This window comes from Bos indicus x Bos taurus, chromosome 29 (genome assembly GCF_003369695.1).
Source record: "Bos indicus x Bos taurus breed Angus x Brahman F1 hybrid chromosome 29, Bos_hybrid_MaternalHap_v2.0, whole genome shotgun sequence".
Taxonomy (NCBI): Eukaryota; Metazoa; Chordata; class Mammalia; order Artiodactyla; family Bovidae; genus Bos; species Bos indicus x Bos taurus.
In genome coordinates this window covers 38,490,633-38,619,425 of record NC_040104.1, presented here as the reverse complement: position 1 = coordinate 38,619,425, position 128,793 = coordinate 38,490,633, and the positions used below count along the sequence as shown (strand labels likewise).

Sequence of the window (128,793 nt, the reverse complement as noted above, 5' to 3'; positions counted from 1 at the left end):
TGAGGGTAGTTATCATTCCATATGTGGAATTTTTACACATCATTCTTCTCCACTATGAGACAAGGAAAATTTTTTCATCATCTTTCTCTATCCATATAAAAACACTGGCCTAAGTGTTTTAAGTGGGTTTCTGAACAGGTGTGTATGTGGCATGCACGCTCTGTCATGTCCGAGTCTTTGAGACCCCATGGACTGAGGCCTCCAAGCTCTTCTATCCATGACATTCCCCAGACAAGAATACTAGAGTGCATTACTATTTCCTCCTCCAGGCGATCTTCCTGACCCAGGACTCAAACCTGTGTCTCTTGCATTGGCAGGTGAATTCTTTACCACTGAGCCACCTGGGAAACTCTGATCTAAAGATAGACGTGTACAAAATGCCTAACACATCAATTCAGTTCAGTTCAGTCGCTCAGTCGTGTCTGACTCTTTGCGATCCCATGGACTGCAGCATGCCGGTCCACCCTGTCCATCACAAACTCCCGAAGCTTGCTCAAACTCATGTCCATTGAGTTGGTGATGTCATCCAACCATCTCGTTCTCTGTTGTCCCCTTCTCCTCCTGCCTTCAAGTTTTCCCAGCATCAGGGTCTTTTGTAATGAATCAGTTTTTCACATTAGGTGGCCAAAATATCAGAGCTTCAGCTTCAGCATGTCCTTCCAGTGAATATTCAGGACTAATTTCCTTGAGGATTGACTGGTTTGATCTCCTTGCATTGCAAGGAACTCTCAAGAGTTTTCTCCAACACCACAGTTCAAAAGCATCAGTTCTTCAGTGCTCAGCTTTCTTTATGGCTCAAGTATCATATCCATACATGATTACTGGAAAAACCATAGCTTTGACTAGAGACCTTTGTTTGCAAAGCAATGTCTCTGCTTTTTAATATGTTGTCTAGGTTTGTCATAGCTTTTCTTTTAAGCAGCAAATGTCTTTTAATTTCATGGTTGCAGTCACCATCTGTGGTGATTTTGGAGCCCAAGAAAAGAGTCTGTCACTGTTTTTATTGTTTCCCCATCTATTTGCCATGAAGCGATGGGGCTAGATGCCATGATCTTAGTTTTCTGAATGCTGAGTTTTAAGCCAGCTTTTTCACTCCCCTCTTTCACTTTTATCAAGAGGCTCTTTAGTTCTTCGCTTTCTGCCATAAGGGTGGTGTCATCTGCATATCTGAGGTTATTGATATTTCTCTCAGCAATCTTGATTCCAGATTGTGCTTCATCCAGCCTGGCATTTCACATGATGTAGTCTACATATAAGTTAAATAAGTAGGGTGACAATATACCACTTTGACGTACACAACTGTTGGCCCTCAACTGTTAGTTCCTTTCTCTTCACATATCATGTTAAAGCAATATACATCTTCCCCACCCTTTCCCCGTGTCTAGCACTACTTCTAATATTCATTGAAATGAGATCTTGCATATCTCGGAATATGTTATCCAGGATGAGAGGGGGAGGCATAGTGTGATTTTCCCATACCTGTAAAGGTATAAAGGTCAGCAGCACTATAAAAATCCTACTCTATTCAGAGTAGGAAAATACCCTACATTAAAATCATGGCACACAGAAGGTACTAAGTGAATAGTGGCTCAGTGTCAGGACAGGTGCAAACCCAGAGGCAGTGAGAACAAAAGTAACACTGTTAAGTTTTAAGATTTCATGGTAATAAAATGTGAGAACTACAGGGAACCTTAGTATATATAGTCATTCTATAAATGAGAAGACTGAGGCTCAGAACTGTGTCAATAAAGCCCAATTCAGATCAACCTTAATTTTGCTCTGCAGCCTATGACACCAAACTTTAGAGGACTTTAAGGCTTGCTAGTTTGGTTATTGTTATCTACAGATGTGTTCTTCAGTTGTAATTGGAGGACAGAAAATTGGAACACACACACAAACATGAGAGTTTGTTTCTAGTTGAAGAAAACTGAAATGGACTTTTGAATATATTTATTTTTTATAAATGATGAAACTGAGGCCCAGAAAGGGGATGTGACTTTTTGGGAATCAGTTCTAGAATCAGTTCTAGAATCCCACTTCTGTAGCTCCAGATAGACACTCAATCTTCACATGAAGGGCTCCTCTTCAGGGCTCCTCTCTTTACTTGGTGTTTCCTATTTTTGATAACCCAGGGCCCTTATACTAACATGAACACAGTACCCATATCTACCCTTTCATGTACACTGTTTTATTCAGGCCCTAATCTCCAATTCTACCCGCTGACCCCTATCCTCTTTCTAGCCTAAGACACACACTCTACATACACCATACACCCTTTACCTTTTCTTAGTTCTAAATCCTTTCAACAGCTCCAACACAGTGATGACTAACAATGGTGTAATGATTCAGCCCCTCCCTGGATATCTATATTTCTAAACTTGCTTAAGAAAAAAGGTACTGTCTGAAAAGGCACACTTTGTTGGAATAGAAATAAGTATACGTCGAAAATTCAAGCATTAATTTTTGAAGGATAAAATTATTTTTTTATCACAAACTATAAAAAGGGCAGTGTATTAAAAAGCAGAGACATTACTTTGCCCACAAAGGTTCATCTAGTCAAGGCTATGGTTTTTCCAGTAGTCATGTATGAATGTGAGAGCTGGACTATAAAGAAAGCTGAACACTGAAGAATTGATGCTTTTGAACTGTGGTGTTGAAGACTCTTAAGAGTCCCTTGGATGGCAAAGAGATGAAACCAGTCAATCCTAAAGGAAATCAATCCTGAATATACATTAGAAGGATTAATGCTGAAGCTGAAGCTCCAATACTTTGGCCTGATGTGAAAAGCTGACTCATTAGAAAAGACTCTGATGCTGGGAAAGACTGAAGGCAGAAGAAGGGGATGACAGAGGACAAGATGGTTGGATGGCATCACTGACTCAATGGACATGAGTTTGAGCAAAGTCCTGGAGATGGAGAAGGACAGGGAAGCCTGGCATGCTGCAGTTCACTGGGGTAGCAAAAGAGTCGGACATGGCTGAGTGGCTGAACAACAACAAATAAAAAGGACAGCACAAGAGAATTTGGGGGGTGATGAAACTGTTTTGTATCTTGATTGTGATTACATGACTATGCATTTGCCAAAACCTGTAGAATTTTACATCAAAAGGAGTGAATCGTACCACGTAAAATTTTTTTTTAAAAGTTTAAAAAGAGAAATGGAAAAATGATTTCATATCCATCAACATTCTTTAATCTTTCTGCCCAGAGGCAACCACAGTGCAATGCTGGTCTTATGACATTCCAGTGGTGGAAATTTAGAGTCAGACTTGTTGAGATATTTTGGGGAATGATTTTTTTTTTTTTAAGAATTCTTAAACCAGGAAATCATCTATTCCACTGTATTATATTGCAGTTTTTTTGACTTACAGATCTCTTTTTCCACGTCTCCTACACAAAACTGTTACAACTCCGAATGAAATGTCCCTGTTCAGTTACCCTGGTGTCTCCAGAATCTACCTAGTATATCTGACACCTAGTGGTTACTCAGTGAATATTTGCTGAAAAAACAGAAGTCTTGTTTTAAGTACAAAGGAAATGTGAAAATAAATATGGTATAGTTCCTGCTCTCAAAGAACTTTAAAACCCAATGGTCATGTACCCTCAATATAGTTAGCAATACAAAGACATAAGTGGGAAATAAAAGAAGATAGAAGGCAGGGAAAGATTTTCATACAGACTGATAATGGAAACTCATTCTAATGTTCTATAATGAACCTTAGTGTATAGTGTGTAACAGGAGACACTTCAATGTATTTTCATGGAGCTGTGGTTGGTGAAAAACCTGGGTGACAGAAAGAGACCAGATGGAGAGAGTCTATCTAAAAATGTTTTACCTAATTGCAGTTTTTTAAAGTGAAACTGAGAATGCAGCATCCTTTGACAAAATCGCATCACCATGGAATCTATTAAAAATCAGGTCCTGAAGGAAAACAATAATGTCAATAAAAACTAAGTCATTCTGGATATCTCACAGGCTTCCTCTAGAAGATAAACTTAAGTGTTACAGTAATGGCTTTATGATCATGACATTAAACACATGATATAAAGTTCAGCTATTAATATTTTATTCTTAAATGTCAAGGCCCTCTTTGCTCTGGGAATTAAGGATTCCAATTCAGTCTCCTGTCCAGGTCATCTAGGGTTTCATAAACAATGTTCTGTTTCCCTCACTGTAACAGTTTACTTCAGGAGCTAAAATCTATTCATGAGCTAGAATCAGGTTACAAGAAGTGATTTGTCAATTATTATGTAAAAGGTTAAGCAATCCATCAGTGTTATAGTTTAACAACTTATTTACCTATTAAATAACTGCTGCATGCCTATCTGGATATGTGCCAGGCAGAAGAAAAGAGCATATTACCTACAGGTAACAATAACATCTGGCTGCCAAAGACAGTTTACTGGTTTATGACCCAGTCAAGTTGCAACCGAGAAGGCAATGGCACCCTACTCCAGTACTCTTGCCTGGAGAATCCCATGGATGGAGGAACCTGGGAGGCTGCAGTCCATGGGGTCTCAAAGAGTCGGACACGACTGAGTGCCTTCACTTTCACTTTTCACTTTCATGCATTGGAGAAGGAAATGGCAACCCACTCCAGTGTTCTTGCCTGGAGAATCCCAGGGACGGGGGAGCCTGGTGGGCTGCCATCTATGGGGTCACACAGAGTCGGACACGACTGAAGTGACAGCAGCAGCAGCAAGTTGCAACTTTGTACCAAAAAATGGAGTTAGAAGGTAGAATATCGTCACTGTATTCATGCTATGTGTGTTAGTCGCTCAGTCTTGTCCATCTCTTTGTGACTCCATGGACTGTAGCCCACTCGGCTCCTCTGTCCATGGAACTCTCTAGGCAAGGTAGTGGGCTGCCACTCCCTTATCCAGGGGTTCTTCCCGACTCAGGGATTGAACTCAGGTCTCCTGCATTGCAGGGGGATTCTTTACCATCTGAGCCACTGGGGAAGACCTCGTATTTATGCTTCTAAGTATCAAATCATCTTGATGACTGTTCTGCAAAGAAAATAACTACAGGTCAACAATTACTTCTTATAAACCCTTGGGACTAGGTGTGATTCAGAAATCCTTAGTTTACAATGGCAATAAGGTCCACATACCACGTTGTGTATGGAATGTCTCCAGGAGGGTCTTGGACAGCACACTGTGATCAAACCACATTTCTACAGTGAAGTGAATGTATGCTTACACTAAATAGCATGGGTAAAACCTATAATGGTCTCATATCAGTACAAGCCAAGCCAAGTTTTACTTACCAGGTACCCAATTTCTTCATATGTAAAACAAAGTTCTATTTAACTTTTCCAAGTTATGGATTGACTAACATGAGTATTGAATCAAAACTGAAATATTTGTATCATGTATTAATTTAGACATTGATCTAGTGCTCCCCACATGGATCAAAAGGGCTTGACTATCACTTCATTTTTATAAACATTTTCTTAAACAATTTTTTTTTCTCTAAGCTGCTTTACTGCCTTCTAAACAAGCTGTATGAAAATATATCCACTGATATTAATGGGTATGGGTAGGAGAACGGGCATTTAAAAAAATCCTCTTAGTTGTAAATTATGAACACAAATCCCAGCAACCTTGAAATGTTTTTCTTGGAGGGGAGAAAAGATGAAATGATATCAAGTACATAGTGAAAACAAAGTCAAGTTTACTACAGCATAAACCATAGATTACCTATCAAGTTTTAAAAATGCTTTCAAATGAGTTTTTAAAAATGTGATTTAAAGAGTTATGGAACTTCTGTTTTGTCATCAAAAGGGCTTGGTGTCACATGGTTGTTCTACCTCTTCGGGAAATGTAGGTAAACAATACATTTGTAGTCTTGGCCAAAGGGGAGACACTGAGGTCTGCAACATTTACTGTTTCACCTAAAAGCAAGATATTAATAGCAGTTCTCATATATATTTCAAATGTCAAACAAACCTGGGTTTTATTTTCAATTTCCACTTGTTAATGGGTAACCTGGACAGATTTATCTCTTAATTATAAGATGAGGTGATTTCTACCCTAAGTACTATTGAATAAAAATGGTGTTAAGTTGTTCAGTTGTGTCTCTTTGCAACTCCACGGACTGTAGCCCACCAGGCTCTTCTGTGCATGGAATTCTCTAGGCAAGATTACTGGAGTGGGTTGCCATTCCCTTCTCCAGGGGTTCTTCCTGACCCAGGGATTGAACCCAGGTCTCCTGCATTGCAGGTGGATTCTTTACTGTCTGCGCCACCAGGGAAGGGAAAAATGGGAGCTAAACATATACTTTATGTATACTTTATTGCAGTACTAGCTCACTGTTGGGAAGGGGAAAAAAATCCCTCGATTCACCTATTGAATATATAAGGAAAGGGGGTATTAATTTCCGTAGTTGGAGGTAGGTTAATATTGAAATGTTTGATCAGTGTCTAGAATTATACGAAGTAAGGTGTCATAAGTTTTTCAGAGCTCAGGTCTCTAAAAAGATCTTAATCAGCTCTTGAATACAACAGTGAAAAAGAGTAAGTTCCTATCTAAAAAGTTTAGCCAGGGTTCTTAATCACAGGTTAATAGAATTCAGGGTTCCATGAACTTGGATGGGGAAATATTACATTCCTATTTTCAATAACTTCTAATAAAACTTGAATGCAGGTAACAGATTACAGTAGTATTAAGAGTAAATATGACTGTCATAGCTGAAGTCTGATTATTTTCCTATTACAATTGTTACAACTTGCTTGAGCTTTAAAAAAAAAATATGTGGCTGTGCCAGGTCTTAGTTGCTGCATGCGGGACCTTAGGTGTGGCATGTGAGATCTAGCTTCCAGACCATGGGTTGAACCTGAGCCCCCTGCACTGGGAGCTTAAATTTTTAGCCACTGGATCAGCAGGAAAGTCCCTAGAGCTTGTTAGTGTATATATATTTATATATGTTGCTATGTCCAAAATTTAAAAAATTTGTGTTCACTTCAGTATTATTGTATCCCTTTATTATGCTATACCTTGTATATACTTTTTAAAAACTTTTTGGAAAAGTGATCCACAGATTTCATTAGATTGACTAAGGGGTTCAGTTCAGTCTCTCAGTCACATCAGACTCATTGAGACCCCATGGACTGCAGCACACCAGGCTGCCATGACCAAGGGGTACGTGACAGTAAGAAGTTGAGTCTGGTGGCTTAGATGGCAAAGAATCTGCCTGCAATGCAGGAGACCTGGGTTCTAGGAGTCCCTAGATCGTGAAGATCCTCTGGAGAAGGGAATGGAAACCCAGTCCAGTATTCTTGCCTGGAGAATTTCATGGGCAGAGGAGTCTAGCAGAGTCTATGGGATCCCAAAGATTTGGAACCAACAGTGACTAACACTTTCACTTCAATGGTCTCAAAGTTTGTTATTTTTGTACCTCCACAGTCTTTTTTACTTAGTAACTAATCAATATATACATATAGAACAAAATAAATGGATTTAAATTGTCTGAAATAATACCCCCATTCCCCAATACTGATATTCTAGATGTCTAGAATACCCTACTATAAGGTTTCTTCTTTAAGAATTTCCCAGTTTGTTGTGATTCACACAGTCAAAAGCTTTAGCATAGTCAATGAAGCAGATGTTTCTCTGGAACTCTTCTTGCTTTTCCTATGATCCAACGGATGTTGGCAATTTGATCTCTGGTTCCTCTGCCTTTAAATCCAGCTTGAACATCTGGAAGTTCACGTACTACTGAAGCCTGGCTTGGAGAATTTTGAGCATTACTTTACTAGCGTGTGAGATGAGTGCAATTGTGCAGTAGTTTGAACATTCTTTGGCATTGCCTTTCTTTGGGATTGGAATGAAAACTCACCTTTTCCAGTCCTGGGGCCACTGCTGAGTTTTCCAAATCTGCTGGCATACTGAGTGCAGCACTTTCACAGCATCATCTTTTAGGATTTGAAATAGCTCAACTGGAATTCCATCACTTCTAGCTTTGTTCGTAGTGATGCTTTCTAAGGTCTACTTGACTCCACATTCCAGGAAGTCTGGCTCTAAGTGAGTGATCACACCATCGTGGTTACCTGGGTTGCGATCTTTTTGTACAGTTCTTCTGTGTATTCTTGCCTTTTTTTTTTTTCCTTCTTAATATCTTCTGCTTCTGTTAGGTCCATACCATTTCTGTCCTTTATTGTGCCCATCTTTGCATGAAATGTTCACTTGGTATCTCTAATTTCCTTTAAAGTATCTCGTCTTTTTCATTCTATTGTTTTCCTCTATTTCTTTGCACTGATCACTGAGGAAGGCTTTCTTAACTCTCCATGCTATTCTTTGTAACTTTGCATTCAAATGGGTATATCTTTCCTTTTCTCCTTTGCCTTTAGCCTCTCTTCTTTTCACAGGTATTTGTAAGGCCTCGTCAGACAACCATTTTGCCTTTTTCTTGGGGATGATTGTCGCCTCCTATACAATGTCACGAAACTCCGTCCATAGTTCTTCAGGCACAGATCTCCTCCTCAGAAATCTATATGCAGGTTAAGAAGCAAGTTAGAACTCGACATGGAATAATGGACTTGACCCAAATTGGGAAAGCAGTAGGTCAAGGCTGTATTTTTCACCCTTGTTATTTAACTTCTATGCAGAGTACCTCATGTGAAATGCCAGGATGGATGAGGTGCAAGCTGGAATCAAGACTGCTGGGAGAAATTTCAATAACCTCAGATATGCAGATGACACCACCCTTAAGGCAGAAAGCAAAGAGGAAGTCAAGAACCTCTCGATGAAAGTGAGAGAGTGAAAAAGTTGGCTTAGAACTCAACATTCAAATAATGAAGATCATGGCATCTGGTCTCATCACTTCAAGGCAGATAGGGAAACAATGGAAACAGTGAGACTTTATTTTCTTGGGCTCCACATCACTGCAGATGGTGACTGCGGCTATCAAATTAAAAGATGCTTGCTCCTTGCAAGAAAAAGTATGACCAACCTAGACAACATATTAAAAAGCGGAGACATTACTTTGTCAACAAAGGTCTGTCTAGTCAAAGCTATGGTTTTTCCAGTAGTCACGTACGGATGTGAGAGTTGGAGTATAATGAAAGCTGAGCGCTGAAGAATTGATGCTTTTAAACTGTGGTGTTGAAGAAGACTCTTGAGAGTCCCTTGGACTGCAAGGAGGCCAAACCAGTCAATCCTCAAGGAAATCAGTCCTGAATATTCATTGGAAGGACTGATAGTAAGCTGAAACTCTAATACTTTGGCCACCTGATGCAAAGAACTGACTCATTTGAACAGATCCTGATGCTGGGAAAGACTGAAGGCAGGAAGAGAAGGGGACAACAGAGGATGACGTAGTTGGATGGCATCACCGACTCAAGGGACATGAGTTTGAGCAAACTCTGGAGTTGGTGATTGACAGGGAAGCCTGGTGTGCTGCAGCCTGTGGGCCTGCAGAGTCAGACATGACTGAGCTACTGAACTACTTCTTTTTATTCAAAATCTTTTAATCAAATGCTTTAGATACAAGCATGGATCATATAATTCATGCATTTCCCTAAAATAAACTATTATACACCCGATTTAAGCAATACGTGCTGTGGTTGAATTATATTCTTTATTGAATACAACTACAAAGAAAAGATTTTGAAAGTTTTTGCTCTGTGTCTTGGAACTGCAGCAAGAAGTATTGAGCACAATGGAAAGAAGAGTTAGAACACAAAAACGAGGAAGGGGAGAATGTATTGAGGCCTGATTTTAGCAAGCTGTTTTACCTTTGTGCTTTCAAGTAGAACTAGGTGAAGAGGTGAGTTCATTAAAAATACAGATTCCTAGGGACTTCCCTGGTGGTCTAGCGGTTAAGACTCCGTGCTTCCACTGCAGGGGTGTGGGTTTGATCCCCGGTCAGGGGACAAAAAGGGCTCCCCTGGTGGCTCAGTGGTAAAGAATCCACCTGCAATGCAGGAGACACAGGTTCAATCGGTGGGTGGGGAAGATCCCGAGGAGGATATGGCAACTCACTCCAGCACTCTTACCTGCAGAATTCCATGGACAGCGGACCTGGTGGGCTTACAGGCCATGGGGTCGCAGTGAGACATGACTGAAGTTCCTGAGCACCCACAGCGGACTAATAACCCACGTCATGCGGTGTGGCCAAAAAAAAGTAAATAAAGATCCCCAGATCTTGCTGTAAGCAGAGTATCTATGTAGGGACACTAGAATCTGCACTTTTTGACATGTATCCTAGGAGAGTCTGTTGCTGAAGCCTCTAGACTACACTGCAGAATACATACAACAGAAAACAATTTGGTTTTCCACGTTAGCCTATTTTTAAAGATAAGGCAATAGATTTAACAGTTAATTTGCCTAAGCTGAGATACCTTACTCAGTAGTCTATTAGTTTGGAAATCCAGAAGCCACTCCTGACGTGAAGGCAATTCTTTCAAGCGATGCGTTTGGAACTTGTTGCTGCTGCTGCTGCTAAGTCGCTTCAGTCGTGTCCGACTCTGTGCAACCCCATAGACAGCAGCCCACCAGGCTCCCTGTTCCCTGGGATTCTCCGGGCAAGAGTACTGGAGTGGATTGCCATTGCCTTCTCCGTTGGAACTTCTTACAGACCTAATATTCTTAAAAGTGGACCATAAAGCTTGAACTCACTTCAGGTATTTGCAGACCAAACCCTGAAAATTTAAATTTATTTTAGACAATACTTTTCTTACTTGATCTTTAAACTGTCAGTGGCAGAGTCCCTAAGTTAATTGTAAATTATGGTATAAATATCACATTTATGTTATACATATTTACATAAAGCTTCAGTTACTAAACTAGGTGTTTGGTAAAGTTAAAACTGATGGGACATTAACTTATAACATCTAAAGCAGAGAATCATACTCATGCTTAAAAACGGTTTAATTTTTGAAGGACAGTACTTTCAGTGAATCCTTAAATAGTGAGATTTGCAAAAAACCACGTTTTTGTGTTACAGCTGATAGTGATCTCCATATACATTCAATTCTCATAGCAGCCAAATGAGAGAAGTACTATACCCACTGTACAGATGAATCTGAGGCATAGGTTAAACAACTTGCTCAGTCAACCCAATGGGAAGAAGTGTGACTTCAAACCAGGCTGACTGGCTCTGAGACTATGCTCCAAGCCACCACACTACACTGCCTTTTGAGTGCTTATAATGTAAAATAGTATAAACAAATAGTGTGACAGACCTCAACCAGCAGAAAAATATTTTAACAGCATATCCTGCCAGTGTTATCAGAGGAACTGCTTTCTAGTTATCTGAACTGTTAAATGCACTTTAAGTAAACTTTGCAGACTGAGCAAGTATTAAAAAGTAATAATTCATCACCTTAAATAATTAATTCAGCAGTAAAGACAGGTGCAAGTAACTTTGCTGAACCTGAGTATAACTCTGGGCCCACAACCAACAATTATTCTGTTTCTGTTAACACTGTTTTATCTTTCCCTCTCTCCAGATGGTTGAAGAGGTGGGTGAGAGTCTTAAATTTGCTAAAAATAGGTTATTAGCTCCAACAGTCAAGTTTTAGCCTAAAACGGGGCATCTTGCTGGGTGCAAAGAGGCTGGTAACTCACGGCAGACAGCAATTCACGGGTAGCCACAGGCTTGTCTTTTCATGGCAACAGCTCAGGTCATTTCTTCTGGTGCATCTCATGAAAAGCAGTGAGATAACATTTGGACATACTGCGTTCCTGTGCCAAAGTCTAGAAGTAACCAACCTCCTTATTTTCTGATTATGCAAAATCTCATCTGGCTTAGTTGTTTTCCTCTTTCGGTGACATCTTTCCATTTATTCTGCCAGTTAAACTCCCAGAGGCAAACAGTAGCTCATTTACATTACTGGGTAACTGAATGAGAGTTCAGGTTATTGAAAATTTAGTTCCTATCAGTTAGAATTGGGTTTACCACCTCTTGTGTAGGGACTGGTTGCCCTCAAGTATTAGTTGCTTTTCCCTCCGTATATGTTTTTCTGGATTTTCACAATCATACCCTCCTCGCTTAATGACACTAAAGAATGTAACTGTCTCAGATTTCTCCTCCTCTAGGTAATGTATAATGAAAAATCATAGCTGGGCCAGAAACAGACACGTCCTGTTCAAGTCTAACCTCCTGGTTCAAGTGAGCACCATTTTTTTCTAAAAGAGGTTGTGAGGATCCCAGGCAGTAGGGATAGGAAGAATTAATGATACAGGTATAAAGGGCAGGCTTCCCAGGTGGCTCAATGGTAAAAAACCCACCTGCAATGCCAGAGACACAGATTTAATCCCTGGGTTGGGGAAATCCCCTGGAAAAGGAAATGGCAACCCACTCCAGTATTGCCTGGAAAATCTCATGGACAGAGAAGCCTAGTGGGCTACAGTCCATGGAGTAGCAAAGAGTTAGACACGACAGAGCATGCATGTGAATATAAAGGGCAGATATCACCTATAAGAACATGTCATTTTTCAAAAGAAGCTGAGGCTCACGGTCATTGCTATGCTTTTTTTGGAACTGTCATATAAATCGCTATCCTGGAGTATATGAGTGCGAGCTCAGTCACTTCAGTTGTGTCTAACTCTACAACCCTATGGACTGTAGCCCACTAGGCTCCTCTGTCTGTGAGGATTCTCCAGGCAAGAATACTGGAGTGGGTTGCCATGCCCTTCTCCAGTCCTGGAGTCCAAGTTTGGTTAAATGAAACAACTGAAAACTGGGAATGAAAAATAATTAAATCAAATGAAAAGCATCAAGTCACACATAGGAAAAAATAAAAAATAAAAAATCAAAAAAGTACTTCAGAGCTCTTCCCCCTTTCCTCCTGGCCTGATTTCAGTGCAAGGTAGAATTTTAAGTCTTGATTCCTTTGGGAAATGATCAGACTGCTATGAAGTACAGAAAGTGATTTTGACCTCTAAGTAGACGATTTAAATACAAACCCTCTTTTAATCCCACATTCCCTCTGTAAACAACTATTTCTTACCTCTTTTGGAGCCAAACTTCTTAAAGAAGCTGTCTACATATGGTACCTACTTCTTTCCCCCTTCCCTTCACTTAACCTTCAAACTCCTGAAATCTGGCTTCCTCTCAGTACTCCATAAATCTTAGAATTTCCATACAAGAACCCAAAACAGCAACAAATTCAAAACAGGTTCCAAGAATGAGGAAGATGAGTGAGCAGAGTTTATCTGGAAAACAAGAAAATCCAGGACACATCTTTGGCAAATACATTGCCAGATGAGATGCGACAAAAACTGTTCATCTCAGAACTATCAAGAAACAAACAAACAATTTTAGAAAGACACAAACATGAATACTGAAAACAGAACAGCCATGGGACTGAAATTCAAAAGGCATAATGCCTAACATTAAAGATACAAACAGTAAGCAAGACAAGAGCTGAAATGGAATTCTTCCATTGAGACTGTCAAATGTAAAATAAATAAATGTAAAGTTCATCACCAAAAACAGCACTTAATTTTCAATACATTATCAATTTTTGCATCCCATTACTAGAAAAGTATTCCATTGAAATAGCACAGGACTGATAGGGGTCTTTTACATCACACTTATGTAAGATGCTGCTTAGTTGCAGTTAAGCAATTACAATAAAGTGCTCTATTATATTAGTTACTTGCAATATACTTTAAACATTACCACTTAGGCAACTGCTTTATTTCAGCATGTTTAACATTTAAATTAACGTTTTCTGTAATTTTTATGTCTTAATATAAAAGACTATGAAACATTCACTAGGAAATGCCTCTACATATGCTAACATTGAGTCAATAGCATAAATGCTCTCCAGTTCAATGTGGACAACTGCCAAGAAACTATGAAAGATTCTGCTTAATACTATATTAATGACTAAAAGTCTGATGGGACAGAATAAGGAAGGAGGAAAGCTGAGTTTTATTTTGGCTCAAAGGTGGAAAAAAAAGATCATTTAGATTATGTCAAGGGTTATGGTTACTGAACTTTACCTTATGGAGGTGGAGTAACTCAAACAAATCCCCAGGCTATTCCATTTATAAGCACCTATGTGCCAAATTCACCAAGTCATGGCTTAGGAGTAAATAGATGATTTTGATGAACATTTTCTAAAATGTTTTAAGACAGAACTCACTGAGGATTAACCTTTACAGCAAGTTCAAAAACAGTACTATAAAAAGTCCATAATTGAATTACGAATTATACGGACCTACTTACATAATTGCTTAAAACTGTACATCTCTGCAGTTTCCTTAAGTGGCTATATTCATGAACATATTTATATTGGATTAAGTTCAGCTTTATATACTTATTCTTGCAAAGAAATGTTCTAGTGCCACTTTAATTATCCAAACCTACTAAAAACTGAGAAATAAAAATCATGAAAGGCTCATTTTTCTGGTTAATTAAACACAGGAGCTACAATTATACCAATCTGTTACAAAAACAACAGTGGGTCAACTAAACAAGACTAGAAAACATATGCTTTAGTTTTCTGAATGCTGTTAAAGTAAAATGTGTAAATATGAAATATTTGTTTCCAGAATAAGTTAAAAATCTGAGTTTCCTGAGAAACTCCAAATGCTGAACCCTGTATAACATGCTCATCTGTGTCCACTTTAAAAATAAATGGTGTAGAAAACATTTAACTCAATATAAGGCTATCCAATATGATAATTTTGGTAAAATGCTTTTCATTTTCCCCCTTAAGTTTTCATGTCTTAATTCTGTGACCAACTTAAAATAACTCTTACTGTAACTGTTGGGGTTTACATCACCTTTGGATTGCTGGCATTTCATTTCTGAGAACGGTTAAGAAAATTGATTTTATTTTGGAAGCGATAAAGAAAGGCAGACAATATAACTGATACTTGCTCTCTCAAATTTCATAGCTTGAAATATAAAAGCATTATTTTAGATCTCTGCAGGCATGAAACAAGTCTAACATTTTTTATAATTTGGGACATCACCTTTTAGAGAATTAACTACACTGATTCTCAATGAAGACAGGGCCTAATTTTCATAACCAATTGAGGGCTTTTCAAACTATACAAGTACACAAGCAAAATTTCACTCAAAGAAATATTCAAGTCAGGATATTATGGTATTCTTAAGGTAAAATTAATGCCCCTCCTCTACATAAATTAATCCTTAGGTCATTTACACGTCTTGAAAATTCATTTATGAATATATTAATAAACCTAAAATCTTGGCCAAAACTTTATTACTCATGTCACACACCACAAAAAGCTACAAATCTGGGATGTAGAAGGCTGCTCTACCCTACCGCTGTAAACTCACCTACAGTGTTTTAAAGATATACAACAGCTGGTGACAACCCTGAACAAAAATTATTCAGCTGGGTGAATGGGTAGGAAATAGCTTCACATATCTAGAGTTCCACAGGTGATCCAGACACTTGACCCTATTGAGAAAACCCTTGGCCTAACAACTCAATACTCTTTAATGAGCTATGTATAATACAAATCAATGTCCCAATTCTGTTTTGAGATAAAAAGAAAGGAGGTTTACCTACGTAAGGCATTCCTAACTGCACTTCGCAGTTTTCTTCACTTCGGCCACACCCCACAGTGTGTGGGGTCTTAGTTCCCTGCCGCTGCTGCTCAGTTGTGTCTGACTCTTTAAGACCCCATGGATTACAGCCCCCCAGGCTCCGCTGTCCGTGGGATTTTCCAGGCAACAATACTGGAATGGGCTGCCATTTCCTTCTCCAGGGATCTTGCAGACACAGGGATCAAACCCACATCTCCTGTATTGGCAGGTGGACTCCACCACTGAGCCGCCTGGTCAACCTGCACCTGCTGCCTGGCAGGTGGAGTCTTAACTACAGGATCACCAGGACGTCCCCTACACAGTTTTCCTTCTGGAACACTGAGGTTATTCTTCCAGAAGCTGGCATCATCGACTCCTGTAATACTAATTTTTTAAACAAAATATCCACATAGAGTACGTAATTTTTTTCCTAAAAGTTAAGGGTCAGGGAGTTGTTTTTTGAGACAGTAACTAGATTTCATTTCTTTATGGCTTGATGCCCATTAGATAAAAGTCTGAAAAAAATTTCTAACTACCCAAACACATGGCAAATTACAGAAATCACTATATTATACAGGTCTCATTTCTCTCATACAATGTTTTTGAGAAATCTGCTGGGTTCCCCCGCCCCCAACAAATTTTTTTTTTATAGTAACTCAAATTGAGGAGGTTATTGCTTATATAAAGGAGTCTCTTACAAAATGAACAAGATAAGTTCATATGAGACACAACACCACCCATGAATCACCAACCCCTAAAAATAATTTGTATGAGTTTGAAAGAAAGCCTAAATGTAAATCTGTTCAGTCTATTTTGTCTCTCTTAAGGTTAAAACATGTCTATAGTTATACGAAGAAACACAGATCACAAAGAAAACAGTACACATTTTGTTCCTTTTCCTATACTTACCAACATTACTTGTAAAGAAGGTATTTCTGAGTAACAAATAATTCCATAAGCTCCATGCATAACTGAGACCAACACATACTACCTCTGTTTAAAAATGAAAGCCATTCATCTGACTTGTTCCTAGAAACATGACAATATGTAAGATCATTCTTTATAAAACTATTTCTGTAATTATCATCTGCATACATCTGAGAAATGTTTTGACCATGTTTTTGTCATTTATAATCACTCTGCCTAGTCTTTCCTTGATACAGTAATCCACTTATCAGCTATAATTTTAACTCCTAACAAGTGAAGTGCATACCCCTACTGACCCAAAGTGATGTTATGTTTTCAGGATAATATGCAAAAGGAAAGGAGAAAAACAGCACTAATATATCAGCCTTTTAAGACCTTCCGACACCCTCAGGAAGAAAGAAAATTTCTCATCTTTTCATAGTGAAGACAGATTCTGAAAAAGAACAAACACACAGCATTGTTTTAATAACACAACTGGAGAAAAAATACAGTTCATTCGAGATACTGGGCAAAACAACTTGAAAGACCAATGACTTCCGTTTCAGCTACTTAGTTTGAAAGCAAATTAGTTGCTAACGTAGTGGTATACATGGAGTTCTACAAATTAAACACTAATTGTATTTTTAAAGTAAGTTGGTGGTCCATGGTCCTGAAGATCCCGTCTGGGCAGTAATTTTAGTATGCACTCTATGTTTATTCAAGAACCCTCTTACTCAGTAACCAATCTCCAGCCGTCAACAGGTCGATCATCAGTATTCCCTTTTAACGTCTCCCTGCCTTCGCTGGCAAGTATGAAGATGTCATTTTAAACAGGGACTTTGTGTTTTCTTTACTGCGGGGCCAAAGCGCCGTTCCCTTTCAGTTTAGCTACCTTTCAACATCGATGTCTTTCGAACCTTTTGCAAACCATTTCTGCATGAAAGACCAATGAGGGTCCGACACCTTGGGAAAGGAGTAAGGAAGGTTGGAGAATGAGAAAACAATTAACAAAAAAAAATCTGGGAGGGACAGCCCAGTTCCGTAGGTAGAAGGTTCTGCGACTAAAGGTTAGAGGGTCGCCACCCGGGATCTCCGCAGCGCACCCCACTCCCCGAGGAAAAACACAACCGCCCCTTACTATCCTGTCAGCGGATCAATTTGATGCTCTGAACCCAAAAGTAAACTGACTCCCTCAATCCCTTTGTCACAACATGGGGCAAGAGGCGCAGGCGACCTCCACAACTCCTGCAGGACCGTTAAGGCCGAGGCCCACTCGGCCTCTCATGCCACCACCAGCCGGACACGTCCTACTCGGCCCCAGACGCCGCCTCCATCCCCCGATGCCCAGGTTAGGAACCCAGGCTCACCAACCGACTTATCCTCCTCCTCACTGTCCCCTCTGCACCACCACTCGGCTCCCGAGTTCCCTAAAACCTCAGCGGGCTCCGCGGAATCTTTCCAGCACCCCTAACATGGCGGCCTTGTCCACTTCGCTCTCTTCGCCCGCTGCGGGCGCGTCCGACCATGGCGCATTTTGGGCATTGTAGTTCCGGGGGATAGCCCGGCTGTTCCGCCGGGCCTTGAGGAAACTACAATTCCCAGAACGCACCGCTCCTGAGCATGGCTATTGGGGCCTTTTGGACAGTGGGATGATGTCATTGCAAAAACCCCACTGCATTCATTGTGCTACGATCTATCCACCCCCCTGCTGCTGCTAGGCTTGCGATTGCCGCTCGCTCCAGCTGAGCTAAGCGTAGCAGCAGCACCAGGGCAAGGACTGACTTCAGCCCTTGGACTTAGGACATCGCAACACCCTCCATTGCTTGCGTGACTCATTCGCACATCCTTTCTGTTTATGCCTGGGGTGGGGAGAAAAATCCCAAACCAGGTGAGTTGAAGTGATTTATTCAAATGATTCTACCAAGTTATTCCTCCCGCTTAGTTCTCAAGGCTTTCTTTTGGGAAGATGGGGGCGGGAGGATTGGGAAGGTTGCTCGCAAGCGCTGCTAAGCGAAAAGCTCTCTGCAATTTGGGTCACTGCAAAGAACAACTCCATCAGCCTTCCCCCGCCAGAGGACGGATGCTTGCCAGTTCCCTAGTCGCAACTCCCCTCAACCTTTTTGAAGACTGGGAGAGGGAGCTGGGTTGGGGAGGATGTTGGGAAGTGCTCTTGGAAAATAATCAGAGGAAGGCAGTGGTGGGAGACTGCAGTCCTGTCACATACGGCCCGAGTGCTGAGATTTGAGTGGGAAGGGGTGATGCGTGGGGAGAAATGGAGACTGATTTCATGTGGTCGCACTACTTTGGAACATTTCGTGTCACTTGGGCGAGCACACACTATTCATTTTTAAGATGAGCGTGCTTCTGAGTAGGTTAAGTTTTGTGGGTCTTTATTTTGTGTGTGTGTGTCTACGTCGTTTGTCTCGCCTTTTCTGCCAATTTGAGGTGACAGTGTCCTTTAATGGTGCACTCCGTGCCAGTCAGAAACATTTCACGTGTCTGGGCAAGGTTCTCTGAGGCTGCTGGAAGCAACATTTTCGTTGAGTGTTTTTCCTCTTCCAACTGCAAGGTTTCAGGATTGTTTGGATGTGGAGCCGACAGATTTGTACTCGTGCGAATGTTTTAAATTACATTCCAATAGGCTTCTTGCCACTGACAGTGGTACCGTAATGAGCTGTCCTTTCCTGAGGCAGTCACCAGTCACAAATAACGGTTTGGAGAATGGATCATTAGGGTTCATTTTTAACGCATTAGGGAAAGGAAAAGTTAGAAGCGCTGTTAGCCTTCATTTGCCATTACTGAAAGGTACGGCATGGAAGAGTGATCATGGACTTGGAAACCGAAAAGCACGTAGAGCTTTTTTGGATTTTTGGTTTTGTTTTTTTACGCAAACTGACACGTTTAACAGGACAGAGAGCATTTTGACTCATGTGCTATTGGCTCTGTTCTTGTAAGAGTTACTAGGGTGATTAGTAAAATAAATATGTCATTTTGGAATAAACAGCTGGCTGACTCCAGAACAGATGGGGCCAATCTTAGCTGAGAGATCTACAACCTTGGAAATGAATGGACCTGGGGTCAACCACACCCCCTCTTGGAATGTCAAAAGGAGAAATGCCAGTGTTTTATGCTTAACTCCAAAATGCCAAACCTTTTCGGAGCCAAGTCAGCCACTGGGGGAAAGTCATTACTGGTTATCTTCTGCTGCTGAACCAATTTTTTGTTCGTTTTTAATTCAGACCCTTAGGTCTCCAAAGTTGCAGCTGGGCGATGCTTCGTTACATGCCGCTTGTTACTGAATGCAAAGGGCAGTCCATTGTATGGGCTTTGTAGTAGAGTGATTTATTGGAATGCAATGAGCAGCTTTGGGATTTGGGGAAAGATGGTCTGCCTGGCTTTGCCTCTTTCTGTGTCCCTCTGTTGCTTATTGTCTGCTTTCCTGAGCACCCCTTCCACGCTGTCTTCCTTTCCACACCCCTCTGTGTCTCTTCAAGTTCTTCCAGTTTCTCTCCCTGTCTCTCAATTTGCAATTCTCATTTTTCCCTCTGTGTTTCAAAATCTCCCTATCACCAGTATATCACATCTCTCTCTCTAAGAGTCCTTCCCGGCTCTGGATACCCTTCCATCCCTTCTCTGCCTCATCCAGAACATCCAGGGTAGGGTAGTTGAGACTTCAAATATTTATTCTACTGAGTCCTCATTGAAGAGGCTTTGCCTTTTCTTCTTCTTGCAGTTGGTGCTTGGTAGGATGAATGGCAATGAACCTAACCCCTTGGCCTGGTTTGTGGCTTCTGTCATGGATATAATTTGACCCCCGCAGCCCGAAGACAGTGAATTGTTACAGTTGAGCTCATGATACTTTTCCTTTCATCGGTACCTGTTTTAAGAGCTGCCGGTGCATTAGCAAGTTTTTTTTTTTAATATAATTTTATTTCTTTCTTTATTTTTGGCTGTGCTGGGTCTTCGTTGCTGCGAAGGCTTTTACCTAGTTGTGGCGAGCGAGGGCTACTCTTGGTGGCGGTGCCCGGGCCTCTCGTTGCAGCGGCTTCGCATGTTGCAGAGCGCGGGCTTCAGTAGGTGTGGCTCTCGGCCTCTAGAGCACAGGCGCAGTATGCGGGACACGGGCTTCGTTGTTCCACGGCACGTGGTATCTTCCCGGACTGGGGATTGAACCCGTGTCTCCTGCATTGGCAGGAGGATTATTTACCCCTGAGCTACCAGTGAAGCCCCTGGCAAGGTTTTTAAATGCTCTACAAAAAATGTTCTCCTAATTCTCAAAGAATCAGTAGACTTTGAGTGGCTTCTAGTTTATTCCTCCCTTGCCCCTGCCTGCTGCAGTTACGTCTTTTCTACTCCCTTCCTGTTGATTGCTGAGGAGCCGGTCCAGGTGACCACACTGCCCATTTGGGTTTTTTTTTTTTGAAGATGCTTGGAGCAATAACAGCTTTTCTTCCTGTCATTTCTTCTCTTCTTTGGATGAAAGAAGTTTGTTGTTTTATACCCACTGTCCCATTAAGGAGGTGGTAGTGATTATGTTTGTTTGTGTAGTAAGATGCTCCTCTAGGCAGGAAAAGTCTAACTGCTGCCCATCCAGAAGCAGCTAGTGTGACAGGCAGATTCAGAAGCTCTCACCACCTGAGACCTCTCACTCACCATCTTTTCATTCCTAATTTTCTTCTTCTGAGTTGCTCCCTCTTCTACCCAGGCTTTTTAGTGTTTTAGGGAGGAGAAATGAGCTGAATGGGATGTTAGTTTTGGCCCTATTTCGGTTATCTCTGTGACCTTGAATAACTCTGCATTTCTTTCTCCCTTTGTTTAAATCCTTTGCAAAGGGATAAGGATCCTTGCCCCTTGGCCTGGTGATATGGCCCCAGCCTGTCCTTCTGACAACAGATATTGAGAGCAGCTAGATCTTCCCTGTAACTCAGTCGGTAAAGAATCTGCCTTCAATGCAGGAGGTCTGGGTTTGATTCTTGGGTCGGGAAGATCCCCTGTAGAAGGAAATGGCAACCCACTCCAGTATTCTTGCCTGGGGAATCCCATAGGCAGAGGAGCCTGGCAGGCTATAGTCTACGGGGGTCGCAAGAGTTGGACATGACTTAGTGACTAAACCACCACCACCACCACTGTGGTCTAAGGACTGGGGGGAGGTGTGTGTGTGTGTGTGTGTGTGTGTGCGTGCACATGTGCGTGCTCAGTCGCCCAGCCCTGTCTGCCTCTTTGCAGCCCCACTGACTGCAGCCCGCCAGGCTCCGTAAAAAGAGATGCTTCCACCACTATCAGATAATTTATGTTCTGATAGGGGAGATAATCATTGGAGAAGCAATTACAACTGTGATGAATTCTCCTGCTGAAGTGGGATGTACAACAAGGTAGGAGAGGAGTGGTTAACTTGGTGTGCTTCCCTTGCCTGGAGGAATCAGGGAGGGCTTCCCGTAGGAAGTGACATTTCAAGAGACTTGGAGAGTGAGAGGAAGTAATTTAGGATGGCAATAGGAGGTGCTGAGATGAGGACAAGGGGTTTCTAACACGGGAACTACATGTTCAAAGTACAAAGGAAATAGATGACTATACGAATTTAAAAGTTAGTTAGTTATGGGGGTTAGACAGTTTATGGGCATGAAGCAAGGAGAGAGAGACCAGAATGAGGAAGAATGAAGCTGGATAGGTGGACAGAGCCTAGACAGTGGGCAGTTTTCTGAGTCACTGGTGAATTTGGTCTTTATCCTAAGTGAAGGATTTTAATTAGCTAGATGAATTCCATATGCAGGTAGGATGATATTAAAAACATCACCTTGGCTGTTAAGTTGGGGAAGAGACTGGAGAGAATTAGCTAAAGTGAACACAAGATGAGGTGGAAAGTCATTTTTGTAGTCTACCTGTGGGATGGTGGTGGCCTTGGATCTAGGGTGGTGGCTGGGGGCTTGGAGAGAAGGGAAGTGATTGGGAGACACTAAATTTGAAGACTATAGTTGATACGGTTGTTGCTAGATTGGGTGTGGAGATAGAAAAAAGATGGAGTTAAGATGACTTTGGTTTTCCTTAAGCTACTGGATATATCACTTATAAGAGAAAGAGGACATTGGATGGGGACCAGATTTTTATTTGTTTTTTCAAGGGGGAGGGACTTTTGGACATACTGAGTTTGAGGTTCCATGAAGACGTCTAAGATCTCCAGCTCACTTTATCTGTGTGTAGGATATCATGGTGGAACAGAAGAGACCTCTGGTGAGGCTTTTTACAACGAGTGACTTCTTATTTATGATTTTAGACACATCATATTCTTTTTGCGAGCTTTATTTTCCTCCTATGTAAAATATATTTATTCCACTAATTTATACTGATCCCTGGCAGCTGTATGTGCACTGTGTTAGGAATACAGCATTGAATAAGACAGTGTTTGCTTTGGAAAAATTCATGTAGGTGAGGGAGAGGAATATAAACAAATAACCACACACAAGGAGGTTTGATGGCAGTGCTAGGAGAGGACAGTCCCAAGGGAAGTTTTCATACTTCTTTGGGAGCTGAGTCATGGGGAGAAGGGGGTGACCTGTGGTAGGTTACCTGTGACCTGAGACTTGGAGGCAAGAAACAACTCTCCAGAGTGAGTTCCTATGCATCTAATAGACTGCCTTGCACAAACTGGGGACTCACTGAATGTTTGTCGATTGAGTATATTAACCTAAGTCATAAGGACGCACTCAAAGGCAGGAAATAGCAACACAGGGACTCACTGAATGTTTGTCGATTGAGTATATTAACCTAAGTCATAAGGACGCACTCAAAGGCAGGAAATAGCAACACATCGGAAGAGGGCAATTAGTAATGCAAATATAAAATGTAAAACGCTTTTAACAAATGCGTTGACATGAGGAGACCTGAGACTGAGGAGACCTTTGAGATGTTTTGTGGATGATTTTCAGGGAAAATTCAGAATGATTTCAGACCTGGTTTCTTTGGGGGCTGAATTTCCTTTATTCCAGTTAGTTTCTCTGAAATAATGTTGATTGTATAGAATGCCATAAATAATGGGTTTCAGACTTTTATAGGTAAGTGAAAATACAAAAAAATTGAGATAAAATTGGGTGAGATTTTGCCAACAGTTATTCTTCTATAGTTAAAGATGTTTTAAAAAATATGTCCTCCTTTAGTTTATCTCATGAAATAAAGCGTATTTAATACCAAAGCTTGTGGAAAGACCATCATTTTAAAATTAGAAATATATTTAGAAATTATATTTTATATAGAAATCTAATTAAAATTAGAAATATATTGTGAAAAATTCTCTACATTGTCTTTATTTTTCTTTTCAATTTGTTGCAGAATAGCAAAAAAACAAGCCAAATACCAGAATGTTATAATAATTTATGGAGCCATTGCCCTATTTTCTTGGCTATGGTGGAAAGGTGGCCCATCTCCAAATAAGAAGATTTCCAAGTGTGGAAGAATTTTATGTGGACCACAGATAATTTATTTTCAATTTCTTCTCCATAGGAATTCAACTCTTGAAAGCTAGCTAGGCCTCAAGATTAGTCTAAGGTAGGGCTTCTTTACTTGTCCCTGGAAGATCCTCAGGGAGACCATGGACCCCAGAGATCATATGTTGACGTGTGTGTGGGGGTTTGTGTGTAAGAATGAGTCCACATGTGAAAGTGTACATTTTTTTTATCACTATATGTGTGTCACTGGACAAGCGACTTAACCTCTTTGAACTGCTGCTTCTTTACAAGATTGTTGTGAGGTTTAAATGAGATAATATATTTTTTTAAAATGTCTGGTACTATGCCTGGAATAGCTGGTGTTCGTTGAGGCTGTTTTTGGTATTATTTACTATTTTGAACATCTTATATATTGACCGATGGCTTTCCTGGTACCCCCAGTGACATAATGAAGAGGAAGATATCTCAGTGTAACTAGACAACCGAATGCAATGGCAAGCACACACCTAATGCCAAGGTAGAATTCTTGCCAGGAATATTTAACCTCAATCTAATCATGAGGAAATAATCAGGCAAATTCAGATTGTGGGACGTACTGTAGAACAGCTGGACTGTGATCTTCAAAAGTGTCAGTGTCGTGACAGAGAAACAAAGCAAAAGAATACAAAATGTCGGGGGACTAATCTAGATTAAAAAAGACTAAAGAGCCACGGCAGGCTTCCCTGGTGGCTTAGAGATAAAGAATCTGCCTACCAGTGTAGGAGACATGGGTTCGATCCCTGGTTTGGGAAGATCCCGTGGACAAGGAAATGGCAGCCCACTCCAGTATTCTTGCCTGGAAAATCCCATGGACAGAGAAACCTGGTGGGCTACAAGGCCATGGGGTCACAAAGAGTTGGACACAACTTAGCGACTGAGCGAGCATGAGCAAAGAGCTATGACAACCAAATGCTGCATGCAACCCTTGATTGGATACTGGACTTAAAAAAGCAAAAGCTATAAAGGACACTGAGAGGACAGTTGGGGAAGTTTGAATGGGAGCTGCATGGGAAATAATCAGTAACAAGGTTAGTTTTCTTGGATATGGTAATGATTCTGTCTGCTTAGCCTGTCATGTGTTGAATATTATTGTTCAAGTCAGTTGCCCATTCCTGAATGTCATCTTTAGGAATGTCACAGCAAATCTAGATGACATCAAGGCCTGCTTCAGAAGATAGTGATTGTTTTGGTCACTGCCTGTATTTAATCAGCCTATGGGCTGGAATACTGTTTGTTGGCAGATATTGTAGGTGATCTTTTCTGTCCTTTCTGACCACGAGTCTGTCATTCCCTAAAGAGTGCAGACCTCTGCAGCTGGCGCTGTTTATTTCTAGAGGTAATGATGCAGGTGGCTGTTTCCTGAGTTAAAAAGAGAGATAAGCGGGGGAATAACTCAGGAGTAGAGCATTTGACTGCAAAGAGGAAAGGACATGAAAGAGGACATAAACGTATATTTTAAATTAGTTTTTTGATTCTAGACCTAAGAGAAATCAAAATCCATTACAGAAATGTCTGATGAACTACAAATGGAAAATTCCCTTAATTCCGCCTCATGTAGTCAACTGTTGCGATTTTGATGTGTATTGCTGTCATTTTTCTGGCCTCCCTGGTAGCTCTGATGGTAAAGAATCCATCTGCAATGAAAGAGACTCAGGTTTGATCCCTGGGTCGGGAAGATCCTGCGGAGAAGGGAGGGCAACTCACTCCAGTATTCTTGCCTGGAGAATCCCATGGAGAGAGGAGCCTGGTGGGCTGCAGTCCATGGGGTCGCAAAGAGTTGGACACAGCTGAGCGACTAAGCACGCACACATATGCTGTCATTTTCCCTCACGTGTATGCTAAAGATGTTATTTTAATACGTATTCTGCTTGCTCTCTGGCACTTAATATATTTTGGGCATCTGCCCCATGTATTTGCATGTTCCTCTAACTTACCCTTTTCAGTGGCTGTCAGACACTGCTGCAGTGAGCATTTGAGCATGCATCCGTTTGTAATAAACTTGTGGGAGTATTTCTGTAGGATTCATTTCTAAGGTAGAAATGCTGGGGCAAAGGGCATAGATATTTTTCATTTAAACTGCTTCCCAATTTAAATTCCTATCACAATCTTTGAAGTGTCATTTTTATATACTTATGCCAAGTCCATTTAGCCACTTAGACTACCCTCTTTTACTAAGGGAAGGGAGTTGTAGTGGTTTTTGTGATCGCTGTAGTAAAGGTTGATACATCCATAACATGGAAACCTCTGGAAGAGAGAAATAAAATATATTATCCCAGACTGCAACACAGCATGATGTTTAAAAAGTGAATAGGAACAGTAATGCAGTCATGAGTCTTCCCCCAGAAAATTTTGCAGGGAAATTTTATTTTTGAGTTAAGATTAACTTCACTAAAATGCAGACACTGTCAACCTTGAATTGAAAATCATCTCTTCTACTCACTTCCTCTCCATCTCCGTTATGCAGCCACACAAGAAAGGGGAATTTAAGCTCTGCTGTTTTAATATCTGAAGCTGGTGGCTAAAAGGCCTGATTTTTCATCTTTCTGAATAGCCAGAGAAGCAATCCCAAGGCAGATTTTTGGCTTTTTTTTTTTGTAGAAAAGGCCTGAGTTTAGGAGTGGCCATCAGTGACTCACTGTTCTACAGAGACCATGGGATCACTGAGCTGTGAGATATTTCCATTCTTTTAACCAGTTATTTTCATTCTTCTGTGGCTGGGTTGGGCAAACAGAAATTTGAGTTGTGTGCTCAGTGGGTAATTTATTTTTTGAAACCTCAGTTTATTCATCTCTAAAATAGGGATTACTTCGAGGCTCAGATGAGATAATCTGTATAGGAGGACTTTTGCTAATTTTGTTGTCCAGTCACTGAGTCGTGTCAGACTCTTTACAAACCTATGGACTGCAGTATGCCAGGCTTCCCTGTCCTTCATTATCTCCCAGAGTTTGCTCAAACTCATGTGACATAAATTTGCCAATTTATGTGCACGTAAATATGTGCTTTTGTTAAGGTGCTGCAGTCTCTGGCTGGGCCAGCTCATATTAATCGTTCCTCTAATTCCAGTGGCATTTGTAGCCACAAAGACTTTCTTTAGGTATTCTATCTCATAATGTCTTACTATTACTTCTTCATCCAATGTTTGGAGCATAAGCTAAATGCAAATTCCTGTGCTGGGTGTTCTGATAGGGAAACAAAGGTGGAACCCTCCTGGAGCTTTCCTTCTCTGCTTTTATTCTAGGAGATTAATCTTTTGCTAAGCCTTCAATAACATACGCTTTACAGAGGTGTACTATGTACGCTATCTTATTCTCTCAACTTAGCTTGTAGATTCCAGCTCCATTTTTCCATGTAAATGAGGAAATAATTCTTAGTGAGGTTAAGTAGTGGTTCTGTTTTGTTTTTTAAAAGGTTACCGATCTTTAAAAAATTCACATATGTAGGCCCCAGCTAGTTTTTCTGGAACCAAAACCTTACTGGATCTCTAGGTGTTTCCTGTTTTTGTCTTGTCATCTGATCAGAGGTGTAAGCTTTCTGAAGGCAGCACTGTCTGCTGCCCTCTAACCATGCTATGTGCTGGGCCGAGTCACTTCAGTCGTGTCTGACTCTTTGTGACTCTATGGACTATAGCCCAACAGGCGCCTCTGACCATGGGATTCTCTTGGCAAGAATTCTGGAGTGGGTTGCTGTGTTCTTCTCCAGCAGATATTCCTGACCAGGGATTGAACCCAAGTCTCAGTGGGTTCAATCCCTTGGTTGGGTTTGAATCCCTGGGTTCAATCCCTGGGTTGGGAAAATCTGCTGGAGTTCAATCCCTGGGTTCAATCCCTGGGTCGGGAAAATCTGCTTGGGTTCAATCCCTGGGTCGGGAAAATCTGCTGGAGGAAAACACGGCAACCCACTCCAGTATTCTTGCCAAGAGAATCCCATGGTCAGAGGAGCCTGTTGGGCTACAGTCCATAGAGTCACAAAGAGTCAGACACGACTGCAGTGACTTAGCCCCAGCACATAGCATGGTTAGAGGGCAGGAGCTTTCTGTAGATCTGTTGAGTTGGTTGAAGCCATGATGGGAACTCTTATAGGACCTAATGAATGTCAGTTGATTTACGTGTTTTGTTTGATTCCCCCCCCCAACTTATTTTGAACAATTTCAAACATAGAAAAACTGCAAAAATATTACAGCAAAAACTCCTATACCCTTCATCTAGATTTATTTGCTTTCCCATCCTGATTGTGTGCATGCACACACACACACACACACTGACACACACATTGATTTTTATTTTTCAAAATCATTTGAAAGTAAGTTGCAGACACCACAACACTTGATCTCTAAGCACTGAAGCATGTATGTCTAAAGAACAAGGACATTCTCCCCTGTAACCACAATACCATTACACTGGAACAATAATATTTTTCAGATTTCCCCAGTTGTTCCAATGATATTTATAACCTTTTAGGGGAAGAGGGATGCAGAATTTAATCAAAGATTGCTTATACAGTGTAGTTGTGTCTCTTGAATTTCCTTTAATGTGGCTAAGTTACCCTGCCTTTTTTTTTTTTTTTTGTCTTTCATAACATTGACAGTTTGAAAATTCTAAGCTGCTTTGTAGACGGTAGGTTGGATTTATCTGCTGGTTTTGTTATTCTTATACTCAGGGTAAACATTCGCGATAAGAATACCCCACAGGCGATGCTGTATCCTTCCCCTTGCATCACATCAGGGTGACACATGTCAGTTTGTCCCCACACTGGTGATGAGAAGTTTGTATTTTGAATGTGGTGGCCTTGCCAGATCTCTACATTGTAAAGGAACCAACCCTCTTCTCTTTCTAATTAATAATGTTGCCTTTGGGGTGATTCTTTGAGATTGTTTCAAACTCCTGTTCTCAGCAACTTTTCTCTCTCTGGTTTAAACATCTATTGATAATCCTGGCCTAGATCAATTAACATCTATAAAAGGATGATTTTCTATTTCTTTTTTTAAACTTTTTATTTTGTATTGGAGTATAGCCGATTAACAATATGATAGTTTCAGGTGAACGGCGAAGGGACTCAACCACACATATACATGTATCCATTCTCCCCCAAACTCCCCTCCCATCTAGACTGCCACATAAGACTGAGCAGAGTTCCCTGTGCTATGCAATAAGTAAAAGGATGATTTTCTAATTTTCTCTTTGGTTCTATATTTGTTTTCCAGCATTTTTCTGATAGATTAACTTTCAACTCCCCTACTATTTATTTATTTTTAGTATCACTTGGATTCCTGGATTCTTCCCCCATGTGTTATAATCCATTTCCAACCTTCCGCCTCCCCTGCTCCCATATTTATGCTTTTTGATACAAAAATTGTCCCAAATTTGGCCAGTGGGAGCCTATTGAGCCCTAAAAGCAACCTGATAAAGTAGGTGGGATTTTGCCTACTTTATGAAGTGAGGAAATTGAAGCTCAGAAGATAAAAGAAACCTTCCCAGTCATGGAGCTAAGAGCTAGTCAGCAGAAGAGACTGTGCCTTCTCTAGTAGCTCAGATGGTAAAGCATCCGCCTGCAATGCAGGAGACCTGGCTTCAATCCCTGGGTGGGGAAGATCCCCTGGAGAAGGAAATGGCAACCCACTCCAGTGGGTTGTTCTTGCCTGGGAAATCCCATGGAGAGAGGAGCCTGGTGGGCTACAATCCATGGGGTCGCAAAGAGTCGGACACGACTGAACGACTGACATGCACACGGACAGAAGAGGCTGTATGCAGACCCAGTTCCAACTAACTCTGAAGAGGTTCCTGCAGTTGAGGCTGTCTCCCTTCAGTCCAGAAGCAGAATGTTACCTGATAAAACCAAGTTAAGAAGAAAGCACAAGCATTGCATCACCATTGCTAATAGCAAATGATTAGAGACCACCTAAGTGTGCATCAGTGGGAAGCTGGTTAAATAAATGGGTATGTTCACAAAAGGGAAAGCTGTTAAACTACCAAGAATGAGGATTTCTCTAAGCGTTGATATGCAAAGATCTCCAAGGATATTTTAAGTGAAAGAAAGATGGTTCCTCCACACCCCTCAAAAAGAAAGCTGATGCAGAAGAGTGCATGTTTTGTGAAAGAAGTAGGGGGTTAAGCAAATACATTTGGATTTGCACAAAGGAATCTGGGAAGGATATAAAATAACAAAATGGTTACTGATACCAGTGCAGTAGGAGTGGGGTATGTGCGCATGTGTATGTGGTGAGATTTCTTAAAATTTACTCTTTTATATGATGCTGGCTTTTAAATGACTTTGTTGAGATAAAATTCACATGAACTGCATGTATTCAGTCGTTTGATTTAGGATGTTCACAGAGTCATGCAGTCATCACCAAAATTAATGCTTAGAGCATAGTGGAGGCTCTGTGTTTCAAGTCTCAGTGTGGTACCCTTCACCTGGTGGGCCTCGAAGTCATTTGGGTGTCCTGGTTGGGGAAGGCATTCAGTAGCCCTTAGCTGTTATTTGGGAGACAAATTAAAATTGACCTGTGGCATATGGGGGGCTTCCCAGGTGGCACTAGTGGTAAAGAACGTGCTTTCTAATGTAGAAAACACGAGACTCGGATTTGATCCCTGGGTTGGGAAGGTCCCCTGGAGGAGGGCATGGCAACCCACTCCAGTATTCTTGCCTGGAGAATCCTACAGAAGGAGGAGCCTGGTGGGCTACAGTCCAGAGAGACGCAAAGAGTCCGACACAACTGAGCGACTGACACTAGCATTTGAACAACTTTCTCTTACCTTCTCTTTTTCTTCCCTTCCCTTTCCTCCACCACACGACCAAGTTTCTGATTTTTGTCTGAGAGAGTCATTTAAATTAGCCATGAGGAATGTTAATTGTTTCAGCAGACAAAAAGAAACTCCAATAAGTTTTCCTTCTAAGACTTAAGAACTCTACTTTCTAAGAGCTAACTTTGGAAGGAATGTTTCTGGTCTGGAAAATTTGGAGAGCAACCGCAAAAGGAATTCATGTCCAGGAGGAACTAGGAGTAGGGTGGGGAGCTCAGTTTCCTTTGAGACAGATTGAAATAAATATGTCTGTCTGAAATAGTCATAAAGATCTATTTCTTTCTTTCATCATTTTGCTAAAAAGTTCAAACTTGATCAAATTCAAGACAGACTCAGCCCAGGCACCAAAAAAAAAAAAAAAAAACCCTCAAGTCATCCTGATTAAAAACTGTGAGATCTTTGACAGGCTGCTTTGCTCAGGGAGGTGGTCCTCAGTACAACGTTTAAGTCTGTCCCTTTGAAGTGGCAAAATTTCCAACATCCAGACCTGTAGCAGAATAGCTCAAGATTTCAGTAGAGTGATACCAATCCGAATTCATGGTTAGTGCTATGAGGTGTCTTTCTGTTTTGACTGTTACCTGTAATGAATTGTTTGCTCTCAGAATTCTGCGTACTCTGCCTTTAAAATTATCATGGCCAGAAAACTAAATGGCCTGTTTGTATGTGCAGTAAGTTACTTTTATTATATAACTTTATAATCATAATACTGGCATACATTTTTTTTTTAAGTTTATGGTGTGCCAAGTGCTGTGCCAACTGCTTTACATAAGTTATAATATTTAATTGTGGCAAAAACCACATAAGGAACTGAAACTCTGAGAGCTTAAGCAACACGCCTAAGATCATATGAGTAGGAAGAGGCAGATCCAGGACCAGAAATCAAGACTGTCTTATTGCAAAGCCTGTGTTTTTCTGCTGATACTGCCATTTGCAAATTCTTGCCTGGGAAATCCCATGGAAAGAGGAGCCTGCAGGGCTACAGTGCATGGGGTCACAGAGTTGGACACGACTTAGCCACTAAACAACAACAACTGTCTTATTTACTTGATAGGTATTTATTAAGTGCCATCACGTGTGAGGCACCTTGAGAACTATAGAGATGACTGAGACTCATCCATTGTCTTTGGGAAGTTCACATTTAAGTAGAGGAGATGAGGCAGATAAACCTCAGCATTATTCACGATAGCTAGGAAGTGGAAGCAGCTCAAGTGCCCATCAACAGATGAATGGATAAGCAAAATGTAGTATGTGCATGCAATGGAACATTGAGTAATTATTCCATGTATTCAGCCTTGAATGTATTTCAAAGCTGAATAGCCTTTGAAGGAAATTCTGAACGCATGCTACAACATGGATGAACCTCGAGGACACTTTGCTAAGTGATATAAATCAGACAGAAATGGACAAATATTGTATAATTCCATTTAAATGAGGTACCTAGAGTAATCAGACAGAGAGACAGAAAGTAGAATGCTCGCCAGCGGCTGGAGGAGGAAGCAATAGGGGGAGTTGTTGTTTAATGAGTGTAGAATTTGGTTTCACAAGATAAAAAAGTTCTAGCAATTGGCCACACAACAGTGTGAATGTACTCAACACTGCTGAGTTGTACACTTAAAAATGGTTAAGGTGGGGGACTTCCTTGGTGGTTCAGTGGTTAAAACAGCTTCCGCTGCGAGGGGACAGGTTCGATCCCTCGTTGCAGAGTTAATATCCCACATGCTGTGTGGCACAGCCAAAAAAAAAATTGGTTAAGGTGGTAAATTTCACATTATGTGTATTTTGCCACAATTTAAAAAGCCAAATGGATACACCCCTCTGCTGTATTAATTAGTGAGAGGAAGGAGTAAGGACATTGTAGGAATCAGAGACAGCTTTCTAGACAAGGTGTAACTAGCTGGGTGATAGAAGATGGGTAATTTGTGGGGCGGATTTGTGAAGCAAGGGCAACCAAGGTGAAAGGAACGGTGAACAGCGTTATAGAGGCTACTTGGCTTAAGGTCTAATTCCAGCAAGAAACAAATTCCAAGTACATAGCTGTGTAATTACGGGTGATCCAGCCACCTTCTATGCAGGCAGAGATTTAAATACAGAGTCTAAACCAGGTTCTTGTGGTATGCTGGACAGGGACTCATTCATGATTCATTCAGTAAACATTTGTTCTATTCATGTGTGTTGGCAGGCTTTATACCCCCAAGAACTCTGGAGTTATTCGTAGCCCCAATTAACAGATGTAGCCATTGTGACTCAGAGAGATAAAGTAATTTATCCAAAATCACATGACAGGTAGGTAGCCGCAGACTTCACCTGGGAAGCCACCAGGATACACTACCTCCCCTGGGAGTGAGTGTGAAGTGATGTCTGTCTGTGAACTCACAATCAAAATGGCATGTGACTGCCGCCACTTGTCATCTTCTTGCGGATTCTGAGGCCGCCTGGGCTGAATCTTCTTACAGCTCTGAGCCTCAGGGTCCTTGTCTGTAAGACGAAGGCCTTGTATTAGACCAGATGATTTCTAAAGTTTCTCCCAGATCTTTGTTGTTGTTGCTTAGTCACTCGGTCGTGTCCGACTATTTGCAACTATTGGACTGCAGCACGCCAGGCTTCCCTGTCTTTCACCATCTCCCAGAGTTTGCTCAAACTCATGTCCATTGAGTTGGTGATGCCATTCAACCATCTAGAAACCCTGTTTGTTTATTTACCCATCTTATACACCTACAGTATTAATTCAATGTCTATTACACACCAGGTACTGTGTTGGTAGGTACTGGTAATTGAGATATGGCAGAACACTGTTCTTGCCTGAAAGGAGGTTGTAGGGTAGTGAAGAGAGCATAAAATAGACAGTTATTGTGTAGTATGGTCAGAGCACTGGTAGTGGTGTATATGAAAGACTGGAGTATAGAGGGTAGGTGTGACCCTGACTTGGATAATAGCATGTCAAGAGGAAATGGTCCCAAAGACCCAGAAGATAATGAAGAACTCCACAAGAAACTCATCCTTGCTGTTGTTCCTGTTTTCATAGGCACACTACTATTGATTGAACTCTGTAAAGCTTTGGTGAACTCAGAACTCTTCATTTTAAGCCTTGTGGAACGTTAGTTGAACTTGACTATTGTTAAGTTGTTAGGTGCAGCTATGTGCCAAATATCCATAAGGTTTGGATTCTCTTTTGAGTTGGAGAAAGACGATAAGGTTGCAGGGTTTTTTGTTTGTTTGTTTGCTAAGGGAATTTAGGAAGCATGAAGTAGACTAGTAAGAGACCCAAGGGTCTAGATTTATTTGAGATGTTCACAGCCAAAATCGCAGATGATTATATTTCAAAGAGACTAGCGAAACGGCCAAGATAGACATGATTCTCTCAAGACTACTGACTGGTGAATTTCTAAGAATTAAAATGACCAAGTATTAATATTGCAATAATAAGGAAGTGAGGATTGCAAGGGCTCACAAAAAGCTCACATTTGTTGAGTGGCTCCTGTGTATGATGGTGTGCTATGCCCTTTACATTTATAATTTTTCTTCATCCCCCTCCAAATCCTGAAAGGTCAGCGTTGTATCCTCTACAGATATTGAAACTGAGGCTCAAAGAGGTTGTGAGTTGTTTAAGGTCACAGCTAACAAGACACTGAGCCGTGGTTCAAGCCCAAGTTTGTTCAGATCAAGGCCGTTGCCCCTTCCCTATTCCATATTCATCAGGATCTTGGATTTTTTATCTCTTGGGAAGTGCACCAGGATGAAGGCCCTTCCTCTCATCTCTGTTGCCTGGTAAGTAGTGATATTCAGGAGAGGCCCACTCTTCAAGTTTTCCAACACCCCAAAGGGCAGGTCCTCCAATTTCTCATGTCTTCTTTCCAAGGTGGTGGACTGCCAACTGCCAGGGATAAATGGCTCTTGTGTGTGTGCTCAGTCGCTAAGTCATATACAACTCTTTGCAAGCCTATGGACTGTAGCCCGCTAGGCGCCTCTTTCCACGGGATTCTCTGGGCAAGAATACTGGAGTGGGTTGCCATTCCCTTCTCCAGGGTATCTTCCTGAGCCAGAAATCGAACCTGCATCTCTTGTATCTCCTGCGTTGGCAGGCAGATTCTTTACCACTAGGCCACCTGATTTTTTTTTTTTTTTCTCTTTTTTCGTCTTTCCCAGGTAATATGTGAGTGTTTGATCTTGGCAATTTGCCTCTCAGAGGTAGCTCATGAACTGTCTAAGGCCAGCTGAGTTTATGTATTTGATCCTCTCTCCCATCCCAGCAAAGGGTAAATTCAGTTCCTTTGCCCCAGATTCTATCTTTAGGATCCTGAGAGAGCTTGTGGCCTGGTTCTCAGAGGCTTCCGACTCTGAGGTTCTGCCAGGATCACACGAAGGCCTTAGTTCTCCTGACCCCGTGGCTCAGGCTCCTTCTTCTCTCAGGGCCTGCTTGTGGGCACAAGCTATGGTGTCTTGTCAGAGAGTATTTTCCCAGCTGAGTTTGGAGGCAGACCAGGCATTTATCCCAGGCCCTTTAACCCCTCCCCCCGCACCCCCTGACCACATATGGCTACACGAAGCAAAGAAAACCACCCTCCAAGTGGGTTGATGGATCTTATGGCATTGGGAAAAGTGTCCTCCAGCTGGGCCCTCTCTGCCCCGGCTTTCCATCGTTTGGGGGACAACGAAATGGACAGCGGATATGGGGTCAGGAAATGGGAGCTCAAGTCTTGGCTCAAACCGCAAATCCTGGGGCTCTGAGCACTTGACCTGTCTGAGCCTGTGTTCTTAGCTGTAAATAAAGAACTGATGACAATCCCAGCTTCCTACTCTCCTTGTGAGAGTCAGGTTACTCTATGTGTAGTGCAAAAGTGCTCTGCAGCTAGCCCCTAGAATGCATTATAGACGTCAGTGCTTGTTATAAATCTTGGCTCATTGAGAGACATTTCTCGAAACTGAGGGGGATGCATGCTCTGTCATCGCTGGCTCCCAGTTCAGGCAGACCTTTTCCTTGCTGATGTAGGCATTCATGGCATCACTCTTCTGTTTATTTCTGTAATCTTTTCATTTATAGTCTTATAAATGCTCCCTTAAGCTTTGTTGAGTCTTGAATATTTGTTTTTGAAAACTCTGGTCAGCCTTGTACTCGCATACCCAGAGCTCTGAGGCGCAGGGTCGTTATCTGACTTCTCGGAGTTGCTTGTGGACCCATTTCCCAATAAATCTGGGGACAGCAGGGCTGACTCTGTGTGATAAGTGACGTTTATCTTGCTTGCTAGGATTCTAGGGTTAGGCAATGGCACCCCACTCCAGTACTCTTGCCTGGAAAATCCCATGGACGGAGGAGCCTGGTAGGCTGTAGTCCATGAGGTCCCTAGGAGTTGGACACGACTGAGCGACTTCACTTTCACTTTTCACTTTCATGCATTGGAGAAGGAAATGGCAACCCACTCCAGTGTTCTTGCCTGGAGAATCCCAGGGACAGGGGAGCCTGGCGGGCTACTGTCTATGGGGTCACACAGAGTCGGACACGACTGAAGCGACTTAGCAGCAGCAGCAGGATTCTAGGTGTGTGTGAACTCATGAGTGCATATACCCTAAAGCATGGCTATTACAACTTTATACATGCTTCTGGTAGTAGGAGATTGGAGAGAGGATCTGACTCTAAGTGGCTTATGAGTTTACAGCTGGAAGCTCTGGGACACTGGAAAGAGTCTTGTGATTTGCCATTAGTTTGTTGGACTTATTACTCTGTTCTGAGAAATTTTCTAGTGTTCCCTAGACACTTAGGGACTGTTGCTTACCAGTCTATCTTCTTGCCGTTTCAAATGATTGTAGTTCATTTCCCAGAACTCTTCAAGTTGTAAAGGAAAGACATCCAGCTCCAACTAGTCTGGGTGAAGAGGGAATTTATGGGAAGAATAGTGGGGTGTTTTGTGTAACCAGGAGAGGGATGGGTATACCTGGAACCAAGGAAGATTAAAGCAGGTAATTGTCCTAATAATCCCCCCAAATATCAGTGCTTAACACAATGAAGTTTATTTCTTGTTTATTCACCAGTGCAACATAATTTTTCCTAGTTAAGCCACTTTCTATAACACGCCAGGCTCCTGCCATCTTGTAGTTCCCTTCTCCTCTAGGTATCTCAGAGTGCTCTCCTTTCAATCTGCAGATGGAGAAGAAGCTTGGAGCATCTCGTGTGGCAGGTTTTCAGGAGCCAGGTCTGAAAGTAGTTTATATTACTGCTGGCCTCATTCTATCCGTTATTACTTAGTACCTGACCCCACCTAATGGCAAAGGAGGCTGAGAAATAAGGCCTAAGAAGAAAAAGAAATGGGTTTGGTGAGCATGTGGCTACTATGAGCCACACAGGGACTCAAATGATGTCAAGGCTCCGTCTCTTGCCTTTGATTCTCTCCTCCATGGCAGGGAGCATGGCCAGGGATTGCTCCTGAACTCTAACTCTGTGGCTGACACCACAGACAAACTGCCCTGCACTCTCATTGGGTGCCTGCGTGTACGCTCAGTTGCTAAGTTGTGTCCAGTTCTTTGTGACACAGTGGACTGTAGCCCACCAGGCTTCTCTGTGCATGGGATTTCCCAGGCAAGAATACCGGAGTGGGTTGCCATTTCCTCCTCCCCCAGGGGATCTTCCCAACTCAGGGATTGAACCCAGGTCTCCTGAATTGGCAGGCAGATTCTTTACCACTGAGCCACCAGGGAAGCCTCTACACTCTCATTGGCTCCAAGTAAAAAAATCTTAGAGTAATGATTGACTCACTTTGGATCATGTGACCACCCCTGGACCAATTGGTGGTGGGCAGAAGGACATTTATTTAGCGTAAACTGGCCTGTGGGCTACTTTTAGAGAAGGGGCAACCATTGTGAGAGAAATAGCCACTCCACTTGTACTGTGCTGTTGCTCAGTTGTGTCTGACTCTTTGTTACCCTATGGATATAGCCCACCAAGCTCCTGTGTCCATGGGGATTCTCCAGGCAAGAATACTGGAGTGGATTGCCATGCCCTCCTCCAGAGGATCTTCCCAACTAAGGGATCAAAACCCAAGTCTCCCACATTGCAGGTGGATTCTTTACTGTCTGAGCCACCAGGGAAGCCCAAGAATACTGGAGTTGGTAGCCTATCCTTTCTCCAGTGGATCATCTGGACCCAGGAATCGAACCGGGGTCTCCTGCATTGCAGGTGAATTCTTTACCAGCTGAGCTACCAGGGAAGTCCCTAAAAAGCCCAGCCTCTCTTATTGTCTCTACTCTTGTGGAAAATTCAGTGCAATTTTACAGTTGTCTTTCCAACCCTGTTACTACAGCCACGTCAAATGGTTATATTTCACTAAATCTACGACACCATTATTTTTAAAAAATATTTTTTAGTTTTTTTAATTTTGGCTGTGCTGGGTCTTTGTTGCCATGCATGGGCCTTTCCTAGTTGCAGCACATGGGCTTCTCTAGCTGTGGTGCACAGATTTAGTTGCCCTGCAGCCTGTGGGATCCTAGTTCCCCAATCCGGGATCAAACCCAAGTCCTCTGCATTGCAAAGCAGATTCTCAACCATTGGACCGGCAGGGATGTCCCAATGCCATTATTTTTAGCATGTAAGACTTTTCTGTGTACCACTGAGGAAGGAAGGAAGAGAAAGTTCCAAATAAACTATAACACAATGCCAAGTTGCCATCCATTGCAAAATGCATCCTGATTTACAAGCTGCCAGAAGGTAAGAAAACATGTTTTAGAACTGAGGAAAGATGATACTTATTATGCCACAACCAAACTCTATATTTTCATGCTCTAGTACCACTGTTCTTTCATTTCTTTCATCCATTCATTCAAAAAATATTTATAGGCCAGGCAACAATGAATAAGACAGATTCAGTTTCTGCTCTCTGAATACCTGCTGCGTCTCTTGCTTTTCCATCTGGGTGTTATGAGACACCTGCTAGGTGCTAGGCAGTCTCTTGGATACTGAGGACTCAAGAAGGAATATGATGGGGTCCTTGTCTTCAAGGGACTTATTGTCTAGGGTAGTAAAGTGTGAGGAGAGTAAACATACAAGTAAATAAGAGGTCATAGGTCCTGTTATTAACATCCTTATGGGGTCCAGTGGGTCCACAAAGTAGAGGAAATAATTATTTCTGCTTTAAGGAGTAAGAATGGTTGTACCATGTTTATAAGATGATTTGTTGTTGTTGTTCAGTCATTAAGTCATGTCCGACTCTTAGCGACCCCATGAACTGTAGCACACCAGCTTTTCCTGTCCTCTACTTTCTCCCTGAATTTCCTCAAACTCATGTCTGTTGAGTCAGTGATGCCATCCAACCATCTCATTCTCTGTCGACCCCTTCTCCTCTTGCCCTCAATCTTTCCCAACAGTAGAAACATTGAGAAAATATTTTTCCCAATTCTTTCCCAACATTGAGAAAATATTTTTCTCAATCTTTCCCAACTCTTTTCTAATGAGTTGGCTCTTTGCATCAGGTGGCCAAAGTATTGGAGCTTCAGCTTTAGCATCAGTCCTTCCAGTGAATGTCAGGGTTGATTTCCTATAGAATTGACTGGTTTGATCTCCTTGCAGTCCAATGGACTCTCAAGAGTCTTCTCCAACACCACAGTTCAAAAGCATCAATTCTTCAGTGCTCAGCTTGCTTTATGGTCCAAGTTTCACGTCCATACATGACTACTGGAAAGACCATAGCTTTGACTATACAGACCTTTGTTGGCAAAGTGATGTCTCTACTTTTAATATGCTGTCTAGGTTTGTCATAGCTTTTCTTCTAAGGAATAAACATCTTTTAATTTTGTGGTTGCAGTCACCATCCACAGTGATATTGGAGCCCAAGGAAATAGTCTGTCACTGTTTCCACTGTTAACCCATCTATTTGCCATGATGTGATGGGACCGGATGCCATGATCTTCATTTTCTGAATGTTGAGTTTTAAGACAGCATTATCACTCTCCTCTTGCACCTTCATCAAAAGGCTCTTTAGTTCTCCTTTCTGCTATTAGAGTGGTATCATCTGCATATCGGAGGTTGCTGATATTTCTCCCAGCAATCTTGATTCCAGTTGTGATTCATCCAGCCTGGATCATGTAAGATGATTGTGCACTGTTAAAAGAATAAGCCATAGTGTATTTTGAGCATTAATATGCATTTTTCCATGTACACTTTTTTCCATATATACTTGATAATAATATCTGAGTAGTCCATTGTGTTTTCTAACACCTACTTGAATCACCTTAAACCTTCCTATGAAATGTCACATTCAGAAGGCACAGGTAGGGGACTTCCCTGGTGGTCTAGTGGTGAAGACTCTATGCTTCCAATACAGGGGCCCAGGTTCAAGAACTAAGATCCTTCATGCTGCAATTAAGACCTGGCACAGCCAAATAGACAAGTATGTTTTTAAAAAGGCACATGTGGGTCTCTTTTCTTTATGCAAATATTAATGAATAGCCTGCAAAATCTTTTATAGAGACAAAATCAGTAGATACTAGATTTATCTTACGTTGGAGGGAGTCTGCATTTCTGTACATTAATTACCTAGATGCTTTCCAGGGATTTTTTTTTTTTTTTTTAACCAAGTGATGATTTTCTTCTGGTGCTACGGATGGTCTGGATCTTGTCTGGATCCCATACTCTACGGATGGTCTGGATCTAGTCTGGATCCCATACTCAACAGGGAGAAGAGCCAGAAATAGGTACTCAGGTCTGCTCTGGGTCCCCCAGCAGGGGTTACAGTGATGGCATTTGCAGAAAATATAGGTGTGGCTGTTTGCTCCTGGAATCAGAGAACAGTCATTGCAGGGTTCTTCCCTAGGGGCGGGGGGAACTCAGAGCTCCAATAATATAATCCTAGGTGTTGGATTCTTAACCTTTCAAGCAAAGGTGCCAGCTAAGATTAAACCCATTTTTAATGGTTGAGAAACCCATGAGAATAACAAGACTCTGAGAAGGAATGGGATTTTTTTTTTTTTTTTGAAGTTCATGCAGAGGTTGGCAGTGGGTCAGTGTCTGTCTGTCTTGGCTATTGGAAAAAGCTTACCTAATAAGTCAGGAAAAGAATCCAAATTTAAACTGTTCTTCTGTCCTTTGGTTTCTGGAAGTAAGCTTTGAGATATACAGGTTTTTGTTGTTGTTTTTAGGCTTCCAGCTCAGTATATTGGGAGCATGGTGCCGGGGGCTGGGGGTGGGAGTGAGATGTATGAATCCACCCCGTCGTTGGGTGTGGGGGACCTTTAGACTTCTCGGCCAGCTGGGAGAAGGGAGAGCTCCAACCAGCTTCTTTAGAGGAGAATAGAGAGGGCAGAAACCCCATATTAATTTGGTGATTCCTAAGGCTCAGTCTGATGAAGGAGGTGGTGGTTGGCGTGTGCTGCACGTGTACTGAGGATGCTTAACTGAGGGATCATAGAAAAGCACCCCCAGGCCCATTCAGGAAGGTCCTCTGTAAGCATCCAGAAACAGGAAGAGTGAAGGCAAGGTAGGAAAAAAAGAAAAACCAGAAGCCTGTACTTTGAAATCAGCAAGAGGTATATGCCCAGGAGTGATTTATGGATGTTCAGAGAAGGAACATTAAAAGAATAATTGCTGGCTGTTTATTTTGGAAATGTACGTGTAGTGAGAGCGGGGGCAGTCTTTATTGTCTCTGTTAGCTTGCTTCAACTTCCATTAGTGTTAATAGGATCATATATTCTAGGCTTTCCTTGGCTTGCTGCCCTGACATAAATGTTTGAATTCCTTGTTTTGGTATTCTGTATCCTTAACAACAGAGGGCAAGAGAAACAGAATGTGGTGAGCTAAATTCTTCTATGTGCCTTATTTTGGGTGGGATTTCCTCTCTTGGGTCCATGGCTATTAAGATAATCTGTTGAGATGATCTGTGTTTCGATAGCTACTTCTCGATAGCTTTATAATTTATCCAAGGGGTTTGTGCAGGGGATGGCTAAATGTATTTTTATTTGGTGAAGCAAGGTGAGTCTTAATCCTGGTTATCTGAGCTCTGGGTCAGTTTTGGTGTCACCGTCATCCAAAGAGCCAGTGGAGCTGCTGCTCCGTCCCCTTGTTGTGGCAAGCGGATGCTGGGGACATCTATTAGGGCTTCATTTGATACACATTGACCTAATTTACCCTCTTGGTGGGGGATTTAGTTCTTAGGGTTACTGATGCAGAATCCATTTATTCAGTTAGACAAACGACAATTGAGCTCCCGCTGTGTGTACTGGTTGAGACTTGGGAATGCTTGGTGCACGGAGCCAGAATGGGGCTGATCATGCAGAATGAGAATGCAAAAATGTCCAGGTTTAAAGGGACCGCGCGTGTGTGTGTGTGTGTGTGTGTGTGTGTGTGAGTCACATCTAATCCAGAGTCCGCAAGCTTTTTTCTGTAAAGGGCCAGAATGTAAACATATTAGGTATAGAGAACCACATAGGCTTAGGGGTTCTCTGATGCATGTTATTCTTTATTTGCTTTTATAACCCTTTTAAAAATGTAAAAATAGCCCTAAACTGGAGGGGACCATAAGCTGAGCTGGGTTTGGCCCAGGAGCTATATTTGCCAACCTGTGATCTAATCCTCATTTTATCAGAGAGGAAACTGATGAGCTTCCATGGTGGTCCAATGGTTAAGAATTCACCTTGCAATGCAGAGGATTTGAGTTTGGTCCCTGGTTGGGGAACTAAGATCCCATGTGCCTCGGGGCAGTTAAAGCCCTTGTGCCACAACTAGAGAGCCCGAGAGGAAAACCCTGTATATCGCAACTAACACCCAATGCAAAGAAATAATAATAATAAATATTTTTTTAAAAAGAAGAAACTGAAATGATCCTCCCCGCCACCCCCACCCCAGGTCCCACAGTTATTTCTTGACACTACTGGATCGGTGACCCTCTGTGAAGGATCCTGAGAGGTTTAGGCCCGCACCTCAAAATGCCTAGTCACTTTGCAAATGTATGGTTTCGTTCCTGAGGGCAGTATGAATTTTAGTTAATTATTAAGTCATTAGGCCTCTGCCACGTTGCAGGCACTGGGTTGGGATTGAGGATGCAAAGTTAGCATGACAAAGTCTCAGCATGCAGTCAGCTTAGTTGCTGACGCAGGCAGATAAGATGGCAGGGTTGGGAGTGGCATACGGGACAAATCGAGTTGCCCTGGGAGCACAGGAAAGCCATCTTCCTTCAGTATTGTGCGAGTGAATGAATGAATCTGCTCACTCATTGCAGCTCTGCCAACTGTATTTTGAAAGCCAAATCTGCCTGCAATGCAGAAGACTGAGTTACCATCCCTCCCTCGGGAAGATTCCCCTGGAGGAGGGCATGGCAATCCACTCCAGTATTCTTGCCTGGAGAATCCCATGGACAGAGGAGCCTGGCAGGCTACAGTTCATGAGGTCGCAAAAGAGTCTGACACGACTGAGCGACTAACACTTTCCCTTTCACCCAGCCTAAAGGAAGAGGGCATCGACCTGGCTTTCCCTGGACCTGCCTGTTTTTCCTCTCTGGGGACTCATTCCTGTACACATTCCATATGTGCATAGGTAGGCTAAGAGAGTAAAGGAACAGAAGGGAAAAAAGATTCAGTCACCAGAGAAAAGTGGTTTATTTGACCGTTGTTTTGTTGTGCCAGTTTATCTAAGCGGTGATACTGAGGCACATACGAAATCATATAAGATCAATCATAGAGTCTTTAAAAATTGTTTAATATACCTTAAAATTTATTTATTTATTAAAATTTATTTGTTATTTATTTGGCTGGGTCAGGTCATAGTGGCGGCACGCAGAATCTTTGTCGTGCTGTGCAGCACACGGGGTCTCTAATTGTGGCTCTTGGGCTTAGTTGCTCCAAGGCGTGTGGAATGTTAGTTCCCTGACTAGGAATCAAACCTGCATCCCCTGTGTTGAAAGGCTGATTCTTAACCACTGAAGAAGTAGTGGTTAAGACTTCAGGGAAGTCCCATAGAGCTGTTTAATATTCTAGAGCTGGAAGGAATTTTAGAGATCCCTTAGCTACCCTTTCATTTAACAGATAAAGACCCAGAGATGTTAAATTTCTTACTCCAGGTCAAAGCTAATTATAATCTCAAGGTCATAAAGGACCCAAAAAGATGTATAATGCAACTACCCAGATAATAATAAAGAATAGTAATCATAGCCAACATTTATCAAAAGTTTATTGGCATGTGTAGTAATTTATTATATATTGGGTTTCCCTGTGGCTCAGACAGTAAAAAATCTGCCTGCAATACAGGTTCAGTCCCTGGATCGGGAAGATCCCCTGGAGAAGGAAATGGCAACCCACTCTAGTGTTCTTGCCTAGAGAATTCCATGGACAGAGGAGCCTGGTGGGCTACGGTCCATGGGGTTGCAAAGAGTCGGACACGACTGAGCAACTAACACACGTTGTAGTATGTATTATCCCATTTGATTCTGACAATAACTCAATGTAAGAGGTGTGGTTACCATTCCTACTTTATAGCTAAGGAAACTAAGCTTGGAGAGATTAAATAAAATTTGCCCAAAGTCACCCAGCCAAGTGGAAGAGCCTGGATTCATGTGCAGACTCAAGTGATTAACCTGTTCAGAGGTCTCTGCTCCTGCCTAAGTGTCTGCACTGTGCATCTCTGTTAGTTTATGAGCTTCTTGTGGGAAGGGACTAGGCACCATATCCCCTTCATCTGTGTTTCCCCATTCTAGGTTTGGCATGCAAAATTTCCTCAATAGATGTTTTCTCAATGAATGAATCAATGACCGTATCAATCAATCTATGCTTTAAGCAGTTAACACTTTCGGTAACCAGTGAGTGGGGACTCAGGGGCTGAACCAGACCCGCACCCAGGTCGGCTGCTGCCTAGTCCTTCTACCAGACAGATATGCTTACATGCAGATGTGGGCCAGGAAAGCCTGCCATTCAGCAGCTGTCTTCACAGTGTCAGTGAACAATTTTGAGAATTAATGTGCGCAGAATTCTCTTTGAACATAAACGTTCCCTTGAAAACATGACAGCCTGGTGTTTTTCTCTGGATCAAGTTTGTGGAACCATTGGAAGATTCTCCCTGTAGGTGATCCCTTCTTCCTTCTGCACAACCATTTGAACCTAAAGTGCTAGGTTCAAACTGTAGTCTGAGACATCCTGGGGTTTGTGGGCTGGAGAACTCAGGGATTGTATAAGAAAAAGTGGGCATGGATTTGGCTTTGAGTCAAATGCTGCCTTAACAAATATTTCTGCTGCGTTGAACATTTGGTTTTGATGGATGAGAACACCCAGCTCATTAAAGGTATAGTACCTTGAGCCATTTTCTTTCCTCTCTTAGATAAGTTGAATGTTTTTCTCACCTGACAATAGAAGTCCTGGGAATGCTTGATTGGAGCTTTTTGAAGTCAAATAAATTTTAATAGATTTGTAGAGATTGTTCTAAAAAATTAATCGCTCCACCTAGATTACTTTTTTTATATGAGGAACAGTGCAGGCTTTGTTTGCTGTTCATTGTTAAGCAGACTTAAGGCACAGGAAAGCCAAGGTCCTTGAATTTCAGCTCAGAAAACCATATTCTTTGAACCTAGGCCCTTGGCTTGGTTCATATAAGTCAATACACAGCGTTAATAATTGCTGCATATCACTTGGAGGAAAATTCAAATTAAAGAATGGAGGCTTTCATCCAATTGTGAAAAAACGGATTTCCGCTCTATTGGTAAGAATCTTGAGGGATTTTCAGGGAGAAGAGATGTAATACAAGATACTCTCCTCATTTGTAGGCGTTGGAGAAATCCCTTAAAATAGAGAAACACATGAATATTTGTTTTCTAACACAAAATAATTCAAAGACCTGCCCATGTTTCTTGCCAAAGCTTTTTCTCTTTTCATGCTCTAGCCAGCTTGCCAGTTTTTTTTTTTTTTTTTCTGATTATATCAGGGAGAAAACCTCAGTGATTGCTTGCTACTTTTAAACATTTCTTATCTATGAATGAGTCTTTCTTTTAACTCTACCAGAGTATACCTCTGGTTTACTGTACTTTCTGTTCTGCCTCCCTTTTCAGCAACAATTGTGCTTAGTCGCTTGGTCATGTCTGACTCTTTTCGACCCTATGGACTGCAGCCCACCAGGGCTACAGTCCACTGGGTGGCAAAGAGTCAGACACAACTGAAGCGACTTAACATGCCTGCAGACACGCACACATGGACTGCAGCCCACCACGCTCCTCTGTCCTTGGGATTTTTCAGGCAAGAATACTGGAGTGGTTGCCATTTCCTTCTCCAGGGGATCTTCCTCACTCAGGGACTGAACCCGTATCTCCTGTGTCTCATGTATTGCAGGCAGATTCTTTACCTGTTGTCATTGGGGAAGCCTCAGAAACAGTAGTCATTATCAGTACAAAGGGGTGGGTGGGGGGAGGATGGAAAAAAGAGGCTTGAGAAGGATCTGTTCACTGCTAGGTAGTGTGCTGGGCTCCCAGATAAATACTCAGCATCACCATGTTCTGGAGATAGGTGGGTTATTTTTCTTTCTAACTGTATATTTTGAAAAATCTCAAATGAACAGATTAGTGCAAAGAACATTAAAGAAAACTCTTAGGTTTACTATTAACATTTTGCCACATTTGCTTTCTCTATATACAGATTTATGTTTGGGGGGGCAGACACCATCATACTTGGTTTCTAAATATGTCAGTATTTATCACCTATGTGTAAGGACAACCTTCTGTGTAACCACAATACCAGTATCATGCCCTGGAAACTTACATTGATTGCATATTGTCTAATATACAGTCTATATGTAAATCTTACTTTTGATCAGTTAGCTTTCACTGCATAATTAATCCTACCAAAACTTTGTGGCTTCACACAACCCCTATTTATTAATGCTCATAATTCTGTGGGTCAGCTGAGTGCTGCTTCTAATGTGGATCCAGCTCAGCTGACCTTGACTGGCCCCCTCAACACTTGCAGTCCATGCTGGATCCACTAGGTGCTGGCTGGGTCTCTGATCCAGAGGGTCTCTCAGCTTCCAGGAGTACAGCCCAGACTTAGCCACTGCACACAGGCAGAGTCTGAGAGAGAATGGAAGTGTGCAAAGCCTTCTGAGGCTTACTCTTGGAGCTGGCACAGCATAACTTCTGTTGCAGTCTTTTTGCCAAAGCAAGTCACAAGCTCCTTTTGAAGGGAGATGCTGCAAAGTCATTTTGCTCAAGGGCATGAGCAAGTGCAGGCATTTTTGCAAACAATCTATCATACCCCTATTGGCCAGATAACATGAATAATGTTAGTTTTATAATGTTGACGACAGTTATTATTTTCAATTCTAGGAGCTAATTAAGGACTGTACATTAAATTTAAGTATGTGTCTTTAGTCTTTCTCTGTCTCTTTTTAAGTCTCTTTTAATCTACAAGTCTCTTTCTCTTTTATTGTGTTTTATGACATTGATATTTTTAAGATAACAGGCCTGTTTTCTTAAGAATATCTCACAAGCTGAGTTTATCTAATTATTTCTCTATGATTATATTTAAGTTAGCCATTTTGGGCAAGAATTCTAAATAGCTGATGTTGTGTACTTCCCATTGCTTCACAAGAGGACACAAGTAATGTTAGTTTATCCCATTACTGGTGATGTTGAGTGTAATCACTTGGCTCAGGTAGGGTCTGCAAGATTTTACAATCCTAAAGGTGCATTTCCTATAGGTAGATTTGTATTTAGTCTGAACATCTGGTACTAAAGTTCTTCCAGTGACATCAACATATATTTATTAGATACCATATGGCAGATCTAAAAGAATGGTAAGGAATGTTACCTGTCAGAAGGAATGTATAGTTTGGGGCTGAGCTACTCTTTTAAAAACTGAACAGAGTACAGGAGTGGTAATTCTAAGTCAATGATTGGTTTATAAAAACTTTTTATTGATATATAATGTACATACAGAAAAAGTGAAAGTTGCTCAGTTGTATCCAACTCTTTGCAACCCCATGAACTGTAGCCTGCCAGGCTCCTCTGTGTGTGGGATTTTATAAGCAAGAATACTGGCATGGGTTGCTATTCCCTTCTCCAGGGGATCTTCCTGACCCAGGGATTGAACCTGTGTCTCCTGCATTGCAGGCAGATTCTTTACCATCTGAGCCACCAGGGAAGCCCACATACAGAAAAGGGCATGGATAAGCATATAGCTTGATGAAGTTTTCAAAGTGAACACATCAGAGTAACAGTACCCAGATTAAAAAACTGAATATAATCATGTCTCAATAAGCCTGGTTTTTAACCATATAGAACTGATATCTAAATGATGTTTGTCTTTTTCAATACCAGTTTTTGAGTGGCTCAGGAAAATCAGTATCATTTTGCTATTGATTTCAAAATGGTGTTAGAGAACTTGATCACTCTGTATCCGTCCAGCTTGATGAAAGTCTCTTTCATAATGTCCGTACAGCAGGCTCTCCTCCTTGACTCCTGTCCCAGAGCAGAAGGTGACTTCTCCTTTCCCAAGGGTGGCCTTTCTCTGTGCATTCTGTCCCTCCTCTTTGTCTTCCTTGGGTCTAGTCCTCTTGCTGTTTCTTACTTCCATCTCCTCCATCTACCTTTTGTCTTCAGTTTCTCCTTTCCTTTGGCTCCTGCTCCTTAACCTTCTATACTTATCAGTGGTCCTTCTGATTCTCCTCATCAGGCTGCTATTCTCTTCCTTTCCTTTTTTTCCCCCCCCATTATTTGTTTATTTATTTGGCTGCTGTGGGACTTAATTGTGGCACATGGGGGGATCTTTGATCTTAGTTGCAGTATGTGGAATCTAGTTCTCTGACCAGTGATCGAACCTGGACCCCCCTGCATTGGGAGTGGGGAGTCTTAGTCACTGGACCACCAGGGAAGTCACTTTCCCTCTCTTTTTAATCCCCAAACTTATTAAAAGATTGGGCTTCCCTGGTGTCTCAGATGGTAAAGAATCCACCTGCAATGCAGGAGACCCCAGTTTGATTCCTGGATCAGGAGGATCCTCTGGAGAAGGAATAGGCTACCCACTCCAGTATTCTTGGGCTTCCCTGCTGGCTCAGACAACAAAGAATCCACCTGCAAAGTGGGAGACCTGGGTTTGATCACTGGGTTGGGAAGATCCTCTGGAGGAGGGCATGGCAACCCACTCCAGTATTCTTGCCTAGAGAATCCCCATGGACAGAGAAGCCTGGTGGGCTGCAGTCCATGGGGTTTCAAAGAGTCGGACATGACTGAGTGCCTAAGCACAGAAGCACATTAAAAGATTGCCTCCCCTTCCTATTTAGCCCATTCTTCCAAATGCCTTATGCAATTTGGTTTCTCTCCCCACAGTTCTGGTGAAGTTCATGAACACCCCAAGTTCCTAAGTCAACCTCTGTTCCCTTAGATTTCTGCTTCCTTTTGTGGTGTTACTCTTCTTTTGCCTGAGACTCCGTCTTTACTTGGCTTCCATGTATTATGTGCTTCTGCCTACTGCTCTGTCTCTTTAACAGTTTTGACTTCCCAAAGAACAACAGTAATCCTAGCTTCCTTTGGTCTGTATGAGGATATTTTTTAGAACTTTTTTTCGTGGAATATGGGTCATTATGTTGGCAGTTTATCTGAAGTTTGAAGATTGTGGTTTTAATAGCAAACTCTCAAGTGAAGTGAAGTGAAGTGAAGTGAGGTTGCTCAGTTGTGTCTGACTCTTTGCGACCCCATGGACTGTAGCCTACCAGGCTCCTCTGTCTATGGGATTTTCCATGCAAGAGTACTGGAGTGGGTTGTCATTTCCTTCTCCATTAAATTAATGTAAGTTCTCTGTAACCTTAGTTTCTTGATGCTTTGCCTGTTGTTGTTCAGTCGCTCAGGCATGTCCACCTCTTTGAGACCCCATAGACTGCAGCACACCAGGTCCTCTGTCCTTCACTCTGTCCTGGAGTTTGGTCAGATTCATGTTCATTGAGTCTATGAGGCTGTCTAACCATCTCTTCCTCTGCCACCCCTTCTCCGTCTGCTGTGCCTGGTAGGAACTCAATAAATGTTTGTTGGAATCACTTATTCATTCAATTATGCATTTACATGTTCAACAAATATTTACTAAATTAATTGAATTATTTGTGAAATGTAACAGTAGCTTGCATGTGCTCAGTGGCTCAGTCGTGGCTGACTCTATGGACTATAGCCCACCAGACTTCTCTGTCCATGGGGTTTCCCAGGCAAGAATCCTGGAGTGGGTTACCATCTCCTTCTCCAGGGGATCTTCTCGAACCAAGGATCAAACCCGCATCTGCATTGCAGATGGATTCTTTACTACTGAGCCATTGGGGAAGTCTGCAACAGTTGGTTACATTTTTTCAAATGATGGAAATATGATTTTCTTTGTCTTTTTCTTTCAACCTTTGTTGAAGTCTGTTTATTTACTTGGTTCACCCCCCCACCCCCCAATTTGAGTATTACTGGCTGTATGACTCTTGGATAGGTTGTACTCAGTTGCTTCAGTTGTGTCCAACTCTTTGCAGCCCCATGGACTGCAGCCCACCAGGCTCCCCTGTCCGTGGGATTCTCCAGGCAAGAATACTGGAGTGGGTTGCCATTACCTTCTCCAGAGTTGGATAGGTTACGTAACCTCTTATGTCTGTTTTCTAATGTTTAATACAGGGATAATAAGTGCCTACGTTCTGGGTTGTTATAAGGATTAGATGGAAAATATGTACTTAGAATACATAGCACATGCTAGCATATAGTAATGGCTCAATAAATGTTAGTTATTGTTATTAATCTTACTATCATGTGTGAGATGCTGGACTTGGGTCTGCACAACAAACATCCTAAATCAGGCATTGTTTTTCCTATTTTTCAAAGAGAAAAACCAAGACTTACAGGATTTAAATACATTGCCTGATGTCACAGAGCTAATAAATTACAAATCTAGGATATCTGATTCTGTAGCTTCTGCCTTTTGCTTATACAGAAAGCCTTTCATCATCTTGTATGACACTTAAAAGTAAACTGGGAATCACTTTATAGTGAATGACATAAGCCAATATTGTTTTTATTTATCTTCTAGAATGTAGAACATACCAGAGAAGCTGTGCCCTATTGGGCAAACTCCAAGTCTGAAGATCAGATTAATAAATATTTTATCTTAAAACCACAGAATTCTGAAAAGATTTTAGATTTAGAAGGATTTGCCTACCCAGTTATTGAATTCACTAACCATCTAACCAGGGGGTCATTTATTCTTTAACCCCTTCCAGTGAGAGGGAAGTCATTATATCTCTGGGCACCTCATTCCACTTTCCACACTTCTGACCACAAGACAGCCCTTCCTTACCTATAACTGAATTCTGTTCCTGAGTCTCCCATCCATTGACCCTGGTGTGGCAGTGATGAATGGCCCAGGAAGTAAGTGGAACCCCTGTTTCCTAAGTCAGCCTTTCAGATTCTAGCTATTTATTTTCCACTTTCACACCCAATGCCTTCTCTTTACCAGGTTAAGTAGCTTCAAGCCTTTAATTCACAGCTTTCCCTGAACAAACACAATTGGGTCTACTTGTCTGTTTTTTTTTTTTTCTTCTTCTTGATGTGATAAGAATAAACAGCATGGCTATCTCATGAGCATTTTGCTTTTTCCTCTTATCTTTCTCATAATACACGGTACCATCATCTACCCAGTTGTTGAAGCTAGAAACCCAGGAGTTTGTTTCCTTCCGCATTCACTACAGTCCATCAGCAAGTCTGTTAAGTCCTATCTCCAAATATAAAATCCATTTCTACTACCATCATCTTGGTCCAAGCTACGATTCCTAACTCTTGCCCCCTACCTGCTCTCTGTCCTCCACGCAGTAGCCAGAATCATCTCTTTAAAGCACAGATCAGATCACGGCACTCATTTAATTAAAACTCTTCTTTAATTTCCCAGGGACCTCCTGACAAAATCCAAACTCCCTTCTGTGCTTAACAAGGCCCTGCCTTATCTCAAACGTTTGTTCACGCAGCCTTGGTCCTCGGCGTGCTTTGTTTTACAGACATGCCAAGCCTCTTCCTACAAATGGTGCTGGCCCTTCTCGTTCTTTCTGCCTGCGCTCTTCTCCGAGTTTTGCAAATGCCCAGCTCCTCCTCATCTTTCAGGTCTCTGCTAAAATGCCACTTCTTCAGGGCAGCCCGCCCTGATTGCTCATCTGAGGTCCTGATCTTATCGTCTGCACCTCTCTTTTGGATCACCTCGTCTTGTCTCCTCTTGGGATGTAAGTTCTTTGGTGACTGGACCTATGTGACACGTTAAGAGTCGGATCTTCTACAGGTGGCACAATAGCTGTCCAGAGAAGGGGCTCAGTACATGTCTGAGGAATAAATGCTTGGCCTCACGACTGAACGTTGAGAGTCTTATTGAAAATGCATTCGAATCTGAGGTTTGCCACTTTCTGTGTGGCTTGGGACACAGCACAGCACCTCTCTGAGCTTCAGGTGCCTTATCTGTGTGATAGCCATCTTATCTACCTCATCTACCTATTGATCTGTGAAGATTAATGAAGACAGTGACTGTGACGGTACCTGCCCCAGCGCTTGGCAGTATCAGCCATTCAGTCCTCCTCCCAGCCCGGTGCTTAGCTGTGAACATGTGAGAAAGAGCCGTATCAAGCTTCAGCCCGATTAATGGAACTGCTTGTATGGTATGGCCGTGAGTGTGTGCCCTGTCATCTGGGTATAAGACCCCTGTGACTGCCCTCAGGTAACACTTGCCAGGCTGGGAAGACAGTTCCAACCCTGCCCGTTGGCTGTGGTACAGAGTGATGCTTGGTCTGATAACCCAGAGACGCCAAGCCCAGGGCCTTCCCTGGGCTGCTGAACACAGACTCCCCCCAAAAACTAAATGAGCAAAGCTGACATCGTGTGGCCCATCTCTCGTCAAGATGGATTGGGATGCTTTGTCTAGACAGAAGTCTCCCTTGGGAAATCACAGTTGCTCTAAGAGAAGGCACATGGTCTCCTGTTAGGAATATAAAACAGGCCTGTGAGCTGTTGATGGGGGAAGGAGGGGGGCTGCCGTGAGGTATGTGGGCCTGTGGAACAGAGCCTGAAGAAAGGAGCTGTCGGGTTCTACAGGCACTGGTGTCACAGGTACACCGTCGAGGTGGTGGCCTTCTCCTTCATATGCGAAGTGTCAACAGAGCCCACAGTCCGTGGGAAGCAACCCTGTTAGCCTTCCCAGAGTCACGATTCTGAGGAGCGCTTGGAAGAACTGAAAGGTAATCCTTGAATGTAAATTACCTGTTAAGAAGTGGGCAGTTGTCTCTTTGCAGCTCGTTGCTTAGTGTGATGGTGTCTGTGGTTCCCCTCTGTAGGCTTTGTGTGTGTGTGCGTGTGTGTGTGTGTATTAGTCATTCAGTCATGTCCAACCCTTTGGGACCCCATGGACTGTAGCACTCCAGGTTCCTCTGTCCATGGAATTCTCCAGGCAAGACTACTGGAGTGGGTTGCCATTTCCTCCTCTAGGGGATCTTCCCAACCCAGGGATTGAACCCAGGTCTCCTGCATCACAGGCAGATTCTTTACCATCTGAGCCACCAGGGAAGCCTGCAGGCTGTTAAGGTGAGTGTTTTATTAATACATGGAAGAGTGAGGTGGCTCCAGAAATAGACAGATTTGGGTTCAAATCCTGGCAGTGTCATGACTTTGGCCAAGTTACTTAGCATCTAGTGTTAGTTTCCTCATCAAAAATGGAGATAATAAAGACTTTTATCTGGTTGCTGTGAGGATTCGATGTTATCATGTGTATAAAAAGCTTAGCTTACTTCCAGGCACAAAGCTGATATTCAGTAAATGATCCTTTTTATTAAACAGGACAAATCAGGATGTTGAGTTTATTTCTGATGAACCTCACCCATATTGATCTTTGAGTCTTAGTTCCCCCACTTGCCAGCTGTGTGCCTTGGACAAGCTATCTAACCTCTCCCAGTCAGTATTTTTATGTGTTAAATGCAGTTTTAGTCAAGGCGGAATCATAGTCAAGTGGAATTCATAGTTAAATTCATAGTCAAATGAAATCAGAGCACCTGACATGTAGTAAGTGATCAAAATCCCTTTCTTCCCCTTTGGTTCTCCAGTATCTGAAATACGGTCCCTTTAAGCTTGTTAAGATTCCTCGCTAGCCTTGTATGCAGCTGTGTTCAGACAGCTTTGGCAGAAGGAAAGAGGCTTTTATTTATTTATTTTTTTCAAATGACTGTTTCATAATCTCTTGGCTCAGACCTGCTGCCGCCACACCCTGTACTTCTCAGGGTCCCTGGGTCCTGCTGCAATTAGCCTGTGCCTTGCCTCTCACCTAAATGACCCTGGAAAGTGGCCGCCATGGAAGGCATTGCTGAATACGAAATGGACCTTCTTCCCTGCTCTTGGGGATGAAGCCTGCTCAGGGATTCTCAGCCGAAGGGGGAGGGGCTGGCAGGCCTGGACTGTGGTTGGACTCAGCGGCCAGGAGTTTTCTGGTTTTCATTAAAATTCTCTGGCTGTCTTTCGGGACTGCTCCGTTGGCTATGACTCTGCACTAGGGCTGGTTGTGCTGTTCTCTCAGCTACACACACCCATCAAATCTCAGCGGCCCTGAGGATGAGAGAAAATTGCAGGTGGGGAATAGGCTGGCTAAGGGGTCTTGTTCGGCAGTCTTTGTGATAAGGGATCCCCATCTGCAGTGTCAGAACTTGACCTTTGCAAAGTCTTTAAGTACTGATGGGGAGGTAGACAAAGGTCAGCTGGGAATGAGTGGCTGAGAGAATCCTCCTGGAGCTTACTCCTGAAGACAAACTTGCCCTTGAGAGCAAATAAATGTTTCTTGGCAGCTGTCAGAGGATCCCCAAGTGCTTAATGAATGAAATCAGCCTGGTCAAATCCCTTTTCTAAGGTGCTGATACCCTCATATGCCCCAGGGATTGGGGTTGAATGGCACTTCTCTGAGGGTGAGAGATGGCGTGAGAGTAAAGAAGATTCTGGTCTTGAATGTTATTTTCTGGCAGTTGAAGAAATCTTATTTGAGGTTGAAACTTAAATCTGAAAACCTAGGTTCAGCCTAGCAAACTAAGTTGTTAATTGAGTTGCTTTGTGACCTTGAATAAGTGACTTCCCTGGGTCTCAGCTTCCCAGTGAGGTTGTGAGGATTAAATGAGAAAACTCTGTTAAGCTCTTGGCATATCGTATGTTCTCAGTAGATGGTAGATGCTGAGATAAATTTGGCTAGTTTTGACCTGTCACTCGGCTCACCAAGATATATCCCAGGTCTGTCATCTAAAATCTTTGTTCTGCATCTGTCTCAGCTCTGTGTCTTTTAAGAATTCAAGGTAAATGTGTTTCCTAGGGCAAGCTGGATTTCCTTTCGTTGGAAAAATACTTCAAAACCATATTATATGTCTCTCTGTGAGAAGTTTACAATGTTGGATATTTCATCTTCAGGTAACTTAGTAGGGGAAAAAATTTTTTTTTTCCTGTCCTTCTCCATGGATAGATTGCAAGAAAGCCATTATAATGGACCTTGGGTATAAATATCCTTGATGATCCTCCCAAGAGAGCATCACTGAGACTCCCATTGGCCTTCAGAGTTAGCTCCATTTCCAGTCTTTTCTCCTTTCACTGGAATCACTTTTTTTAAAATTTTATATTGGAGTCTAGCTGATTAGGAGAAGGCAATGGCACCCCACTCCAGTACTCTTGCCTGGAGAATCCCATGGATGGAAGAGCCTGGTAGGCTGCAGACCATGGGTTCGCTAGGAGTTGGACATGACTGAGCGACTTCATTTTCACTTTTCACTTTCATGCATTGGAGAAGGAAATGGCAACCCACTCCAGTGTTCTTGCCTGGAGAATCCCAGGGACAGGGGAGCCTGGTAGGCTGCTGTCTATGGGGTCGCACAGAGTCGGACACGACTGACGCAACTTAGCAGCAACAGCAGCAGCATAGCTGATTAACTGGAGAAGGAAATGGCAAGCCACTCCAGTATGTTTGCCTGGGGAGTCGCATGGACAGAAGAACTTCGTGGGCTACAGTCAATGTCCATGGGGTCACAAAGAGTCGGGTACAACTGAGCAACTGATAGTACTCCTGCTGTAGCTGATTAACAATGTTGTCATGGTTTCAGGTGCTCGGTGAAGGGACTCAGCCATCCATAGACATGTATCCATTCTCCCCCAAACTCCGCTCCCATCCAGGCTGCCATATAACGTTGAGCAGAGTTCCCTGTGCTATATAGTAGGACCTTGTTGGTTATCCATTTTAAATATAGCAGTGTGTACATGTTGATCCCAAATTCCATAACTATTCCTTCTCCCTGTCTTTCCCCCCTGGTAACCATAAGTTCGTTCTCAAAACTGCCTTTCACTGTACTCTTCAAACTCACTATTCTAGCCACGGTGGACTACTCACAAAAAAGAATTCATATGAAACTCTGTCATAAATACCAAAGAATGCTTTAAATGTATATTTACAGGTAAAGAACAATCAAGTGAAAATTGTGTATCCACCATCCAGTTTATCGAATTGAACATTACTGATCCCTGAGAAGCTACTTGTGTACCTTCTGTCCCAAAATCACGTCTGTATTTCTAAAACTATACACTGTTTAGTTTTTTAAAATAAAGGAGCAAGCACAAATCTAGCAAACTTTGTTTAAAAAGGGCAACACCACTGTTAGATCTAAAAATAAACTGAATGAACTCAGGTTCATAGTCTGGCATTAGCTTCCCTGAGGGTTATACAGGGTCTTGATGGGAAAGTCAGTGGGCAGGGTTGTGAGTGACTCCTAGGAGATATAAGGCTGACCACTACTGGGGCATCTAATGGGGCTTCGCGTGGGTCAGACACCGCACATCTGGTAGGATATGGTCACAGAGAATGGTCTGCCGTGTCTTTTCTACTTCTGATTTCTCTGTGGCCTACCTCCGTTCTCAGCAAGTAGGTCAAAGCAAAACTTCTGTGGGAAGCAGCGAATGCCCTCAGCTAACTCAGATGGACAGCGTGGAAGGGATGAGCAGGTACTGCACTAGCTCATGGTGAAGGCCAGTATTGCCAGAAAAAGTCGGGATCAAGTTTACCAAATCATTCTTTGTCAGGTTAAAGAGAGGATACAGTACCACCTATAGAATAGTCTTACCTTAAAGTTGACCTCTAAATCAATCAGGCCTCTAGAGCTAACTTTTCTTTTCAAATTTACTAATGTACTTTAAAATAATAATAACAAATTGAATCATTTCTTAACATGAGTAAAAATGATATTTTCCCAAACAAAAAGGAATTAGCAAGAATACTTTGTTTATATTTTTGCAAATTTCCTTTTTTCTTCCAGTATTATTAAGATATAACTGACATCCAACCCTGTATAGGTTCAATGGATACGGTGTAATGATTTGATTTACATTCACCATGAAGTGATTATCATCATAAGTTTCATGAATATCCATCATCACATATAAATATAACATTAAAGAAATAGAAAAAGAATTTTTCTCTTGGGATGAGAACTCTTAAGATTTACTCTCTTCTAGCTAACTTTGATTTATTAGAAAGAGAAGGGAAAGGATGACAAATTATACTCTAAGGAAGCAAACATGAATTCAGAGTGTTGGACAACTGACTTGGCTTCTGTAACAAGTCAAGAGCATGAAAAAATAATGTGAGTGAAGAATCAGAACCAAATGTAATGTATGAACCCTATTTTGATTCAGAGAGTCTGTGGATTAGTTGGCTATGACTGTCATAACAAAATATCACAGACTGGCTAGCTTAAACAACAGAAATTTATTTTCTCACAATTCTGGCAGTTGGAGGCCCAAGATCAAGGTACCAGCGGTTAATTTCCTGTGTGACATCTCCCCCCGGCTGGCCATGTCTGCCCTGTTCCTGCTTCTTCACATGGTGGTCCCTCGGCTTGCACGTGGCTCTGGTTTCTCTCCATATGTTCTAATCTCCTTTCCTCTTCTTCTTCTCCTTATCTTCCTCCTCCTCCTTCTAATTTATTTTATTGATACATGGTTGTTTTACAGTGCAGTGTTAATTTCTGCCATACAGCAAAGTGATTCAGTTATACATATACATGTTCTTTTCCATATCCTTTTCCATCAATCTCCTTTCTTCTTTTAAGGACTTAAGTCAGGTTGAAATAGGGCCCACCCTAAAGGCCTTATTTTAACTTAGTTACCTCTTTAAAACCCCTATCCCCAATTACAGTCACATTCTGAGGTATACCAGAGCATAAGGATTCAACATATACAATTTTTTTTTTTGAGGGGAATATAATTGAGCTTGTAACAGCCTAATTTAAAAAAGGCATTTTTGAGATGCGGGGGATGTTTTGTTGTGGACCAATATCAAGTATCGTTATTTTTTCTAGGTGCCTTAATAGTAATGTGGTGTTAAAAAATGGGTAGTGTAGAGATGGATTCTGAAGTATACAGAGGTGGAATGATATGATGTGGAATTGGTTTTAGAATACTTCAAGAAAAAACAGAAAGCAAGAAGATCGATTGACTAATAGGTCAAAGTGTTGGTAATTATTGAATCTGGTGATTGGGTGTCAGGAGCTTACTTTTGAGTATGTTTGAAAATTGTATAATCATAATTTTTAAGTATTTGGGTCAACAGAAGCAAAGAGAGTTTAATGGCCGTGGGGCTGTTTGTTACGACTGTCTTCAACATGTTTACCGCTTGGGTTGTACTTCGATAGTCTGGTTGTCTTCTTCATGTGGTCTCCTTGGGATGCTCTGTTGCCTGTCTCTACTAGATCCTCTGTTTCTTGAATACAGCTTGGTGAAGGACATCTTACCGGAGCTTCTTAAGAAAAGGCTCATTGGAATGTGGATTTCTGAGATCTTAAATACCTGAAAAGTCTTTGTTCTGTTCTCATACTTGATCAATAGTTTGGGTTCTTAGATTTCATTCTAAGTTGGAAATAATTTACCTTCAGAATTTTTAAGTCATTGTTCCATCTTGTTTTTATTGATGCTGTTGAGAATTACTGTACTGATTTCATTGTTCTTTTCTTTTTTTCTGTTTTTCTCTTTCTTGGAAATTTCTCTTGTTCAGACTTTGAACCCCCGTATTGATTCTTTGGAATATTGGTTCTCTGGAATATTGTTACAAATATTTTCCTTCCTTTTTTCCGTATTTTTGTCTTTCGATTTTGCTCTCAAGGAGATCTCCTTAACTTTATCTTTCAGTCCTTTTGTTGAATATTTAAAATTTCTGCTATTAAATTGTCAATTTCTGAGAGCTTTTTTTGGTTGTTGTTCTCTTAGGGTTTCTTTTTTTAATAGTATCCTATTTTTGTTTCATAGGCACAGTTTTATTTCATTTTTTGTGAAAATACTAATGGTATTCTCCACCCCACCTCCCCGTCCCCCTCCAAATAGTAGCTGTTTCCTTCAGCTTGCTTTTGTGTGTTTGCTGTGGTCTGTATCTTCATTAGAGGCTTTCCCAATATGTCACTGTGAATGTGATCTTTGGCTGTGTTGCTTCTGATTGAGGGCAGGGCAGGGGAATTAAAAAAGAGCTCTCAAGACCTTGACATTGTGGTAAATGAAAGAAGCCACCCACAAAGTACCACATGGTGTATGATTTCATTTTAACGAAATGTCCAGAATAAGCAAATTCACAGAGACAGAAAACAGATCAGTAGTTGCCTGGGGCTGGAGAATGGGGTGACTGTTAATGGGCATAGCGTTTTATTTGGGGTGATGAAAATATTATGAAATTGATTGTGGTGACGGTTGTACAACTCTGTGTATATACTAAACACCACCGAATTGTACACTTTAAAAAACTGAGTTGATCAGGATGGGGGGACATGTGTGCACCTGTGGCTGATTCATGTCGATGTATGGCAAAGACCACTGCATTATTATAAAGTAATTAGCTTCCAATTAAAATAAATAAATTAATTTTAAAAATGGAGTTGAGTTATATCTTAATAAAGCTTAATATTATAGCTTAATAAACCACCCCAGTGATGATGGTTATACTACTAAACACCATTTAATTGTACACTTTTTAAAAGGGTGAACTGAGTTGTGAGTTATATCTTAATAACTTAAAAAAAAAAAAGCTGTCAGGAAACCAAATATGGGATGGAGACCATTCACTCTGAGCCTCCCTGTAGCTTGATCTGGGAGGGCTGTCTCCTGGGAGCCTCTGGAGCAGCGTCTCCTGGTTTTCCTTCTGCTCTGTTCACCTGGAGGAGTCTTTCATCCTCTTGCAGAGTGTGGGCCACCGGGCAACATTATGGAAGTCCACAGGAGAGAGCGTATGAGAGCCGCTCCTCTGACGTTTCACCTTCAGTAGACACAGCCCTGGCTTTTTCTGTTCCCCTTCAGTTGTGCTGGGTACTCCTGTGCCAGAGACACTCTTGCTCTTTACTATGGAGAATTTCAAAGATTGACCAAAGTGGAGAGAATAGTGCAATAAACCTCCATGTCCCCACTATCCAGGTTCACAAATGATCCCTTCGTGAACATTTTCCTTTCATCTATATTCCCCACCCCCTTCCTTAGACTATTTTACAGCAAATACTAGACATTTCTCTTTCATGCTTTCTAGACACTGTGCTGTGCTGTGCTTAGCTGCTCAGTTGTATCCGACTCTTTGCAGCCCCATGGATGGTAGCCTGCCAGGCTCTTCTGTCCATGGGGATTCTCCAGGCAAGAATACTGGAGTGGGTGACCGGGCCCTGCTCCTGGGATCTTCTCAACCCAAGGATCAAACGCAGGTCTGCTGCATTGCAGGTGGATTCTTTACCATCTGAACCATCAGGGAAGCCCTCTGTTCAGTTCAGTTCAGTCGATCAGTTGTGTCCGACTCTTTGTGACCCCATAGACTGCAGCCTGCCAGGCTTCCCTGTCCATCACCTCCCTGGAGCTTGCTCAAACTCATGTCCATCGGTCAGTGATGCAATCCAACCATCTCATCCTCTGTCATCCCCTTCTCCCACCATCAATCTTTCCCAGCATTAGGGTCTTTTCCAATGGGTCAGCTCTTCACATCAAGTGGCCAAAGTATTGGAGTTTCAGCTTCAGCATCAGTCCTTCCAATGAATATTCAGGACTGATTTCCTTTAGGATGGACTGGTTGGGTCTTCTTGCAGTTCAAGTTACTCTCAAGAGTCTTCTCCAACACCGCAGTTCAAAAGCATCAATTCTTTGGCACTCAGCCTTCTTTACGGTCCAACTCTCACATCCATACATGACTACTGGGAAAAACCATCGTTTTGACTAGACGGAACTTTGTTGGCAAAGTAATGTCTCTGCTTTTTAATATGCTGTCTAGGTTGGTCATAGCTTTTCATCCAAGGAGCAAGCGTCTTTTAATTTCACAGCTGCAGTCACCATCTGCAGTGATTTTGGAGCCCCCAAAATAAAGTCTCTCACTGTTTTCATTGTTTTCCCATCTATTTGCCATGAAGTGATGGGACCGGATGCCATGATCTTAGTTTTCTGAATGTGGAGTTTTAAGCAACTTTTTCACTGTCCTCTTTCACTTTCATCAAGAGGTTCTTTAGTTCTTCTTTGCTTTCTGCCATAAGAGTGGTGTCATCTGCATATCTGAGGTTATTGATATTTCTCCCAGCAATCTTGATTCCAGCTTGTGCTTCATCCAGCCTGGCATTTCTCATGATATGCTATGCATATAAGTTAAATAAGCAGAGTGACAATATACAGCCTTGATGTACTCCTTTCCCAATTTGGAACCAGTCTGTTGTTCCATGTCCAGTTCTAACTGTTGCTTCTTGACCTGCATACAGGTTTCGCAGGAGGCAGGTCAGATGGTCTGGTATTCCCATCTCTTTCAGAATTTTCCACAGTTTGTTGTGATCCACACAGTCAAAGGCTTTGGCATAGTCAGTAAAGCAGAAGTAGATGTTTTTCTGGAATTCTTCTGCTTTTTCTATGATCCATGGATGTTGGCAATTTGATCTCTGGTTCCTCTGCCTTTTCTAAATCCAGCTTGAACATCTGGAAGTTCATGGTTCACATACTGTTGAAGCCTGGCTTGGAGAATTTTGAGCATTACTTTACATAGCACGTGAGATGAGTGCAGATGTGCGGTAGTTTGAGCATTCTTTGGCATTGCCTTTCTTTGGGATTGAATGAAAACTGACCTTTTCCGGTCCTGTGGCCACTGCTGAGTTTTCCAAATTTGCTGGCATATTGAGGGCAGCACTTTCACAGCATCATCTTTTGGGATTTGAAATAGCTCAACTGGAATTCCATCACCTCCACTAGCTTTGTTCGTAGTGATGCTTCCTAAGGCATTCCAGGAAGTCTGGCTCTAGGTGAGTGATCACACCATCGTGATTATCTGGGTCATGAAGATCTTTTTTGTATAGATCTGTGTATTCTTGCCACCTCATCTTAATATCCTCTGCTTCTATTAGGTCCATACCATTTCTGTCCTTTATTGTGCCCATCTTTGCATGAAATGTTCCCTTGGTATCTCTAATTTTCTTGAAGAGAGCTCTAGTCTTTCTCATTTTATTGTTTTCCTCTATTTCTTTGCATTGATCACTGAGAAAGGCCTTCTTATCTCTCCGTGCAGTTCTTTGGAACTCTGCATTCAAATGGATATATCTTTCCTTTTCTCCTTTGTCTTTCACTTCTCTTCTTTTTTCAGCTATTTGTAAGGCCTCCTCAGACAGCCATTTTGCCTTTTGCAGTTCTTTTTCTTGGAGAGAAAGAGGAGACAAAGCATCCTGAATTCTGTCAGTAAGGGGGTTGTCAAGGGCTCTAACCTCTTTTCAAACTGCTTTCCCTATGGTCCTTACTTTAGCATCCTGTTCCCCTGCTCTAGGTCCCCTGGAGAAGGGCATGGCAACCCATTCCAGTATTCTTGCCTGGAGAATTCCATGGACAGAGGAGCCTGACAGGCGTTAGTCCATGGGGTCGCAGGGTCAGACACGACTGAGCGACTAAATACTTTCTTTTCAGGAGCACCCAGTATGGCTAGTCTTGGGCCCGGTAAGGATTCTGTGGTTTAAATCAGTTGAATTCTCAGCTTTCCTTGCATCTGATTTAAGATTCAGATTTCTTGAGTCTGCTAAGTCTGTTACTACTTACTCATTGTATCCCAAGCTTCCCAAATTTGACGGCATCATCTTCTCTCCACGTTCCCTGTCCTGAACTCTTTTTGGCTGTGATAGGTCTTCACTGCTGTGCTCACGCTTCCTCTAGTTGTGGCACATGGGGGCTTCTCTAGTTGTAGCTTAGTTGCCCCACAGCATATGGGATCTTCATTTCCTGACCAGGTATCAAAACCAAATCCCCTGCAATGGAAGGTGGATTCTTAACCACTGGGCCACCAGACAAGTCTCCTGAATGATTTTGTTATTAAGAAAAAAGCAGGCGTTGGTGAAAGTAGAGGCATCTGTTCACTATGCCAGCCTGTCAGAAAGATCAACTGCTTTTTCATTTTTTTTCCCTTTATTATTCATTTATTTATTTTTGCTCTGTCCAACCCTCTTCTACTCAAACTGGAACCCTTTTATTTATTTATAGATGATTGATCTATTTGCCTGGAAAACCCCTTTCCAATCTTCAAGAACTAAGAGAAATGTCCTTGTTTTAACACGCCTCTGTTCAAACCTTGAAGTGAAGTGAAGTCGCTCAGAGGTGTCTGACTCTTTGCAACCCCATGGACTGTAGCCTCCCAGGCTCCATCCATGAGATTTTCCAGGCAAGAATACTGGAGTGGGTTGCCATTTCTTCTCCAGAGGATCTTCCCGATCCAGGGATCGAACCTGGCTCTCCCGCGTTGCGGGCAGACGCTTTACCGTCTGAGCCACCAGGAAGCCCTAAGCCCAGGCAAAGATACGGAGTCCCTGCGTTATGCCTTGCAGGCGTTTTTGTCCTCACCTCTTTTTCTGGCGTTGTTTGCCTGAGCTCCGAGTGCTGCATTGCTATTTGTTTTCATCTTCCTTGCTGGCTGGGGAAGTAGGACCTGAGACTAGGAACTAGATCTTGTTTTCCTCTGTACCATGAGCAGTGTCTGGTTCCCAGTAAACATGTGTTAACCTCCAGACTGGCTCATGGAGCACCGTGCTTCCAGGGTGGGGATAGGAAGTGGACAATGACCCTTTCCTTCTTGCTTCTTACAGGCGTGACTGTTTGCTAAATATTGAGGAGCAGAACATGTTGTCGGCTTGTTGTTATGCAACGTTGCTCCCTTTGCTTTCAAGTCTGGTGTTCTTTTAGCCAGTCAGCAGGTCAGAGAGGGTGGGAGGGCCGCTGTAAGGGCATAAACATCCTACCAAAGAAGGAAGGGACTCACTCACAGATGCTGAGTTTCCCTCCCTTGAGAGAAAGGCTTGTAGTCTCCACCCCCTCCAACGCCCCGCTCCAACTAGGGAAGGGAGGCAGTTCATCCTGTCTTGACAGCTATTCTCTCAGCTCTACAGGGTCTTCCATTGTGTTTTCCTTTGGACGTGATGCCAGGAGGATTTTTTAAATTGATGATTATGTTATTAAAAAAAAAATCTGACATTAAGATATTATTTGAGAGGTCCTGTTAAAAATGCAAATATATAACTTTGAAAGGGTTTAACGTGTTGTTTTGTTATATATGTATATATATACACATTTGTCTGTGCCAGGCCTTAGTTCCGGCATATGGGATCTTCCGTCTTCATTGCAACATCCAGGGTCTTTAGTTATGGCATGTAAACCCTTAGTTGCAGCTTGAGAGATCTAGTTCCCTGACCAGGGATAGAACCTATGCCCCCTGCCTTGGGAGCTCAGATTCTTAGCTACTGCACCACCAGGGAAGTCCCTGATTTCGTGTTTCTTGAAGTGTGATCCTCAAGAAGCTATAAATATCCTCACGGGGCGGGGGAAGGAAATCAAGAACTAGTGGCCAAACAAATGTGGGATGCTAGATTAAACAAAGTTAAATAGGGTCCCTTCAAGACCTGTCAGCATCTCGCTGCTGTGCCTTGTGACTCCAAGAGGGGTGTGTAGTAGCAACGTTTCCTGAGTTTATTTTACGTTTCATCTGAGAAGCAAGAGGACTTCAGTAATGTGTTTTGTGGAACATGAGTAATTCTGGAAACAGCCCCTCAGCTTGAGTTCATCCTTTGAGGTCCCCCGGATGTGCCACTTCATCTAAACTGCCCCTGGAGATATGTAAACTTTCCTTTCGTGAATTGCCTGACTTTCCTTTGTCTCGTTGTCTCCCTACCTCTTCCCTACCCAATGTGGTGGTGGTGGTTTAGTCGCCAAGTCGTGTCTGACTCTTAAGTCGTGTTGTGACCCCATGGACTGTAGCCTTCCAGGCTCCTCTGTCTGTGGGATTCTCCAGGCAAGAATACTGGAATGGGTTGCCATTCCCTTCTCCAGGGGATCTTCCCGACCCAGGAATAGAATCCGGGACTCCTGCACTGCAGGCAGATTCTTTACCGGCTGAGCTACAGGTGAAGCCCTGTCTACCGACTGCCTCCTTGTCCATATTGTATCAGTTTCACTACATCTGGGACATCCTTGTCTTGCACAGAGGTACTCAGGAGATACTTGCAGTACTCTATTGGTGCCTTAGCTGAGTCAGCCTTAGACTTCAAAAGGCACTGGCTGGAGTGGGAGCCCAGGAGAGGTCCCGGGCTTGGGACCCTCACTGCTCAGGGATAGGGATCAGAGAGAGGACTCAGGGAAGACACGGGACCAGTGTAAGAGCCTGGACACAGAGGACAGAAAAAGAGCAAAATCTGGACATGCTGAGAATATAAATCAAATGTACCGAAGGCCAGCTCTGTGTCTGACACCCTGTGGTAGACTCTGGTTTTTGTTGTTGTTTGTTTCTGTTTTGTTTTTTTTTAAACTTTTCTTTCTTTCTGTGGCTGCATCAGGTCTTACTTGTGGCACGCGGGCTGTCGCGTTATGCGTGATCTTTCACGCATGCAGACTCTTCAGCTATGGTGTGGCTTAGTTTCTCCTAGGCAGGAGGGATCTTAGTTCCCTGACCAGGAATCGAACCCATGTCCTCTGCCTTGGAAGGTGGATTCTTAAACCCAACTTAATCCTGACCTTTCAAATAGGTGATATTCTTCCCATTTGCTCGATGAAGAAATGGCATCAGCAAGGTGAAGCAGACATCAGTGTTTGTGCTGAGGATACAGAGATGAATAAAGCCCAGGCCTTTCCCCCAGCGAACCCTTGTTTTATGGAATAGGTGGTCCTGTAAATAAATAATTATAAGCAGTGGGGTGACTACAGTGATCAAGCTGCAGTCAGGGTCACAAGCGAGAACCCAGTGTGTGTATGTGGGGAGGGGTGGGAGCTGACAAATCCAGAAAGGCTTCCAGGAGTGAGGCTGGAGCCAGGGGGGCTGAGAGTGTGAGGACAGCAGGGACCGAAAAAGCAAAAGCTTGGGGGTGAGGAATATCCCAAGAAATTCATTGCCACTGGAGTATGGCATGTGAGGTAGGTGAGAAGTAAGGCTGAGGAAGTTGTAGACAGGTTGAAGAGTTTTGGATTTGATTTTTAAAAACCATGGGAAGCCGCTGCAGGGTTTTTAGCAGAAGGGCAAGCCCGTTGTGGATACATGGTGGTAGGTAGTATCATTCCCATTGTCTGTGAGGGAAGCCAGGCTCAGAAAGAGACTTGCCCAAGCTCACTCTGCTTATCAGAGGTGAAGCAGAGCTACAATGACAACTCAAATCCATCTGGATCTTTCCATGACTAAGCTGCCTCTCAAAGTAACAATGGAAAATCATCACACTGAATTTCCTACTGAAAAGTACTCTCACTCTGATATTGGAATCAGACAATAGTTTTAAGACTTAATACGATAAAAAAAAAAGGTTGTTCTTTTTTTCTCCCTATGTATTTATTTTCAGAGTAAAGAAACACTGGACAAAGGAGATAAAATATGCTTTATAATAAAACCCATTTACTTCCAATAAAAGTTCTTATTTTCCAGAAGTTTTAGCTTCTAATACATTTAAAGTTTTAGCTTTAATACATTTAAAGATAGTCTAATGATGGATGAAGATAGTGAAAATTTATCAATGTAAAGTGACATTCTTTATTCATTTTTCCTATTTATTTTTTATTTGTTATTTTATTTTTTAATTTAAACTTTTTATTTTATATTCGAGTATAGTGGATTAATAATGTTGTGATAATTGCAGGTGCACAGCAAAGTGACCCAGTCAGTTCAGTTCAGTTGCTCAGTCATGTCTGACTTTTTGTGACCCCATGGACTGCAGCATGCCAGGCCTCCCTGTCCATCTTCAACTCCCGGAGCTTGCTGAAACTCATGTACATTGAGCCAGTGATGCCATCCAACCATCTCATCCTCTGTCGTCCCCTTCTCCTCCTGCCTTCAATCTTTCCTAGCATCAGAGTCTTTTCTAGTGAGTCAGTTCTTTGCATCAGGTGGCCAAAGTATTGGAGTTTCAGCTTTAGCATCAGTCCTTCAAATGAATATTCAGGACTGATTTCCTTTAGGGTGGACTGCTTGGATCTCCTTGCTGTCCTAGGGACTCTCTCAAGAGTCTTCTCCAACAACATAGTTGAAGAGCATCAGTTCTTCAGTGTTCAGCTTTCTTTATAGTCCAACTCTCACATCCATATATGACTACTGGAAAAACCATAGCTTTGACTAGATGGACCTTTGTTGGCAAAGTAATGTCTCATACATATATATGTATGACTTTTTTTTTTGAGCATAAGCCCATCTGTTCTCCTTGGTTGGCTGTTGTAATAAACCTTTTTTCTGATCAAAAAAAAAAAAAAAAGGCTTAATGTGATCAAGAGCTAAAGTTACATGGTACTAGTACTTAGTGCTATAAAGGTTCAGAGGAGGAATCAGGGAGGACATCATGGGGGAGATGGCATCTTTGTTGCCCTGAAGGAAGAAGTAAACTGGAACAGATAATGCGAAACCAGGTGAGAGAACGACGGGGCTGAGGGGGTGAGATTGTGCATCCACGTGGTAGAGCAGGAGTGGGTGTGGGAAACAGATGACAAGAGGCCACTCACTTCCTGGCACAGCCATAGCCACTCCCTTCCAAAGATCGCTGTGTAAAGAGGAGAGAAAAAACGATCATATAACTTGATTTCCATCTTCACTTTTGCTAAATATAAATACACAACTGACATTCTTAAAATATGTTTAACTGCCTGATTGCAGTCACTAGAGAGTTTATTTCCTGCCCTGTTCCCCCTTACTCTGCACAGTGATGTATGTCAATGTCTCCATCCCCTCCTCAAAGCCACTCTGTACATAAAAGGACAACAATGAAGATTCTACAGCTGGTAGGACTGTAGCCAGATGTACACACATAAATGACATTTGAGTGAAAATGCAATCATAGGATTCTGTATGATGAACAGAGCTTGCTTACGTAGAACGGGGTATGTGTTTGTGTTAATTCTCCCAAGTTAAGATTCCTTCTAACTGTTCTTATGCTATTCAAAGCCTGGAGTTGGAATCTTTTGCAAATGCTACTCTATTATATTACTGTCGATGGTGTGGGGAAAAAAGGATGTATATATGAGTCAAACAGACCCAGAAAAGTATTCCAGCTCCCTTCCTACCAATTCTTTTACCTTGAGCACATTATGAACTGTCTTAAGACCAAGTCTTATGGATCTCTGATCTTATAATTATGCCACTTCTTTCTGCCATCGTGAAATTTACCCATCACTGGATAATTTTCAGTAGCAGATAAATACGCTCTAAGGGGACAACAGAGGATGAGATGGCTGGATGGCATCACTGACTCAATGGACATGAGTTTGAGTAAACTCCGGGAGTTGGTGATGGACAGGGAGGCCTGGCGTGCTGTGATTCATGGGGTCGCAAAGAGTCGGACACGACTGAGCAACTGAACTGAAATGAATATTTATTACCTGAAAACAGCGCCCCCCCCTCCAAAATTAAAAATGTTTTCTAATTTTGTTTCTCAAATGTTACAAGGTAAATTCATTAATTTAAAACTCTGTTGATCGTATTCCCCTCTTGAGCTATCTTCTATTTTCTGCATTTCCTTTCTCAGTAAAACTTAAAAAATGTCTCTTGATTTGGCTTCGACTACTTACCCTCACTCCGATCTTTTCTCATCATTCCACAGGGACTATTCTTGTCTGTGTCATCCAGTGACCTTCATGTTGCCAAGCTGAAGGCCACGGCTTTGTTTTGGTCTTATTCTCTCAGCAGCATGTGATGAGGCTGATCTCCCTTTGACACTCTGCTTTCCTGGGTCTCTTCATACCACCCTTGACTCCCTTCAAGTCTCCTTCTCTCGGGACTTCCCTGTGTTCCAGGGGCTAGGACTCTGCTCCCAGTGCAGGGGCTCTGGGTTTGATCCCTGGTCAGGGAACTAGACCCCAAGTGCTGCAATTAAGAGTTCCCATGCCTCTACGGAGATCTAAGATCCCATGTGCCACAGCTGAGACCCAGTGCAGCCAGATAAGTAAACACTTTTAAAAACCAAACTCTTGAAAAGAAAATCTCTGTCTGTCTTCAACCTCTAAATGATAATGTGCCTCATGTTCTGAAATGGCCTCTTCTCTATTTATTCACCCTCTGTAGATGTCCTGTTTTAATCTGATGGCTTGCCATAACATCCATTGGTTAATGACCCTCAAATCTGTAGCTTCATCCTCAGACTTTCTCTGGAACTCTAGATTCCTATCCAGAGAGATGTCTAGGCAATGCTGCAAATTTAATGTGACCAAAAGAGAACTCTGGATGTAGTCTAAACCTGTTCTTTCAGTCTTCCCCATCTCAGTAAGTGCTGCTAGTATTCCTTCTAAGTACTCATGCCAATTATCTAGGCCTTACTTTTTTTTTAATTGAGAAAATAATTTATTTAATTGTAAATCAGGAATTTTAATTTTTTAACATTATTAATAAGATTTTTGAGTTTGTCCATTTGTATTTTCAATTTAAGTGAACTTAAAGATCCCTTCAAAAGGAAACATCATTCCTTTTCTCTGATCTTTGAAGGTATGTCATTTCTTTGCTTTCAGACTTAAATTATGAACTTTCCCTACTCCAGAATGGATCCCAAAAAACTTGAATTATAGAGAGACAAGAGTCCTAACCGACCTTTGATTGCCTTTTTTTTTTTTTACAAGCCCACTGCTTCATGATTTTTGTTGGTTTTCTTTTGTTTTACTGGGTTGTGAAAAATTTTGGCAAGAACCGAAGAGTAGGAGGCACAGTGAAACAGCAGAGAAAATGTAGGTTTCATTTTATCAAAGAAGCTGACAGTGCTGAGCATCAAGCCAGTGCAGTGGCTCTTCAAGTCAACTGCTTGAAAATGGAAAGCAATATCGTAAACTGGAACACAAGCAAAATATAAACGTGCCTGCATATGTAAATGTTGCCTCCTAACCTCCTTTACATCGACTTGCTTAGCTTTAAAGAATATATAAGATTTCATAGCTTCTTTTAGAGAAAGGAACTGAATGATAAGATCTTCAGTTACAAGGACTGGATCTCCCATTGCCATCCCCTCTACTTTTGATATAAAATCAATTACCCATTTTATTAAACACGTCTGGTTGTTATACGTCAGTAGTGCAAGGGGAAATGAGAGGTTCCTTGATGTTAGCCCTCCAACTTGGGGCTTGATGGGTTGAGGGTTGGAGCCGTGGTAGCAGAACTCACTGATGACTGACTGTCATGAAGTCCAGGTCCAGGAAATGTAACCCCTTGCAGGCCTCCTCAGTCCCCTGCAGGTCTTGCTCTGCTGTGACACCATCCACTTCTGGCCTAGGATCTGAAGACTCAAGTTCCAGAGTCTGGCATACTGAATATGACTTGGCCAAAACAAGAAGCCTCTTCTAAGACAACACTGCTCTGGCTGTCATAATGGTTTAGGAGACTGGAGACCACCCACACTGCCTCCCATTCAGCGCCTGGATCCATGCCATATTTATATGCCAACCGCATGCCCTGTGCCCCTTAGAGGAGGCACTGACAGTGATCAGCTCCCTGTCTTTCTACCCTCTCTTTGCTTATTTCATGCCAACTTACAACAACTCATCGCCGACTTACTTTGAGGCTTTGTTCTCACTTCATGCGGAGCACCCACTGGCTCATTCAGATTGCCTGTGACTCCCAACATCTCTACCACATCCACTGGGAATCTTGACTAGTCTTGGCACAGAAGCCAAACAACGTCCTGATAAGGAAAGGACGTTGACTAAACCATTTGAGGATCACCAAGGTAGACTGGGGCCTACTAAGAGTTCTCCTGCTGCAAAAGCAACTCTGTGTAGCTTCAGACCCAGCAGAGATAGGAAGACACTGAAATCAAGAGGGCAGCCCGTCACAATCGTATCTTGTTGCCAAACACTTCCCTTCGCATACTTCTCTCCAGTACGTCAGCTGGCACACATAGAGTGTTTCTGGCTTTTTCTCTGTCTATGGCAATTTTTTTTTTTTTTTTTTGGTTCAACTGATAGTGTATCCTCTCCCTGCATTGAGTGTATCCTCTTCCCTGCCTCCCCAACCAAGAATAGATAAGAAATAACTGGGAATTTACATCTGATTACCACAGGTTCATTCTCTCATATTATAAGGCTCAAAGTTACAAGGAGAAATAATATGTACTTGCTGTGTTGGTCTTTTGTTAATATTTTTTTTAAGTTAAAATTAAGTGTTACTTTTCTGAGGAAGTAGCCAGAATAATACTCTCTCAAATTCAGAAATGTACTGGCACAAAGTCAAAGTTATTTCTAACCACATGATAGTCTTTTGTCTGCCAAGATAGCTTGACAAGCTTAATATCAGAAGGCAGGCCTATATGATAATCCCAGCAGTATGCCGGAGATAAGATTTTAGTGAGTTTGTTGAGAAGGAAATACTTGTTTAGATGGCTTTCATCATGCCTTTGGGTTTCTACGTCATTTTTCTTGTCCTTGTGGACTCCCTTGAAGCACTCCTGGGTGATGTTCAGGACCTGAGTGGGTGCTCCCCCCGAAATGGCCTCGTGGTAATAAAAATCCCCTCTGCGGAAGCGAATGTATGCTGCAGACTCCTTCCACCTCTCGTAGGTGAACTTACGGGGATCTGCCTTGTACCACCAGGCCTGAAGCTTTGCTCACCAACTCGCCCAGAGTCTCCACCCCAAACTCGTCGTGGAAGACCTGGTCCATGTCCATGGAGAAGAGGAAGTCAGCCTCATGCCAGATGTGGGCTACAACGTGCTCCCCAATGGTCTTCACGCACATCGTGAGAATGCCCGGCCAACTCCTCTCAGGCTTGATCTCAAACACTTTGATGGAGCGCAGAGGACCCAGGTCTATCAAAAGCATCCTGGAGACATCATCCACCATGATGTAAAATATGACTCTGTGGCCAACCATGAAGTGCTTATTAGCAGACGTTAAGAACTCCTCCAAGTAATGCTCAATGTAACTTCCGACAGCAAAAACCGTCAGGCTGATGGTAATTTTCTATTTGGCATTAATAATCATCCCAGATGGCTCTGTTGTAAGTGCCTTCCCACACTACAGGCGCCTTCCATTCCGTCATGGTCACAACCTCGGGGCATCTAAGTGGGTTCAATCAGTCCGAGAGATGAAGCTTTCTTTCGTCTTCCTTTCTCTGTTCCTTTTCTTCTGTATCTTCGTCTTCTTCGTGGTAACCATTGTTAAGCCATCTCGGAAACCACCAACCCTTCTGAATGCTGCTGCCACCAACTTCGGGGTTTTTTGACAGGTTTATCCAGAACAGAGAGCCTTCTGGGCTGTGGCTGTATTCCCCACACACAACATTGACAGCTGAGACAACCAGCATTGACAGAATCACTTTTCCTTTGACATTCATTCTTTACTCCGCATCGTCTGCTCCTCTCCTCCCAGAGTAAAAGGCAAAACCCACCAAGCTCTATTGAGCTCTGCTCTGCAGAAGGAGGCAGGGCTGGGAGGCAGGGAAGGTCTGGTGCTCCGACTCCGGATGCGCAGAAGCTGGGCGCGCTGGGGGCTGGCGGGCGCCTCCGAGGCTGCCTTGCCCGGGCCCCGCGGGACGTGCTGGGGTGGGGCCGCCGGGCGCTCCTCCCTCCCGGGCTGCAGGCAGCGGGCACTGGGCAGCTGGTAGCACGCTCCCAACTCTGCCCGGCCCGCAGCCCTAGGTCTTACTTTTGATTTCTTTCTTCTTCTATCATCATCATCCAATCCTTAAGCAATTTCAGTCTTCTAGCTCTATCTTCAAATACATTGCCTGGAAATGTACCCTTGCCTGGAAAATCCCATGGATGGAGGAGCCTGGTAGGCTGCAGTCCATGGGGTCGCTAAGAGTCGGACATGACTGAGCGACTTCACTTTCACTTTTCACTTTCATGCATTGGAGAAGGAAATGGCAACCCACTTCAGTGTTCTTGCCTGGAGAATCTCAGGGACTGGCGAGCCTGGTGGGCTGCCATCTGTGGGGTCGCACAGAGTCGGACAAGACTGAAGCGACTTAGCAGCAGCAACAGCAGCTCTATCTTCAAAAACATTCCCAAATCTTATCACCTTCCTGCCATCTTCATTCAGTTTCAGTTCAGTTCAGTCGCTCAGTCGTGTCCAACTCTTTGCGACCCCATGAATTGCAGCACGCCAGGCCTCCCTGTCCATCACCAACTCCAGGAGTTTACTCAAAGTCATGTTCATCGAGTTGGTGATGCCATCTAGCCATCTCATCCTCTGTCGTCCCCTTCTCCTCCTGCCCCCAATCCCTCCCAGCATCAGAGTCTTTTCCAGTGAGTCAACTCTTCGCATGAGGTGGCCAAAGTACTGGAGTTTCCATCTTCATTATTAACACCCTAGACTGAAGCGCCTTAGCAGCAGCAGCAGCAGCAGTCCAAGCCACATCATCTCTTAACCTAGGCTTCCTGCAGTAATCTCCTAACTAGTAGCCCTGCTTCAACCTGTATCTCTGCCACAAGGCCCTACAGTACAAGGACCAGAGAAATCTTTGGAAAAGGTTAAGTGGTTTATGTCACATTCCCAACCATCCCTCCCCCTCCAGGTGGCCTCCCATTGCACTCAGAATGAAATCCTGACTCCTGGCGGTGACTGACTGAGCTGTGTGTGACCTGCCCTGTGGTCTGTTTCTTAGCCTTTTCTCCTTGACCATGCACCCAGCCTCATTGTTCTATTTTGGCTCCTTGAACATGCCAAGTCCATTCTTGCTTTTTAGGCCTCTTTGTACTACTTATTCCTTCAGCCCAAAATGCTCTTCCAGTTTTTTTTTTTTTTTTTTTGCTAAACTGGGTCTTCATTAGGGCATGTGGGCTTAGTTGCCCCATGACATGTAGGATCCTAGGACCCCAACCAGGGACTGAATATGTATACCCTGCATTGGAAGGCAAATTCTTAACCACTGGACCACCAGGGAAGTCCCTGTTCTTCCTATCTTCATGTGCTTGACTTTTTCGTATTCTAATCTTATTTTAAATAGAGTGAGCCCAGAGAGGCCTTCTTTGACAGCTCACTCTAAAATTGCTGTCTGGGGATTTTCTTTGTGGTCCAGTGGTTAAGACTCTGCGATTTCAATGCAGGGGGCACAATTTCAATATCTGGTCAGTGAATGAAGATCCCATATATCACATGCTGCAGCCAAATAAAATTGCTGTCTGTATACACTCTGTCCTTTCCTTTTATTTTTGTTCTCTACTGGCAGTTGCCACTATGTGATATTTTTCTTGTTTATCTATGTATATGTTCCTTTCCCCATTCATTCCTTGCTCTCTTTTCTGTTCAGCTAGGATGTGAAGGGTGTGGAGAATTTTGTCTGCCTGTTCATCACTGTAGCCTGGGCTCCTGGGTCAGTGACTTACACAGAGAATATGCTCACTAAAAATGTATGGAATGATGAATATGTTTTTCTCATCTATAGAATGCAGAGGGGAATACTTAGTTCTCAGAGTTGTTGAGGACTTGCATTATCAAATCTGATCATGCATCTAAAGTGAATGGTTCTGTGTCTAGCACCTTCTGCTTAGTAAATAGAAATGATGTTATTTTTAAAGTAACTGGCTCACTATAGACATTCAGCAAAAATTACATCTCTGTTCTTGCAGTCTGGGTCCTGTGTAGTATTTTATATTGAAATAACCTGTACTCTGAACAAGGTAAAAAAATACTTCCCAATCAGCTTTTTTTTTTCCCCTAAAGAAAACATTTAAAACCTGCTGTTCAGTGATTAGTCAACATCAGTTGGTTTAGAACCATTGTTTATTAATGTCACTTGTCCTCCCCCTCCTCCAACACACATAGAGACACTGCATTATAATAAGGTTTGGCTTTCCCCTGGGAAATTATCATTTTCTTTCTTCTCTTTGGTAATATGATCTTTGCCAATTAACTCTCTTCAGGATCAAAGTGTTTTGGGGTTTGGTTTCCTCATCCTGGTGTTGTGGTTCTCTGAAAACTATTCCTAGCTTTTGCATGTTCTGATCAGTATTTCTTTTGCATTTATTTAACAACTATTTACTCAGGATCTCCTGAGTGCCAGGCAGTGGGGGTACAGACAGAAATTCATAGGCGCCTCTGTCCTTAAGGTCCAGTAGGGGAAGCAGGATCCCTGAACCAGTGAGGATAATGGAGTGTCTTGAAGGGAGTCTCATGGTACACGGTGGAAGTATAAAGGAGAGAGGGGCTAATTCCCACAGGGGCGGGTGGAGGGGTCCAGAGCTGTGTGATTGCTCACAGCAACAAGGAGAGAATGGCCTCTCCTTGTGAGTAGAGCCATGGAGAGATGAACCTGCCTCAGGGGCCACTCTCTGGGAGCTTGGCATGGCTGTGTGATCATCGTGGTGGTGGTGGTAACTCAAAGGTCATGAGAAACGAAGCCAAAGAGATGAGCGGGGACTGGGTTATGGGTGGCTCTGTGTGCCCTGCTAGGGAGTTTGAACTTTCCAACAATGACTTAATAAGATTTATAAGTACTTAAAAAAATTTTTTTTTAACTTTTTATTTTGTATTGGGGTAGAGCCAATTAACAATGTTGTGACAGTTTCGGTCTGACAATGAAGGGACTCAGACATACACATACACGTATCCATTCCCCCCCAAATTCCCCTCCCTTTGAGGCTGCCACATAGCATTATGCAGAGTTCCATGTATAAGCACCTGAGATTTACTGGGTGCCAGGCTCTCTTCTTCGTGCTTTGTTGCATTAAATCTTTTCATCTGTAAAATAACCCCATGAAATAGGTGCTGTTATTATCCCTATTTACAAATAAAGAAATGTGGGCACCGAGAGGAAAGGGAACTTGCCCACAGTCGCCCAACTCTTCGGGGCAGAGACAGGACTCAGACTCGGGCAGTTTGGCTCCTAGGTTTACCTCTTTCACCAGGCCCGGTTCTTCCTCTCACAGTGAGCTTGTGTGGGCGGCCAGGATCTCCGAGGAGTTTGAAGGCTGGGAATGGCATGGTCAGATTAGTTCTTTGGAAATTAATATTGTAGTGGAGTAGTCACAGTGCATCCTGTCCACGAGTTCGTTTCCAGAAACTTCTAAGGCAAAGAATGCAATGTGACTTTTTGCCTTGATGTAGGCAGTATCTGAATGAGGTTGGCCATGTTCACAGTGGCACCTTATGTCTTCATCAGCCCAGCCCCGCCGCTTTCCCCCAGCCTTGTGACAGCGGACAGAGGCTTTGCTAGACACACATGGAGGAGATGAATAGTCAAGTTTGTCTCGAGGGGCCCTGTTGTTTGAAAAGCCCCAAAATGTCACACTCCTGCAGAAACTGAGCCCGTCCGTGAGGAAAGCAGACTTAGTCTTGCCTCCCTGTCTGCAGGGCCCACATTCAACGGGCAGCGGAGCCCAGGCCTTGCTTGCATAGCGATCCCTGTTTCTCTTTCTGGAGGGATCCTTGCTGGTGAGGTTGTCAGTTCGGTGTCAAGGAGGTTAAATATGCTGGATCAAGCAACCAGTTGGATTGGATCCGTTCAAGCTTTTCCTGATTTGAAAACCTAATCCATTGTTATATCTATTATCTTTTCTTTTTTTAATTTAAAACATTTTTATTTAGGCTGTGCTGGGTCTTTGTTGTGGCTCACGGGAGCTTCTATAGTTAGTTGCAGTTTGAGGGGCTTCTCTCTAATAGCAGAGCACGGGCTCTCGAGCGCATGGGCTCAGTAGTTGTTGTTCACGGGCTTCGTTGTTCAGTAGTGTATGGTATCTTAGTTCCCCGACCAGGGATCGAACCTATGTCCCTTCACTGGAAACTGGATTCTTAACCACTGGGCCACCAGGGAAGCCCCCCATTATCTTTTCCAAATCTGAGAAAATTCCTTCTAATTTACAACAATGTCAGCTTTAGTAGCACAGCACTCTCCACGCTCCTGGCTTATGGCTATTGATACAGGCCTAAGAAGACTGAGCGCTGAAGAATTGATGCTTTTGAACCATGGTGCTAGAGAAGACTCTTCAGAGCCCCTTGGACAGCCAGGAGATCCAACCAGTCCATCCTAAAGGAAATCAGTCCTGGGTGTTCATTGGAAGGACTTGCCGGGGACCAGCCCCGGCTGATCCAGGGTATTCGAAGGAGAGACGGCATAGGCGAGGATCAGGATACAATAGCTTCAATTAGATATTAATTAAAGATATAAAGAGTAATAGAATAAGGATAGCTCAGTAGGAAAATTCAGTGGAGAAAAGAGGCTGAGTAGCTTGGTTTACGTGGGAGACCAATAAAACTTCAAGACAAGAAGTTTGCACCACTTACGTAGGCCGCAGGCGTCCTTCCGTTCTCCCGAAGGAGAGGAGACACTGAGGCCTCCCCGGTCGGATCTTAGAAGCCCAGGCATAATTAGTAAGCATGGTGGGTTCCGCGCTCCAGATGGAGACTCAACCAGAGTGAGAGAGAGAGCGACATGGGGAGACCAGTATTTCGAGAAACTGATCCCAATTCTTTATTTTCCAGAGTCTGTTTTTATACACTAAGATGTTATACAAAAGTCACGTGGGGACAGCAGTCCTGACTTTTATTAAAGTCAGGTGCTTCACACAAATGTATACAGAGGTCTTAGGGGTGTTACATCATCTTCTGGCCAGGGGGGCCTGCTGACAATTTACGACCCTCTCCTTGTGACAGCGGTCAGTCAATCAGGACACTTATTTCTCCAGGGCTGATTATTCTCAAAACAGATGCCACCCAAATAAAGTTACATTCCTACAGGGTGAGGGTGTAGTGGGTTTTAGTTAAGGAAAGAATTTACTTAGCCTAAGGTCTAACGTGATTAATATCAAAGGTTAATTCTATATATTCATTAATGTGTGTAAGGGCAGGGGATGTGGAGACTTAGCAACAAACGTTGGCTCAACAAATGAAAAACCCTTCACCAACACAATTTCTAATCAGCCCATTATACTTATACTAATAGTTTTCTAACTTCTCTAAAGAACCTGTTTTTAGAGGGTTTAAAGCATCTTGTGCCTCTCACGGTTGGGAGGCTGTGAGTAATCACATGTGGCTGGACGAGCCTGTCAGGCAGGCTAGAGAACCTTCAGAGGAGTTTGTAGGTTAAAACACTCTTGTCACACCCAAGAGTTTTTATTGACTGGAGCTCTAGGTTAACTCCTTCTCCGAAAGAGGTGGTGGGGGACAGCCCCCCGTAAAGTCAGAGGTGTAGGTAAGAGCACAAAGTAGTAAAGTAGGCAGGCTCTGGTTATGGGGGTAGACGCTCGAGGATTTCCAGGGGGACTCCTGAGGCTCGATCCCGCCTTTGCGTATGTCGAGCCTCCTTCCTCATGACCTTTGCCATGGCTGGAGTACCTCACTCTGGCCCCCAACAAGGACTGATGTTGAAGCTCCAATACTTTGGCCATCTGATTCGAAAAGATGACATACTGGAAAAAACCTTGATGTTGCGAAAGACTGAGGGCTGGAGGAAAAGGGGGAGACAGAGGATGAGATGGTTGGGTGGTATCACTGACTTGATGGACGTGAGTTTGAGTAAACTCTGGAAGACAGTGAAGGACAGGGAAGCCTGGCGTGCTGCAGTCCCATGGGTTGCAGAATCAGACACAACTTAGCAACTGAACAACAACAACACAGGCCTGAGAGTCTTCCGCAGGTGTTAGGAACTTTGATCATTACAGCTGTTCTGCCACCATGGTGTGAACTTGCTGTTTTGTTTACAGTCAGACATTGTATGAGGTCAGTTCTCTTGACAGCACTTGAAAAAACCATTGGTATATCTTCCTATAGGTCTTTGTTATGTTCTCTGGTTTTAAAAATTGAAGTGATTTTTTTAACTACTTTGAAGGAAATCTTGTCATGATTACAGTGATCAAAACCAAACTAAATCATGTAGTGCTTAGGAAAAAGAGACAGGGAGGAACACATCAACATGCTGTTTGTGTTGCTTTTGGTAATTCCTTTTTCTATGTCTTCTGTGTTTTTAAAAAATGTGTCTATGGTATATGCAAAATGTTAAAACTTTTTAAAAGGTGGGGAGGATGAAACTTAAAAAACAAAAAGCTCCCTGTGATCTCATAAGCTAAACGCCATATATGTTCTTGGTTTGGAAATGACCTTGTTCACATCCATGCTTATTTTTTTATAGCTACGGTCCTGATAAATGCAGCTTTGTGTATTCTTTTAGTTTTGTAGCCTATGTTCAACATTATTGCATATTTCTACATAGTTTTCATAACTGGCATTTCTAATAGCTGCCCTGCATTCCATGGTGTTGATGTTCCATACAACGCTGCCTGAGCGGGACAACTGGATTGTTTCCAGTTCTTTTAGGTAAGATGTAATGAGCATTTCTGTTCATATTGCATTTTGAGTTTATTCCTTAAAGTGAATTTCCAGAAGTGAGTTCCCAGCATGGAAAGTGTGAATGCAGTTATGGCTTTTGGTTTGTACTTGTAGGAAGATTCTGCTTTCAGAAGAGCTAATTAAATGTGGATGGTCACTAGCTGATTATGTGTCTACCTGTTCCATGTTTCCCTTACCAGTATTGAGTCCCTATATTTTAATAAAGTGTATTATTTCTAAATAAGTCATGTTTATTGAAGAAAATTTAGAAAAGATATAAATAGATCAAGAAGAAAATAATCTATAATCCCACCACTTAGAGGAAGCATTTTTAAAATGTATTTTCTTCCATGTATATGTTTCATAATGTTACATCATGTGGTTCCATGTAACCATTTCTCCACTGTTGGATAGAGGCTTTGCCCACTCCGTTTTCGGGGACTATGTTAAATAATACTGGAATGAACTTCCGTTGTGCTCTACTGTGAATAAATCTGTGTGTATGTCTTGGAATCATTCCTTAGGGAAAACTCCCAGAAGCAAAATTGCTAGATCAAAGAGCGTGGATGTTGTTAAGGCTTTTGATAAATATTGAAGGCCTGCTAGTGAGGACAGTCGTTGCTTGTTAGGCTTAACCTGGTTAGACATTGCTGGCTGGGTGAGAGGTGACAAGGGCTGGAGCCAGGCTGGTGCAGTAGAGACAAAGGTGTGGTGGAGGGGGGTAGTCAGGCTGCATTTCTTTCTTCTTCTTTCTTTTTCAATTTTATTTATTCATTTTTGGCTGCAATGCATTGCTTTTGTGGCGAGCAGGAGGCCACTCTCTCGCTGTGATGTTCGGGCTTCTCATGGCGTGGCGTCTGTCATGGAGCACAGGCTCCGGGCGCACGGACTTCAGTTGCAGCGTTGCGAGCTCAGTAGTTGTGGCACAGGCCTGACTTGCTCTGAGGCATGTGGGATCTTCCCAGCTTGGGAACCCATGTGCCCTGCATTGGCAGGTAGATTCTTACCTACTGCACCACCAGGGAAGCCCCAGGCTACATTTCTGACAGCACATCAGCGGGCCTTGGCGACAAATGGCTTGTGGCCTTCTGTGTGTGTGTTTGTGTGGTGTTCGGGGTAGACTGGAGAATTTTTACCCCATATTCCATGTAGGAATTTGCAAGGATACAGATAAGGGTCTTCCCTGGTGGCGCGGATGGTAAAGAATCTGCCTGCATTGCAGGAAACCTACGTTCCATCCCTGGGTTGGGAAGATCCCCTGGAGAAGGGAATGGCAACCCTCTGCAGTTTTCTTGCCTGGAGAATTCCATGAAGGGGCTTGGCGGGCTACAGCCTATGGGATCACAAAGAGTCAGACACAACTGAGCAACTGACACACATACAGATAAGATAATTTTTAGGACAACAAACCTGAGGCCTTCTATAAATGTAAAAGGTTATTGATAGTAATAGTCACCAAGAAATCTCACCCCACAAGCCTGTTTCAAGGATGAAATAGGCTGATGTGTATAAAGCATCTATGCTCTAGACAAATAGACTTTCTTCTGTGTTGACAGCGGACCTGGCAAGGTCTTGGGAGATAAAACTTGGGAGAATTGCTACATTTTATCCTCCTCCATTTGAGTCACAGAGCATGTGGACACCTGCTTCCCTTTTTCCTTTTCTCCTGCTTCCAGTGAGGAGGGAATCTGTTTAACAGTTGAGGGTAGGGTCCAGCCTGGAGTGACAGGGAAGGAGATACCCCCATCCCCATCCCTGGTCTGCCTTGGAGGGAAGTGCTTGGGGCTGAAGCTCTGACCTCTGGCTGCCTGCCCACCTCCCCGCCCCCCCCGCCCCCCCCCGCCCCCCCCGCCCCCCCCCCCGCCCCCCCCCCGCCCCCCACGCCCCCCCCCCCGCCCCCCTTCTCTGAATCTCAGCCTGGGGGAGGAGCCTAAGGATGCTGATAACGAGGTCCTTCCGGTCCAGCCAAACAGGCGCAGGAAAGCTTCTGCGGAGGAAAGATTAGACACACTCCTTGATTTACACAACGTGGAGAACAGACCTTCCCCGCCTCTCCAGAGCTCTTGGCGGGTGGTATTGTTTATTGTTGGAGGAGGACAACAGAGGGAGCCTGGCAGGCTTGTGCAGAAGCCGGAAACAGCGAGTTGGGTCTGGGAAAGCGTTTTCTTCGATCAGTGCAACAAACATGTTTTGCAGACAGAAGCTCCCCATCTTGGAAAGGGATTAATGAGTGGAAGGGTATCTTCCGTCTCCCCGGTAGACAAGGGGCCTGAACCACCCAGTGTATCCTGTGCCCAGGTGCTGTGGTGCAAAACAAATGAGCCCTGCCTGCTGGGGGAGTGCGTGGAATGGGGCCCAAGTGGGTGGGGGGCGGCCCTCCCCCTCGTCTCCCTTCTTTGTGGGAAGACACATCTGGGGTCCAGGGCCGTGATGCCTTCTCACCGCGCAGAAAGTGAAAGAGCGTTGTTAACTTAAGCAGGATCGTTCAGATGTGGCCTGTGGTGAACTCTTCTCGTGAAATGCCATTCCCTGGATTACTTTTCACTTTCCTTATTCCTCTGGATTCCCAAATCCATTTTGTATTTAGAGAAAAGAGGAAAATATGGAAGATAATGTGTACGAAGAATAAGATAAAATATCTTACTGTCTTGCCTTTGAAAATAATACTGTGGAGATCTCAGGCCTACTTTGTTCTTTATCTTTATTTTTTCATGTGTCTCAAAAAATATTCTTGGGACTTGCTTGGCGGTACAGTGACGGGAGATTGTGCTTCCAAAGCAGGTGGCCGAGGTTCGATCCCTGGTCAGGGAACTAAATTACGCATGTTGCAAGGAAGACCTGGAGCAGGCCCATCCCCCACCTCCAAAAAAAAATCTCAGAGGCTGCTTTTTTTTTTCTTCCCATTTATTGGACTCATAATACGCCTCCCAAGTTGGAAATGCAAGCCAACCCAGGGCTGCTTTTGACCTCCATCCCATCCATGGGTCCCTGCCAATCTCCCTGGTGGTTAGGCCCCAGCCTTGCCCAGTGGGGATTTATATTTGCAGACTTTATTTGTCCTGGCAGCAGCTCTGATTTAGAGTCTGGGGACGCAGGTGTCTCTTCTGACTCTGTGGCTTGCACGCTGTGCAGCTGGAGGCAAGTCACTCTTCGTCCTTTCAAAGGCCATTTCTGTAAAATGGGGAGAAGGAGACAGGTTCCTCCTGCCTTCTCAGGAGGGTTCTGTGTCAGAGCCCAGTGAGAGCAGTTTCTGAGCGGCAGTGCATGATCCTCATGGGCGAGAGTTTTGTTTTTATTAGGGACACAAATAGCCTATCGTTCTACCCGTTGGATTTTGCTGTCATACACACGATGGATACTTGGTTTTAAGGGAATTTGGCGTGAAAGAATGAGCCCACCATGTAGAGAGACATGGTTTAATATACACCACGAACTGGAAAAGGCAACTCCAGAACCTGGGTGGGACATTCCTTAAAGGGTCCTGTCACAGTAAGGGGTGCAGCAGGGCAAAGAGAAAACAGAGACAGACAGAGCACCTCAAATAGATATTTTTAAAAGGGCCCCTTTCACTGTATCAGGATAGCTACCTTGCCTTTTAAGCACTATTGTAAGACTGAATGAAAGGGCAGAGTATAATTTTCTTTTCTTTTTTTTTTTAATATTTATTTGTCTGCACTGGGTCTTAGTTACGGCATGTGGGATCGAGTTCCCTGACTGGGAATCACACCTGGGCCCCCTGCCTTGGGAGTGTGGAGTCTTGGCTACTGGACCATCAGGGAAGTCCCTATAATTTATTAAGAGTTGGAGGTTATCTTCTTTCCCAAAAAGAGCTAGATACTACAGCCTCTCCAAAAGCAAACACTGTACTAGTTTTCTTTTGTAGTTTTTCTGGAGATATTTTATGCAGATGTGCTGGGCTATGCTAAGTTGCTTCAGTCATCCCCGACTCTTTGCGACCCTGTGGACTGTAGCCTGCCAGGCTCCCCTGTACCTGGGATTCTCCAGGCAAGAATACTGGAGTGGGTTGCCATGCCCTCTTGCAGTGGGTCTCCAGGGATTGAACCCACAGTCTCTTACGTCTCCTACATTATAGGCGGATTCTTTTCCACTAGTGCCACCTGGGAACCCCATGCAGGTGCAATTAATTAATTATATGCCCTCTTTTCATACTATGGACTTCCCCAGTTGCTCAGGGGTAAAGAATCTGCCTGCAATGCAGGAGACTCTGGAGGAAGATCCCCTGGAGGAGGAAATGGAGACTCACTCCAGTATTCTTGCCGGGAAAATCCCATGGACAGAGGAGCCTGGCGGGCTACAGTTCATGGGGTCGCAAAGAATCAGACACAACTGAGCAACTGAGCACAGCAGCAGCTTTTCATACTATGCACACTGTGCTCCACCTTGCTTTTTTCACTTAATGTATTTTGCAGATGTCCATACTGGGCTGCATGGAATATTGATGTATAGTTTTCACAATCTGTACAACCATTTTCCTGCTCATGGAGTTGCTGATTTCATATTTGCTATTATAAACATTGTTGAATATATCCCACTCCATGTGTCTTTGCACATATGTGTCAGTATCAGTGCAGGATAAATTCCTCGAAGTAGAATTGTTGAGTCAGAGGGATTATAATAGTCTTTTTAGTTTTCAGTTGATATAGCTTTGCATAGAAATTGCATTGGTTTGCCTCCCACCAGCAGTATACAGGTGCCCTATTTCTCTATACTCTGTCCAATACAGAGTGAATGTTAACAATGTGATGTGAAAAATGGCCTCTGATAACAAATTCATTGTAGTTTTCATCATAAATTATAATTTATAAATTCATTACAGTTTGAATTTACTCATGAGCGAGGCTGATTTTTTTTTTAATGTAAGTACCATTTTAATTTCATCTGATAAACTGTCTGCTCATGTCTTTTACCCTTCTTTTTCTATTGGGTTATTCATCTTTTCTTATTGATTTATAGGAAATTAGCCCTTAGTTCGGAGAAGGCAATGGCACCCCGCTCCAGTACTCTTGCCTAGAAAATCCCATGGATGGAGGAGGCTGGTAGGCTGCAGTCCATGGGGTCGCTAAGAGTCGGACACGACTGAGTGACTTCACTTTCACTTTTCACTTTCATGCATTGGAAAAAGAAATGGCAACCCACTCCAGTGTTCTTGCCTGGAGAATCCCAGGGACGAGGGAGCCTGGTGGGCTGCCGTCCATGGGGTCACACAGAGTCGGACACGACTGACGTGACTTAGCAGTAGCAGTAGCAGCAGCCCTCAGTTACAGAGAAGGCAATGGCACCCCACTCCAATACTCTTGCCTGGAAAATCCCATGGACGGAGGAGCCTGGTAGGCTGCAGACCATGGGTTCGCTAGGAGTCAGACACGACTGAGCGACTTCACTTTCGCTTTTCACTTTCATGCATTGGAGAAGAAAATGGCAACCCGCTCCAGTGTTCTTGCCTGGAGAATCCCAGGGACGGGAGAGCCTGGTGGGCTGCCGTCTATGGAGTTGCACAGAGTTGGACACGACTGACGTGACTTAGCAGCAGCATCCCTTAGTTATATGGATTTCAGATATTTTAGTTCATCTTTGTTTTATGATGCAGAATTTTAAAAAATTAGTCAAATGGGTCATATCTTTATTTAATGGCTTTGATTTTGTGCGGTTCTTAGAAAGCCTTCCTCACTTTAAGATTCTGTGTTTATGTATATCATGCTTTCTTCTAGCACTTGCATATTTTCATTTTTAAAAATCCAAATCTCTAATCCATCTGGAATTTATTTCAGTAAGAGGAGTGAGACAGGATTCCAGCTTAATTTTTTTCACAGAAGAACATGGGTTTTGAATCCTGGCACTTTAGCTCAGTAGCTGTGTAATTTTAAATAAATAAGTTAACCCCTCTGAACCTCAATTTCTTTATCTGTGGAATAGGAATAATAATGCCTACCTAGTGAGGCTGTTGAAAAGGTTAAATAAGATTATGTATGGAAACAGAATAGTTCCTGGCATATAGTTAAGTGTTCAAATCATGGTCCAAATACCCAGGAACTTGGGAAAACAGGGCGTTTCCACAAGGGGAGAGGTTTGAGGTACGTGGGATACAGAGGTCACCTTGCAGCTCGCCAGCGTGTGACTTAGGGTGAATCACTTAAACCCTTGGTGTCCTCACCAGCGTAATGAATGATAAGAACCAGTTCTTGTGGAGAGGTCCGGATTAGATCATGTCTGTGAAAGCATTTGGTCAACAGTAAAGGGCCATAACAGAAATGCTGGAGATTACAGCCTGATGAATGAGAAGCAGCCACGGCACAGGTGGGTGTTTGCCATCCCTGGCCGGGGAGAATAATTAACTTGCAATAACCTGAAATTAGCAGCTGATGTAAAGCAAGTGAGCTTGCAGTACTTGATTATAGTAATGTTTAGTAATTGCCTTCTAGTAATTAAGCAATAATGAGCTTCCTGAGACAGAACCTTGTTAGAGCAAAAGACAGATCAAGCCCTTCCAGTTCAACGTAGGCTTCTTGAACACAGCCAGGGGAGTATGCAGACACGAGTACCTTGGGGGAAGTGTGGTCCTTGTCTTTAAGAACAGACGGGAGGAGCCGTAGACGTGTAGGGCACAGCCCCCTGCAGCAGACAGAGCACATGTGGAGATAAACTGGGAGGAAGGGCCACAGTGCCCTGTGATTGTCTGGGAGGGAGAGAACCACTTGCTCAGCCCTGTGTGTCCGTCTGCACCCGGTCCCTGCAGCCCGGCCCAGACTGAAGAGCCCCGGCTCAGTAATGCTTTCTTCAGATGTTACTTGTCACCCTTTTCTGTTCCTCATTTGGTTGTTTTGGATTCATCAGTCTCATATCTTGTTTCTCGGGCCCTACCCATCTTTCTCCACAGCTGGGAGGAACATACTCATGTTTCATGGAGTCCAAGTAGCAAGGGATAGGAAAAGGTATTAATCTTAGAAAAGATTTTTCAGCTAAAATCATGTTTGGTAAATCCTGGATTAAACAGTTAACCAGTTTTCTTCATTGTGGAGAAACTTTCAGAACTTTTAAAGTCTCTGGATTATAGTATTTAGTGTTTCTCGAAGTTGTCACTGTCCTCCCCCTCCCACGTCCTGCATTTTTAGGGTCTTGGGAGCAAGTGTTGAGTGAATGCTGATGGGCCTTCCGGGTGTCTGTCCTATTTGCAGACCATGAGTTCTGCTTTGGGGTTTTGGAAAAATAGTCCTCAGTGTGTAATTACTCAGTCGTGTCCGACTCTTTGCAATCCTATGGAGTGTACTAGCCCGCCAGGCTCCTCCATCCATGGGATTTTGCAGGCAAGAATATTGGAGTGGGTTGCCATTTCCTTCTCTAAGCCCTCTGTAGAAAATAAAAAAAAGAGTTTGTACAATATTATGATTCTGTTTTTGTTTTAAAAATCTGTAAATTAAAAAAACACATTGATGTGAGAATATATATATTAAAAAAGCTAGAAGATTGTAGAACAAATTATTAACTGTACTGTCCCTGGGGCAGGTGTGGGTAGGGAAAGAGATTTTCCCTAGCGGACTTTCTTTCCTTCTTGTTTGACTATATGCTCTGCAATCAGTATATATGACTCTTGACTGAGGGTTAGGGATTTAAATTGATTATTATACTTTTGAAAACATTTGATTATTGTATATTTATTTACACACTGCTTTTCTGTTTATTTCCTGATTTGCAACTCAGTGACGTAGGTTCTAATGTTGTTATTTAATCACTAAGTTGTGTGCGATTCTTTGCGACCCCATGGACTGTAGCCCTCCAGGCTCCTCTGTCCATGGAGTTCTCCAGGCAGAAATACTGGAGTGGGTTGCCATTTCCTTCTCCAGAGAAATCTTCTGGACCCAGGGATTGAACCCACGTATCCTGCTTGGCAGGCAGATTCTTTACCACTGAGCCGCCAGGGAAGCCTTATAAATCCCGGCTTTATGGATGAGGAAACTTTACACAGCTCTTTGGCTGATCCAGGTCTCTCGAGTTCCTGAAACACTCATGCTGCCTTTTTGGGTTAGCGAAGGGGCGGCACGTGCAGTGTTGGGGAGGGACCATGGCTTCTGTTCACCGACCCTCTCAGTTTGTAGAGCAAGGTTGAGACCTTAAACAGGAGAAGGACCTGCATGAGACATACAGCCTTTGAACAAGGACAAATCCCCCAAATATAATTTTCTTTGGCAGGGGCTGGGGGACAGAAGGTAGGGCAGGGATCTGGCCCTGTGTTCACCAGAAGCCTTGACTTTAATTGGTTGTGCTGAGCCCAAAAGAGCAAGGGGAGAATGTTCTGATGTACAGCAATGAACACAGTTTGTTTTGTTTTTTGGAAAGGTCACTTTGATAAGTGCTTCTATATTGCCAAAATCACATTGCTTAGAATGTTTTTTTTTCCTTTTAAGCTTTTCACAGTACATCTTGTTTCCTTATCTTTTTAAAAATATATATTTAAACATGATCTGTTTATTTATTTTTGATTGTGCTGGTTCTTAATTGCTGCGTGGGCTTTTTTCTAGTTGCAGAGAGTGGGGGCTACTCTCCGGTTGCAGTACGCGGGATTCTCATTGCGGTGGCTTCTCTTGTTGAGCACGGGCTCTAGGGCATGCCAGCTTCAGAAGTTGCAGCAGACGGGCTCAGTAGTTGGGGCTCCCCAGCTCTTGAGCACAGGCTCAATAGTTGTGGTACAAAGGTTTGGTTGCTCTGAGGCATGTGAATCTTCCCCAACCAGGGATCAAACCCATGTCTCCTGCACTGGCAGGGGAATTCTTTCCCATGGCGCCACCAGGGAAGCCCCTCTTTATCTTTTTTAAACTCATTTTTTTCTTTTTCTCTGTTTTTCCTTTTTTGAATTTTATGTACATATCCACTTACTTAGAGCTATTGCGGTATTTACGGTATTTGAGGCTTGGCTTGTTTATCTGAGCAGTGTTCCTGTTTGTATCCCTTGTGCCGATACTTGGTTACAGGACAAATTGAATGGTGGATGCGGTTTTCTGGGGAAAGTCTGGATCCAACTCTGAAAAGAGACCTGGGCACGGAGGGTGGAGCTGTGCTTGTATGACTGGCATCAGTGTGCGGCCCTTTCAGTGTGATGTGCTGCTCCCAGAGCAGGGAGGTTCCAGAACACTGCAGTTCAGAGAGGCCTGGGGGTCCATTCAGCTTAGCCTCCAGGCCTTATGACAGTTGCAGCAGTGTTCTCTACCACCAGGCAGAGGGCAGCAGCATTCTACTTCAGAAGGAGCTGGAATTAGGAGTTAGATGCATCTGGCTTCAAATCCTGGTCTTAAGACTAACTAGCTGCATGACTTTAGAATAAGCCCTCTGTGCCTCAGTTAGAAAAGGCAGAGGAACCCAGAGATCAAATTGCTAACATCTGTTGAATCATAGAAAAAGCAAGAGAGTTCCAGAAAAACATCTGCTTCATTGACTCTGCTAAAGCCTTTGACTGTGTGTTTCACAGCAAACGGTGGAAAATTCTTAAAGAGACGGGAATACCAGACCACCTTACTTGCCTCCTGCGAAACCTGTATGCAGGTCAAGAAGCAACAGCTAGAACTGGACATGAAGTAACAGACTGGTTCCAAATTGGGGAAGGAGTACGTCAAGGCTGTATATTGTCACCCTGCTTGTTTAACTAATATGCAGAGTGCATCATGAGAAACGCTGGGCTGGATGAAGCACAAGCTGGAACCAAGATGGCTAGGAGAAATATCAGTAACCTCAGACACACAGATGACACCACCCTTATGGCAGAAAGCAAAGAAGAACTAAAGAGCCTCTTGATGAAGATGAAAGAGGAGGGTGAAAAAGCTGTCTTAAAACTCAACATTCAAAAAATGAAGATCATGGCATCTGGTCCTATCACTTCATGGCAAATAGATGGGGAAACAATAAAAACAGTGACAGACTTTATTTTCTTGGGCTGCAAACTTACTGCAGATGGTGACTGCAGCCATGAAATTAAAAGACACTTGCTCCTTGCAAGAAAAACTTTGACCAACCTAGACAACATATTAAAAAGAAGAGATACTAGTTTGCCGACAAAAGTCCATCTAGTCAAAGCTATGGTTTTTCTAGTAGTCATGTATGGATGTGAGAATTGGACCATCAAGAAGGCTGAGCACTGAAGAATTGATGCTTTTGAACTGTGGTGTTGGAGAAGACTCTTGAGAGTCCCTTGGACTGCAAGGAGATCCAACCAGTCAATCCTAAAGGAAATAAACCCTGCACATTCACTAGAAGGACTGATGCTGAAGCTGAAGCTCCAATGCTTTGGCCATGTGATTCGAAGAGCTGACTTACTGAAAAAGACCCTGATGCTGGGAAAGACTAAAGGTGGGAGGAGAAGGGGACAACAGAGGATGAGATGGTTGAATGGCATCACTGACTCAATGGACATGAATTTGAGCGAACTCCAGGGGACAGTGAAGGACAGGGAAGCCTGGCGTGCTGCAGTCCATGGGGTTGCAAAGAGTCGGACGTGACTGAGTGACTGAACAACAACAGCAAGTTAGGGATGGTCATAATAGTACCTACCTCATACGTTGTGGGACTTCCCAGCTAGTAGTAAAGAATCTGCCTGCAATGCAGGAGAACCAGGTTTGATCTCTGGTTTGGGAAGATCCCCAGGAGGAGGGCATGGCAACCCACTCCAGTATTCTTGCCTGGAGAATCCCATGCACAGAGGAGCCTGGAGAGCTACAGTCCATGGGGGTCACACAGAGTTTAGCGACTTAGTATGCACATATGTTGTGAGGAGTAAATGAGCAAATACATGTAGAAGAATATCTTGCATGTAAGAAACATTGAAGAGAAGAAAATGGCACCCCACTCCAGTGTTCTCGCCTGGGAAATCACAGGGACAGAGAAGCCTGGCGGGCTACAGTCCATGGGGTCACCAAGAGTCGAACACGACTGAGCGACTGGACAGCAGTTGCCAGAAACGCTGAATTACAAGAGAAGCCACTGCAATGAGCAACCTGCGCACTGCAGCTGGAGAGGAGCCCCCGCTCGCCGCAACTAGAGAAAGCCTGCCTGCAGCAACAAAGACCCAGCACCGCCAAAAACAGATTTTGAAAAATTTTAACAAGAGAAACATGGAATAAGTGTCAGCTATTATTAACAATAATAGAACATACAGTTCCTAGAATTGTGCTTGGCCAGTAGCATATCTTGCGACGTGTTTGCTCCAGACAAGGTGTGACTTTTGTTGTCAGTTTTGGGATGGGGTATAACTGACAGCTTCTGAGTGGATCCCCCCTCCTGGGACACTGTGTCACCACAGGGCAGTTGGTGATGCCTGGGCTGTTCCGTTACTTCCCAAACAGAAAGACTTCCTCAGAGCGCAGTTTCCAGATAGTCTTGTGAGCTTTTCACCCAGCAGTGTGTCTTCTATTAAAAACGAAACAGTAACCACAGCCAATCCCCAGGAGTTTACAGTGTAGAGTTCACCACGGGCAGTCTGCGTTTTTAAAGGGACCAAACACTTTCCCTCTCAGAGGTTTATTAAAAAAAAATAAAGACAACCACTCAATGGAGCACTGAAGTAATTTCTTACAGAAAGGGGCGGGACCTTTGCTCTTAGTCTGTGGCATGCTCCAGGTGGTCACTGCCTGCGGCTTGACTGTGAGCGTGACTCTGGGCAGATGACTTCATCTTCTTTCCCCGAAGGTGCATAATTTGGGCTCTGCTGACCTTCTCTTAGGAGCCCTGTATCTCAGCCCTTTATTTTTGGACGTTCTCCTCTCGATCCTCTGCTTTGTTTCTTTGACCTCTGCCCAAGATGGAGACATCCATGTGTCGCAAATGATCTGAGCACAGAAAAAGCACATGACCCAGGGCTGTGTTCTCTTTTCGTTGACTTAGGAAGTGTAAGCTGTGGTCTGTGTGTGAGTCACACGGCCGCACATCTTCCCGCTCTCCTTGCACCTAACCCTGATATTTCTTTTCTTTTCGCTTTTAACAACTTTATTGAGTTTTAACCTTTGCGTTTTTAGCTGGAGTCTGATCTTGATTCCTATCTAAACTGCTCCAGTGTGATAGAAAGAATTTTGGATTTGAACCCAGAGGGGAAAAGAAAAGGGAAATCATGTTTACTGAGTCTTGCCCTCGTCGTTCGATTTGTCGGGTTTTTCTGAAGTTGCTAGTATGAGCCGGGCTTTGTGAAAGGCACTCTAGGGTGGTGCTCGGGCCATGTGGGTGCTGGACCCAGGCTGTCTGCATTTGAATTTCAGCTCCATCAGCTCTTTAAGTGGGACCTTAATGACTTCTTATCCTGTGCGTCAGTGTCCCCGTCTGTCAAGTTAGGATGCTAATGGTGTCTACCTGATAGGAGTGTTGTGAGGATTAAATGAGTTAATAATATAGAATGAGGTGATGATGGTGGTGGTGGTAGCGGCGAAGACGATAATGACAGCAATGATGATGATATGGAGCGACTAGGATCAGGGCTCAACCAGAGAGACCGTTCACTGCTTTCCTGCTGCTCACAGTCGCGTATGCACGCGCACGCGTGTGCTGAGGGATGCACTTGGACCGTGAGACAGATATAAATAAATACAGTAAAACTTGGTGAGGGGAGGCTCCTTTTGATGGCATGTATATCTTCTGGACTTGAAGTCTGGCAGTTGTCTTTATGTTTGGACTACCCTCAGTTTACTCACCTGTAAACTGGGTCACATGAAACATCGGCCTCATAGACTTATAAAAAGAAATGGAAATAGACATAAAGCGCCAAGTATGGTGCCTGACATATGGTGAGTTGAGTGACCATTTATGGACCCAGATTCTTGACAGAGAGATACTTTTCCTCCGCTGTTCCAGGGAACAGAGACCTGCATGTTGGCTTGGCTGTCAGTCGTCTTTCCGAGGATTGTTGGAATCCACATAGAAATCACCCTTGTTCACATGGAACTGCCCTGGCTCCTTCGCAGGTCGCTTTGCAGTGGCCTCTCCCTCCATCCCTGCACCCTGCAGCTCTCAGCCCTTGGAGATCTGGCAGCAGGTGGGCATCACCCTGGATGGCCCCCCCTACCCAGGCTCCCTCGCCCCATGTGCTCACCGACCCCCCTTTACCTCCTTTACACTGACCCTCCTTTACTCCAGAGTCCATCAGACTTGTTCGGCTTTCACGTTATGAAATGAGCTGTGCTCCTGGTGTTTTGAATTGTGACTAACTTCCTCTTTGTTCTGTAGCTTTTCTTATGTTGATCTCAAGGGCAGAGACTGTTTCATCTCTCTGTTTCCTAGGATGACTGTTTTTTTTTTGTTTAGTTGCTAAGTCTTGTCTGACTCTTTTGCAGCCCCATGGACTGTAGCCTGCCAGGCTCCTCTGTCCGTGGGATTTCCCAGGCATTCCCTTCTCCAGGGGAGTGGGCTGCCATTCCCTTCTCCAGGGGATCTTCCCAAACCAGGGATCAAACTCACGTCTTCTGCTTGGCAGGCAGATTCCCTACCTCTGAGCCACCAGGGAAGTCCAAGTGACTACCACAGTGCTATAGTAGGTACTGAATTGTTTTTACCAGGATGGGGTTTATGGATACCAAGGCTCTTTTACATGGTCTTCTTTTTTCCTTTAAGTCTTCATAACAGTTCTCTGAAGGAGACAAAGCAGGTAGTCTTCTTTTTAGCACAGTCGAGAAACTAAGGCCTTTACTTCAGCTGTAGGCTCATTAGTTAATTATTTAATTCTGCAGAGTAGATGTTGACTAAGTGTAACTGTGTCCCATGGGCTAGGAAAATAGAGCTGAAAGATATCATCCTTTCCCTCAAAGATGAGGCAGACATTAGAACAAAGAATTGTATGACTTTTAGGACAGAGGAATGGTGAACGTGTTTATTTGGGGAAGATGAGCAGAAAACTCAGAGAGGAAGAGATGCTTCCATCAGTCCCTAAAGGACTAACTTTCAAACATAGAAAGGTTAAGGATTGTTTTTTATATACACTTGATTCCCTACAGTTACAAGTACTCAATAAACATTTGTAATAAACACACACACACACAGAAAGTGATCGAGACAGCTTCCCAGGCAGAGGAAATACTGGAACATAGCCCAGGGGGATGAGAAGAAGGATACTTTGAGAGGTGCTGCAGCATTCACACGGCTGACAGGAGGTGAATAGCAACAGGGAGGTGGTTGAGGGGAAGATGGCAGCATCTCTCCCCGGTAGGACCCCAGGTCCCCCAGGACTTGCAAGAGACTGAAAGCTTCCTCCCTTCATTCACACTCCCAGTCTCTAGCCCTTCCTCCCAGAGGCACTCACGGCATCTACGTAAACCACCTGTCAGCTTTGCATGGGCTCCGCTTCGCTCCGCTTCCTTGCACCCCCAGCTTGCCTGCTCAGAGATTCATAATCTCCTTTTTGTGGCTAAAAGAAAACAGCTGACCACAGGAGCGACCTGCGACCTGACTGTTTGGAAGAGTAAAGGTTACCAGGTGAAAGGCCGTCTGTGTCATTTGCTCTCCGTGGCGTGAGGGGACCGGGAAGGGATAAAGGCCGTCTGTGACCACACACCTGTGTTCCTGTCTCGCTGGCAGGGTCACGGGAGGGGAGCGTTACGTTGCTTCTCCTATGAGTCAGCCCCGTGGTTCCCGGGGAGACGGGCTGGCGCAGCGTGAGCTCTGTGGGCAAGTCTGACCAGGCCCATCTCACTCGTGCATGTGTTTGTCTTGCAGCTGTGTAAATGAGTATGGAAGATTATGATTTCCTGTTTAAAATTGTTTTAATCGGCAATGCTGGTGTGGGGAAGACGTGCCTAGTCCGACGGTTCACTCAGGTAAGAACTCTGGAGTCTGGGGTGGGTTTCTCTGTGTGGCCTGTGGAGATGCTGGTGGTTTACTTCCTGAGTCGTGTCTGACTCTTGCAACCGCATGGCCTGTAGCCTGCCAGGCTCCTCTGTCCATGGGATTCTCCAGGCAAGAAAACTGGAGTGAGTTGCCATTCCCTTCTCCAGGGGATCTTCCTGACCCAGGGATCAAACTCGAGTCTCCTGCTTGGTGGCGGATTCTTTGCTGCTGAGCCACCAGGGCCTACAGGGTTAGGGGATCCTAATAGGATGGATGAGTGGTACCCGCCACAGCCTCTTGGCTGCCAGTCCTTTCCAAGCCCTTTCCAAGTGTACCAGCTCTGTAGCCTAAACTAGAAGGTTGGTTTTTGACATTTAAAATTTTCCATCTTATTTGAAATCTCAGCAGTGGTGAACACGACCATTCCTTCCTCTGTGAAATACCCTTTGCTCTTTTCTTTCCTTTTGTTTTGATTTTTTTTAATTGAAGTATAGTTGGTGAGCAATATTATATGTTATAGGTGTGATTCACCATTTTTAAAAGGTTATACTCCATTGAGAGTTTAACATATTGGCTGTATTCCCTGTGTTGTGTAAAAGATCCACACAGCTTATTTGTTTTATACGTAATAGTATGTATAGACTAGAGAGTTTAAACCATCCCCAGGGAGCACGGCTCAGTGAGTTACCACCAACCCTCCCAAGCCTCCCGTGGCTTCCTCTAGTGAAAGGGGTGAGTGGTTTTGCTTTCAGTCTTCAGGATCAAAAATACCTTTGTTGTTGTTTAATCACTAAGTTGTGTCCAACTCTTTGCGACCCCATGGACTGTAGCCCTCCAGGCTCTGTCCATGGGATTTTCCAGGCAAGAATATTGGAGTTGGTTGCCATCTACTTCTCCAGGGAGTCTTCACAATCCAGGAATCGAACCCGTGTCTCCTGCTTGGCAGGCGAATTCTTTTACCACTGAGCCACCTGGGAAACCCATCAAAAATACCTTACTGGATTAAAAAACCCCGCAGATTACTCATTAATAATAATACAAATGAAAACCAATAATAATTAAGTGGAAACGAATCTGTACATCAAGTTAAACAAACATGTTCACTTTTTAAAAACTCAGATTCAAATTAAACCCCTCAAGCTCCCTGCTGATGCCTTCTCAGTTCCTCCCAGAAAACTGACTGAATCATTTTGGTTTAGAATCAAATATGCTGATTTTTCTAACCTACTCCATGAGAATGAAATGAGAACAACGAAGGACCATTTGAACCAAATTAGATGTTCCCTCTGAGTTGCGTCCTTTGTTCTAAGTATAAATTCCCTTTGGGGGGCTGCCTTTTTGAGAATTATTGCCAGAGATTATATACCTGATTTTACCCAGAAATGGGTGGGAAATTGTTCTGAGATTGACCTTCTGTTGCGTTTTCCTGGAAGATGATGAATGGCATCCTTTTCAGGATTTATCATGCGTGCATCTTGCATTTTCACCAAGTGCTAGTGAGGAAGCTGAGAAGAGCTCTTCCATCTAAAGCAGAGGGCAGTTTGATGCTGGGGAAAGTGCACTGGCTTGAGAAGACCTGGACCTTCATCCCAACTCTGCCCAGGCTCGCCTGGGAGCCTTGTCCAGCCTCCCTGCTTTCCTTTGATCTCCAAGGCCCCTTCCAGCTCTGAGAGTCTGTGGTTCTATGGAAAACCAGAGAGGCCGATTTAATAACACAAACAGCTGGGGGGCACAGAGCAATCTTTGGAAATGTCAAGGATTTTCCCAGGATAATGAACACAGAATAGAACTTGTTACTGAGCCGGTGTGCATGTGTGCTTAAGTTGCTTCAGTTGTGTCCGACTCTTTGCAGCCCTGTGGACTGTAGGCCACCAGGCTCCTCTGTTTATGGGATTCTCCACCAAGAATACTGGACTGGGTTGCCATTCCCTTCTCCAGAGGATCTTCCCCACCCAGGGATCAAACCCACATTTCCTGCTTCTCCTGTGTTGCAGGCGGATTCTTTACCACCGAGCCACTGGGAAAGTCTACTTAACCATGGTCTGGTGAAATAAAAAATGACAAGCTTACTGGCTTCTGGGTTCAGTCAGCCACCATGGCATAATATTTGAAACTCCAGCTGGTTTTACTTCCATCTAACGTTAGTAATCTTTTCTGCGTTTGGCAAGCGGATGAGATGAGACTGCAGAGATGTAAAGAAGTTTGCAGCCCCTTTATTGAAAATTCCCTTGACCTTGTCTTATTACTGAAAGTTCCCTTAGAAATTTTTCAGCTCACTCTTCTCATTTTATAGGTTAAAAAAACCCTGAAGTCTAGAGGAATGAAATGACTTATTAGCAATCTTGTATCATGTTAGTGGCAAGGCTAGGATGAGAAGCTAGATCTTCTAGCTCACAGCTTGATCATTTTTATCTTCTTCATGTTCTTTCCTCGGAGATCATAGGAATCTGGCCTTTCTTATTTAAAGGCCTAATTCTTATCATTAGGGGTAAAAATGCCTCCCCACCCCTTTTTTGGTCACACCGCTAGGCATGTGGGATCTTCGTTCCCTTACCAGGGGTCGAACCTGTGCCCCTGCAGTGGAAGCTTGGAGTTTCAACTACTGGACCACCAGGGAAGTCCAGAAATGTTTCCATTTTTAAACAGTTATATTTAGCAGACTCTTTGTGACCCTATGGACTATACAGTCTGTGGAATTCTTCAGGCCAGTAATACTGGAATGGGTAGCCTTTCCCTTCTTCAGGGGATCTTTCCAACGCAGGGATCGAACCCAGGTCTCCTGCACTGCAGGTGGATTCTTTACCAGCTGAGCCGCAAGGGAAGCCCAAGAATACTGGAGTGGGCAGCCTATCCCTTCTCCAGCAGATCTTTCCCAACCCAAGAATCGAACCAGGGTCTTCTTCACTGCAGGCGGATTCTTTACCAACTGAGCTATGAGGGAAGCCCAACCAGTAAGCACACCACCCCTTAGTTTTTCTTTTCTATTTACTTTATACCCCTCTTGGCTCCTCAGCTCCACCCCCCTTAGAGTTCATATTTCATAGACAGGAGTATGTTTGGTTTTGTTATTTAGTTGACAGTTAAAAATGGATTGGATTCAGCTGTTTTTGAGGCATGAGGAATTGGGGACTGAAATGATGAGCGAGACATCGGGAAGGGTTTGTTTTATTTTTTGGCATTTGTTCCACTGCAAAACAGCTGGAGCTATAAACTTGAAGCTTGGCAGCCTTGTGTTTGAGCCAAACCAAAATAGAAGAAAATTGATTCAATATTTGTAAGTAAAGTTATGAATGTTTATATTTACATGGTTTGCAGACGTGCAGTGAAACATTTGCTGTCAGTTTGATGCTCAGTCTTTCAAGTTCAAACTTTAATTAAAGACCTCTCTTATTACGGAATAGACTTAATTAATGATGCCCCCAATCTTAGCTCCCAGAGCTAATAAAGTCCATTTTATTTTAATTTCTGGAAATTCTGGAGTGTGAATGTGAAGAGGGAAGAGAAGCTAGGTGGAGGGTTTTTTCTTGATAGAGTTCTTTCCCTCCAACTTCCTCTCTAAGCTTATGGGAAATATTATGTAACAGTAAATTACAATATACATATGATTTTACTAAAATCATAGTAACATACATCAAATTGGAAGCTGAACTTTTTAGTTCAGCTTCCAATTTGATGTAAAGCTTTGTTTTGAAGTACTTAACGTTAGACCAGAGAGGGACTGGTTTTTCTGAGGTCACCCAGAGCTCCTTAGGCTGCTTGCTGCCTCTTGGGTTGGTGCTATTCTACTATTCTGTCCCCCTGGATGAATTTATCTTTTTCAGTTATTGTCCCAGGGTCGTTGGCCCTGATCTCATGTAGTTGTATCTATATAGAGAAAATAGTTATCACTGTCAGGGGAGAGGGAAATTCGGAGCATCGCTGTCTGCTGCATGCTTCTTGTGTTGATTTCTTGTTTGTTTCTTCAGCCTGGTGGTTCACACCCATGGCTGTTCATGCCCTAGACTAATAGCCAGTTGTAATCTTCCTTGATCTTATCTTTTAGAGCACCTATCCACTTTGCTAGCACCCTAATCATCCCAATTTCATCCCTACGGCTCCATGTTCCTGAGTCTTATCCTTGTGTCTGAGTTTCGTTTCATTCTTCGGAGTTAATTCCCCTGTCCTTTCCCAGTTCTCTTCCTTTTACCCTCTCTGTCTGCTTCCTTCTTTCTTGGTCCCTCTTTCCCCTTCCTTCTTCTTTCAACATTTCTTTCTCCCCCATTCATTCCCCTTTCTCCTCTCTCAAAACATACACACAAAGCTAAATTAAATAGGGTTCCCATGACACTAACCAGAGTTCTCTCTTCTGTTAGTTAACTCAGCCAAAGGAAGGGGCTGGCAATGGGGGTAGGGGAGGATTTCATTTAATTGAAATGTTTGCTTATTGTTATTTTTCTATTATTTCTGCTTTAGGGTCTTTTCCCCCCAGGACAAGGAGCCACAATTGGAGTTGATTTTATGATTAAGACAGTGGAGATTAATGGTGAAAAAGTAAAGGTAAGATGCTAAATGTCCAATAAGGCTTTCATTGTGCTATGTGAGAAGACGCAGTTGTTTTCATAACATTTATTAAATCACCTAGTGGAAATCCGCATTGAAAATGACGTACTCAGCCGTGACAGCTTATTTCCAGACAGAGTGCCTCTGTTCCCTTCACAGGGGCAGGAGGGGGTTGAGGATAATGTGTTTACAGATCAGAAGACAGTGAGAGAAGACTAAGGCCAGTTTGTCTTGCTCTGGTCATGTCGGATGAGATGTAAAAACAAGGAAGAAATTTCCTCTGGGAATATCTTGAGTTGGGCTCTTAAGACCTAGGTACTTCTTTTTTTCTTTCTTTCTTTTTCTCTGTCTCTCTCTCCTTCCCTCCTTTCTTTCCACACTGCACACTTTGCAGGCTCTTAGTTCCCCAACCACGGATCGAATCTGGGCCCTCGGCAGTGAAAGCACCCAGTCCTAACCACTGGCCTACCAGGGAATTCCCTACTTCTTTCTTAATTGCAGCCTCATTAGAGAGCCTGCTGATTTCTACATTCCTCATTCTGTCATGTGAATCATTTATTCAAATTATTCCGTCTCCCACCCTACCCCAACCCCTGATAAGTGAGAAATACTAAATTAAGGGTCCAGGAAGGGTCCATGATCTGCCCTCCACCCCTGCTTTGTGGCCTCTGGGTACTTTGGTACCTGAAAGAGCTACATTGGGTTCAGTAACAAGAAAAGGGAGGGAGTGGTTTTCAAGTGCCTAATATGTGTCAATCCCTCCGCTGCCTTCTTTTACATTTAACTCAATCCTTATTGTAAACCCTGTGAGGTAAATGCTAAATTATCTTCATTTTGTATTTTTTAGAGAGGTCAAGTGATTTATTTATCCATGATTACACAGTTAGCAAGGGAGGTAGGTGGGATATGAATTGGTTTTATATGAGCCATGAACCCCATCGCCTCCCTGGGGCCTCCCCTGCTATGGAGCAGGGGAGAAGGCAGGCATAATGAGCCATTACCTTGGAGCAAGGAAAGAGGGAGATGATGGAAAGAAATGTGCGGTAAGACTAAGTTACTTGGAAGGGGGGTAGAGATACTGATCTTTGGCACTATGCCCGTCAGAGTGAGTGAGATTCCACAGTCAGACCTTTCAGAGCTGAGTGCTATGGAAAGAAGGGATGATCCTTGGATCAACATGTGGCATCAGCATTCCAGCCAGACCCCAACTGCAGCACTTCAACCTCAGTATCCCATCCTCGGCACCTCAACCTCAGCACCCCAACCTCATACCCCACCTCAGCATCCCAACCTCATACCCCAACCTCATACCCCAGCCTCAGCACCCCAACCTCAGCACCCCAACCTCAGCACCCCAACCTCAGCACCCCAACCTCAGCATCCCAACCTCAGCACTCCAACCTCAGCATCCCAACCTCATACCCCAAACTCAGCACCCCAACCTCATACCCCAAACTCAGCACCCCAACCTCAGCACCCCAACCTCAGCATCCCAACCTCAGCACCCCAACCTCAGCACCCCAACCTCATACCCCAACCTCAGTACCCCAACCTCAGTACCCCAACCTCAGCATCCCAACCTCAGCACTCCAACCTCAGCATCCCAACCTCATACCCCAGCCTCAGCACCCCAACCTCATACCCCAACCTCAGCACCCCAACCTCAGCATCCCAACCTCAGCACCCCAACCTCAGCACCCCAACCTCATACCCTAACCTCAACCTCAGTACCCCAACCTCAGCACTCCAACCTCATACCCCAACCTCAGCACCCCAACCTCATACCCCAACCTCAGGACCCCAACCTCAGCACCCCAACCTCAGCACCCCAACCTCATACCCCAAGCTCAGCATCCTAAGTGTGAGTCCGTGCCACTTGTATCCTTCTCCCACAGGTACCTGCAGTTCTGCCTTCTGATGCCTCAGGAAGGACAGAGAAGCTCCAGGCTGCTCTTACAGCATGCCACAGGCACACAAAACTGTGTTTAGGATGAGGCTCCTGAGTGGGGGACAGAAACTTTCTCAGTGTCTCTTCCAGCCCTAACTCCTCAGTGGGGTTCGTTACTGCAGACATCTACACCAGATACAATAGTGATGGAGAGCTGGGCCCTCTGGAAAACAGCATGTGGACTCCATGTGAATGTCCACTGGAAAGTTCAGAAAACCAGTGCACTGAGGTGGAGAGAAGGCGCTGGGCTGTGGGGAGAGGAGGAAGCCAGGAGTGTGCACTCACGAGGCAGTGGCAGGAAGAGCCAAGAGTAGTTCTCTCTTGTTCCAGCAGAGGGAGCTGGTTGCCATCCCAAGGAGCTGGGTTAAGATCACCAGGCATTTTATTTCCAGAGATTTGGTTTTCTCATTTATATCCATATATATGTATGAGTTCATTCCTTTGACCAGAAAGGTTCGCGCCTGCCGTGTGCCAGGTTCTGGAAATAGAACGCAGCGAATAAAGAAATGGTCCCCATTGTTAAAGAACAGGCTTATTTTTCTTTCCTCAATTCCCAAGTTTAGTTATTACATTTATTCCACTTTCTGTGAACCACAACCTCATTTTTAAGTACTTATTATACTCAGCTAAAAATCCATCTTTTTATAGCATCTGAATCTACCTCAGACTCCCTGAGAAGAAGGTTTGTGTCTTACTCATCTTTGGATCACAGCACAGTTCCCATTTCTATCGTCACTTCAGGCCTCTGGTCGTTCATCTGTGAGAAGTGAGAGCTGGCTCATCTCCCAAATCCAGCTTTAATGACTCTTTGCCTGTGAATCTTTCTAGCCATATTTGTAGAATCAAGACAGAAGATGACCCTCTTCAACCACAGTAATCCAAGGGTCTCATGAACACGGACACAGGAGGAGAGCAGCCACGTCTCACTGAGGAAACAGTTATTTTCTCATTATTGTCAGTGTTCATTAACATGAACCGAGTACCTCTTCTTAATGAGAGTTTAGTGACTTTTTGCTGGGAGTCTGCAGGCTTTCCCAGTGCCCTGGAGAGCCCGTGGAAAGAGAATTCACTGCTGGTTTGCACAGAATCACCCACCTGTGAGAGGCAGGGCAAGACCTGAATGCTAATTTTTCTCCCGACTGCTCACCATCCTCTCTCAGCCTTCCCTACAAGTCCCTTTCTTTCTAGGATGGCTCCCAGGATCACAGGCAGCTAATCAACGGTATTAGAAGGATTCCCATAGCTATTAAGTGAAGAAAGTGGAAGTGTCAGTCACTCATTTGTGTCCAGCTCTTTGTGAGCTACCCCATGGACTGTAGCTCACCAGGCTCCTCTCTGTCCTTGGAATTATCCAGGCAAGAATACTGGAGTGGGTTGCCATTCCTTTCTCTAGGGGATCTTCCCAACTCTGGGATTGAACCCAGGTGTCCTGCATTGCAGGCAGATTCTTTACTGTCTGAGCAACCAGGGAAGCCCATAGCTATTGAGGTTTAGAGTCAAATCAGTGGAGGCAAAGTTAAAGAAGAGGCCCTTCTCTTAAAGTGGTCTGCATTATGAAGGTGACCTTGGGTAGAAAATATAATTAAAACCTATATAGAATTTTCTCTTATCCATTGATTTCTCTTAGCCTGTCATAAATTAATGTGTATTAAGTAAAACTTTAAGCTCAGTCTATGACATTTTAACCTTAGGAGATTCGTTATAATAGAAATAGAAGATTTGCTGGATTTTTCTCTCATCAGGTATGCATTGTGTAGATAGGAAAGTCTTGAGAGTATGCACACGTGTTTGCTTTTACAACCATCTGTCCATCCTTTTGTTCATCCAGCCATCCTGTGTCAGAGTGAATGCTTTGTACCAAGCGCTGTGGTATGCTAAAGCGTCTTTCTTCCCTAGTAACTTCCTGTCATCTTTTACAAACATTTCATCTGTGAAACCTTCTTTAACTCCCTATTAATCACTTAAGCAGGATGAGTCCATCCTTCCTTTGTGATTCCACCATCCTCAGGTCATTCAGTTAGCCATCACTTCAGTGTGTCTACCATGAACCACGGACTGTTTTAGGTGGGGCCCTGGGGTATATGGTTAAATAAGAGACAGCCTTCGCCCTCAGAGAACTCGGTCTTACAAGGGGACACAGTAGATTGCAATACTTTTTTTTTTGGCTGTGCCACATGGCATGTGGGATTTTAGTTCCCTGACCAGGGTTCGAACCTGCACTCCCTGCAGTGGAAGTGCAGAATCTTAACCTTTGGACCACTTGGGAAGTCCCTGTAGTACATTTTTGTAGCAGTGAGGCAGTAGAGGTGTGAGTGGTAGTGCAAAGAAGAGAGTGGATGATAGCACAGCCTCATGCTGGAAGTGAGAGTGGTTAGAAAGCCCCAGGCAGGGATACTGAGAACATATCAATGGACAGAAGACCCATACCAGGAGACACTCTCCTGCTGGCCCCTCTTTAATAGAACATCTCATATCTTATCATGGGCTTCCCAAGTGATGCTAGTGGTGAAGAACCTGCCTGCCAGTGCAGGAGATGTACGAGACATGGGTTCAGTCCCTGGATTGGGAAGATTCCCTGGAGGAGGGCATGGCAACCCACTCCAGTATTCTGGCCTGGAGAATTCCATGAACAGAGGAGCCTGGTGGGCTACAGTTCATAGGGCTGCAAAGAGGCAGACATGACTGGAGCGACTTTGCATGCACACCTATCTTATCATAGTTAGTCAACTGTGTATTCATCCTCCTTTACTATGAGCATTCTGATACCAGGGATTGTGTTTTATTTATCTTTGAATCTTCCCTCAGCTTAGCACAGTGCTCTGCATCTATTTATGATCTGTAAATGCTGAAAAAGAGCAAGCAAATTGCAGAGAGAACAGTGAAACCAAGTTGAGTAATAAAGACAGTGGAATATGGATCTCCTCAGAAATTGACCATAAGGCTAGAAAGAGGAAGCTCCCTTTGGGAAAGCAGCCTGCATCTCCGCCAAGACATCTAATCGCTTTTCTGGAAAATATTTTGGTGGTTTTAATTCTCAGAGCTGTTCTCAAGATATGGCTGTCACGAGAACATACTGATGTCTAAGGATCAGCAGTATTGAATCCAATCACAAGTGTTTTTCAAGGTTCACTGTGGCATTAAGATAATAGTCTTTTGTTCTAAGACACAGCCTGGAGAGGGGAACCATGTCCCTAGGTTTGAGACAGAGAAGAGAAGTAGCTTTTGTCCTGGCAAAAGTTGTAACATCTGTATGGCTGCCTTCAGCATACACAGGCTTTCATGTACATCATCAAAGGGCAGCTGTGACTTCAAATCAAAGGAGAGCCTGTGTGCCTCTCTTTGGTGGCAGGGACCACTGGTCACTCTGTCTTCTCAGCTAAGCTGATCTGAGCAGAGGGTGACACCGACTGCCTCGTCCTCTCTGGATGGAGTTGGATGTCTAAATCAGCCTCTGGCAGCAGAGCAGCACGGTGTATGGAATGAGTCCTCTCTTGGGGGGTCAGAGTCTGGAGTCTGAGTCCCAGCCTTGTGAGTTACCTGCTAATGAACGGGAGGCGTAAACTCGCCTGCCTCACTGGGATTTGTAAGGATGAGATGAGACCACGAATAACTATTTGAACATTTACTATTTTCCAGACACTGTAGGGGAGAGGAAAATGGACCCCAAATTCCCCCCGTCATGAAACTTTCCATCTAGTGAGAAAGATGGTTATGGAACACGTTATTACAAATACATAAGTGATTCAAGTGTTTCAGGTGGGACTTGCCTGCCTGCCAATGCAAGGGACACGAGTTTGACCCCTGGTCTGGGAAGATCCCACATGCTGTGGGGCCAGCTAAGCCCATGTGCTCAGCTACTGAGCCTGTACTCTGGAGCTCACGGGCCACACGGAGAGAAACCACCGCACTGAGCAGCTCATGCAGTGCAGCTAGAGAGTAATCCCTGCTCATTGCAACTCAAGGAAGCCTGCAAGTAGCAACCAAGGCCCAGTGCAGCCCCAGAGAAAAAGTGTGTTTGGTGCTGTGATAGGAAGTTATAGGCTTGGTTAGAGCTGAGATGATTTGGGGGTGGAGCTGGGGAACCTGGCCTAATCTGAAGGTTCCAGAAGTCTTCCCTGAGGAAATGATGTCCTGTTAACAGGGTGGATGCACCTTGTGACACATGAAATCGATGCAGTGAGAAGGGAAGGTTACTGTCAGTGTGATTTCTCAAGGCCTCGGCTTTATTCCGCCCTCAGCAGTCTCTCTGGGGAACAGTTTCTCTCGCAGAAGTCTGCTCTGTGCAGGGAAATTCAGGTTGAAGTGAGAGGTGTTTTGCCTTCTTTGTTTTTAGAACCATCAGTTATGAGGTCTTCAAACTAGTAAATGACTTCAGCAGGTTTGCATGTTATTAACCTCTTTTAATAAAGAAGCCGCCGAAGCCAAAGGAGATTAAGTGACTTGCCAAAGGTCAGAGGGCTTACAGGTGGTGGAGGGAAATTATTTTCCTTGTCTGCCATAGCATTGCTCCTGTTTTCATGAACAAAGATCATACATTAATATATTCATGTAAATGGATTTTTTCCCCCTCTCCAGTTGTTGGCTGAAATGCCAACAGTCACAGAGTGATACCTTGCCCTGGATCCCGACTTTGGTGCTAGGGCATTGTGATGAAGGGCAGAGACTCTGGGACTTCCTGGTGGTCCAGGGGTTAAGAGTCTATGCTTCCAGAGCAGAGGGTGTGAGTTCAGTTCCTGGTCAGGGAACTAGGATCCCACAGGCCACTTGGCATGGCCAATTCAAAAAAAAGAGCAAGGACTCGGACCACAATGCATGGTTGAATCCGCTTTAGGACGTATTGGCTGTGAGACACTGGGCAAGTTAATTAATCTCTCTGTGCCTCAGTTTCCTCACATGAGAAATGATACAGGAATAGTATTTACCTACCTCATAGAGTTCTTGTGAGGAGTAAATGAGTTATTATGTGTCGAGTACTTAGAATAGAGCTTGGCACATAAATGCTTGAAATTTGGTTGTCTAGTTTGTTTGTTTGTTTTTAATAAAGAATAGAGGGAATTTTCTGAACAAAAAGGAGAGCATTTGAAATATGTTCTAAGAGTGTATATCTTTAATAAGACCTAGGAATATACTTTCTGATGTAGAAAATAAACAAAAGGGAAAATTAAAAATATGAGCAATGAAGAATCTATGGATAAAAATAGCAGTTCTTATATGGCAGAAACCAACACAGTATTGTAATTATCCTTCAATTAAAAATAAATAAATTTAAAAAAATAGCAGTTCTTAGGGGAAACAGGCTTATAATAAAAGTTAAGTAGATTGTAAATACCCTAATTTCACCTTTTAAATGAAATTGTATGAAAACAATCTGAATGCCTTTTAAAAAAAGAATAAAGGGGAAACAAAAAATTTAGCAAAGAAAAAGCAAAGCAAGTCCTTCTCTTTCACCAGAAGAAATTTTTAAAAAATTAGAGGTGCCTTTCTCTTACAGCAAAAAACAGCCATGAACTTATTTGGGTGAAGGTGTTTCTACTTCTACACACTGGAAGTGTACTGGAGTGGGTTGCCATTTCCTTCTTCAGTGAACCACGTTTTGTCAGAACTCCTTATTATGACCCGTCCATCTTGGGTGGCCCTGCACAGCATGACTTATAGCTTCAATGGGCTACATAAACTCCTTCACCATGACAAGGCTGTGATTCATGAAGGGGGTTCATTGGAAGGACTGATGCTGAAGCTGAAGCTCCAATACTTTGGCCACCTGATGCGAAGAGCTGATTCATTGGCAAAGACCCTGATGAGGGAGAGGTTGTGGCAGATGATGAGATGGTTAGATGGCATCAGTGACTCAATGGACATGAGTTTGAGCAAACTCCAGGAGACACTGAAGGACAGGGGAGCCTGGCTTGCTGCAGTCCATGTGGTCACAAAGAGTCGGACATGACTGAACGACCAAACAACAACGGGAAGGCAAGGCTTGCTTTCTTCTTTGCTTCACCAACTTGATCCTTCTTTTATGCCTTTACAGCTTCAGATCTGGGACACAGCAGGTCAAGAGAGATTTCGGTCCATCACCCAGAGTTATTACCGAAGCGCCAATGCCTTGATCCTTACCTATGACATAACCTGTGAGGAATCCTTCCGTTGCCTTCCTGAGTGGCTGCGGGAGATAGAACAATATGCTAGCAACAAGGTCATCACTGTGCTAGTGGGTAAGTAAGGACTGATGAGGAGGGAAATTGATTTGTGAGCATCAGAGAATTTATAATCACATAAGGCTTGTGCCTTGGCACCTTGCAAGAATAGTCTTCACCAGGGGTCCCCAACCTCTGGGCCGTGGACCAGTGTCTCATGTGAGATCAGCAGCAGCATTAGAGGAGAACTAAAGTGCGCAATGAACGTGATGAGCTTGAATCGTCCTGAAACCATGCCCCTACTCCGCCCATGGGAAAATTGTCTTCCACAAAACTGGTCCCTGGTGCCAAAAAGGTTGGGGACCACTGGTCTACAGCTCTGTAATTCATACAGTCAGCGTTCAGTTCTTCTGATTGCAGTTGAAGAGAAAATGAAATAGAGTCTAACCCATGGTGATGATTTAGAAAAGTAGAGAACACTGCTGATTGATTTTCCTATCAGCATAGTCTCTAGAAGAAGGTGGATTGCCATGAAAGTTATATGGGCTGCTAAGCATTAAAAAGGAACTTCCCTGCAGCTCATATGGTAAGGAATCTGCCTGCAATGCAGGAGACCCAGGTTTGATTTCTGGGTTGGGAAGATCCTCTGGAGAAGGGTATGGCAACCCACTCCAGTATTCTTGCCTGGAGAATCCCATGGACAAAGGAGCCTGGCAGGGTACAGTCCATGGAGTTGGAAAAAGTCAGGCATGACTGAGCAACTAACAGTACTACTACTAAGCATTTAAAAAAAAAATCTAGGCCATGGAAACTGCTGATCCAGAAGATATATCTAAGTTGATAAGGAATTCATTATTGAAGGAATTGTGTTTTGCTTAAAAAATGGATCTTGGTTAACTTTTTTTCCCTTCTTATGTTTATACTGATCTGAGAAATTCTAATTTTCAGAAAGAATCCCTTAAGGGAAATTCTGCAGTTTATTTAATCTTATAGGAGGGTAGAACCTCTATTTAGTATGAGGGGAAAACAGAAAACAACCCATGGTTTTTTTGTGGTAATAAATGCACCCGTTATGAATGGAATTGCAGTGAAAGGGACCAGATTATTAAAAATCCTCTACTGGCAATGGAAAAATGTTAATAATATATGGTTGTTAAAAAGTGTCCTTCCTGGAAATTCCATGGTGGTCTAGTTGGGACACCACGCGCTTCCACGGCAGGGGGCACAGGTTTGATCTCTTGTTTATGTCTTGTCGGGAAACTAAGATCCTGCACATCCTGTGATGTGGCCAGAAGAAAATTTTTTTCTTCCTAAGAAGTAACATTGTTGTATGTTCTACAAAGACCCAAATTTTGGAAATCTGATAGAGATTCTCAGAAACATTAAGTTAAAAATCATAGTTAACAGTAAGTTAAACAAACACATTAGAATAAAGCATTATAGCTGGTGTGTGTGTGCGAGGAATCATATTAAGGACATTGTGTGTCAAGATCTCAAATTTACAGATGAGGAAAGCAAGGCTCAGAGAAGTCAAGTTCTTTGTTCAAGGTCACAGAGCATGTTAGATCGACTCCAGAGGCTGTGTTTATCCAGCTGTGATGTGCTGCCTTGTAACAAATTGCTGGACTTTTCCTTCAGGCTGCTGGGTTAAGTATTTGCCTCTCTATGAGTACCAGTGACCCCTGCTCAGATCTGAAAACCCACCTGCACATTGGAGAATCTTTGCTGGGAAGAGCTTGAAAGCCCTCTGCTCTGGACAGAAAGCCCTGAGAACTTGAGTCAAAGCATTACTACTTGGGATTCTGTTTAAGGAAGTTAAATGCACAGATGAGGGAACATAATTAGTCAGCTCGATATGAAAGAGGCACTGGCTTTTTTTAAAAAATCTTTTTATTATGGGAAGTTTTAAACATAAGCAAAATAGAGCAAACCGTATAATGAACACCCATCTGCACGTCTCTCAGAGTTGACAGTGAACAGCTCACAGCCAGTCTTGTTTTATCTGTTCCCCACCTCTTCTGTCTGCCTTCCCCTTCAGGTTATTTTGAAGCCAATCCAAGATGTTGTATTAATTCAGTTTGTATTATGTCAGTGTGCATCTCTATAAAAGATACGTCTTTTAATTCTCCTTTTAGCTGGAGGTTATCCTTCCATATTTGCTTCCTGGGGATTTGCTTGTTAAAGCATTTGTTTGTGCAGTGGCGTTTTCAAGTCTGCATTTTACTCTTTCAGCCTGGCGGTGTCATTTGATGCATTCTTCTGTCACTTAAATCTCTGGCAGATTTGCAGGGGAATCTAGAGCCTGCTCAGATTCAGGGTTTTTGTTTTTTGTTGTAGCAAATATATTGTGTAGTCGGTATTCTGAGGTGCTGTTCTCAGGGCAGTCGAGAAAAAATGCTTGATTCTTTGTTTCTATTTTTTAAGCTTAGTCACAGAAGTTTGTAAAAAGTCTTTTTATTGTGTTAGTTAGTTAGTTTGGGCCGTTCTGGGTCTTCACTGTCGCGTGCAGGCTTTCTCTAGTTGCAGAGATCAGGGACTACTCTTCACTGTGGTGCGGGCTTCTCCTTGTGGTGGCTTCTCTTGTTTCGGAACACCGGCTCTAGGTGCGTGGGCTTCAGTAGCTGTGGTGCAAGGGCTTAGTTGCCCTGTGGCACGTTGGGATCTTCCCAGACCAGGGATCGAACCGGTGTCCCCTGCGTTGCAAGGTGGACTCTTAACCACCGGATCACCAGGAAAGCACTCTTTTTCATTTATTACTTTTCAAAATAATGAGTTGGTTCCCAAATCTTCCAAAAGTAACTATTAAAGTTTGTTTTTGTTTTGAATATTGTTATAAATTTAAATATATTTGATGTATTCTAGTCCTTTGCAGTTATTATTATTGATGCTTCTGTATTGTTCCAACTTTGACAGCGGGAGCCTCTTCGCTCTTGAGTCCTTTTGACGTGACCTGGGAATCCTTGACGATTTTCTTGCTTTCTGGGATGACATGTTCCAGGTGCATCTAACGCATTTCCTACCCCTGACCTGGAATTGGGCATTTCTTTAAGAAATTCTATTGATTTTCAATGGGAAGTTGTATTTAGAAGCTAAGCCAAGGTGATAGGAATCATCTTTACTGCAGAGTTGGGGCCGGGGTGTGATGGCTTTTAGGCTTTCCAGTGGACAGAGCTAGTGTACGTGTGTCTGTGTGGTGGATTCTGTAGCTTCTACAGGGGAGTGTCTCATTAGGCTCTGCTGAACACTTTGACCCACAAGACTACCATCGGCCACATGGCATCACAGACATTTAGGAGGATCCAGGACAGCAAACACAGCTTAATAGCAGGTCAGTACCAAGCGTTCCTCTTCAGTGGAAGCAGCCCTTGTAGAGTGAGTCCACAGAGCTGCCCAGGACCTCCCGGGACAGTTCAGGCGTGAGGCAACAAGGCTCACTCAGGCAAGTGCAGGGTCCGCTCTGGCTGCAGCCTCAGTGCCCCCATAGGAGCCAATCCCTCTTGTAGTAGCCCGACAGCCCTAACTTTCAGGGTCTTTCCAAACGAAGAATTGCCACACTTAGGGAAGCCCAAAGTTAAGGCTTTCCATTAGGTATTTATAATTCATACACAGAATTCCCAGGCCAGATGGAATTTATCAATCAAGGGTCACTTTTACCGTGAGCAATGTTGCCAGCCACCACAGTGGATGAAACCTTTGTCAGATTTCCAAAACAGAAGTAGAACAGTTTTTAAAGATAAAATAACACCATGAATTATTCACACCGATACTTCCATTTGTAATTCAGGACTACAGGAGTTTTCCTTTACCTCATTAAGCTTATACCCGTGTTTCCGTTCTCCCATGTCCCAAATCCCTGACTCGGTGTCACCAGCATAATTACTTATTCGCTTTATCCCCTAAAACATGTACAGCAGCCACAGAGTAATGCTGCTAACATGACCACTAACAAGATGATTTCTGCAGCACTTTAAGATTTTTTCCTTCAGTTCTATTTGTCCTTCTACGCCACTGGGCATGCGTAGTTCCATTACTGGTTACATTCCCTTCAACTTCCCTTTTTGTGTGGTCCTGCCACTCTGTGATAACCAGCTTCATTTGTTTAATTTTGTTTTCAATGTTAGGAATTGCTTTTTAAATTCAATTTCATATTGTATAGTCATATAAAACATTGATAAGGTTCTGAAGTCAAGTCTATGACACAAAGTATATTTAGAGAGGTCTGATTTTCACCCCTCACCCTTGTTCCTTTCACAGGTAATAATTATCTTTAAAATTAAAATTTTGTTTCAGTCTCTCATTAATAAAATAAGACACTGTATGTATGTATTTTTTCAGTCCCTTTGCTTAGATCGAGAGCTGGGTCTTATATATACTTTTTTCCTGCTTTGCTTTATTTGCTTAACGACCAGTCCTAATGTCTCATTCCATGATAGCCTGTAGAGATAGTCCTCATTGCTTTTTTAAAGTAATATTGTTTACTTTTATTCATTTCTTCATATTTGGCTGCACTGGGTCTTCGTTGCTGAGCGCAGGCTTTCTCTAGTTGCGGTGTGCGGGCTTCTCTTGTGGAGCACGGTCTCTAGGGTGTGTGGGCTCCGTTAAGTGTGATGTGAGGGCTCAGTAGTTGTGGTACATGGGCTTAGATGCCCCACAGCTGTGGGATCTTCCGGACCAGGGACCAAACTCATGTCCCCTGTGTTGGCAGGCAGATTCTTAACCACCGGACCACCAGGGAAGTCCTTCCTTATTGCTTTTTCCTGTGGCACATAACTCCAGATAGCTGTGGTTATAACACTTTATTCAGCCAGTACCCAGCTGGTAGGCTTTTGGGTTGGTTCCAGTTCTTTGCCATTACAAATGGAACTGATATTTTAAAATAAACAACCCAGGAATCATAGTCCCATTTGTTTCGCTTTACTTTCCTTCTGTCTGGTTTGACTTCAGATACGGAGCTGAATTGGATGTTTCCGAATCTGCAAAAAAGTCAAATGACGACCCTCTCTCTCTCTGATTTTACTGCTGTTTTAGGCAACAAGATTGATCTGGCTGAAAGGAGAGAGGTCTCCCAGCAGAGAGCCGAAGAATTCTCAGAAGCTCAGGACATGTATTATCTGGAGACCTCAGCCAAGGAATCCGATAACGTGGAGAAACTCTTCCTTGACTTGGCTTGCCGCCTCATCAGTGAAGCCAGGCAGAACACCCTGGTGAACAATGTATCCTCACCCTTACCTGGAGAAGGGAAAAGTATCAGCTATTTGACTTGTTGTAATTTCAACTAAAGGCTGAGGCAAGGCGAGGCGAGAGGAATCCGCAGCTGCCCTGATGGGCCACCAGTTGCTGGGGAGACCTGGCGATGACTGTGGCTCCCGCTCTGGGACCTTCTGACTCCTGTGGGCTCCCGAGCTTACAAAGCACGGCGGGCCAGGGCCTCATCCGCAGGCCAGCATTCGCGGAACATATAATGGTTTCACCCTTTTGCAGTCTGGAGTCGGGTCAAGGAGAAAATTGCACTAGGCGCTCCATGATCTGCAGAGCATGTTGCTTTTGTTTTTTTAAACAAGCAAGTAAAACGCATTCCTGAACACGGTCCAGGGGGAAACGTACCGTAGGGACCCCTCCTGCACGTCAGTGGCTGCATGTGGGGGCTGCTCTTTAGGGCTTCTGGGGGCCCTGGTTTTCTTGTCTACCAGAGAAACCAAAACCAGGAAGGCCAAGTCCTGTCTCTGTGGTGCGTGTGGATGACTCCATGGAGATTTTGACAAGTGTTATTTCTCTTTTTTCCACGGGCACTTTCAAGAACTTTGGGATGTAATAGTGAGATGAAACCTTTACCCATGACAACAGTAACAATCATTGTTTTAATACTGTACACAACAAGCTCCACAACTCCTTCTGGTGCTAATGATTCTGCTCTTTCACAGACCAAACATTTTAGTACATCGATGTCCTTACATACCTTACATAGAAATAAAACAAAAATTAAGGGAAGTCCATGAATCAGCTCTCTTTCTTGAAGTTTCATTATGACCTGTCCTAGGATAGATTTATTGGAAAAGAGAATACTTTTCCTTTCCTCTTCCCCTCTAAGTCTCTACCATTTTCTTCTTCCATTCTCCCATCTTTCCTGCCTCTCAAGTAAATGAAAAAGTTTGAAAAATGAAAAAAAAAAAAAAATAGAATGGTTGACACCCCCATATAAGAGATTATCTCTAAGACATTATGAGTAGTATGAAAAACCAGACCTGATCTGACCAAAATACTGTGGATTAATGGACTGCAGTGCGGAGTTTCAAGCAGAGCACAGTCCTTGATAGCAAGTCTCGTCTTTTGCTTCCTGGTACTATCCATCTTGGACAGACCAACGCTTAGGATTTTGTAGATGTTTTTAGTATGGTAAGTGAGAGTTGCAGTGGATGAAAAGTCTCACGAACCATTTTTGTATCTGCAGTGATAACCTTAGGAAAAAAATCTGCTTGTGGAAGCAGATGGAGTAGTCATTTGTCATCTCCTTGTAGTTATGTTACTCTCAGACTCATGACCAGTCATTCTTTCCGATATCTTTTTCTTTTCCTCGCTTTCTTTCCCGATTTTCCCCTTTTTACCTTATCCCTCTCCTCCCCACCCTTCCTTGTATGCATATGTTCCTGCAAATCTCCAATTCAGATGGAGGTGTGTATGCCTTTACTTAGCCAATTTAAAAAACAGAACTCAAATGGAAGCCGTGATGCTGAATGTGTGTTGCTGTTTCTTCAGTGCCATGCTTCCAATTTGTTCACGGATATAAATGCAAATTGGGACAATGATTAAAGCTGTTTGCTGCTGATGCTGTCACATGTTTCAGTAGCTTGCTGCTTAGCATAACTGAGGGATGAGTCATGGGATTAGGATATGATAGGTAATTCCACTGTTGTTGTAGATGGTGGCAGTCTTGGTCCTGATACACTGATGTGTGAAAGCTATTGAATTTTAAAGCAACGAGTCATGTACAGACACAATATTGGTGAAGCCTTTCTAGCATTTCTAGGGCAGGTTTCAGAATGACCTGTCACTTGCACATGGGAACTGTACATATTGTTTAAGGGACTGAGGCTATAGTTGGCTTCACCATGGTTGTCCTGATACTGTGGGTAAGAAAAAGGGATCCCAGAAGTTTGAGTTGCTTTTATTTCAGAATCTATCTCTATAGGAAAGAAAATAATTTTCATAAACACCAACCAAAATAACTTATTGTGGTTGCCTTTCCCTCTCCATCTTCCTCATCAAGCCAGCAAATAAAAGGTATTCAGAAAAGTTGATCAAGGTGAGCAGAAGAGCTCTTTTTACATGGTGAGGAAATGCCCTTAAGTTTAGGTCTCATTTAGAGCAAAATCCAAAGTCCCCAGTACATCATGACCCAACTTTGTTTCATAGCAGCAAGTATGTTGAAAATAAAGTTGCTTTATGAAATAGAGGCTAGAATACTGTTAGATTGGACACAATAGTTGTAAAATAGCAGGCTGTAGGGCCACTCTTGCGTTCTGAGATTATTTCTTAGGAAACAGTCTCCTTTATATACTCTTGGCTGAACTTTAAGGGGATTAGAAGGCTCTGCTCTTGGCCGCTTTCCTCCTTTATTCCTTGCAGCCTTTCTGTACTTAACTGTCACCCGTCTACACCACATCAGCTGGGACATATGAGAATGTAGGGCTTTGTTTCTTTTTTTTCTCTCTTAGCTGTATGAATTCTAGATTAGGCCTATGGACACTTGTTCCCTAATGTATCTAAGTTTGAGAACAAGCCCTGACAATATTGTAGGTGCTCAGTAAATATTAGTTGAATAAACAACTTAGTGCCAAGAGGAGCTTTTCTGGTTAAACAGAAATTTCTCAAATAGAACTTGAGAAAGGACACCATTTAAATATGGTCATCTTAACCCAGGCCAGGACCCAAACGTGTTGATTTGTCTATTAGTTGCTATTGCCTTGGTCATATTTGCTAAGATGAGCCTTCTTAAATGAAAACAAATTCTCATTTAATGATGGATGAAAAAGAGGGTTGTGTTCTCATAGTTCAGTTTGGCCTGATCTGATTCGTAAGACCACTAGAGTCCATTAAGGCTTCTGTTTTGGTGTGATTTTTTTTATCTTTAAATAAAGTTACTAAATATATGGCAAACTTTTTTCTGTTTACAGTGCATCATAATCATGTCATAGAGCCAGATCTGGAGAATCTGTGAAATCATATAGTTTACTCATGTTAATGATATTATGGCTTTGTATAGGCTGTATCCTCAAAGGATTTTATGCTTTGTCCTTTACCTATGCAAGGCTTTTTAGTCCTCCATGTGTTTTGTTAGAGCTATTGAATTATAGTCACATTTAAGTTTGATTATATATAGCCAGTTATCCTTCTGTGGATTACTTAGAGTAGGCCATTAGCTTTACTTGGCCTTTTCTTCTTCTTCTTCTTTTTTTTTTTTTGTTTCATGTTAGCATCTCTGAGTAAAGAGGCAAGAAAATAACTAAAAGTGAAAATGAAATGGATTGACAATGTGTTAGTTTCTGAGTTACAGTTTGGTAAGAGAGGCAAAAGCCATTGGCCAAAATAAGATACTTGGATTAGGGCTATTTAAGCAATTTAGACTTGTTGGAGAGAAGAGGCAGTATTTAACCAAGGACTGGATTCTTCTTTCCTCTTCTGTTTATGAATATGTCTTTGGAGGACACTGGTGACTTCCAGTGTTAGATAATGATTTGCCTCATTTACCATAATTCTTCCAGATCCATTATCAAGGTTCAGTCAATGAATCTTTCTGAGTAAATACCAGTTGTGAATGATTTTGAATTGGTCCTCTGACTAAAATGAAAACTTCTTCTTCCTTTTTAAATAGTCTACATGAATGGGATCATATTATAGTCAGAAAAAAAGCTAGTTTTTTCCATGTATCAAACCAACAGCTTTAAAGATAGACATTTTCTGTTTCTCAATCCTACAAAACCCTGTGTATTTCATAATCATAAGTACTTTAAGGATCACTGCCCTGTTAGCCTCTGAAAGAGCTCTTCTAGGGTTTACCCTTTGTTTTTTTCTAGAAGTTTTTAGTTTTTTTTTTCAACTTCAACTGGTTACTTATTCTCTTCAACCATGGCCCTGAGATGTGTTTTAGTGCAACAAATACTCTTGAGACTTAACTAGAAAATGAAAAACAGGGAAAAAACATGTTACCCTTCTGACAAAATGTACTCTACATAAGCAGTATGGTTAAACACTAATTTGGGGCTAAGAAAGAGATGTGCTTTGTGTGTTTTTTTTTTTTTTTTTTATCTTCTTCTTCCTGGGTTTCATATTTGTGACCTGAGCCTATTTGTGTTTGGAGGGAAAAATGATTTTCCTTAGATTCTTCAGACTGGGGAGAGAGCATACTGAACTGAGAAATTATCATCCCTTCCAATAGCTCATTAACTATAGTAATGTTAGAGCAGGGGAGACAACACTTCATCTCCTTTCCTAGGCCCATGGGAACTTTGCAGTCATTTTGGGGAGCCATTGTTTAAAAACAAATTGAGATCAGCTATAGCCCAATACAAAATGTTTTTGGTGATTAAAAAAAAGAAACCAAATTGAGGCAAAGCAAAGGTGGTGAAGGAGTTTTAGATTTAAAATGTTTGAACAATATTTGAAGGATTTGGGAACGTTTAGCTTGGGAAAGAGAGGAATACAGTGGGTATATTAGAATAAGACTCTGGTTTGAAGGGGTGGAATAAGACCCACTGAATAGAGGTCACAGGGCCATGGATTTGAACTTCACATTAGAAAGAACAAGTTGGTTCCCCATGGAAGGGGCGGCCTCTGTCAAGCAAAGGCTCAATGAGAACTTGGCAAAGATGGTGTGGAGAGGGTCACAGCACTTCTTGGGGTGGACAAGAGACCTATTAAATTTCTATTTATAGCACTTTGCACCTCATAACATGTTCAATTAAATATCTGTTGACCCACAGCTAATAATTTTTTAAAGGTTTTTCTCTTGTGCCCAAAGTGCATGCCTCTCCAGGAAGGAGGTTGCTTACATGTCATTAGGTTGAGACTGGCTATTATACCCTTAGGCTGGAATTGCTTTTTTTGGTCCATTCATTGATGTCTTGTTGAAATCACAAACTGGGTCTTGAGTTAAAGATTAAAAATGTATTGTTTTAGTAGAAGTTGCATGAACCGTTCGCTTCTCTAGGGGATTTTCCCAACCCAGGGATCAAACCCAGGTCTCTCAAATTGCAGACGGACTCTTTACCATCTGAACCCCTAGGGAAGCCCACATGAAATCATGGAAATTATGTATCTGTCACTTGCCAAACATAGGCCATGCTCAGTTTTAGTGAATAGTTGCTATCTCTTCAGGGTTTCAGGATAAACCTTTTTAGCAGAGCAGAATCTTCAGTAAAACATCCCATAAATATACAAACATGAAGTTTTACAGCTTCCATCACAGATGGGCTGGTGGTCACTGGCATAGAGCAGTCCCCAAGATCGATCTAGGAAAAATCTCAAATGACGTTTGGTTAGTTTGTTTGATCCTTTGAAAAAACATGATCTGAAAATGGTTTTAAAAGAATGGAGACCAAGTTGCTTCGTGTAGATAGATCTTTGATTTGAAAATCAGAGATAATTATAAGCAATATTTACTACTAAAGCCCATACTCTAATGATTCCACCTGCAAAATAACTTGCATCCTTGCAACGCTGGTAGATGGCTCTTTATTGGTCTTCTTAAACAAAAGTCATGGGTCTTGCATCACTATGGTGAGAAACATTGAGTCTGGGTGAGACTTTCTTTGATTCCTTTGGATGAGAAATCAGAGCACAAGAGCTAGCCTCCTCTTTAATTGACTGCATGATGTGCATGAGTCAAAATTTTACTTTTCCACTGAGTTAAAGCAAAATTTTTAGAGGTGTTGTGTTCTAGTTCCTGATGGAATCCTTGGTGGGTTGTGACTTTGACACATCAGGGAGTGATGTAGGGAGGTGATTAGAAGATGGAATACTAGGGTAGAGGTGAGGAGTCCTAGAATTCCCTTGAATTAGCTGTAACATTATGCAAAGCACAATCTCTTGAGCATCCATTTCCTCATCTACCAGATAGACTAATAGTAATATACCTGTCAGGATCATTGTGAAGATTAGATAAATTGAAAGTACTGAACTTGGTAAACAGTAAGCACCCAAATATTTGTTCTTTTCTCCTTGATGAAGAGCAGACTTTGGATGGTTTGATACAAGTCTAGATCCTTTGAACAAAACAAGGAACCCTCCTGACTTCAGAAAAACAAAAACGAAAACTCTGTTTCTGAAAGAGCCTTAAAAGAAAGTCATGTATTTAATCCACTTTTCTGCCTTAGTGCATAACTGTTACCCAAGAGACTCCACTTCTTTACCTACTTCAAGAAAGGTATTCTTTCTCTTCCAATGGGCAATTCCAGGGTTGTAAACTCATTATCAGGAAACTTAACCTTATTACTGAAATACCTCACAGTGCAATTTGAACCTCTTTCTTCTTGATCCCATCCTCCATGAGAAGAAAAATTGGTTGATCCTGTCTTCTTTTTAAAGGGCCATGTTTGCCATTTATTATTACCCTTTTGCCTCATTTTAAAAAAGCTGACAGAAAAAGTTCATTAAGGTGATAATTATTATCCCCTTGGGGACTGTCAGGATTCTTATCGATAGTGATCAGATTTAGATCACAAACACTGTTGTAACTCTTCAGTTAGTATTTTCTTCTTTAGTTAACATATTATTGATAACCAAGTGTGCTTCTGAAGACTTATTCTGGTTGTGTGGCTCTTGTTTTCTCCTCTTGGTAAAAGTGGAGTCACGAATCCCAGCTTTGTCAACTACTTTTAGAATGTAATTTCATATGTGACATAATTTGATGGACATAATTACCAACACCTAATATTAGCAGGGTTTCTTGCCTTTTCTACATTCTGAAATAAAAATCAGAATACCAAATGCCTAATAAAGCAAAAATTCTTGCACAGAATAGCAAAAGGTAAGAATCTGGTCTGCTAGAATAATTTGTCACTAGTTGGTTGAATGGTGCAGAGCTTTTGTTTAAAGTTACACAGTTATGCCTGGATTAAATAACAATAGCAAAACTTGAGAAGCCCTCTGAAAAACAGCTGCTAAACATACTGCTTTCTGGAAAGTAATCATTAAGAATAAATATTCTCTTGTTCTATACAATTGCCGAATGGTAGTGGAAATTTCTTGTAGGCTACTTGAATGTCAATTGATTTATTAAAAAAAAAATTTGTGTGTGAATCCTTTTATTCCTTTAAGGCATTTTGGGGCTTTTGTGTTCCTGTTGTAGAAAATTTCAAATGACTGGAATGCTGGCTTCTAATTTCTGCTCACTGAAGTGGCCTCTAGACATACCAGATGATTCGGGCCTCTTTGATGATCTGAAGGGAGCTACTTAAATACACTTACATAAAGTGTGTGAATAAAATTGCTGTTTTCAGCAAAAAAAAAAAAAAAAAAAAAAACAACCCACTTTTGATCAAACTTTCAGATAATAAAGGGTTAAGAAGAGATTTTTTTTCATAACCTAAAGGGAAAAAGTATGCCCCATATATATTGTTGCATACATTTTAATGCATGACTTTTAGTATAGGGATGAAATAAAATACAAAATATATAATTCTGGAGGTCTTCTCAGCAGCTAGTTAAACTATTTAGATAAGCTGTTTTATGAAGACAGAAAATCCCTAGTTTCCCTTTATATATCTCTTTCTATCGAAATGGATCTTTAACATAAACATAGTTTAACCAACAAACATAAACAGACTTGTTCATCATGGAATCTTATGGATTCAGCTCTTTATTGGTTTTAAGCATAGGCTCTCAATAATATCTAAATACATCAATATATAAAATCTAACTATTAGCTTCAACACAAGCAAAATACTTGATTTTAAATGTTAATATGCAGATATTAACGGTATGCTGTATCATGTCTTCTGTGTTCATGTATTCCTTTTTAATAAAATGCCTGTTAGAAATATAAGCCGATGATGATGTGAGTGCAATTATCTGAAAACATTTTGTAGAAAGGTGATTGTCTGAACACTTTAATCCACATTAAAAAGTGGTAGAGGGAGCAGGAATCTGACAAGATATTTTAAAATGAAGTTGCATTTCTCTTTTCAAAATGCAGACATAATTCGAACATCATGTAATTTACCCCTGTAAAGTGTACAATTCAATGTTTTTTGGTGTTTTCACAAAGTTGTGCAACCATCACCATTCTTTGACTCCAGAACATTTTCATTATCTCCCAAAGAAATTCTGTACCCATTAGCAATCACTCTTCCTGATTCCCATCAACCTCTCACAACCACTGATCTATTTTGTTGCTACAGATTTGCCTATCCTGGGCATTCCATATAAATAGAATCATACAATATGTGCTCTTTTGTGTCTGGCTTCTTTAACTTAGCATAATGTTTTTAAGTTTCATGTTGTACCAAGTGTCATGTTGTAGCATGAATTAATACATTTTTTATGGCTAAATAATATTCCATTGTATGTATACACATACCACATTTTACTTGTCCAGCAGTTGATGGACAATTGGGTTGTTTTCACTTTTTGGCTATTATAAATAATGCTGCTATATATATGTGTATATATATATATATTTGTGTACAAGTTTTCTGTGTGGGGATATGTTTTCATGTCTCTTAAAACTTAAGCAAGTAGTCTAGCAAATCAAGTCACTTGTGTTCATTTAAGCAGAGCTTCTTAAAATCCTTAGAGAATGCAACTTATAATCTTAGATCAGTTGGTCAATTAGGAGACTCTTGAATAATGGCTGACACACTACTGTGTCTATAAGAATTTTTCTATGAGGCCATCATTTAGATGATAGCCAATGTCATGAAGACTGCTTCAGTCTTGTGCAAATTGGGTTTTCATCACATGGAGAATTTCGTGGGAAAGGACGGCTACAAATCATACTGGAGAGCAGCACTCAATCTTCAAGGATTCAATGAAAGAGCACTTTTAATATACAATTCCTTTATGAATATTGACTGTCTTTCAAAGTGTGGATTTTCCTTCTTGAAAAAACATCGTCAAATTGCCAAACCACTTGACTGTCCATTGTAGCTTTGGTTTTTATTATTAAGAAATAATTCATACTGAGAGTAAAAAGAATGTATTTTGTGTGAAAAGGATGAATGTATTAATAACTTTTTATTTGTAACAGAATTTTTTAAAAAAGATGAATGGAAACTGCTTTCCCATGTACTTGTAAATAAATAAACATTTCTTGTTGCCCACATTTGGACAATCATATGCCATCAAACAATGAAAAAGCAAACCAGTTTTAAGTACACTAATGTCTTCCAGCATGACACAGAATGTGCTATGGATCCGGGATCTGAAGACTTGAGTTTGAATGTCAATTTTCTAATGAGTTCACTTTAGACAAGTTTTTTGCACTATGGATTTCTTCCCTGTAAAATAAGAGGCTGTAATGAATAATCTTTAAGGCCTTCTCCAAATGTAATATTAAATAAGTTTCCTATGCTGTATTAAGGATGGGAAAATTATAAGCTAATTATAGCTAATGAAGAGAAGGCAATGGCACCCCACTCCAGTACTCTTGCCTGGAAAATCCCATGGATGGAAAGGCCTGGTGGGCTGCAGTCCATGGGGTCGCTAGGAGTCAGACACGACTGAGTGACTTCACTTTATTTTTTCACTTTAATGCATTGGAGAAGTAAATGGCAACCCACTCCAGTGTTCTTGCCTGGAGAGTCACAGGGACAGGGGAACCTGGTGGGCTGCTGTCTATGGGGTCGCACAGAGTCGGACACGACTGAAGCAACTTAGCAGCATCAGCAGCAGTGACTACCCTGGTGGCTCAGATGGTAAAGCGTCTGCCTGCAATGTGGGAGATCTGGGTTTGATTCCTGGGTCAGGAAGATACCCTGGAGAAGGAAATGGCAATATACTCCAGCACTCTTGCCTGGAAAATCCCATGGATGGAGGAGCCTGATAAGGTACAGTCCATGGGGTCACAAAGAGTCGGACACGACTGAGCAACTTCACTTCAGTCACATAGCTAATGATGGAGAAGGCAATGATAACCCACTCCAGTACTCTTGCCTGGAAAATCCCATGGACGGAGGAGCCTGGTGGGCTGCAGTCCATGGTGTCGCGAAGAGTCGGACACGACTGAACGACTTCACTTTCACTTTTCACTTTCACGCATTGGAGAAGGAAATGGCAACCCACTCCAGTGTTCTTGCCTTGAGAATCCCAGGGACGGGGGAGCCTGGTGGGCTGTGGTCTATGGGGTCGCACAGAGTCGGACATGACTGAAGCAACTCAGCAGCAGCCACAACATTGCTAATGATGAGAAAGATGCTTTCAGTTGAGTTCATTTCAGTTGCTCAGTCGTGTCCAACTCTTTGCAACCCCATCGACTGCAGCATGCCAGGCCTCCCTGTCCATCACCAACTCCCACAACTTACTCAAACTCATGTCCATCGAGTCGGTGATGTCATCCAACCATCTCATCCTCTGTCGTCCCCTTCTCCCACCTTCAATCTTTCCCAGCATTAGAACTGCCAATGAGTTAGTTCTTGGCATCAGGTGGCCAAAGTATTGGTTTCAGCTTCAGCATTAGTCCTTCCAATGAGTATTCAGGATTGATTTCCTTTAGCATGGACTGGTTGGATCTCCTTGCTGTCCAAGGGACTCTCAACAGTTTTCTCCAACACCACAGTTTAAAAGCATCAATTCTTTGGTGCTCAGCTTTTTTTTTATAGTCCAGCTCACATCCATACATGACTACTAGAAAAACCATAGCTTTGACTAGACGGATCTTTGTTGGCAAAGTAATGTCTCTGCTTTTTAATATGCTGTCTAGGTTGATCATAGCTTTTCTTCCAAGGTGCAAGCATCTTTTAATTTCATGGCTGCAGTCACCATCTGCAGTGATTTTGGAGCCCAGGAAAATAAAGTCACTGTTTCCATTGTTTCCCTATCTGCCATGAAGTGATGTGACTGGATGCCATGATCTTAGTTTTCTGAATGTTGAGTTTTAAGCCAACTTTTTCAATCTCCTCTTTCTCTTTCATCAAGAGGATCTTCAGTTCTTCTTCGCTTTCTGCCATAAGGATGGTGTCATATCTGAGGTCGCATCTGAAGTTATTGGTATTTCTCCCAGCAATCTTGATTCCAGCTTGTGCCTCATCCAGTCCAGTGTTTCTCATGATGTACTCTGCACATAAGTTAAATAAGAAGGGTGACAAAATACAGCCTTGATGTACTCCTTTCCCAGTTTGGAACCAATCTGTTGTTCCATGTCCAGTTCTAACTGTTGCTTCTTGACCTGCATACAGATTTCTCAGGAGGCAGGTCAGGTGGTCTGGGATTCCCATCTCTTGAAGAATTTTCCACAGTTTGTTGTGATCCACACAGTCAAAGGCTTTGGCATAGTCAATAAAGCAGAAGTAGATGTTTTTCTGGAACTCTCTTGCTTTTTCCATGATCCAGCATGCCAAGGTCCAGCCCCGGCTGATCCAGGGTATTCAAGGGGGAGACGGCATCGGCGACTATTTATTTATTTATTCATCAAAGATATAAAGAATAATAGAATGAGCATAGCTCAATAGGAAAATTCAGTGGAGAAAAGAAGCTGAGTAGCTTGGTTTACGTGGAAAATCAATATAACCCGTGACACCAGGTTAGCTCTGACCACGGAGGCTGCAGGCGCCCTCTCGAATAGCGGAAGGTGCCCCACCTTAGACACCTTCTCGAGTGGGTCTTAGAAGCCCAGGCAAATAAATGGTCGCAGAGGATATCTGCGCTCCAGATGGAGACTCAGGTGGAAATTGAGGGGAAGAATGACATGGGGAGACCAAGCGTTGGTGAGCAAAGGCCCGTAGCTTTATTTTCAACAGGGGCTTTTATACCCTAAGTTACACATAGAGGATAATAGGGGATGCAAAGTCAGCAGTTTTTGATCCTTATCAAAAACCAGGGTTTCTTTCTTGCAAATTTATCGTATACAAATGGTTTAGGTGATTTACATCATCTTCTGGCCAGAAGGCCTATTAACATTTTATGACTCTTGACAAAGACTAATCAACAAAGACTTATTTTCTCTAAGAGTAATTATTTTAAGGTTTAGCGCCATCTTCCGAAGATAAAATTGCATTCCTATAGGGTGGATGTGTAATGGGCTTACAACAAAGGAAATAATTTATTACCTTAAGGGTCTAAAGTTACTAACATCAAGGCCACTACTTATTTTTTCTACATACCAACTATATTAATTAATACACATTCAAGGATACAATTCAGGGGATGTGAAAACTTGGCAACAAGCATTGGTTCATCAATGAAATCTTTTACTAGTTTTATTCTGACAGTTTCTAACTCTCTGAGAGGCTCTAAGCTATTTGAATATCTTAAGCTTCCCCTGCCTTTCGAGGCTGGGAGACTGTAAACAATCGTATGCATAGCTGTAGGAGTCCGGGTAAACTTGTCAGGCGAGTTAGAGAGCTATCTGAGGGGTTTGGATTTAAACACTCCTAATTGCCCAGGAACTTTATTAATTGGAGCTGTAAGTTAACTCTTTGACAGAGAGAGCGAGATGATGGTGGGGGACAGCCCCCAGTAAAGTCAGAGGTGAGAGCACAAAGCAATAAAGTAGGCAGGTAGATGCTCGAGGATATCCAGGGGGACTCCTGAGGCTCGATCCCGCCTTTGCGTATGCCGAGTCTCCTTCCTCATGACCTTTGTCATGAGTGGAATGTCTCTCGCCGGCTCCCGGCACAGCAGATGTTGGCAATTTGATCTCTGGTTCCTCTGCCTTTTCTAAATCCAACTTGAACATCTGAAAGTTCATGGTTCACGTATTGTTGAAGCCTAGCTTGAAAAATTTTGAGCATTACTTTACTAGCGTGTGAGATGAGTGCAATTGTACAGTAGCTTGAGCATTCTTTGGTATTGCCTTTCTTTTGGATTGGAATGAAAACTGACCTTTTCCAGTCCTGTGGCCATTGCTGAGTTTTCCAAATTTGCTAGCATATTGAGCACAGCACTTTCACAGCATCATCTTTTAGGATTTGAAATAGCTCAACTGGAATTCCATCACATCCACTAGCTTTGTTCATAGTGTTGCTTCCTAAGGCCCACTTAACTTCACATTCCAGGATGTCTGGCTCTAGATGAGTGATCACATCATCGTGATTATCTGGGTCATGAAGATCTTTTTTGTATAGTTCTTCTGTGTATTCTTGCCACTTCTTAATATCTTCTTCTGTTAGGTCCATACCGTTTCTGTCCTTTATTGTGCCCATCTCTAGTCTTTCTCATTCTATTCTATTCCTCTATTTCTTTGCACTGATCACTGAGGAAGGCTTTCTTATTTCTCCTTGCTATTCTTTGGAACTCAGTATTCAAATGGGTATATCTTTCCTTTTCTCCTTTGCCTTTCACTTCTCTTCTTTTCACAGCTATTTGTAAGGCCTCCTCAGACCACCATTTTGCCTTTTTGCATTTCTTTTTCTTAGGGATGGTCTTGATCCCTGCATCCTGTACAATGTCATGAACCTCCATCCATACTTCTTCAGGCACTCTGTCTATCAGATCTAATCCCTCGAATCTATTTCTCACTTCCACTGTATAATCATAAGGGATTTGATTTAGGTCATACCTGAATGGTCTAGTGGTTTTCCTTACTTTCTTCAATTTAAGTCTGAATTTGGCAATAAGGAGTTCATGATCTGAGCCACAGTCAGCTCCCGGTCTTGTTTTTGCTGACTGTATAGAGCTTCTCCATCTTTGGCTGCAAAGGATATAATCAATCTGATTTTGGTGTTGACCATCTGGTGATGTCCATGTGTAGAGTCTTCTCTTGTGTTGTTGGAAGAGGGTGATATGACCAGTGCGTTCTCTTGGCAAAACTCTATTAGCCTTTGCCCTGCTTCATTCCGTACTCCAAGGCCAAATTTGCCTGTTACTCCAGGTGCTTCTTGACTTCCTACTTTTGCATTCCAGTCCCCTATAATGAAAAGAACATCTTTTTTGGGTGTTAGTTCTAAAAGGTCTTGTAGGTCTTCATAGAACCGTTCAACTTCAGCTTCTTCAGCGTTACTGGTTGGGGCAGAGACTTGGATTACTGTGATATTGAATGGTTTGCCTTGGAAACGAACAGAGATCATTCTGTCGTTTTCGAGATTGCATCCAAGTACTGGATTTTGGACTCTTGTTGACCATAATGGCTACTCCATTTCTTCCAAGGGATTCTGGCCCACAGTGGTAGATATAATGGTCATCTGAGTTAAATTGCCCATTTCAGTCCATTTTAGTTCACTGATTCCTAGAATGTCGATGTTTATTTGCCATCTCCTGTTTGACCACTTCCAATTTGCCTTGATTCATGGGCCTAACATTCCAGGTACCTATGCAATATTGCTCTTCACAGCATCAGACTTTACTTCCCCTCACCAGTCACATACACAACTGGGTGTTGTTTTTGCCTTGGCTCGGTCTCTTCATTTTTACTGGAGTTATTTCTCCACTGATCTCCAGTAGCATATTTGGCACCTATGGACCTGGGGAGGTCATCTTTCAGTGTCCCATTTTTTGCCTTTTCATACTGTTCATGGGGTTCTCAAGGCAAGAAAACTGAAGTGGTTTGCCATTCTCTTCTCCAGTGGATCACATTTTGTCAGAACTCTCCACCATGACCTGTCCATCTTGGGTGGGCCTACTTGGCATAGCTCACAGTTTCATTGAGTTAGACAAGGCTATGGTCCATGTGATCAGATTGGTTAGTTTTCTGTGATTGTGGTTTTCATTCTCTTTGCCCTCTGATGGAGAAGGACAAGAGGCTTTGGAAGCTTCCTGATGGGAGAGACTGACTGAGGGGGAAACTGGATCTTGTTCTGATAGGCGGGGCCATGCTCAGTAAATCTTTAATCTAATTTTCTGTTGATGGGCAGGGCTGTGTTTCCTCACTGTTATTTGACCTGAGGCCAAACTATGGTGGAGGTAATGAAGATAATGGTGACCTCCTTCAAAAGGTCCCATGCATGCACTGCTGCACGCAGTGCTTCCAACCCTGCAGCAGGCCACCACCAACTCACACCTCCGCCAGAGACTTCTGGACATTTACAGGCAAGTCTGGGTCAGTCTCTCGTGGGGTCACTGGTGCACACAAGGTTTTGTTTGTGCTCTCCAAGAGTCTGTTTCCCCAGTCCAGTGTAAGTTCTGGAGGCTCTATGGTGGGGCTAATGGCAACCTCCTCCAAGAGGGCTTATGCCATATCCAGGTCTGCTGCACCCAGAGCCCCTGCCCCTGAAGCAGTCCACTGCTGACCTGTACCTCCACAGGAGACACTTATACACAGTTCTGGCTCAGTCTCTGTGGGGTATCTGGGTCCTGGTGCACACAGGGTTTGTTTCAGCCCTCTGAGCATCTCTGGCAGGTCCATACCTAAATGTGATTTCACCCCTCCTACCATCTTGCTGAGGCTTCTCTGCCCTTGGACATGGCGTATCTCCTCAAAGATGCTTTATCCTGTCATATATTGGAAAGAGTATTACACTGAGAATTAGGAGTCAAATTCTAGTCCCAGCTGATACTGAGAAACCATATGGCTTTCAAGTCTTAATTTTTCCAACTACAAAATACGGACATTACATTAGATATTTTTAAGATCCCTTCCAGCTAAAACACATTATCTGGTTCTATTTTTTAGATAGCATTTAAAACACTATCCTTCATAATTAGGAATGAGACTACTTACACATTACTAATGAGGCACTCATTCATTCACTCATTCATTCATTCAGCATTTATTGAGCAGGAAATCAACCCTAAATATTCACTGGAAGCACTGATGCTGAAGCTGAAGCTCCAATACTTTGGCCTCCTGATGCGAAGAGCCAAATCATTGCAAAAGACCCTGATGCTGGGAAAGACTGAGGGCAGGAGGAGAAGGGGGTGATAGAGGATAAGATGGTTGGGTGGCATCATTGACTCAATGGACATGAGTTTGAGCAAACTCCAGGAGATAGTGAAGAACAGGGAAGCCTGGCGTGCTACAGTTCATGGAGTTGCAAAGAGTTGGACACGACTTAGCGACTGAAGACCACCACAAACATAGGGCAGATGCAAGAGTCTGCTTTTAGATGTCTCCCTCCCACCTCCACTGTAGGAGTCATCTACAGAATGAATTTGCACCTTTTCTTAAAAATCCTCCCCACTTCAACACTTGCCTCTCACTGTCTGCCTTGGGATATGCATCTGCGGGATAAATGTCCTGGATTAAGACTGAGTACAATGGGTCATGGAGCACGGTCGAGTTAACAGGATGACAAAGGAATAACACTATAACTTTGGGCTGTCTGGCATTCTAGTTGCAGCAAGTCAGGGTTACTTTCTAGTTGTAGTGCATGCACTTCTCACTGCAGCGGCTTCCCTCGTTGTGAAGCATGGGCTTCAGTAGTTGTGGCACTTGGGCTCAGTAGCTTTAGCTTGTGAGCTCTTAGAGAATGGGCTCAGTAGTTGTGGTACATGGGCTTAGTTGCTCTGTGACAGGTGGAATCTTCTCAGGCCAGGGATTGTGCCCTGCATTGGCAGGCAGAGTCTTAACCACTGGACCACCAGGGAAGTCCTAAGTGTTCTGTTATTATTTTGGTAATTTCATATGATTCTAAGGTAACCTATTCAGTTGTAAAAAGCAGAGACTGGGAGGCAAATAGCACTAGCTGTAGGAGAAACTGACTCTTAAGTTTTTTGACTCTTTCTGCTTTTTGCCACTAAGGGAATTTTGACAAGTTTATTTCAACTTGCACATTGTTTTTTTCCATTAGTTAAATGGAACAAATTGCAAACTTGAATAGAATTTTTTAAAATTGTCTGGCTTTTATTATTTTTAAAATTTATTTTTTATTGAAGGATAATTGCTTTACAGAATTTTGTTGTTTTCTGTCAAACCCCAACAT

At 42.9% G+C, this 128,793-nt stretch overlaps 1 protein-coding gene, 1 long non-coding RNA gene and 1 pseudogene across 5 annotated transcripts; 1 reads left to right on the top strand and 2 right to left on the bottom strand.

Annotated features, from left to right (window-relative positions):
• Nucleotides 1–8,428: 8,428 nt before the first annotated feature.
• Nucleotides 8,429–17,940, bottom strand: LOC113886119. Its single transcript, XR_003509363.1, has 3 exons — nucleotides 16,741–17,940; nucleotides 9,738–9,916; nucleotides 8,429–8,491 (listed from the first exon to the last, which is right to left on the bottom strand). It is a non-coding gene; the product is annotated as an uncharacterized LOC113886119 (long non-coding RNA).
• A 155-nt stretch (nucleotides 17,941–18,095) lies between these two features.
• Nucleotides 18,096–121,103, top strand: RAB30 (RAB30, member RAS oncogene family). Of its 4 annotated transcripts, none has more exons than XM_027532233.1 (5): nucleotides 18,096–18,311; nucleotides 94,055–94,155; nucleotides 98,618–98,701; nucleotides 106,681–106,864; nucleotides 111,815–121,103. In XM_027532233.1, exons 2-5 carry the CDS (start codon nucleotides 94,063–94,065, stop codon nucleotides 112,063–112,065), a joined length of 612 nt encoding a protein of 203 aa, XP_027388034.1. In that variant the 5' UTR covers nucleotides 18,096–18,311; nucleotides 94,055–94,062; the 3' UTR covers nucleotides 112,066–121,103. The 4 variants fall into 4 exon arrangements, with proteins under 4 accessions (XP_027388034.1, XP_027388031.1, XP_027388032.1 ...); XM_027532230.1 differs by lacking the exon at nucleotides 18,096–18,311 and adding an exon at nucleotides 71,969–72,050 and having other exon boundaries at nucleotides 111,815–121,101; XM_027532231.1 differs by lacking the exon at nucleotides 18,096–18,311 and adding an exon at nucleotides 79,326–79,348.
• Nucleotides 71,222–72,569, bottom strand: LOC113886206 (annotated as a pseudogene).
• Nucleotides 121,104–128,793: the final 7,690 nt, after the last annotated feature.

Bases quoted from the DNA above. Each gene is read 5' to 3' on its own strand.
- RAB30 (XM_027532233.1), top strand. From the start codon at position 94,063: ATGAGTATGGAAGATTATGATTTCCTGTTTAAAATTGTTTTAATCGGC. The intron at 98,702-106,680 runs GTAAGATGCTAA...ATGCCTTTACAG, and splicing joins TTAATGGTGAAAAAGTAAAG to CTTCAGATCTGGGACACAGC. The intron at 106,865-111,814 runs GTAAGTAAGGAC...CTGCTGTTTTAG, and splicing joins GGTCATCACTGTGCTAGTGG to GCAACAAGATTGATCTGGCT.